Source organism: Sparus aurata, chromosome 12 (assembly GCF_900880675.1).
Source record: "Sparus aurata chromosome 12, fSpaAur1.1, whole genome shotgun sequence".
In the NCBI taxonomy this organism is placed as follows: Eukaryota; Metazoa; Chordata; class Actinopteri; order Spariformes; family Sparidae; genus Sparus; species Sparus aurata.
Window position 1 is genome coordinate 16,825,022 of NC_044198.1, and position 127,888 is coordinate 16,952,909.

A 127,888-nucleotide genomic window follows, 5' to 3' on the forward strand; every position below is an offset into this window, starting at 1 on the left:
ATGTCAAAGGGGCTGAGCCCTGTAGACTTACAGAATGAGCGGTTTGCTCATGATACTTGAGGTCAAACATTCCCCTCCGAGCAGTCGAGGCTGATGATTTCACAGAAACTGTGAAGGGAGCCACAGCTAACTCTTGGCTAGTGGGAATGTGAAGTATATTACAGACGGGACAAAATATGAATTCATATTGTTCGTGTGGCATTCAAACAACTCTTCATCAGAATCAGTTTGCATTTCTGTTTTCCTGCCACTGCCAGTAGCGCCTTTTTCCATCATTTTATTTCCATTTTGTCATTTTGTCAATATTGAAATGTGTGAGTTGTATTCCTGCAGCAAAAAAAGACTATGAAATGGTAGCTTAATAACGATTATGCTAAACATGACAGCTTGTTTGTTTTTCCATAACTTTGATGCATCTTTGCTACTCACACTATAATCTACAGAAAGAAAGATTTGGACTAATAATTAGCTTGATTTTTGCTTACAAACTGAAATTGAAGACCTTGAATAAGTTAATAGGCCATATACACAAAGCTGGGGTGGTAAGAGAAACTAGCCCTCTTAGCTTTTTTAGTCCAATAAATAAATAAACAACTCGGTTAAATGGGAAATACCAACAAAATAGCCAACACGAATCAACCTCAGTCTAAAAAGACAACCTGGCCCGAAAAGTTACTACTTACTGCTGTGGGAGTGTGCCACTAGCTCACTGATAGCTTTAGCAAATGTATCCACCTAGCAATCAAGAGTCCAGTCATTTCCAATGAGTGTATGGGCAGAGTGCGCCAGAAGGCAGGTACAAAGGTAGGCCCAAATTAAATGATTTGTTGTGCTTTTTACTGGCCTGCAACAGCCTGAGACCCTGGATCTTTTCTTATTTGCACTTGATTTATTGTCTAAAATAAATCAACCAACCCTTGCTTTAAATAAACAACGTGGACTCCACCTGGACCTGAATTTCCTTGACCCATTCATATGCTATAGTTGTCTCTGTGCTGGACATTCCCTGCTTCCTCAGTGCCAAAGCCAGCATGTCTTTCTGTGTTACCCCCCAACCATAAGTCGTTCCAGCCACACTGGGCTCCGCCTGGAACAAACACAGGCAAATTGACTTTATCCTCTTTTGTGAAGTTCAGAGGTCTGACAGACACACAGATGGGGAAGAATATCTCTGAGCATCTGTATGTCACGGAGTCATGAGGCATCTCATGGGGCATGTTTAGAGAGTACAGAGCGGGGTTGAGGGGCAGTGGGGTGGGGTGGGGGGGTTTGTGCTGTGAGGAACGGCGCAGACTGAAGGGGGGCAGGTCATTGTGCCTTCAGGCAGGTGGGGGTGGGCTCAGGAGTTAATTGGTAGTTTGGGGTTTGATGCTGAACGGTGATGACAAGTCTGTGTGGCCAGACCCAGTGAGCCCCGGCTGCATATTCACTGTGTCGCAGGGCATCGCGGCAACTGTCACAGCTCACCAAGCTGGAGAGATAGAAAACAGAGAGAGGGGCTCTGAGGGGAGGAGAGAGAAAGATATCAGTTTCTTTATTCTCAGCGTACTTTTTTCTGCTCAAAAGATCTACTTCAATCTCTCTTTACCAGTATTTCTTCTTACCGTGGTGTCCAACGCTGGCATTTGGTTAGTCATGACTTTGGACTGTTCACTTGCCTGGTGAGAAGGGAGAGCTGTGACTTGTTTCAAAGCCAGCTAGTAAGTGGGAGAGGGTTGGGGCCAGCGCGAGGCTCCACGGAAGCATGACGCTGGGGTGACTCAGCGAAGCCCTGGCCCTAATTGTGGCCCAGGGAAACTATTGTAGCCAGGGTGCAGGTCACCCCGGGCCCCAGGAAGGTTACACTGGCCCTCTTAAACCTGTTGTTGCCTGGCGCTCACATAAAAATTACACCTCGTAAATATGTACAGCTAGGGAGTGTGTGAGGCAGGACGGGGTCAGTTACTTTTCTGAACCCTGCCCTTTAAACTCGCAGTCACCTTGTCCCTGCTGCCGACTGCCTGTTAGCTTGTTCCCTCACAGCCCCCTTGGCGGAGATGGAGACAGGCAGCGGTGTGCTTAGTGGCTTGTCATTTTTCTAGTTTTGGCACCTCACGATGCTCTTTAGTTTAACAGCTCACGTCTTCAAAAGAAACATATCTGCCTCTTGTTCTCGCTTTGATGTGTGCGAAAATACCGTCGCATCCACCGTCCACCATCACAGCACCACGGCCCCGATACGGTTGCTTTTGTCTGCCTCTAATATCGGTGAATTTATTCCAGCGGCGATGTTATCCGAGCACAGAGACGCATTTAATCTTTGAGTTGCCGGCGATTATAAACTAATTCAATAATCACCTTGCGATTCAGTATCTCCAGAGGCAATAAATATATGTCCTCTAAAGGAAAACAACGGGACAGCATCAGTTGTTTCAGCAAATGCCCCAAAACAACATTTTTGTCCATTACAGAGACCAGACTAATCACGGCTCTTATCTTATCCAGTGGGAGCAAAGGAGGACGTCGGGGTGGAGATATTTTGTCACAGAAAACATCATTTTGTTTCCTGTTCCCTACCAAACAGTCGTGGTTGATCTCTTGTAACTCATGCAGTAATGTTTCATGATTTCCTGAAAGACGACTTCTTGAATGGGATTAAATCAATTGAATGATGAAATTGATATAAAACCACAAATTTCACAGGCAAAAAAAAATACACAGACCATTTTCCTTGCGAGTGGAACGCACCGATGTAAAATCAAACATGACAAATCACTACATCTTCCTCATATTTTCCTTTCCAGTGTATTAAAAGACTGCAGGGTTCATTATAGTTTCATTTGCACAGCACAGGGCACCTTCACATAAACATTTTCTGGTCTGGTCTGCGGAGTCAGGTCTAGCTAGGCGTCTTACCGTATTGTGCGGGGCGTACCACTGTATGCGTACATGTGTAGAACACGACTGTTCTAATAAGGCCTCTTTTGTCATTAAGGTGAGTAATGGGGATACAGGCAATAGAGAGCCCAGGGGAAGGCATCAAAACCTTTGTTAGTCTGACATTGTTTTAGAACGTATTTATTCAGCTTCAGCCTCATTACTCTCTCTCTCTCTCTCTCTCTCTCTCTCTCCCTCTCTCTCTCTCTCTCTCTCTCTCCTTTCTTTGCCAATTTTCTCCTTCTTTGGTTCCCAGGGACCTATGCGGGAACAATAGATGTACAATTAACGTGGGCCAGGCATGGGAGAGCGAGCGTTTGATGTTCCTGTTGAGTGGCCTCCTTGCTGAGGGTAGGAGAGCGATGTTTGGCGGTGCTCGGGCTTCACTGTGTGTTTTCCTATTAGCCTCTAGATTATTAAAATCCAGGCCATAAATAAGCTGATGGCAGCTGCAATATGCCAGAAATAATGTTTACAAAGCCAAGGCCCTCATTATCTCCCCAAGGCCCAAAGTAGGAAGACAAGGAGTGGGAGAGAAAACAGAGAAATGCTTTTGACCTCTTTTATGCTCACTTTACTTTTGCTCTTCTTCACTCTCATTTCCTCCGTGTGAAGAGCAAGACCGGGCCAGGTATAGCCATGCTAATGCCCACCTAATGGTAACACTGACAAAGGGAATTAACTCCAATAGTTCCAGTCCAGAGTGAAAAAAAAACATAAATTTAAAAGTAAGGGTTCTTTTATGTAATGATTGCTCACATTGTTCAGTGTCCAATGGCCTGGACGGATAAACCCTACCAAATTATTCAAATTCACGGTGAAAAATTGGTGTATCCCAGCATGCATTGGAACAGGGAAGTATAGTATACAGGTTGCAAGACTATCAAAGGGCCAACACATACATTGACATTCACCACACATGGCCACATATGGCCACTATCCTTAGGAATTACATAGATATTAGATAACTGGAGATTGCATGTTTTTACAGACCTGGAATTGCGATTTTGTACCTGTAACCAACTTATTAGTTATTTATTACCACAATCCTTCCCTAGCCTGAAAGATATATTATGTAAGAATTCAGCATTAAAATCCAGTCTAAAAATGACTAGACCTTAGATAAATATTTTGTTGAGTTCTCTCAAGGTAACTATGTGTTTCATTTGGGTGCTAAGACTAAGACTAAACTTACATGAATAAAACTTTACAACATTTTTCGTCATTTGCTGGTTTTATTGCGTTACTCCCACTTGTGTTTATTCGCGTCCAAAGACGGCACTCGCGTACAAAACACACGACAAAGGATGTCACCTCCGAGGATCGCTGCTGCAGTCAGGTCGATAAACAGGAGTGAAGATAAATCCACTTTTGAATCCCAGAAGTGACAAAGACATCTCTGAGCTCTCCCACTCATTGGTAAACGCCTCTGGATCAAAGCATAGGATGTTTGATCCAGATGTGATTTAGACTGGCAGATCTGGCTTTGCACTGGGCCAAAATTGTCCAATATTGATAAACATTGTCTAGAGTTTGGATTGAATGTAGAGACTCAGTTTTGTAACAGCTAAATGTCTTTGATAGGATGAAAATATGGGGAGAACATGCAACCACACAGCGCTGATCACTGAACCATCATGCCTTCATCTACATGCACTTACCCATCTATCCGTTTCCACCCCTGCATATTCTTTGTATAGTCACAGTTGGCTGGAACTAACTAGCATACGGCGAGGGGCAGAACCAGGCAATTACATTTTTATAAATCAAATCTGAAAAAGTCATGTTTGTAAAACAGTAGCTCTAGAAGAGTATAGAATTTAACTCACAAAAGAAGAACATTTCGCAGCAGATGTTTCAGAATTATCAAGAAATGACTAAAAAAAAGTGCATTTTAGCCTGTAGTACAAAACAACCTACCTGCCTGCCAGCTGTCCTCAATTTCCCCTCATTCCATCTTGGACTCAGATGTTTTGAGGTTCTCCAGAGAAATCATCACAAAAGAGCAAAACTGTTGAACAGAAAAACAGCCCTAAAGTAGGACTCCATCCACTGGATTGGTGCAGCCAAATAAAACCCACATACATGAGGAGTACTACCAATTCTTTTTTAAATGTGGTCACAAAGGGAAAGGATGTTCAATTTTAAGCATGTTTTGTGATTGCCCATTGACCATTCTGGGGAAAATATGGGGTAGCTATGAACTGGTTTAGGTTGGCTGCCCTGGCAACCCGAGGAGCGAGCAGGAGTATTTATTTGGCAATGGAGGCCAAGTTTAAGGCTCCTGTCATGAAAAGCACGGGCAAAAAACCAACACTGGTGTCAGATCTGCCCAATTATTGTCTAATCCACTGCTCTGTTTTACACACTGCTAAATAAACCCGGCTGAGGAAATACAAAGTCGTATGTAACATGTCTTTAAACCAGTTGAAATCTTGCAGCTCTTCCTTGATGGCGTGTTCCCCTGGCTCCAGCCACTGCAACAATGAGAAGACACAATTTGTGCTTGTGTGTACTGTGCGTAGTAATAAGCCCAAACACACATGCACACAAACTAGTAGCGCGCGCACACTCACACACTCATGTGTACTTTCACAGACACAAATCAAGAAACAAACATAATGCATACACTTTGGTCACAGTGGTGGCAGGTGCTCATTCTGAATTTCATCGTAATGTCAATGTCTTTGATCAGTGGGGCCGCTGATGGAGACCGCCGAAGGTCAGAGTGTGTTTTTCATAAGATATGGGGGGAGAAGTCAGACAGCGTTTCACATAAAAGCTTGCTTGCTGCTTTGTTGGGAAAGCAAATAGGACGGAGCGAATGTTGAAGTGTGAAGTAATGAGGAGGCTGTGGGATCTTCTCAGGCAAAACATAAGCAAATGAGAAACCGCACGGACACTCGCACACAATGTCACCTTCTCCATTAGGAGCACGGGCAGGAACCAAATGTGGGAGGATTGAATAGGAAAATGTAGGCGGTCCACAGAAGATGCAGTCTTATCTTTATCCGAGATGTGTTGAATCAGCTCTAATTTACTTTGCCAAATATGCTTTAGAGGAAACATAATTGTTGCTTTGTGTAAATTCTTATTTTTTTCTAATCAAGGATGTCAAATGAAGACACAGCAAGAAGGTCAGCGGGGCTGTGGTGTCCAAAGCAAAGAGTGAGGTTTGTATCACATGAATTGTAAAGATTGTAACCAACAGTTAGAGCAAAGGTTCAACATTTTGGGGGAACTACACTCCAAGTTAGATTTTAAGACTTTCAAAGCTACTTGTAAAATGTATGGCTACTGACTAGAGCTAGTTAGCTTAGCTCGACATAAGGCTCAGAATCAGCCAGCCCACCTCTGTAACTAAATCCATCTCATAGCACCTCTAAAATTCACTTATTAAAATGTATGGTTTGTTTAATCCATGTAAAAATTTGTATAATGTGTTTATTCTAACTAACTAACATAATTTACAAATTTCTACATGGGTACTTGAGAGGTTAGCTTTTTTTCCCGTTTTATCTTTGAAGTTAGCTTAGCGACTGGCGGCTAGCTGCGGGCTCTAGATTTAACATATAGATACAAAAGTGCTATCATCTAACTCTTAGCCAGAGAGTGAATGAGTGTATTTCAAGAAAAGGTTTAGTTTAATTGCTTCTTTAAAGGTTTGGGAAAGAAGGGGATTCGTATGGCGACTCTGACGGTCAAAACACAACAACGTGGTCATTTCAGAAAAAGCAAGAGCATTTCACAAAATAAAACAACTTTTTATGAAGCATAACAGCATTTAAGAAAACACAACAACATTTAAGACAACACAATAACAAAAGAAAACACAACAGTTCATAAACCACAACGGCATTCTTGATTATGTAAATGTTGTTGTGTTTGTGAAATGTTGTTGTGTTTTGGCCCACACAGACACCATAGATTTGGGATACATGTTGACAACATCCACACACCTGATCAGCGTGAACCTTTTTCTAATACTCAACCAATCTTTCACCAACATTGGCGAAATGCTATACAACAATAAATCATAAATCATGCTTTAGTTTATTGTAGGGGATACATACAATGCACTGACACTGACCATTTTGAACTGATCTTTGCAGAAATCTTTGCTGATACAAGTGGCAGCTTCGTCTTATAAAACAAGAAACACGTGAATGTGAATTATTTGTACACAAATGCAAGTTTTTCCAGCCAGAAATAAACTAAGCAATTCCGACCACTGATGACAAAGAGAAGACGGACTATGAAAGAAATTATTTTTAAAAACTCACCAAAGCCCACAAAAAGAGGAAGGAGGTGGAAAGAAAACTTTTTTTTTTTTTTTTTTTTTTTACTACTTCAGTGTTTTTCTTTTGTCTTCTTCTGCCGTGGTTTCGTGTCTTTCAGTGTGTCTAAGACTTTCCATTTGGCTGTCACTTTAGATCTGCTTCTTATTTTCTAAGAACTCATCTACTCCCTTTGGCAGCTAATGGAAGTGGTGTGGAGGGGTGGCACTAAAGATATATGCAGGGTGGCCATATGGTGTCAGCACGGAAGAATACCTTTTCTGTGATGGCTCTCGGTTTCACAGGTAATGGAGGGGTGAGTGGGATGAATAAAGATAAAAAAATTTTTTAAAAAGGATTTGTAAGTGGAAGGTCACTTCTGCCATTCCACTGTGGAGCAAAGTTACTGAAGACTTTGAATACACAAACAATGAGATTTGAGTGCCAGACGACAGCCGGCTACGGGAGGGTTTGACGCATTTATCGCCAGTGTTTTCTCAGCGAGGAAGCATTGGGAAACAAATAAACTCGATAAACATGTTTCTGATACGGAAGAGTGGTGAAATTTATCGGTGGCGCCTAAACAAATTGGCAAGATTGAAAAACTTCAATATACACTGCATAACGTATAATGAAACGGATACTACTCATGCAATTGCTGCCAGCTGCAGGGCTCCATTTGCAGCTAAGGGGTTGGGGTGTGGGTTGGGGTGTGGGGGGGGGGGGGGGGGGGGGGGGAGAGAGAGAGGATAAATCAGAAGTCAAATGCCAATACGCCATCGGCCAAATCTTTCAACCTGATGAAACACAAGAATAATCAGATTTGGAGACGCTTTTTGGGGAGTGGAAGTTCGAGGGGAGTGGGAGTGTTGGGTGATGATATGAGCAGAACGGACAGAACAAGGAGCGCTTTTTCCTTGACTGACTGACAGTCCCAAACAAGGCAGCTCTCTGGGGGGATCGGAGGGGGTGTAGGGGGGCACCGAGGAGGAGAAATGTTCTTTGTGGAGGACCGAGGATGCATTGGTTGATTTGTAGGTCAGATAAGGGGAGAGAGAAATGGAGAGGCTGACTGATGAATTAGTCCTGGCAATTTTTTGTTGTATCATGTTTTTGCGTGCTTCTGTGTTCGTTTGTTTTTTGCTCATGCCGAACATCTTTTATTTATTTGTGTGTGTGTGTGTGTGTGTGTGTGTGTGTGTGTGTGTGTGTGCCTGCAACCTCATAGGCCCTCACTGCAGTGGTTCTCTGTATGAGATGGTGACAAATGTGTATCTACTACATTACCTCTCGCAGGTATTTCGCCTCCTTGTTCATCGCAGTTATGTCAGAAAAAAAAACAACAACCTGAAAACAGGAGCGGCATATTTTCTCTGTCAAACCGAACATGAGACACCTCAGCTGCTGTGACATGTGCACACTCGGCGCCTCGCGCTCTTATCACACACTTGGCATTACTCGGTCAGCTGCACACGTTTTACAATGACATGCATTTATCTGTAAAGACTTAATGAAACGTGAGATTCCCCCCGAAAGGGCGGTGTATAATAGTTTGGGACGTGATTCATCCATCACAGGCGGAGCATGTTTGGACAGGAGGGTTTGTCACAGCGGTCATAATATCCTTTGAATTCAGTACAGTCAGAATTCTGTGACTGGATCAGAATAAACCAATAAAATCGTGCAAATTATCACGCGGGAGAAAATGTAAGCTCACACAGTACCCTTTAAGCTACATGCAGGATCATGTCCATCACATGTATGTTGTACTGCTGTATGTGTTCTCACCGGGTGCAAAGGTATCCATAGGATTGTTCTGTTGTACCGAACACATTAGTATCTGCCAAAATAAGATGGTTTCTGATCTTTGTCAGTTTTCAATAGCATACCAACTGACTGTTATCTACAGTGGAAATAAATAGAGCTCCCCAGAAAACACTCACATTATTAAAATACATTGACAGAATATCTCATTATTAGTTGTTGATTTTTTTTTTTTTTAATCAAGGATTTCTAAACTTATAAGCTGAATTAGGCGGACTCTGCAAACCCTTGGTTTCTGAGTGAATAGAACAGCTGCCATCTAGAAGTTTTTGATAAACTGCCAAAATAGTTTTTTTTTCCACTTTTCATTAAAATAATCATTTAACCTCACCTAATCTGGACAATTCTACTTTTTTCCACACTGTGAATTTTATATCTTGAGCTTAGTGTAAAAAAAAAAAAAAAAGTCAGGAAATCAATTATCTCCGAATTACTAAATAGAAAGTTGTTAAAAGCTAAAAAGGTTGAACTATTTTAAAATGATTATCTGATTCACTTGTTAATTCTGAAGTTAATCCGTTTCCTTGATTGTCTTAAGCAAAGCCTTTCCGTCAGGTTTGACAGTGTACTTGTGTTTTAAAGGCTATTTCTAACAAGTTTCACATGTGAACATTGAACGTCACATCATGTCTCCAAATAATCCTTCCCATATAAAAAGCACAGCAATAATCAGTCGCCTCTCCCTATATTTTTCTCCTATGTTTCCTTATTTATTCTGCTTGCTGAAGGTAAATGAAAGCTGCTGTACCTCGTGTTATCTTCTGATAGCTTTGTAAGGGCAGCACTCTTGTTATTCTGTGAATTTGTGATTTGGCCCTCTGTTATTTCCAGCGTGGCAAGGCCAGAAAAAAAAAAAAATGAAAAAACCTGTGATAATGCAAACACACTGTCCACACAGTGCCAGTGTCAATTCGAGGTGAGGCTTCCAGTCAGCTGTGTGTGTGTGTGTGAGACTGTTGTTGATCCATACTGTTGAGCTCTGTGACAGAGAGAGCAGCACCAACAGCAGGGAGAGAGAGAGGGGGAGAGACCGAGGTGGAGAGAGAGAGAGAGAGAAAGAGAGGGCGGGGGACAGCAGGCTACTGTAACGTGGAAAACACCGGTGTGTTTGCAATAAGGGAGCTCAATTTGCAGGGATGATTTTCTGTGATGTAGCTGAATATTCTCTGCAACGTGTAGCGTGACCGTGCGTGTGTGTGTGTGTGTGTGTGCGTGTGTGTGTGTGTGTGAGAGAGAGAGAGAGAGTACGCCAGCCATACAGTATATACAGTATCATGCAGCAGCAACGGCAGGTAGGCAGCACACACACACACACACACACACGCACGCACGCACGCACGCCAACAAGTGGAGCAGAGACCGCAGGCCTAAATCCGATAGAGTAAGATCATTTTCAACTAACTCTTCACTTCATAAAGTTTAACGCAGGGTGTTTCATTTGTTTGATTTTTTTAGGCTTTTAAAGAGTTAAAAGTGAAAAACTAAAAAAAAAAAACAACAACAACACACATTTAAGAGATTTTCTGCATGCATGCGTCTGCAAATAAGCCCCTTCTTTGCATCGTCATTCCCTAATAATTCAACTTTAAACGCATTCTTAATTGCACTAAATGTATCTGCTATATTTAGCTCGATGTTGGAAAAACACGTGTTGGGAAACAACAATGTTTTTTTGTTGATTTAAATTAATTTAAGCAGTAGGGGGTAAAAAAAAACATAACTTAATATAAAGAGTCTTTCCGACGCTTTTCTAATTATTTTATTTTGACAGGGCAGAAATGTTGCACTTCACAAAGAAAATAAGCATCCTTTCAAATTAAGATGAAGAACAGAAGACGATTTTTCTTAATTATGCACATATGTCGAAATTTATATTTTTGAAAACGAAACGGTTATTATTATTATCATTATTATTATTATTATTATTAATATTTACAGTATCCTCTCCAAATCTGGCTGAGGTGCCGTCCATCCTGCAGGTCCCTAGCGCCATACAGTGGCGGGAAGACACGTTCAATGCGGTTCCTCTCGGCTGAGTGATTTATTCTCCCCGTGTGTGTCACTTTGTGGCGTCCTTCTTTTGCCAGCCGAGGTTTTACTCTTCACATCCTCCACTTAAAGCCCACTGATCATTTTATGTAAAAAATTAATCCATCTAATTCTGTGTCAGACATACATACATCTTCCATTTCATTTATTTATTTTTTAAATTTCCTAACTGTTTGGACGATTGTAAAAAAAAATAATGCCTGCGAAAATGTGAGCTATTATCGGGCGATAAAGGAGAAATTTCTTGTCACAGTCAAAATAAACTTTTCTCTAAATCAACTTTGATGTCAACAATCAAAAGCGTTTGAGCTCAAAATCCGTTTTGAGAAAGGGAAAAGCTCTAATAGCCTAATTGGGTCTATCAAGTAAAATTGATACAATAACATCCTCTCGCTCGGTTCAAAGAATGCCAAAAAAAAAAAAAAAAAAAGGAAAACTGTGACACTTTTCTTTTCTCTAATGACCCCTGCAAATTCCCCTCCACCCGGACCGGCTGAGGGGAGGAAATATTACATAGGTCCATTTGAGGATTGTTTGAAACGGTGTGTGCAGGTCGCTCCTGAGGGGAGTTTGAAAACATGTCGGCCCTAATTAGCGCCTCAGACATCACGCGCGAGCCCAGGAGTCTGTCACTGTTCGAGAGTCTGACAACAGAAACACAAATATCAGATTTAACGCAAACAAAGCCGATGAGAGGGAATATCATCCGTTCACGATTTAAAGTTTTTTTTTCCCCCTCTTTTATGTCGCATTATATTTATTTCTGCATGTTTTGTTTGTTGAATAAATATCTGTTTTTTCTAGTGTATTAAAATGTCAAAATATCCCACCTGAAATTCTGCTGCTAAACATTATTTGAATTTAGTTTTGTTTTATCTCCTAAAAAACATGTTCGGCTATTTGACGCAGTGAACGTGAACGCAACACCGTCCCCCCAAAATTAAAGCATATATGTTGCGACAGAAGGGCAAAAATGACGATGAGTTAATCATCTGACAGAAAAGAGTCTTTGCTCTTTGTCTTTGCCTTGTTTGAAGGTATTTATCCATTCTTTCTTTCCTTTTCTTCTTTCTATTTTTCTTTCTTTCTTTCTTTCTTTGAAAAAAATAATCCAACTCTTTCTAAATATTCCTATTAATAAAAGTTATTTCTTTTTAAAGGGCAGGTCTGATGACACCAAACCTTTCTAACAGTTTTCTGATTAATATGGAGGTAGAGAAATAAAAAGTAAATCAATAAAATATTTGAAATGCTAAATAGTAATGAATAAGATAAACATTTTGTCTCTATTTTGCACCTCTCGCTCACCCTCGCGCAAACCAATATAAACAGACGAACAGGATTATGCGTCATGGCCATTTCAATCATATTACACCAGTGATGATACCAGTATCATTGCAATCATTTACCCCAGTTGCCTATTAATCACTTTCCATTAGTGTCTTTTACCGGCCTTTCAGAGGGGGGTTCCAGGATCCCAGTCCATGTCTGAGGATAAATGAGTCATCAAGCCAACCGCAGTTAAAAAAAAAAAAAAAAAAAATACAATAACTTACTGCCCTTTGTTCCCGTGTGTCACTCCATGTAGCCTTACTTTCTTATTTGGGTTTCACCACACAGACATCGATTAAAATGTGTTTTTTTTTTTTTCCACCATCGGGACGGGACGCGGGGACGGCGTCCCATGGGGGGATCCCAACGGTTGGTGTGGCCAGAGGGGAAGGAAAGGAGAGACTCATGTGCAACACTTTAAAAGAGGAGGGTTCTCCATCTTGCTTTGTCAGGGGGCCTGCTGACATGGGGAAACATCTGCTGCATAGAAATAGAGACTGATGACTCAAATTATGTGCCGTCAGAGGGTCTGCCAGTTTAGATGTGATGGCAGAGAATATGGACAGACGTTTTTTTTTTTTAAAAAAAAGGTATGAGCTCAGGAGCACACCAAACGTTACCTTCCCCTCGGTCGTACGTTCGGTGAAAATGTGGCACATCGGGGGAAGATAAGCGGCTATGTGTTCACCCCGACTTAATGTGTGCACCTACCTCACCTTGCGTGCTCGCGGGGTCGACCACAACAGAACACATATCAGCAGGGTTTGTTTGTTGTCTGTCTCTAATAATCAGCCTGTGTGCCATTTGATCTGGCAGCTGAGAAGTCTGTCTGTGTCTGCTGCATGTTCCTTGTTGTGTTGGTCCACTTGAGTGAAAATGGAATTTTTAGGGGCACATTTCACCTCCTGGTTTACTCTGCAACAGCAGCCCGCTGATGCTTTTATGATTAGGTCGACTAAATTAGAACCAGAGAGAGCGAAGCGGTAGAAAAAGACAGACAGAGAGGAAGAGGGAGCAGCCAAGCGATGATCACTCCTGCCTGCTACCTTTTTCTACTATTGATACACAGAGCCATTAAAGCCTTGTTTCAAAAAGATGAATGTTGTCATTGTTATTGTAATGAAAATCGCTGTGTACAGGGCTCATGGCACGAGCGAGCGCACTGTTCCTTGATAGCACGTCAGTTGTTGTGAGCATCAAGGCGGACAGGCACAACATCGGCTCTGAGAGCGTTTCATCAAATTTCTCCACCATAATAGTGTTGATTTACATGCAATTGTGACTCCTCCATGTGAGCAACAATAGAGAGCCGGGGAGCGGGTAAAGGGCGGACGTGCGCCTCATGTTCTCGGTTTCAGTCATGCCAGTAAGCTGATTTATCTTTGCGTAAGGGGCAAATCTTGAAAATATGCAAAGAGAGGAAGCTAATGGATCATTATTATGTGTTCCTCACTCTCTCACTCACTATCTTTTCTAATGACCGCAGGGGGCTTCGCCATTCCGGCTTTGATTTGGAGCCCATTCTCCAATGTGACTTGAGTGGACTAGCTGAGCTAAGACACAATTTTCAGGAGATTGCAGAGTAAGTGCCTCTGGCAAGACCTTTTTATTTATATGGCACTTGACTTTCTCTATCTCTCTCTCTCTTTCCTGTTTGGGAGACAGAGAGTAAGAGGGGAAGAGGAAAAAAAGAGAGATTTTCAAGCTGTTATTGATTTGTTTTTTTAAAGGATGAATATCTCTATGAGAAGCAGGCCAAAACAAATATTGATAGTAAAGCAGTTTGCAATCATTTCTTCACGAATCCTCAAAAAGGAGAACATTTAGATTCAATGTGGAGACTTCGGAATATGTTTCTTTACCCTAAATGCTCTTACAAAGACACAATGACCCACCGCTGTTTTTAATGACGCTCACTTGGTTGAAGTATGATTTTATCTATAACAGAAGGACAATGCTTACAGCACATGGAGATTTATATTTATTCCAGTTTTTCCAAGAAATCATTCATGCAAATGAAATGGAAAAAAAAAAAATTCAAGGGGAAAAACGTGTCTGGAGCAACCTTCTCTCTGAATCGCTCAGAAATATTTGAGGGGAACTTGTTTTCACTGTCACTTCACGAGGACACTGGCCTGCCTTAAATGGCACCGCTAATTTGTTTGTGTGTGTTTGTCCAAAATAGGCCGAGGACATTTCCAACAAACATTTCAGTTTTAATCACGCTGTGTTGTCTCCTTTCTAATTTCTTATAAATATTGCTCGCATAAACCCCTTCAGCTTTTTATTTGCCGGTTCACATGTGTCTGCGTGCTCTCTTGTTTATGTCAGTGTGCCTGTATGACAGAGTGCATTCAGAGCCTGTTCATCATTTCATTGTTCAAAAATATTTTAAAAAAATAAATTAAAAAAACGGGAAAGCTGTAAGACGACTGTTTTTATTGAAGGTAAGGTCATAGTGTAGCATATGTTTAAACTATTTTAAAATGCAAATGCTTATTCATCTGTTGACTAACAACTCTCCCTTGTGGGCAACGAGGACATTGCACATGTGAGGAGAGGGAGTGAAAAATCACCTTCACCTTTTGTCGCTGCTCAAAGAACATCAGGTTTCTTTTCTACAGAAGTTCCATTGCAGCTTTTTCTATTTTTTGTATGTCGCAGTTTTTCATATTTTTCTCTTTTTTTTTGCTGTGTCACAAAACTGCTGTCTCAATTTCCAATTACACCTACATCTTCCAAAGTGAGTCCTATAGTGCATTCGAAGTATCCTGTCACAAAGAAATATAAACTGGATCAAAACAGATCATTTTAATAGGTTGTTTAAAAATAAATAATAATTTTAAAAAAAAACATTCCTTATTTTGGAATTTATATTTAGGACAAAGTTGAAAACTAGTGTGAAGATCTGTGAAACATTCGCAGCAGTGCACTTTTGTATTTTCATCAAATGAAGATTAAATACAATAACAAGCTACGACTACATGATGACCATTAGGCTGTTGCTTAACCAAACACTGCAGTCTCCAGGCGACACACGCACGAGTGTGTAATTACCAGTGTGAGTGGCATTTTTCAATCAGCGTGAGCAACATTGAAATTCACTGGGATTCAGTCGCAGGTGTGCCGTTGTTGGGTGTTTCACAGCGTGCTCCAAACATATCCCAACCAATCACGCCCCGCAGCCCGGAGCCTCTTCTTAATAATAATCAGGTCAAATAATTAATGAAATAATGAAACAATGAGCCTCGAGAGGCTGTGTTTTACATCTCAGAGGCGTTGATAGGCCTCATCGTGATGCCAAGCGGGGGCTCAAGTGTTCGATGGCTTATTGGTTTTAAGAATCAGCCAAAAACACTCTTGTGCTTTAGTTTTGAAAATGATTTTATCCCCAAAACAAAAGAGCATTTTCATATCAATATACCATATTTCTTGAATAGTGCGCCTGTATGTAGTGATTCTGTTTGAGCATATCAATATGCATGTGTTATCAGTAACAGCAGTGCTTTGATAAGTCAGTGATGGTGTCTGATTAACATCTGTTACAAACTCATATGAAGTGTCGACACCGTTCAAACAGACTTGTTTGTGGAAAATACACGCCCACACGTGTTTGGTAATTGTTTACCATCCTATCAACTAAAAAACAGCCTACTGCTCGATCGGCTTCTATGTAATTATCAACATATGACAAAAACTTTTGCATCGTTTTCCCCGAAATAAGTGACGTTACAGTGCAGATCTGTGAGGTTTATGGAATATGTGACAGCATACTGTATGTAACCTTTAAAATGAATGGTTGCAATCTGCAATAAAAAGGAACGAAAAAGAAGCAACTGTATGCAGATAAGGAACCAGGAGGTGTTTGGACATTTGAAGTCAAAAATTGTTTTTTTATTTATACAAATCCATATTCGATTTTGTATGTATTGCACCTCTATTTAAGCCCTTCAGATGAAGATCTCTTTCACAAGAGAGACCTGGCCAATGTAGCAGCTTTACAAAATCAAATCTGTAAAAAACACATACACAACATATAAAACATGACATACAAAACTCAGAATAAAACAGAAGAGCAGCTATCCAAACACAGTGGCCTCAACCACATGCCTCCTTCACAACTTTCCTAATGACGCCCTTAAATAGATATTTCCACAATAAATGAATTTAGAAAAGGCACAAATTGGTGCATAAACATTTACCACAACGCAGTAAATTAATTGTTTGATGCTCAAAATGTCTGAATGTCTTGAAGGTAGACCTCCAGACCACCAGCTATATGTGTCCCCCCCAATGTTGAAATGAACGCACTTGAATTAGAGGAATTTGTAATTATCACAACATCTGTAAATTCTGACTATAAGCCTCCTCAGCAGACAGAAGTACAAAACAAATCATCTTCAATAAGCTGTGGAAAGTATAACTTCATTTCATGGGTCCTTCGTTATTGAGTGTTATATAATAATGTAAATATTTTCTTCTTTTTTTTTGTCGGTGTTGATTTTTATTACTCATAATAACTTCAAGCAATATATAATGTCTCAGTAGCAGCCGTTTTTATAACCAGGACTCACTTTAAGTCCCATTTGATCTTTCAACTTAACTAATTAAAGCTCTCATTGCAGCTGTAATTACTGGAGGTAGCAGATGAAAGGAAACATGCAGCAAAAGCAAATTAAACAAAGCTAATCAAATTAATTAAACATTCCGATTTGTCCCAGTGATACGTGACAGGAATAGCTTTGTACACTGAATCCGGCGCGGTGGATTCCCTAATGCATGTCTGTGTCACTGATGACAATTCCATGACTCCAGCTGATAAATAACAAAGCGCGCTGAGGAACGTCATTCACAAAATTAATGCGAAATTCCAGTCCTCGTCCTCGCTTTTTCTTCGAGGATCTATGAGGTCACCTCACGGACTGCTTGTGGCAAACAGTCATCAGGAGGATTAATCTCCTTCAAACTTTAATATCCGACATAAACGACAGATTGTTTTCCCTCTCGCGTTTTGATGTGCGCCAGAGAGGGGCACACGGGGGCCGCTTTGAAGTCCGTCGAGCTTTTATCTTCCTCTATTTATGTTGGTTAAAGTGTTAAGTGGACTTCTCGTTTGGCTTGAAGGATGTAATACCCTGCAATGAGAGATTTACAGGAAGGGGGAATTGCAAAAACTCTGTGTGCTCCTTTCGGGGGGCCCCTTCTAACAAAAACTATTTATGCAAATGCAGAGGTTGTGGATGGAAAGCACTTCCAGACAAAATCAGATGTTTTCAAACGGGGCTGCCGTGCTGAGTTGGCAGATGTTCTGTCGCTTCAGCAGGGACCCTTTAAACAAAAGCTGCTGATGGCTCTCTGCGCCAAGAGCTGCATTTCCTTGGAGCCATCTGGAAGATGGCAAAAGATTTGCTTGGCTGGAGCTGGCCAGGAGCGCTGGGACAGTGAGGGCACTAATTGAAACGAATGCTAATGGCCTAATAATAGCAACTCACCTCCTCTATTGACGTGAGGGAAAGAAATGTTGATGTTTGCACATTTCCTCTTATTATTGAAATGTAGACAGATATTGGCACTGTTCGACCACTTTCAAGATGAGGAGATTACTAAGTTTATGAAGGGCTAGATCATCTAATTATTGCATTACACACAGTCACTGGGAGATTTACTCAGAAAGAACCAATGTGTTGTGGTTTAAAAATGAGAACTCTGAAAGTAAAATAAAAAAGGTTCATATTTTGTAGATTCACACGTGTAAGTGGGGAAATGGTTTTGGAAAACTGAAATGAGATACAGACTGGGATGGAAGTGACTCATCATAAAATATGTTAATTGTAATTTTAATGTTGCCAGGTTGAGCAATCAAATGTGTGACTCACCTCTGAAGTCAGTTTCCTTATTGTTCTCAGTGTCAGACCTCACCTGAAAGTGTTTATCTGTGAATCTGCCCCAGTGACCCATTTGTCATGCCACACCAGGTGGCAAAACATTTTGTGAACAAGTTCTGAAAGATGTCGCGTCAAATTAAGGATATAAATGTGACAATTAGAACATTGTCATATATTTGGTCAAGATGTGTACTCACAGTAACCCCTAATGTTTCCTCCAATGTTGAAACCAAGAGAAATCCATAAATTTACTCAAAGCAATGGTGGTCGCCCAGCGCAAATAGTGCTTAGTCGGTGAAGGAGACGAAAGTTCATGTGAATTGAACTTAAAACTACCTTGTTTGTGAACATTTGTGCTTCAATCATGTAATCAGCAATGGTGGTTGTTGATGTTATATTCACAACCAGCGAACAGCTGCATGTGTTACTCCCGCCTAAACAGTCAGATTACTTGACTGTACATTAGGCATAAACTAGCAAGCAATGGCACACACTGAGTATGTAGATGATCTCTAAAGCCCCTTGTAGCACCTTATTGTGAAGTTAAGAGGGTCCTCTTCGCAGAAAGTTAAAAAGTAATCTCTGAGCTCTCCTCCCATCAGTAAATGGCCCTGGATTACCAATGAGACCCTGGGTGTTTATTCCTCTAGAATGTCTGGTTCACACCCGACTCACTCACTTCCACACTAGCCAGCTCTGAGCAGCTATGGCAGCTATGCCCACCACTCCAGCTGGCCCTCACCACACAACACTGTAAACATCTTTTGTTTTCTTTCAATAGAGAGACCCCTTGTGGTAGATACTGTGCGTTCTAAGCAGGAGCTGCTCAGTGCTCCAACCACCCAAACTCATGGCTCTCACATTGGCTGGTGATGACTGTGACCTGTACCACCCACAACTCTCACAGAACCCTGAACCCTTGCTGACCTGGCTGGCATATCAGGGGTCAGACAGACACAGGACCTACCACGTTGTCCACGCCCCCCTCATATGACCACTCGCTAGAGGCTGACATGACAGACAACAGACAGACAGCAATGTTTCCAAAGAGTGTGTGTGTGTGCTGCGTGTCTTCCTCTCTCTTTAAAGTTCAGAAAAATCAGCAGTGTTAGCACCATCTACAAAGCAGTGTGAAGCTACAGCCCCCAGCTGCCTCCACTTCAGAGGGAGAGGGCATGTCAAAACAGCACATGGCTCTGCCCTGCCACAGCCACGTCTGTGAGTGGAGCACTCTCTCAGGTCATCTAGAGTGACAGAATGACTGCGGCCCTGACCCTTCAAACACTTCTGCTCGGTTTAGGTGGCTTTCCGTGTCCCAGGAGATGGGATGGTCAATTCTGTGAGGATCTGCGTTCACAGTAATGTTCAAATTACACCAAACATGTATTTAACTGTGTTTTGGAACGTGACAACTGAAGTATACTGTAATGATCAGGCATTTTAGTGAAGTGTTCCTCTTGTCAAATAAGCTAGCAGTGTTTCCATGTAGTGTGACTGTTGTTATACATTAATGTTGTGTATTTTAGTGGATCTGTTACGTCTACTTCTATAGAAGATAATAAACTTATAAACTAAGAAAAATGTATTTATTCTTGTCAGATACTTTTGGATGGCGTCCGATCCGACCTACAATCCCAAGGCGTTAGTAATTGACGAGTTAGGAGTGAGACTAGAAAATTAAATTTTCTTACAAATAAGACTTTTAAAGGTGCAATATCTAAGATTTATACTTGAAAACATAAAAAAAAATCATTAAAATTACCAACAGTATTTGATGTTTTGATGCATTTGCACTGAAGTTAGCATGCTAACCAGTTATCTCTGGTTATAACTGGTCCAAAGCTCCTCAGCTTGCAGTGTAAACACCAGCACTTCCCTGATTCTTCGGACTCCCAGTCCAAAACCAGTGGTTGCATGGCAAACTGAGCTAAAAAGCTAAGTTTGCCATCACTTTAGTGATATACTTCCCCCCATTTGGATTGAGTAAAAAGCCGACAGTTGGCCAATTCTTACATGTTGTACCTTAAATGTATTGTCCTAGATGGGCAATTGTTCCTGCAGCCTTATTATAGAACACACATAGACTTAATCTCACAAACAAAGGTACATAAAACATGTAGTATTGAGTATTATATTATAGTATTATATCTACTATAGTGATATACTGTAACTTTATTACTCTAAATGAATACTGCTGGCATCATGTTTGAAATATAAATATAATAAAATGCAATATAAATACATTTCCATGTCAATATTCAGTTAAAGGAAGGCATTTTCAATAATAAGGCAGATTTTTAGTGTCAAGTGGACCTTTTCTCTCTCATAAGAGGGCTTTTATGAACAACCTTGCCGTCGTATGTGCTGCACTGTTGGCAGAAAAGCAACATAAGATGTCATTGACTTCTAATTGTGTTTCCGCTAATGCTATGTCAAGCCAGAGCCTGGCCTTCTTTGTCCAGTCTGTAGGCCATTTGGCTGCAGCAACGCACTTGGAAAGCAAGATAACAGGTGAATGGCCATGGTCTAATAGGCCATCTGTGGAAAACACATTGCAGTCAATTAAGAGTCCACTCCCTCCAGTTGTGACGGCCATTAGACAACCCCACCACGACAAGTGACTCTTCAGTGGCTTTTACTCTTCAGCTACTCGCTCCTTTTCATTCATCATGTCCTCGAGCTGCCCAGTCCCTCAAAGACTGACTTTGTGCCTAGTTTCGTTGTCCACTCAGCTTTTCTAGGTTTCTATTAAAATGCAGTTTTCCACTCAAGGATTTTATGTGACCCTGATGGTCAAAAAGAACCTCATTCACTACCTCCTTTTTCTCCCTTGTCCTCAAATATTCTCTCCCTACTACATCACACAAAAGCAGCAAAGCTCTTACCTCCCTTCAAGAGGACGGCTTTTAGAATCATTACATACACACAATGAGCTAACTTAAAAGTCCATAACATTTGTTTGACAAATGCATTTACTATTTTCTGTATCTAGTCCTTCACAGTGACATAAAAACACACACACACATACAAACCTACATGGCCAACAGTGGACTGTCGCTCTGCAGCAACCAAGTGTGGACTTCTGTTTCTAGGGACTTGCATATACTGCATCTTTCACGTATTGAGAGTTTATTTACTGCTATACACATACACACACACACACACACACGTTTGCACAGCTATCTTTCTTAGGATCTTATCCTCCAATTCATAACTTATCCCTGAACTTAACCAGGACCTCAGCAACCATGTTGTGCCTCATTACAACCGGTATTTGGTCCCTATGAAGACTATCTGTGCTGACATGATCATGGTTATGCCAGAAATTGTCCCCAATATGTAACAAAAACGTGTACACACACCCTACTGTGTTTGGTACTGCCCCTCATTTTGGACTAATATCATTATTATGTAACAGCTGAGAGAGAAAGCACACTAGAGTTTACAAAACATCAGACATACCCCTGTGACCTGCAGCATTCAGCAGCCTTCACTGTTGGTGTTTATAAGCACTTGACTGATGTGGCACTCCTTGTTTGGTGGATTAGTGCAATTTCCTTCCCAGTTCATGTTTTTGTGTCTGTATACAAAGGTAAGTGCAGGGGAAGCACTTGTCTAATGAGATAAAAGTGTATTTACTTTGTGCCTTTTCACCTCTCTAAGAGAATTTAATCAGCTCTTACTGTATGTTTGCATGAGTGAGAGGAAGAGAGGTTATAAAGCTAGACTGTCTTGTTGAACAGGAAGGACGACAGCTGGGTTATAGTCACTCGACAGTATCATTCATTATTTTCATTCACTTCAGTGAACTCATCAGTAAATATCGTTCCTCTTCAAAGGTCAGGATATCGTCTCATCTCCACATGCAGTCGTGTTCACAATGACAATAGTAATGCTTATTGTTAGATGTTATCTGTTTTTAATGCTGTAATGTGGAGGGCAGATGTTGGAAAACAATGATTCACACCTCTCGACAGCTCGCCGTCATAAAGTCCTCCTCCTTACACACCTTGTTATATGGTACTGTTCCAATTATGATGGCTCCTACTGCATGCTGCATTCACACCCTTTATTGTTTGAACTATCATACTCTGGCATTTACTGTTTCTATGAATGTATAAATATGTGAGTGTATATCCAATTAGTAAAAAATAAAAAATAGTGGCTCAAAACTAGTGTCTCAAAAAAAGATGACGCAATAGATATTTGACTGTCATCTGCATTCACATGCGTTTTAAACATTTAAACTGAAGCAGATTTTGGTCTGAACTCAATCCTTAGCATTACAACTTTTTTGCTCAATGTACTGTAGAATCGAAAGATGTATTTCGATTCTTTGCTTAAGTATAATTAGGAAAACCTGTAAAATTACCCAATACCTAACACAGGCGTTACAACTTTCAAGAACTTGATATATTTCTAAGTAGTTTAATCTTTAGAAATGTGTCATATTTTATTAGATAATAATTCGTTTATAATGACATTTTGACCTGAAATTTAACTAATAAAAAATGTATCAGAATATATGAGAAAATCATTTTACATTCCACTGATTCAGAGGGATAATGAAGCCTTTCTGTTGCATGAATATTAACACTCACTTAATTTGAGGTACAAAAGTTAGCCACCTCTGCCCCTGGCTGGGCTTTGTCACTATGGCAACCATCTGTTGGAAGACACCAAGACTCAGGTATATTTATTCTGAGGCTTATGTTACAGTGTTTGTTGATGGATACACTGCCAGGAGCATCCTCTAGGGCTGTATCATTTAGTCCTTAGCTAGCTAGCTACTGACTCAACATTAGAATAATTTAACAAATACATTGTCACAAAGTAAAACTTATATTCGTTCTATTGCACATTCCTGTTGCATCTTGTACCATGTTTTTTTTATATCTGTATAACACAAAGGAATCACCTAAATTGTGTTTTGAGTATTTTTATTGCTTAAATTACATTGAAATGACCTTTTACAATATTTAAACATTTTTTTTACTAGATGCAGTTTAGTATTTTGACAACATTCTATTTATATTCAGTTATACTTCTATTTAATTATGGTGACTATAAATGTATTTTATTAAAATTATTTTTATTTAAGGCTGAAGTTGAGACTAGATGTATTATTTATTATTTTGTCTTATATTTGTTTGTTGCAATTGTTTTTTGTATTTAACATATTCTATCATATAGTACTAACTTCATAATGTATTTACTTTGATTGTTATAAAAAGAAATCTATATAGATATACTATTTTCCAAGGCAAAGATTGTATTGATGCTTAATACTTGTTTGAGTGAACTTGAGTTTATGCATAGAATTACCCTAACAAGGCAAGATAACCAGCTGGTAGACTTGTGCATTCATCACTTCACATGATAACAACAACAACAACAAACAATAAATACTGAGCTACTAAATGTGGATCGAGAAACACAATTTTAGCAATTAGTTGTTGTTGTTTTTTTTTATATAATTCTTAGTGTGATTGGGTTAAAGAGAACACTGAACACAAGATCGTTTTCAAGAGTTTTAATAATTTACTAAAAAAGAGTGTAAAAGTAACAGATCCCTCCCACTAAAGTGGATCTGTTTGATATTCAAAGTGATGATAGATGTAACAAATCGTTGCAAACTTGCCCTTGTCTGTACATCTGTGTACACTTATCTTGGCAAATTAACCTCTTGGCTGTAATTAAATGAGTTTTGCACTGTATACTGTATATCAAAAAAGCTCACAGCAAAAAAATACTTTGATATGAATTACTTGAAAGTAAACCAACCAGCATGAAATGTACAGCTTTAAGAAATTCCCCAAAACACGGCTGAAAAGTGTATATACAAACATGCTAGGAATCTAACAAATAGCAGACTGAGTGAAGCTGAAGAGACAGGCCTTTCTGATGGTTTGCTTGACATCATTTAGGAGAGCCAATGAAATAAAGAATAATTCTTAAATATTTAATAACCTTGCAATGTTCAAATACCATCGTCTTCTATTGCCTATTTCAAGTTTTTTTGAGCAGAAGAGGAACACTTTATAAATATAGAGTATACTGTATCTCCTGCATCAATTAGTTTAATTTAAACTCATTAAATAAAAAGGTAAAATGTTCAGTATCTGTAGAAAATAAAAGACAAACAAAATCCATTTTCTTTGATAAATGTTCATACTGTGTCCACTTGTAAAGAGATGGCTGTGTCCATCACCCTTATCATTAAGTGCCTGCTTGGAAGAGGTAATATATATTTATGTATATACATATATATATCAAATTCTATGACATGATATAATTTGTATAAATATGGCATCTTAACAATTGCATTAAAATGACAATTTTTATATCAGATCCCAAGACGATTAACAGTCAATTGGGTAAAAAGGCCTTGTTTAAGTTTTTCATTTTCCTTTTTAAATATTAAAAATAAGTCTCAATTCTTTGCAAATGTATGTCTTACATCATAAACAACAATTCTGTCTTAACTGGTCAAATATTTTCCATTGTGTTCATATCTACAACACTTTGGAAGGTGAGGAAAAAGTGCCTTTATCAAATGCTCCCCCTTTCGAGTATGTGAGGATGTTCGCCCCTTTCAGAGTAAAGTTAAAAGTTTCATCAACCCGGCTGCAAGTCCCAAGAAGCTCAACAGTGCAGTTCTGTACAAAAATGTAAAAGCATCATCGATGTAACAAAGCCATGTGTTTGTGTTGTCATGCCATTTTGCTGGTTGTACAATATGGAGTTCTGAGGCCCTGCACAGAAGTCCCTTTTTCACAGGTGAAGATTCATACAGAGCTTCTCTGTAAATGTCATCCAAGGATGCTTCAAATGCCACTAGTCCAAGTGGGACACAATGCTATTTAAGTCAGGAGAAAGTGTGATATGTCAGTAAAATGGGCAGATCCATCTGTTTCCCCCTCAGACAGCACCACACTTGGCACAGAGCAAGTTCTTAAGGTACAAACTGTACTGGATTCGCAGGGTGTCACACTTAACAAGTGAAAATGTTCAGAGCGATTCACTCTTCTTAATCATTACATTCCAGGCATGGGAGAGTCTGACTTGCTGTGTCCTTTATTTGGCCATTAAATCCATGTCTATCAGATTCAACAGAGGAGCTCTGGTGCTCTCTGGTGCCCAGAAGGAGGAAGCGTAGGCACAGAGGAAATGAAGGTAACCATCAGTCCCTTTAGAGTTGTCCTTTTAGTCTCACACAGCTAAAGCATGTTCAGGATGGCATTGTACATTTGGATCAGTATGGCCAAGTGGACAGGCAGGCAGGACTGGCGGTCTTGGGTGGCAGGGGTGCACGTCAGCCAGGAGAGGGCGTTGTACTGCTCCAATACAAACCTGTATTTGAAGAATTTACAATTTTAGTCATAACAATTTGTTGAGAATTCTAACTTTTTTAAACAACAATAATTAAAGTATATCTTAAATGATTATCCAATTAATCCAGGTTTATTTCCTTCAAAATCAGTTCACTCTCAATATAATTATGGAATATTCGTTAATTATTGGAAAACAACTGATCACTATTTAGTAAAATGTAAATGTCTTCTGTTCTTAAAAAGATAGTTACTTTAACTGAAGACAATGACAAATGGATAAAAGCATTCAACATCTCTTATCAGTTATAATGCATATGCAAATAGTGGTTATTTGTTTATCAGTAGACTTCATTGCTTGGTACAAATAAACTGGTCTTCTGAAAACAGTGCAAACACAAGAAAAATAGTATTTGGTAACAATGAGATGATGAATTTACTTTAATGAAAATGTATCACTTACTTAAAAAGACTATATATTTTAAATACATCGATCTGTATCAGCTACTTGGTGACAGACTTTGAAGGCTTCAGCCTGCTTTTTACTCACCCTCCAGTATCTGCTTTCAGTAGCAGTTCTATAGAGCAGATGATAAAGAAATCCGAAGGGGGCAACATGTCTTTTGTATTTACCTGAGCACATCAGAGGTGGTCTTTGAGTCTAAGGGGTGAGGGGTCCTCTTAGTCTTGTCTGACACCAGCTCATCTGACTGGGCTATGGAGATATGGTGGTGGAGGGAGGCCTGGAGTTAAGACAGAAAAAGAGCGCAAGTCAAATGTTAAAGCATACTCATTAAAAATGTCTCAGCCCAAATCAGTTGATCAGTATCACTTTTCATCATTCTCAAATAAAATTAGCTTTTCTGGCATTCTGTTTGTCTCTCCCACCCACACACATACACACAAACACACAAATTGTTTTTTGTAATACCTTGAGGAACAGTGGACACTGGCTCTCAGCCTGCGGGCAGGAAGCCCAGAACCAGTGAGGAAGTCCATTTGCCTGTGCAGTGGAGACATAGTAGCCCAGAGCCAGCGGCTGCTGCTTCAGCTCCTCTGGTGGGCTGTCCCTGGACAGCAAGCGCTCTCCCTGGCTCTACAGACACAGGACAAGGCCAGCAATTAAATACAATGCTTTCCTCTGATTCCACTTATTCATCTGTCCAGATCTTACAATTCAGAACCTTTGCACTGGCATGTGTTGGTTGTCGCCCATTAAAAAGAGTATGTATACAATGAATGAATGAAAACAGTACTGTCAAAATGGTTCAAAAGCAAATACTTTATATACTATGTGCATGAACTACTGAAAGTATTCTCCTGCAAAAAAACATCTGTTTATGATTTGGTTTCCCATGTTCTTAGCTGTGTTTGCATCTAGAAATACTGTATGTCAAGTAGGTGATCCATCAAAAGGTACATAGTATACTGTAGTATAGCTAAGTATAGCTCCAGCAACCTCACTCGATGAGGACAAATATTGTTACAACCACCAATTTCTCTGTCTTTTAATGGGCTATTTTCTTCCACTGAGTACAACATTAGCATTTACATTTTCCCTCCAGGCAAACACAGTAAAAACATATACAGCCTATGGAGCTGATGTGGGTATGTACAACAGTTGCTTTAACCCCTAGCTGGCTGTGTTCAGCCACGCCTCGCCTTGGTTGTTCCCACACTTCACTGAATGTCAGCAGTGAATGACATTTCTGTGATATAGGTTGTCAACGCCTCTCTTCTCCTGTGCCTCCGAGACAAATTCCTATGCATCTACTATTCTTGGCATAAAATTCTGATTGTTGTTTGGTACTTTGAAGGGTTGAGCGTCGGCAAATAGTTCAGAAAAGGATCTTGCATGCCTCAGAGGACAAAATCATATCTGAACCTGAAGAGGTATGCACTTAAGTTCCAGCAAAACATGTCTGTAACGTCCACTGCAATAAAAAAAATACCTATTATAAAATAGTGCTTTTGTCTCATTGTTTTTCTTTACACTAATCTCTGACTCACCTTGGTGTGCTGGAAATGTGATCCCATTCCCATCCCGGACGGAGAGCCAGGCGAGGGCACAGGAGAGGTGTTAGGGGAAGGGTGGAGGTTCCCTGTGATCAGCATCATGTCATGGCCAATGTCGTTCTCCAGTTCATCAGGAAAGGGCAGATCGAACATGTCATCTGAAGGGAGAGACAGAGATGAGAACAATGTCATCACAGCCCCCCCAAACATTTAAACTTTGCTAATTAAGATTCCTACAAAAGCATCCACATCAAGCCATTTGTGACTGTGACATGAGGAGAGATGCTTTAGCACAAAGACGCCACCTGTTGGTACAAAATAATACATCCACACAAATTCTTAGTGCTGTCTGCGTCTCACCACATTAGTGAGTAATATTGTAACTATAGAACTACAGTTATGGTGCAGATCCTTACCATTATTGTCCTCAGTGGGGTAGGAGCTGGGTGCCAGCTGGGTGGTGGCAGAAGTTGGGAAGACTAGGATGTGTGTGCAGGAGGCATCCTGAGGCGTGTTCAGCTGGGAGGTCTGCAAGTTCAGAGCAGTGCTGCGGCCGAACACCGAGCCCATGGTCACTGCATCTGCAAAAAAAACGGGGAAGCACAGCAAATGCGAATTTGTATTTATATAAGTCTTGCAAAAATAAGCTGTTAAATAGAAAATTGTCCACATATTTGTTACACCATAACGTCACATTACTGTACTTTTGTTTTTAGCTGCTTGTTTTTTCTTATCAGCACAATTACGCAGCATGTTTTTTTCCCCTAATCTGTGTTTTCTTTTTAACATTTTGTCACTCTTTTGTCAAGGAGAAACTACTGAACAATGCAGCTCCAGTGTATTATAATATATGTTCTTACAGTGTTATCAGTAGTGTTGTGAATAGTACCTAAAAGTCATACTTAAGTATAAGTAAACACATGTTAAAATATTAATTTGGTAAAAGTGAAACTCACTGTTACAAATAGTGCCTGAGTACAAGTCATAAAGCATCTGATATTAAATAGACTTAAGTATATGACAATAAATGCACTCAAAGGTAAAGTCTGCACACAAAACGAATTGTGGGTTGACTTCAGCCTCGACGATTATCAGATTTGTTGGGTTTTTATCTGACTGCCGATAAAATACATTAATTTAAACATGTACTACTTTGAGTCTGATGCAAAATGCAAATCTGCAAGTAACTAGCAACTAAAGTAAACAAATAAATGTAGTGTAGTGAAAAGAAGCAGAAAATGGAAATACTCATGTCAAGTACACAAACCTTAAAATTGTATCATGTACAGCATGCGAGTACCTATAATTAGTTACCTTCCACCACTGATTATCACCATATCTATAAATTGTGTCAAAGCCACATACGAAGTACACGGCTACTAACCAGGCATGACCACCAAGGAGCCCTGAGGCTCCATGGCCACCAGGCAGGCGCTGAGGATAGAGGGGGAGTCAGCAGCTGAGATCCCACAGATGCGACAGGCCTCCTTCAGCTGGCGCCCTATTGAGTGGAGGGAATGTTCCCCGAGGAGTGAGCTCCAGTCTAGTCGAAAGAGAGAGAAAGATAAAAGCAGAGAGGGAGAGAAATGTGAAACATCTTCAAGTGAGTCGTTCTCCAATTCATTCACATATCTCAGTCCTTCAGGGACAATAAACAAGATCTATACAAATAAAATGAGGAATCTAAAATAAGGATAGAACATGAGTGATAGAAAATATCTGATCTCTGCCAAGGCTCTCAGAAAAAATGAAATGGTCAAAGAGCTTTTTCATGCTTCTTTCTGCTTCGTATTTTCTTTAAAATACAAATAGTGTCTGAGTAAATAAAGATACAAAAGAGCCCCAAGTCTCTAGCAACTTTATTTTTGAACTATGGAAATCACAACATCTTTGAAAGGTTAGACGTATAAGAAGTATAAGACAAGAAGAACGCATACTACAACGACAGATGTCTCCAGATGAACATTCACTAATCTGTATTTGTCAGTGTTTGCACCAGAGGAAACATAATGTTTTATCCACATTAGAGTGAAACAGACAAATTTATATCTTGTGACAAACAGGCACCGTTGATTTCCTCACTGAGTTTAATTTTTTCGAGATAAGTCAGGTTTCTTCTGAACTGTTGTCACTCACCTTTTAGCTCCCCATGCCCAAGTCTCCCCAGTCGACCAATCACAATCCTCCATGGCAGTGAGGTCATCTGAATGAGGCCAATACACCATTCCCATAGCTTCTGCAGTCCCATTTTCCTGGCTGAAACCTTGGGCCTCCGTGCTCTGAAGCGAAAAAGGAAATCGATGAAACACGTAGTGATCATCACCTCATGCAGCATGCATTTCTTCCAAGTGGAACGATTAGAAATACAAAAAAAGCAACGTTTTCCACACCTGCTGGGTACATCAATGTTGATGATGCAGGTCTCCAGGAGTTCCCCCTGCTGGTCGGTGCAGGACACCAGGATCCAGCGCTGGTCATGTGATAGACAGTATCCAACAAAGAGCACATTGTATTTGGGAGGGACCTCAGCCCATATCTCCCCTTGTTCTGGCTGCTTGGGACGGGTTGGACCGAGGATGAAGGGGGGACAGTACAGTTGCAGGGGGCTTGGATGCTGGATGAGGAAAGAAACGTGAATGAATACAGGCATGAGGGAGTATACATCAGTCAGTTCAGCCTTTGAACTTTCATGCTTACGTCTGGACTCTTCAATACAGAATTGACAGTGGACACTGGTCCAAAGCCTGTCAGGGACTTGATGTGCGTTTGCTGGGGCAGCAGACGTCTGCACTGGGAGTAACAGGAAAAGGCCAGGGAGCGCAGGTGTTGCAGGTACAGATGACTCTCTCCACTGGCTGGCTGGAGAAGTGACTGGCACGGCACCACCTGAGTGAGACAGAAAGAAATCATGATCACAAGAGGGAATTCTGTTTAATTCTGTCTGATGTACATATGAGTTATCTTCCTACCTGTAGCACCAGCGCAGGTCTCATCGTCTCAGGCAAAGTCTGCAGCATCTCTGTGTAGCAACGCAGAAGCCCTAGTAGCCAAATGCTACCTGCCTCCACCTCGTCAGTCTCGTCTTCCTCTCCCCCTTCATTTCTAACTCCACTTGAGCTCAGAAAAGCATCCACGATGTAAATAACAATAGCCGGTGGGTTGGCGTGGCTGTCCATTGAGTCCGCCACAGTGGGGATACCGATTCTGGACTGCTCAGACGAGCTGAAAGAGAGCAAGAGAGTTAAGAAGTTGTACTATAATTCTACTTATGTGTGGAGCAAAATTTGAGATGACCTCATAAATAATTTGGGTCTTACAGTTCAGAGTTTTCTGCTGGTGTGTTGGCTGATGGTGTGGCACCCGAGGGCCCTTTAGAATCGCTGGTTGCCCCTTGGGTTGTCTCGCCCGTCTGGTTTGAGGTTGCTCCACTCGGGGTGGGAGCATTGCCTGAACCGGCCGCCCCTGGAGCTGGTTCACCCTCAGGGCCCCAAGCTTGAGGCTGCCCAGAGGGGGCAGGTTGGGCTGAGGATGTGGGGTTTATGGGAGGCTGGACTTTGGGAGGCAACAGAAGACTGCTGTCCAGAGGCAGGGCTGACAGCTGGGGACCTGCAGTTTAAAAGAATTTACATAAAAAATTTGAGCTGCAATGAGTAGTTGATTAAGCATTTGGTGGATTGAACCAGCAATAGCAAACTTGTAATTAGGATGTAAATGTTAAATGCACAGTGTAATGGCTATAAAATAAGGACATTCTCAACCTTAGATTAATTTCCTATAAACTTTACTTTTTCTCTGCTATGTTATATGCCAACGAGAGAATGAAATGTAAGGGAAACAGTCCAGTTGTCTTTTTGACAGTGGCGCCAACAATAATCCCATTTGGAGGGGAGGGGAGAAGTTGTCTGTTTCCACTTTAACTGGCAACTTTTTTGATAATAAAATAACCGTTTCAGTCATGTTTCATGAAAAACTGTCAAACGTTTGCTGGTCCCAACTTCTTTAATTAAGGATTTGCTGCTTTCCTTTGTCATTTATAATAGTAAATGGGTTTTTGGAATGTTAACTGGACAAAATATGTAATTTACAGACGTCACTTTTAACGATCATAGAATGTTATAGAAGCAATAATCACACTGCAATAGAAGCACCTGGATCATATTTTAGTCATTAGATTCGATTCGATTGTTCAAATGCTCTTACCGACTTGCTGTTTGCAGGTATAAGCGTAAAGTTTAAGTTTGCTGAGGTTGTCGGTATGCTGCTGTCCAGCCCAGGGTCCAGTCAGCCACTGGTCAACATCCAGTTCCTCCAGCTTTTCCGGCTCCACGTCTTCCCCGACTCGCACGAGTCCATCCCTGGACACCTTCGCCAGCGGACGGTGCTTCCCAAGGCGGCACGTCTGGAAGCATAGTCAGGGTCACTGTTCACTCTTTCTTCAGAAACACCTACGTTGCTTATACCATGCTTTTGATAATAAGTTCAATCTCATACCTCGTAAACGGCGCTGAGCTCCTGAAAGAAGGCCCGGGCTGCAGCCAGCAGAGAGGGGCTATTAGGACACAGCACCAAGTACGCCACATCCCGCTGTCCACCATAAGGCTCAAGCAGCAACTTTTCCCAGAAAGGTAACGCCAACGGGGACAACGCCAAAAAGTCCCTCTCACGGTCATAGCCCAGCAACACTGTAGGGATGGGTAACGGCTCTGGTGACTCCTCCGAACCTTTGACAAAATGGAACAGAAACAGTTTTACGACTACAAGTTTCTCAGTGCATTCTACACTTTCACTTAAGCGATTAGTAGTGACTCACCGTAGGAGCCTCTTCCAGCCATCTTGTGGAACTGCTGCCAGGTGAGCGGACCCTGAACGTGCTGGATGTTCTCCCACGTCCGTCCTGTTCTCTTCTTCTGGATGGCATCCTGCAGGAAAGGCTGCAGAGACAGCAGCATGCGAACCATGTCCTGGGACGACAACATGCTCATGTCCACCACTGACACACACACACACACACACAAAAAACACACACACAAAAAGGATACATGAACAGTTGCACACATGTTAACGTGATTCTATACACGAAAGAAACGAATAAACACACATAAGAGAAATCAATGTATAGTTGAGATAATGCAAAATAATACAATTCTCAACAAAAATCTTTCTGAACTGTAAATTAGAGGATTTTTAAAAAAGATTTTACACCCTTGTTTTCCACTATTACTCAGAAAATGACAATACTTGTCAAATCATACTTCTTACCATTCGTGTGAGGCCAGGAGTGAAGAGCGGTACTTCTGACAACAGCTGGATCTACTTTCCCTCCTGTGGGGTTATCCACATACTGCAGCCCCTGCTCCAACGCATTATAACACTCCACACAGGCATCGCTCCCATCCGCCCACTGCTTTTCAGACATCCAGCTTTGGAGCAGTGCCCCCTTGCGGCCGTGACAGGAACAGCTGAGAGGGAGATGCAGTGACGCCAGGGAAGAAATGGGCTGTGAACACTGCTCCTGCAGGAGGATCATGGCCGCCGGAGAGGCAGGGGCTGCGTCCTGAGGTCGTTTGGCCCTGGGGTCCCCCATAGCTGGGTCCCGCCGGCAAAGAGCCAGCCTCCTCTCTGCTGCCCGGCCTACCTCAGACGTCCGACCGAAAATATCCAGCTCATCCTCCAAGAATAGGCCTGTGCCGTGGGCCAGCAGCCTGTTGACAATGGCGCTGAAGCCACACATACAGCGGTACTGATCTTCACAAGTGGAATCAGGGATATACACCCCGACATCAGCTCCTTTGACATTCATATTACAGGCACAGATACAGCAGCTGTCAAAGTTACGATCTTTGAAGACGTTGAGGACGGAGTCTGAGAGCAGGAGGACAGTGTACAGGCTGTGGGCCTCAGGCAGGGAGGGGCCCGGCCGAGCTAAGGGGTCTACAGAGCTTAGAGGCAGGCTGGTGGAGGGCGTGGAGACAGGCGAGCTGAACTCGGTACCATCCTGCTTCACCGAACCCTGCCCTGAGCCCGCAGCATTGATACCCCGTGGTGTTCGAGGGGTTCGTGGAGTGGGCACAGAGAAGCGGGGAGTGGCAGGAGAGGGGAGGATGCCAACAGTGGTGCTCACTGAGGCAGTGGTGGCGCTCATCTGGCCGTACTCCTGGTCCGTGAGTGCGTTGACACTGGGGACGTTTCTGGAAAACAAGAACGTACAGTCAAACACAGATAAATAGGATCGCTCTCACTGTTTGGGTTGAAGCTCTTAAAGGCCAGGCTGCTCCTCAAAACCAAAACAGAGCATAAACCTTTCAAAGCAGACATCACCATCTTTCCATACTGCATCATTTCTAACAAAGCTAAACCTCAAACATTCATCCACATACTCCAACTCAACATTTTCGAAGCTCAAATAAAAGCTTTAAAAGTAACAGCACGATAAAGTTTTATGGACGTCACTGAAACTCATCGTCGCTGCCTACTCACGTGTATCCGTCCCTGATGAAAGCGTTATTCTGGGCATGCATGACCACTGAGAAATGCTCCATTTTGGGCATGAGGGCCCAGGATGGACGATAGTAGCACTGCTCAGGAATCTTGAGTGGTGGCAGAGTCTGGCTGGGCAGGCAGGACAGCGGAGCAAACATGGAGGAGCCAATTTGTGGCTGGATAGAGAAGACATCATGGAAAATGATAAGTTTATCATTTAGTAGCACTGATACACATTTTATGGCTCTGGGTGGTGAAAGTGATTCGGGGCCAGTCTATTATGTGGTGATCATTTTCTCTGAAGTAAGTGATTGACAAGAATTAAGGTCCTTAAGTTGGCAGGTTATTCTACTCGAGCAAACCATGCACAATTTAACAAGGAATTTTGGGATAACCTCGACAGATGCACTTGCACCAGATTTTAAATATATATATATATATATATATATATATGTAACAGCCATAATATTAGGTGCACTTCAAAGTACCAGCTAACAGACTCCCGCTTCTAAAATTGTAAGCACTCTGTTGGGTTCATCATAAGGCTGACTACACTCTACGTTTTTACCTCTGCCAAGGAGGTCATGTTTTCACCCGTGTTTTTTTGTTGGTTGGTTTGTGAGCAGGACTTCACAAAAACTACTGAACAGATTTTACTGGAACTTAGATGGAGGATGGATCGTAAAATAGACCCGATTAGCTTTTGGTGCCGATCGGTATAAAGGGAAGGATCCAGGAATTTCAGATTGGGCGTTTTTCTACGTTTTTGTTGTTAATTTCTCAGGGAGTAATGCATAGTTCTTGATGAAATGTATGTTAGGTGGCTGGCAATTATGAGTGAGTGCAATTTGATGTGGATTATAACAAAAATCTGTATCTAGCGGATTTAAATATGTTTTATTTGATATTGGATTAGGCTTGATTGAGTTAAAAGGGACTGTTGGGCCTTGGTGGAGGTATGTGCTTCACTGAGTGCCATTGTAGTTCTTACTGTTAACAGATCAAACAAGACCAAAATCAACAATGCAACGCAAAAAATATGCTTGAATTTTTCCAAAATGCAAAATAAAATGCCTTGGGAAAGTCAGCCAGTTCGGGAATATATTTTAGTAAATATTTCTCAAAGGGCAGCAGGGCGGTATGTGTGGGATTGACACAAAATAAACAAGAGAGCCCATGTTCTTTGTAATGAATACTACACCCATCGCAACAATGTGGCTCACTGACGTATTTTTAGCAGTTTTTGGACAACAATGGAGGCCTATGGCACGAAGAAATAAGCAAATCAGGCCTTGGATACACAGCCCAAGTACTTGGCAGCAGTAAAAAGTCCTTGTGTTCTCTGCTCGAATTAAGTTCCAAAGAGACATTCAACACACATGATCACTAACAACATTTTTAGTTTCCATCTGTGGTGATGATGTGTCAACTCTAGACTCTCCACTTCCTATTGTCAGATCATCATAGGGGCTGCGACTAACAGTCACCTTCATTGTTGAAAATTTGGTCAATTATTTCCATATTTCTTTGTTATTATTTGTATTATTTCTTTATTGATTAGTTGATAGGTCCTTAAAATGACAGAAAATGCTGAAAAATTTCAATCAGTGTTTCCCAACTTGCTTTAGTCAGCAACCCACAGATATCCAGTCACTGGGGTGTGAAGAAACATGAAAATGTTCACGTTTTAGAATCTGAAATAAGAGAATTTGGAATTCAAACTGATTTATTGATTATCAGAATAGTTGGCGATTGAATACTCAGTGATTGATTAAGCTGATTGAAAAGCTCTTGGAATGTCGATGAAATCTCTCTGGAAAACCTCATCTGCATACTCATGTAAAAACCATATCAGCTACCACCGAATACATGTTGATTATACACCACTTCACACACAGTAAATAATAAGAGCCTGTAGTACAATGCAATGAAAAACAGTTCCATTTGCAGCTACCACTCAGTTGTCATTAATTTGTTTGGATCCAATCAACTCTGAAGCTAAATCGAACTTTGTAATCCTGTATGCGTGTTTAGTGTATTGAGCTGCACTAACTACACTTCGGTTTTTTTTGGCGGTGCTTGTTGCTCGTGTCAACTAGCAGATGTATCTAACGGTGGCCACTAAGCACATTCTACTTTAATTAGCACTTCCCAGCTCACAGAGCCTGCAGTCAGGACAGATGTCTGACTCAAAGCACAGAGATAGCTAATTATCAAGCTGCAGGTAAAGAGTGAAACAATTCCAACGTGATATGAGAATCGGACCAGCTGCTCAGGAGCCAGTCAACAAGTATTGACTTCCCCTTGATGAGAGTTTTAAAAGGGATTGACGTCATTTATTAAAGTAATTAACCAGTCCTGATTCCCGTATTTAAGTGTAATTTTCTCAAAGCACAGAGCTAAATCTGCTGCGACATGTGCTGCGGACCACCTCTGCTCACCTTGATATCCTCCTGCCGGGGACTGACCATGCCCTCCTCGATCTCCATCCTGTACTCAGTGTGGTGGGCGGAGGCTAACGGCGGCAGGTGGTCGACCGCTCCGCTGGGCGCGGGGGGCTCTTGGCTCGGAGTGTCGCGATACGTCATGATGGGGGAGAAGGCCGGGTGCTGCTCTAAAGAAGGCGGCGTGGGAAACATGCGCTGGAGGTCTGCTACTGCTGAAAGGAGACAGAGGTGGAGGGAAGAGATGGAGAGAGGGAAAAATGTAGTTCACACAGGTGTAAGGGGATGACGCAAATCGGTGCAACGACTTAAAAAATGATGCTACATAGAAAGATTAAAGAGCTAAATACTCACTTGATGGATAAGGTACTGCAACTCTCCCTTCTTTCCCCGGAGGGCGATCTTCTGTTGATACCGCAAGCTTGGTGGAGTGCTGGTTGGGGTAAACAGTCTACAAATTATTACACATAAGATTAGCAGATCAGTTTTGTTTATAACAAAAATGTCTAAAACATAAAGGACAATTAAAGTTACTAATACCTAAAATAGCAGTGTCTTAGTTTCCACTAAATCTTTAAAATTAAAAAATGTAAATTTTTTCTTCTGCTGATTACAGAAAACTCAGACAGTGCATCTTGCAAACACCGAGAAGGAGAATATAGTACGTGAACCGCGACGCCTCACCCCCAGCTCCTCCTCATCTTCATCGAATATGTTGTCCAGATCAGAGATGTTGACCACTAGATCTTTTTCTCGGGTCAGAGAAGGATTGGCTTTGGCAGCTCCGTCGTCCTGACCTGATTCATCTAAAACATCACACACAGACAACTTTAGAACCGCGGCTCCAAAATGACCCATGAATGCCTGCACCCAGTACACTGTAAGACGTGCGTTTGATGTCGGCGGCAGCGATGATGTCCCACCTGATTTCGGAGCCGAGTTAAAAATGGACATGGCATCCTTCCCATCAGGCAGTGCTCCATTGCTGGTGATTTCTTCTCCCTGCTGGATGAATTAGAAGGAAATGAGAATATTCTCAGTTTTAATTCCAGTCTGACATTGACTAGATAAAACATAATGAGCCCCCCATTGAAACAAAGATTAAATGAAAAGATTAAGATAAAGACATTTATTTCCCTTACCAGCAACAATCTTCAACAATTTGACAGTTTTACACTACAGCAGATGGCAACTTTGACCCCCAATATACTACAGGTCAAAGCAGCCACATCAACTGAGAGAGTGACAGTGAATTTCCTTAAAAACTCACTCCATTTTGTAAGATTGTTATTGAGTTTGAAGAAACTTTATAAACTTTGTGAAATGCTGACAAATTCAGAATTCTGCACATTCAGTAGTTTCTTTCTTTGGGTAAAAAAAAAAAAACGCTGTGTCCGTCTGCACCAGTGATGTTCGTGTTTTATTTGCATATACTGCGGTCACTTGTGATGGAAGTCGAGACTAATGCCAGATGACGAGCTGTCCCGTTGTTATTGGATCACCAAATACGCACGCGGATTTGGTGATCCTGTGAGCACAGCATGCCATGTTTTCACAATTTCACTGGATATGAGTGTTGTCGTGCTGTGTTTGTTGTCCTACCTTGACCTTCTTGGTGGGTTCTCGCCCTTGACCCTTTAACCTCTTGGAGCTGGAGAAAGTGTACTCGATGTCCCCCTCCTTAAAGTCGTAGGGATCGTCCCCGGGCTCCCGCAGTACCTCCACCCCTGGCTGCTGGAACAGGCCCAAGGTGTGGATGTGGTCCCTCACCCTCTCCTCAGAGATTTTAAATCTCTTGAGAGTCTGCGTGTAGAGTCTGGAGGGGGAAAAAGAGATGAAGGCAATGAAAAAAATAAAAGTGGTAGTAGTTTGCCGTTTCTGTCTTGCTAGCTTTCTTGTGTCCTCGTATCTAAACTCAAATCTCAAGCTAACACAGACGCTTTCAGCTCCAGTGCTACCCCAGTTTTTATTGTTGATTTTTCATATCTAGTATATTCTTTGCTACTCAAGATTCAAGATTCACTTTATTGTCCCACATTGTAGGATATTCGGACGGGCCTTCCACCTTGCAGCATCCATAAAAAAACATTTCGGATACTTTAAGTTGTACGTAAAAGACAGGGGAGGGCAGCTACAGTACAGGAGAACAAGACACATATCTAAGAACATAGTAGTAAAAACATACAGTAAAAGTGAAAGAGACCTCTTTAGTGGAGCTCCCTCAGCGGCTGTCTCTGTCTTCACTTCCTCTAATTTATCAGAGGGGAGTTCAGGGGGTCTGAAGTCAGTCTTATCAGTCCTGGGAGTCCTGAAGCCTCTCCACCAGCCAGCTCCATTCTCCCTCTTCCTCAGGAGAGCTGTATACACAGCCGTCTCACTGGCAATCATCCCCATCCCCGAAGCCCCATCTGGACAGACAGGCATGTCCACGGGGTGCGGGCTGAGTGTGGGCGGGAGCGGAGACATTGGCGAGTGGAGGAGGGACTCGGGGGCTTTCCTGCCGTTGGAAAGTGGTTTGGGATACTTGCAGCTTGGCAGAGCAGCCAGAGGCTCCAAGGGCGGCTCCAGCGCCACAAGACCCCCGAGCTGAGGCCCTCCCGGTGAGTCCTGTTCCAGAGGGGTCTCCTGTGTGACAGACAAGCGGTGGTGGAAGGGGATGGTGGCCGGCCTCTTGGACTGTTTGTCAGCCTTTTCTGTCTTGTCACTGGTCTTGTGTTTGGGCAGGGAGGGAGGGTATAATGACGGGCCAGAGGACTGAGTGGGGTTGGCACTGGCCTGAGGGTTGGCAGTGGACACGGCGGTCAGATTCAGCTTCTGCTGCTTCAACCTGCAATACAGTCAAGTATGTTTAGAAAGCAAACAACCCAAGAATACAGAGAGGTTCATTTAATGAACAATAATGAGAATCTTCCAATTCCCACTCTTCTTTTTTGATTCCCTTTCTTTTTGAGAATTTCTAAAACTCAGGTCCTGTTCTTTGTTCTCATCGCAAGTCAAGTCAACAAAGCCCTTTTATAAAGCTGTAATGTATTATTCATACGACGAAAACTCTCTGAACAAAGTCTCCACTGGAGTGTGAAAAAGGCTTTTTAAAGGCAGGCAATACAGGTGAAAATGGTAAATTATCAATATTATTTGAAATTATTATTTTAATTCATTTATTATTGTATATTTCTTTTGTTATTCTAAATTATTCTATTATCATTTAACTAATTAACCTTCCCCAGTTGATTACTGACATTAAGATTATTTGCATTAACTGTTTGTTGTACAGTTAATGCAAATTGTATGTTTACATGTGCAAATGATGCATATTGTAATGAAATATGCACTTCTTGGCATATATGTCCAGAACAGAAACCTGAACATTGGCTGAAGCAGATACAAAATCTTTAAACACAGATCTTCTTCTTCATTTCAAAAAATAATTTTTGCCACATGTTTATAAATACAATTTTATATAAAGCAGATCTATGGATGATATTTGAACAAACACCCTTGAAAAGACCTTGGGAATATACATAGCAAGAAAAAAAAATCATTATTGCTGATATTGAACAGCTTGCGTGCAGCCCGGTGGTACCTGGAGCAGCTGCAGGACACTCTCGCTCCCAGATCGTTGAAGTCCCATGTGGTTCCTCCATTTGGCACTTCCTTCTTGGGCGTCGCGTCACTCGGCTGATTTGATCTGCGGGGAGCAAACAGATCCATGAGGGCACGGGCTCAACTGCACCACTGCTCTTCAATACTAATCACGCCAGGTGACCTCAAAAGTGACGGTTCAGCTTACGCGTACTGAGGCTGGTTGAGATAGCACTCCCTCCAGGCCTGATGGACCACCTGACAGGTTAGCTTCTTCCCAGAATGCTTCGGGCTGATGCTGGTGACGCCCATGCTGCTGTCTAGCGTGGGAACGCTGGAGGTGGAGGTCACGAAGCCGCTGTCCGCTGAAAAGATGAGGAAATTATAATTAGAGATTATAGTTTAAATTAAATGTACACATTGGTTTCTTTGCCTGGCTGTTTACATCAGATGGAATGAGCGAGTATGTACAGTATGTATTTGTTACCTGAGCAGGGCTGCTGCGGCGACGTGGGCGGCGTGAGCGGCACGCTGCAGTGGTTCTGCTCCCTGCTGAGGCCCTGAGCAGCAGGAACAGGTGGAGGCTGCTCCACTGGTAGGTCCCCCTGGGCAATCAGCACCAAAGCAGCTGGGTAGGTCATCCTTACCCCACCTACGAAGAGAAAATAAAGGGCATTCATAAATGTTATGAAACAGCAGGAGGGACAGCTGCTTACTTTTAACTACACGGTTCATTGAAACGGTCAAAACAAGCACCATTTGGAGATTTCATGTGGCGGACATTTATGTCAACTGGCAACAACCACAGTAGGCGCTTATATGTAGTACGTGCAACTCTCCCTATCCATGTTAACAAGGGTTTTTTTTGCTCACAGCTCATACAAAACATATCTCCAATCCCTTTCCCGCTCGCTTTTTTCACTATCATTTCAGGCAGCAAAGACGAGACAGACAGTTTCTTTTCTAGATGTCGAAGCCACCGGTAACCGTGTGAGTTTTGATTATAATCAGGTCAAACCAACGCTGTGGGATCGGACTGATTAGACAAAGCTATTAGAATAACTCCCCGGGGTTATTTTCTTTTTTACCTCCACTTCCCTATCCTTTCTTTCTCTCTTTTTGCTGCTCTCTCTCCTCCCTTCCAGCCACTTCCCGTTTTCCAATGTGAGATGTGCTACGACGAGACAAAGTACCATTCAATAGCACTAGAAGCGCTGATGTGGCTGCGTACAGTGTGTTTCATCAGTTCTCACTTATCTAAAAGCTGTTTATTCACTTGCACATGTTTTTAGTAATGCCGCCCAGGACTGTAGGACGATCATTTCTCTTATCTATCCCTGTGTGAAACTGAGATCTCAAGAGGAATACTAAGCAACATCTCGGCAGCCTAATGCGTTTTAATTGCTGTTCTCACCCCGAAAAGACGCTAAAAGTCTTCATACTAGATAAGCTACATTTGTTTCCGTAAAGCTGTAAATACTGCCACTGGAGACGCAGTTCGCTTAAATCCAACAGACGTGCTGACTCTTTCCGTACCTACGATGACCTCCACCGCCACGTGACCGGCGCGATCATAGCCCTGGCTCGCCTCTTCTTTTTCCTTTTCTCCGCCTCCCTCTTTCTGCTGGAGTACCACGGGGTAGAAGTAGCTCCACTCCTCCATCAGCTTCCGTGCCGCCGGGTCGCTCATCTTGTAGGTCTGACCTGTCAGAGTGCCGCTCAGGCCGTACGGACTCAGGACCACTGCAGACGGACAGAAACACACATTTCAGTTTTGATCATGCAGCATACCTTTGGACAGCACATCTCAGTCACATGTGTATCTTTTTATTTGGGTGATTCACCAGAAGGTATAGCAGGGAAATGATAGATGCCTCCTGAAACTACTGACTGTAGCAACAAAGCAATCACTCGTAGGAGGTGACACAGCGACCTGCCCAAAGTGTATAATTGGCTTGAAATTGCCGAAAAGACCAATTTTTCTATTAAGAAAGAAAAACTACCTTTCCATTGCGAGGTGGAAAAAATGGATACATTATCTGTTGAAATGAAAAACATGGCTGGTGGCTTATCCCCCTTCAGCCTCGCTGCTTAAAATATCATTTACATCCTTCCTGCTGCAATCTCCGCTGATCGTGGAAAGGTTATGAAGAGCTGTATAAAGCCTCCCTGTCCACAGACTATTATATGAAATGTGTGCTGCCTGGAAGTCGTGGCTGTCACAGCGGCTGGCAATGATGTGGTGGTAGTGTGCTGCATTTTATTGTTTCTGTTTTTTTTTTCTTTCCGGGCCAAATGGATCCAATAAAATGGGAGTGTTGAAAAACACAGAGGAAAGCCACAAAGCTTGAGAGATATGACGCACTGATGCAGATCAAACTACCCAACAGTGTATCAAGTAGTTAAAATAAATATCTACCGCAGTAAGATACGACATACACATTGATGCGGTTGTGATAATAATCCAAAAACATCTTTTATAACAGTTAAACACAGACAGAGATCAATTTACTGCACAGTGAGTACTTTTACTTTTGACACTTTTAGCACATTTTTCTAATAATACTTTTAATCCAGGACTTTCACCCACTCATAAAGTATTATCTCTGTGTGGTATTGCTACTTTAAGCAATGCATCTGAGTACTTCCTCAGTACATGCTTCCTAAACATCGTTTTTGTTTCTTCTGCGTACATGGGCCACAAACAAACATCACTGGCTTTGTGGTCTTACCTTGCACTGGTGTGATGGAGGTCTGCGCGAGGCGGATGTGGTGTTCTGTGATGTGGTATGCAGGTTGGTGCTGGGCGATCTCCACGCTCGTGCACACGTTGCTCTCCCCGTGGAGGAAGAAGGAGAAGGAGCATGATAGGTGTTCACTGTGGGGGGGGGGGGGGGGGGACAGAGGACAGAAAGAAGCAGTGAGAAGCAGCACAGCACAGGAACATGCAGTTGGGCTTTAGTCTTTTGTGTTTCAGCTACAGGAACGGCTCTCCCTGTCCGATTTGATCACACGAACCTTCCACAAGTGTTAACGTAATTAAACTGAGATTAGAATGAAATAAAATCAGATTTAATAATGTTAAACCTGGGATCAAATAAAGCCATAAATCACAGCCGCTGAAAAAACAAATGTACAGCGTGAATGTGCCGCCTGTGACAGATGACGACAGCTTTCCTCCAAACTGCAATTTAGCGCTCGCGCTCAGAACGTGTCTGCGTGAAAGCCTCGCTCAGCCCTTCCTTCATTGATCATCTTCATCGCCTCCCACATCGGCTCCTTATTGCAGGTATAAATCCTCATTTGCTTATGACTGATTGTGGTGACTACATGTTTACATATGCAGCGCTCGCTTTATTACACAGCCCCGGCTGTAGTTCATCACACATTGCTCTTTTTTTAATCACAGAGGAGTAATTGTGGGGGCCTTATTGCGATCTATATACCAGTGGGCGGGCTGGACATCATTAACTACCGCGACGGCTTCACTGATGTATATTTTTAATCTATAAAGCTCCTTACTACCTTGGTTTGTATATTTCAGACTGACAATAAAGTCAGCAGGTACTGTAATCTCCTTGTGATTACCCTGCTGCCTATGCAATATCTCCTTTGCCCTGAGGGAGCCGGACCTCCATTTGAGCTGTAATGGATCATCAAATTCAATAAAATGGCCAGTTCCACAGTCACTCATGGGCAGAGCTAAACACAGTCTTGAGGGAGGCAAACGTGTCATGGCGTTGACCGTGACGGCCTCCAGATGGCGCCGAGCAACACCCAAAGAGAGAGGAGGCCAAATTCTCTGCTCCATTAAAAAAAAAAAAATAATGCACATTCTCTCAAAACAGGTGGTTTGGACACAGGTCCGCACAGCCACAGGAGGGAAGAGAAGAGCTAAAGCAGCGCGTTCACACGCATGCTTTTCAATGTCACTGCCCTCCAACCTCGTCCTCAGTGCATCATTACACCATATGAAGAGCTATATATAGCTGCACGGGGAAGCTCGGCGGAACAGCTGCAAGTCAAGAGGAGCAACGCAGCTAACTGCCACGCACATATGCACCAACTGTCATAATTTACATTCAGGATATTCAGTCAGTCTATTGACAAGCATAAAAGCTCAAATTACCCTCTATGCTAGCACTGAGTCAACCAAGTCGAGGGTAACTCCACCAATTTTACACATTAAATATGTTCACAGGAGTACTGCTGCATATGTGACAAAGTAGGATAAATCATTTTGTGGCTGCAGAGGAAGTCGAATGTAACCTGATGAATTGCCTCTAGTGACTGAAAAAGCTGATTCTGACCACCATGACCATGTTACATGTTTTAATCTACTTGCTTTTTAAGAGATCTTAATGTGGATAATTAAAATCTGCAGGTCTTAACGTTTTTATTTGAAAAAGGAGCTGCTCTTATTTGAAACAAGTTATTTCACTCAATTAAAAGTCATTTGAAAAGAATATATACCGATAATAGTCTCTATCATCGGCTGCTATTAAATACAACAGGCTTCCCAGCATGCATTGTCCAACAGTTAAACTGCCATCAAACTCTTCTTTGGAGGATGGCTAGCTTTATTTATAGTGTTGAATTAAACCATTAAATTGATGAGAATATACACAATTTATTTTAGTACAATGAACATTAAATGTAAGTAGAGTACTTTCTATTCAAAAAATAATTACCCTGCAATTACTACTGCACTCAACTTAAAGAATATGAGATCATTCAACTTAACAAATATATCTAGTGTTAGATAAATGTATTTTGTGCAACCGCCTTACATAAAAAAAAAGAATAAAAGGAAGTCAACAGAGCAAGTTGCCTAGTGGGTAATGTAGGCACAAGGTATGGCAGGAAAAAGAGCGCATGGTATAAAAAGGTGGCATCTCTGGTTCTGCTGTATCAATTCTGATCATTTTAAACATTTTAAACTGTCCAACAGTGTAACAGGAGTGCAATGCGAGGCCAGCGGACCGTTTTTCAAAACCCGGGGCCTACATTACTTAGAATGCGACTCAGCCACTGAGTGACATCACTGGAGGCAATTTTCTCAGATTACATCCAGCTTCCTCTGCAGCCATTAAAGGCTTTATACTGCTTTTTTTCACATATGCAGTAGAACTCTCCAAGACCTGTAAACACACTTTGATTTACGTTTAGTTACCCTTTAATTTACATTCATATATAGAGGTTTTAAGGCAAAGACAGACTGGCTAATTGTTTGACTGACTGATGAGCCCTGCACGGCTGTGAAGTGAAGCAGCCATCAGAGTTTATTTCCCTCTTGTGTTAATAATTCTGTTTATATCGTTATTGTATAGTTTTATGAGAAGTGTGTATACTGATCGGAGCTGATGTGTGTACAAAAAACATGGCTCCCTCCAGACCCCTCGTAAAAAAAACGGCTGCTCTGGCCGAACAAGAGAGAACGGCTGCTGGGAATCATCACTTGTTTTTTTCTTTTCTCGCATCATTGTCTCTCTTTTTCTATCCAACAGGATTAGTGTTTGGATACTTTTGAAATTCCAGGCAAAATTATTGTGTGCTTATAAAAAAAAAAAATTAAAAAATGGCTCACCTTTGTGCTCTCCAATTATTCCTGTATAATTATTATACTGTGATTACAAAGCAACCCCCCCCCCCCAAAAAAAAAAAACGCTACTGAACGATCTAAGCCATTTAATAATGTGTAGTGAGAGGGAAAATTCAGCTGGGTAAACAAGAATAAATGATAAACATACAAGCAATCAGTCTAACCAGTGAGTAATTTGCGACAATTATGACCTAAGAGCCATTATAACTGCAATAAAGTGCAATTAAATGTAAGCGAGGGAGAAGCAGAACTACAAAAAGAGCATCAAACTGTAGGCTGACGCAGCTGGGAGATTGATGCTCCCTGTCCTTTTACAAAGGGCATTTTTCTGCACAGTAAGCGGGTGCGAGTATGTGGACACACTGGGCTCATCGCATCCTTGGGGACAGCTGTGCAGTCGGCAAGTGCGTGCATGTGTGTGTGTGTGTGTGTGTGTGTGTGTGTGTGTGTGTGTGTGTGTGTGTGTGTATGTTTGAGAGAGAGAGTGAGAGCAGTGGACGGAGATGTGAGGCAGCTGTGTGTGCTTGGCTGTATGAGTACAGGTATTAATAAATGAAGAGGAGTGATGGCTGAGACTCGCCTCAGGGCTGACAGTACTGGAGAGAAAGAGAGAGAGAGAGAGAGAGAGCAAGAGAGAGAGAGAGAGAGAGAGAGAGGAGACTGAGGGAGTGGGGGTGAGGTGGTTGAGAGAAAGAAGAGTGAGAGGAGGAAGGACGGAAGGAGGAAGAGCAGGAGGAGAAGAAGATGGAGACAGAGTGAGCACTCAGAGGTGGAAAAATGAAGGAGACGCATGAGACGGAAAGGGAGGACGGGGGGATGGCGAGGAGATGAGGAGGACGTGGAAAGAAAGGATACAGTGTAAAATGAGGAGTGAGAGCAAGACGAGTGAGAGAGGAAGAGGAGGAGGTGAATAATTCAGTGCCACGCACTGCAATAGCTGCACACATATCGATGAGATCAGAGTTTTAATGGGTGGCTACTGAGCACAATTTTATGGTGAAATCAATCAGGGAGGGTAGAGCTGGAGAACACACAGAGACGTCACTGTACGTGTGTGTGTGTCTGTGTCTGTGTGTGTCCATTTAATTTGGCTCATACGTACAGTTTGTGCTGAAGCTTATACGACAGCACTAACAGCGCAAATTCACGCCAGCACATGTGTACAAGGTAGGCTGTAAGTGCATGTTAGAGTGCCACTGACTAGAAGAGATTCCTGTGACAACATGTGTCTTTTCACCCCATCGCGACGCCACCAGCCAGCCAGGCATCCAGGCAGCCAGCAGGGGAGCTGGTTAATGTCCGACATGCATCATGGACTTGACACACAAGCATCTGTGTGTGCGATCGCATGCACACAAAATAACAACGGTTATCTTGATTGTCGGCGCGCTCTCATGTCTAACCCAGTGGGGGGAAAAAATAAAACAAGATTAGATGAGAGGAGAAAGAAAAGCAAAACACAAAGCGTCTGTTTCCTCTGTTAGAAGCGTCAAAGTGATGATTGTGTTTTGATATCATTAGCTGCGATCATATACACCAAGCAGGCGTGATGACACTTTCTCAGATTCTCTCAAATCTGAGGGATTAATCTTGTTAATCTGTACCTTAAATTCTCTCTCTGCCACCACAGCGGCACTATCATGAGTTATCTCTGTCCTTCTGGCCACCTAACCCTTCCTACATGATCTCGACACATCCCTTGGAAACAGTGCACACTGCTCTGCAGCTCTGGTGCATGTGGACCGACGTCAAGGACGATGTTTACCCTCTTGTAAGCTCTTATGAGCAGCATGTACACACACGCGCTATAAGTCCTTCCACTGCACTGGCACAGAGAGTTTATGCCCCACAAACAAATCCAGCCAAACCACCAAACATGCATAATGCTCCCAGGCTTACGCAGGTGTGTGCATATGTTCCTGCATGCACACACAAGTATTAACACGGGCATAAGGGGGGGTGCAGTCGGCTTGATGTATTATTCAGTGGCCCCAAGTGGGAGGCTTTAGCCAGTGTTACTATCACAATGTTTGAGCTCAAACACTGTTCCAACTATTAACATGGCCTCGCGATGAAAAAGGTGTCGCGCCGGAGGACATCGGTCTTGGAAAATATATCAGGCTATTGCAACTGGAAGTTCTGAGAGTGACCGTGAACACACTCAGGAAGTAAATAGATAAATAAGCTCAATGTGAAGTGTCACATTTAATGCAAAGCTTGTCATTCATGTTGAGTCAATATCAAGAGACAGAATAATCAAGTTGAAATGCATCGCTTTTATGCACAACACGTCAATAATTAACACTTGAAACACACACTATGTTCATGTCAAAGTTCCCCATAACCTAAGATGAATTTGCTGAGTAAACACATTAGGTTTATATCTGCATTAATTTAATTTAACTCAATCAGAGTGAGTTATCTAAATAACTCACATTCACTCAACATGATCGAAGAACCTTGCTTTAAATGGGACACTTTGAACTGAACTCATTAAATGACAGATGAAAAAAAACACACATAATTGAAATACTTAAAGGTAATGTAAGGAGTTTTTAGCCAATAGCAGCCATATTAGAGCAATGTTTTTCTGATCAAGTCCCTTTTTTTGTGCATGTTGGTGAATACATGGTTGATGGAACGATGCGTTCACATGTTAAAGTAACGACAGGCCAAAAAAAACAGCAAAGTAGATTTCTAGCTAGCACAGATGGATGTTCTTTTATCCACAAAAGGACCACAAAATGTGTTTTTATTGCGAGTAACACTGAATGCGATCATGACTTTTCGAAAGAAAACTACAAGAGCACCTTTAAAGTCGGCTTCATAGGTATAATTATCGTTTCTAGTGTACTCTGTCAGCAGGGTATCCCCACATGAATGTTGCCAAGTGGAAACTAACTTCAGTAAGAAAATCAGTGCGAGCTTCCACAGGCTTTTAAGCTGTGGTCCTAATTAAAACGAGAGGAAAAGGATCTGTTCGGTAGGCTGTAGCTGTAATGTATCACCGTCCCTGCTATTGATCTGTGTGGGCTTGTTTTCGTCTTTCTCTCAGTGATTTTACCTGGTAATATTAGAAATCAAGGGGAATAGTGTATCTCGTTTTTTGTCTCTAGGGAGACACGCGAAGAACAACGTGTTTCAAAGGACTAAATGCAAAGTATTTCAGCAATACAAATAATCACCAAGGATGCTTATGGATGAAAGTGAGGCACTTATTATCTTGAAAGTGAAATAAAGGACTTTAATCAATCCGACAATAGTGGGAAAAAAAAACATGACAACACATGAGATGCTGTTTCATGCAGCACGTCATATTATGTCTCACATTGACAGAAACTGTGGATACAGTGGCATCAACACATCAATACATTTATCATTTCTTAGTGATGGTTATTCATCATCAATCAATTACCAATTTCTGGCATGCCTGAATCTTTTTCATATACGATGTCCAATTGAGCTTCATTCAAGTTTGCAGAAGTAGCTGGTTGCAGTGAATAGGAAGTCTTCTCCTTCTTCCAATAACAAGTATTTACTGTATTTACTAAAAAAGACAACCTTTTCTAAAACCTTGAGTTCTAAATGCCAAACTTTTAACTTTTATTCAAGCCCTGCTCAGTCCACCTTTTATTCAGCTAGTGACTCATTTGATGTTATCCATCCATCTGCCAGTCAGTCAATATTTTCCTTGCCAGTCACTTACTGGTTAAATAATCAGCTGGCCTCAAACTTAACCACAGCAAAACGTCAGCTATTAATGATTTATTTTACATATTTACATCATTAATCTTCTTCAACAGCAAAAAATTGACTATAATCAAATCCCTGATTTATTTTAAGGTTAAAGGTCTTTGTTATCATTTTTAATCTACCCAACTGTTAATGCATTAGCGTTTGAATAAAGATGAAGAACAAAGGCTACATGAAGTACCAGCATGTGACTTTCTGTCTCTCGCTAATTGCGACTGGGAGTTCAACTTTTTTTTTTCCTTTACGCCCCCAAAAGCAAATTTAACCCAACACACCAATGTGAGCCAAAATTAGGTCGGTTGGCAATTTTAATTATTTCATTCTGATTCTTATGATTAAACTTGCATGAAAGTAATATTTCTTTCATACTCGGGAGCACTTCCTTCCTCCCCTGCACATATCCATTTGTTACGTTATTGTAATAATGAAAACAAATACAAATTTACAAACTATCTTGGCATCAGTAGATGTAATCGCACAATGCAGTAAAATGTGTTTGTCGTATTTGTTGTTTTTGTTTTATTTCTGGAGATTCTGTGACCTTGTGATGTGGCCTACCACCAAATGTTTGTTGCCTAGGAGATGGCTAATATCTCAATGTCATTGGTCCCCGAGGAGAGGAGAGGAGAGGAGAGGTCAGGTGAGGATTACTGCCATTTTTAAAACAGCATCTTAAACAGACAGTGCAACTTGTTTGTGTTTCATGGGGAAGTACCAGAGGACAGCTCTGTTACACTGTAAAATAAGGACATTAGTTATGCATGAGTATATGGTCATTAATGCGAGTGAGAGCACCTAGATTAGCAAATATACTATGTGCTGCCATACTTGGCATGCACAGAATTGACTGATCTAATGAGGGAGACAGACTCTAATACATCCATTGAGCCGTCTATAGTGATGATTAATTTACGACCCCCCACCTTCCCAGATCCCCACCTCCCCACCACACCACCACACACACTGAGCCTCCTCCCTGCTCTTCCTCTTCCCTCACACACACTCACCCTCTCTCTCTCTCTCTCTCTCTCTCTCTCTCTCGCACGCTCCCCTCAGCGTCTGATGCAATCCGTTACCAACCGAGAGTGCTTTTTCCTCCCATTCAGACACAAAGAGAGCATGAGTGTTGTGCTGAGAGAGGAGTTGGGGGTGGGTAGAGGGGGGGGGAGTTGATGGTGGCAGAGGAGGGTGTCCTGGATGTGCCAATCCTCGCCGTGCCCCCGGGGACACATACGGGATAAACACCAGATAAGCCTGACAAAGGCGGCAACGCCAAGGCACAGGAGTTGGCACGGGTAAGGGGGCATGGCATTGATATTAGCTCCCAAGCGCCCCCTGTTGGGTATAAATGGCGCAGTGTGGGAGTGAAGAAGAGACAAAGGAGCCTGGTTACAGCTGAGGCAGGAGGTCAGTGTATGCCTAACTGAGCAATGTTCCCTCATGGCACGAAAACACTGACGGACAGGGATCTGCAGGGGTTCTTACAGCTCGCACTGTCAAGTGTGGGGCAACACTGCTATTCTGGGAACAAGAGAAAGTGTGCGTGTGTGTGTGTGTGTGGGCATTTAGGACAGTGTGTGTGCTTGGAGCAAGTAGTGGGGACATGTGGAAAGAGAGAGAAAACGTCACGGCTCATTAGCACCATGCAATACATGCAACAGCCGCATGAAATCCAGTGCAGACATCTATATGAGATTCCTATTTGTTTTGCGTCTACGTGTTTAAGAATGTCTCTTCCTCCTTCTCTCCGTCTCTCCTTCCAGGATGTTCAATAATTCACAGACAGTGTGAGTCGGGATTGGCTCAGCAGGGGGCGTACCAGCTGACAATGTATTCATACAGAGCTGTCAAAATGAAGAGGAATGTAGATCCTGTAAATCTCTGCACTCACTCAAAACACAGAGTGTCATTTCGGGGAAACTCAACATACATTTGTATACATACTGTACAGTACGTGCGCACACCCGAACACATCATCAGGACCCAGTGTGCCTTCACACCTTCCTGCCTCCCACACAATTGTTTTTAACTGATCTTCCTTTCTTTTTTTCTCCTTAAAGCAAAGTCTTAGCCCATTTTTAACTGTCAAACAGGAGAATGCGGCGAAGACACACAGAGAATCTGCAAAAAGATGTCACGACCTCAGAAAAAGTAAAAGATATCCATGGTAATTGTGTATAACTGGGTTCAGGGAGGATGTGGGCTAAAAAATGTGAGAAAATGAGTGAACACAGGGAGGATATAGTGCTCGCATGTTGACAAGACAATAAACACACCAGAAACACTAGACATTAAAACTTGCTAAATTGCATATTCCCAAGATTGTCATGTTGTCATGTCCTGTTTTCCTAGTTGGGCCGGGCAATATATCAATATTATATCACAAATTGTCATATGAGCCTATATATCATCTTAGATTTTGGATATGGATATATGGTGATAGTCATAAGTGTTGTCTTTTCCTGGTTGTAAAGGCTGCGTTATAGTAAAGTGATGTATTTTTTTTTGTTCTTAAGACTGTTCTACTTGTTCTAATACTTGTCTTTACCCACTTCATCATATATTCACATTACAGATGATTATTTATGATTAATCTCTTTGTGTCCAAATTTATCAAAATACCATCAGTCATCCCTGTAGCAAGATATGATATTTAATACTGTTGCCCAGTCCTAGCATTTATGGAGTGCTTTTGAGGATATTGTATAATATCAGGACATATACAGTGTATTGCGTAGCAAAAAACACAAGCATCCATTACTAATGTTAACAACTGCTGTGTCCAAGATGTTACAAAGCCACCCGCTATTGTTACATTCGCTCACACATGGCCAATTAAAAAAAGTGATTAATACATGTAAATTGCTACAAATTGTTATAAAGGAGCTCCTTTAAACTTGTGTTTAAACAACACAGACATTAGGAACAACCCTAGCTCACAGGACATGTGTACACCTCAGTTTAACTAAAATCATTTGCAAGCTGCTAAAGAAAACATGTGTTAAGCGTTGGGCCATCGGAACTGTGTGTAACTATTGGAGGGAAGGAACATCTGAAACCTAAACCAAAATCTCCCCAAAAGGGTTCATCTGGGTTGAGATCTGAAGGTGTTTCACATCCTTCCCCTTTCACATCAAACCATTCAGTGACCACCTTGTATGGAAGCATCTGAATTCATTATGTCGCTACACTCTTTTTTTTTTTTCCAGGTGTATTTACTTTAATCTATCATCCGTGGGCGGTGAACTTTACCTCGATGGGTGCTTCTAGGTACGCAAAGTTCCTCAAAACATCATATATGCAACACCGGCGACAAACACTCTTTAAATGTCACACTGCGCGCCTCACGGAAGGACTTCCACTTGCTTTTTGCTACAGCACGCTGCGCTTGTGTCAGCACATTTCCAGTGCAAAGAGTTTCCTGTGCGTCTGTTTAATTTGCACCAGCGTTTGAATGACAACGCAATTTACAGCTTTCCAGTTCAAGAACTACAAAGTAAATATGAATAGAGGGATGATTTTTCTGTGCTTGCCGCCTCAAAGCAAAGATTTCTTTAAAAAAAAAAAAACAGCCGTTTGACAGCTAAGTGGTTTCCGAGGAGCCGTTTACTCGGATACTTAGCATTTGAGCGCGGCTGTGTTTGAGATGTGAGGAATGTTGCATCGTCACCAGCAGGAGAGGCTGGAGTGGGCCGGCTGAGAGCTGCGAGAACGGAACTACAATGGCTGAAGCAACAAGTTGAGCTACTGTCATCACACCCACCCCTCTTTTTACTCTGTTTCAGTCTGTCTCCCACATTGCCTGCACACTCACACAGCGTGACACACACACACACACACACACACTCACAATACCAGCCTCCCCTTGCCCAGAGAGAGCTGCGAGAGCTCGACTCAGCTCGGCTCTCACCTCTCACCACCATTCACAGCCCCGGTTTTTTAATAGTCTCACACCACGAGCCAGCCGCTGGAACATCAAGAAGAGGGGGACTCGACAAATACTGAATCGCATAAAAGCCATTCACACTGGCCGGCTGTGTCACACTCGCAGGCACATGATCACACACGAGGACTACTGTGGTGTGTGTTCCTCACCGCCTAACATATGTGGAACCTGCTGAGAAAGCCCAGTGACAGCTCAGTGAGGCCTGAGTGTGTGTGTGTGTGTGTGTGTGTGATGAAAGTTCTGCTTACCTGTTGGCCAAAGACTTCTCTTCCAGTTCATGTGGCTTGAAGAACCACTTCCCGATCCTCACGAACCCTTTATCCATCAAACATCTGCAGCAGCGAGGGGAAGAAGGAGGAGATGGAGAAGGAAACGCCAACAGAGGAGAGACAGAAAGTCAGTCATCACACCTTTTTATCAACATCTTGACCTATTTGTTACCTCATGTTGTCTTTTTTGAGAGTCCTTTAACAAAAAATGAAATGTAGTCAAAAATAACCAATATCCACAAACCAAATCCTGTTAAAAGCATGAAATTCAACACACATCGGCACATCTGGGAAGCTTTTGAATCACGATAGCTGAGTGCAACGGTCACACGGCAAAAAAAAAATCTGTGAAAATTCAGCTGCACTTCAGGCTGTATTCTATTGCAAGGCATTCAGACACAATGTGATTCAAAGTGCATTACAAAGACAAATAAGTGCAATAAAAAATAAGACACTGAAAACATCAAGAAACTGTTCAAACTGCATTTAAGAGACAATACGAAGAGAAAGCAAAAAATAAATGCTAAAAGAAAAATGAAAATAGAAGTCTATGATATACATGAAATGGCGATTTTAGAGGCCATATCTTTTGCTGGTGTTGTGTAGGATTATATTACACAGCTGCCTAAAGGCCTAACTTATGAAATGTTTATGGGCAGGAACTGTTTTATGTGGGGTTTTTTTATAATATGCAGCATAAGTTGTAGAAGTTCAGTCACTAGCACTGCAAACATTTGACTTATTGCAGCTGCAGCAGGGGCCGTCCCTCCGCTCCTGCAGACATGTGGAGTTTATGACAGGTGCACAGGAAAAGGAAAGGTAATCTTCTCGCTAATCTGCTTTCCCCTAAGTGGTGTGCCCTCTGTTACACACAGCTCTCCAAAAACCTTTTTTCTTTGATGGCATCAAAATCTGATCACATCAAACAGTTCGGCCATCATTGCTCCCTATTTGGCTATCCCACCATCTGTGCGCACGTCTTCGCCTCGTTTTTCGGCCTCCTTTCACAGACAAAACTCGGTGCTCTGGCGACTTTGACTCGTCTCTGTGAGCAGGTGCCAGTGAATTCCCTGCTGGACCCTCTGACCCGGGTCGAGGAATTACGAAATTATTTTATGGCCCGCTCTCAACGCAGCCAGGCTGAGCCTTCCAAAGCTTTCAGCCTCCAGCTCTACCATCTTTGGTGCATTCTTATTATAATGTTTGGTTTATCTGACCGAGGCTGCTTATTGAACATAAGAGCGCTCGATTTCTTGGAAACGAGAACTTTTACAAAAACATCAACGGACAAATTGTATTTAATGTGGATAAGCCATATTGCGGCCGATACGCAAACTGCTTAAAAAGGTCAGTAATGGCCCCGGTACGAGTTCAGTGAATTAGATCAGTGCGTCCTGAAGCACGGTCACTACATGGGAGCCCCATCAAAGATCATATTGTGAGCGGGTCAACAGTGGAGCAACAACTGTGAGTGGAAGCTGAAAAAAACCTGCAGGTCCTTCAGCAGTTACCAAATTGTTGATTGACTGATACAACCAACTTTTCTATTGTTATAACGCAATATTCTTCTACCACATCTCTGGCTCTTAAAGGCCACTTCTACTAGACGAGTTATTGGACAATATGACAATGAGTGTACTCTCTATATAAAGTGATTTCCTTTTTCTTTTTTTAGCCACATAGGGTATCAACAAAAGCTGCAAACACAAACATTTACATATTACCAACTGTACAACGTTTGTTTTGGCACACATGTTAGCATGTTAGCCCGTTTGTTAGCCGAGTTTCCTCTCCTTTTAGATTTGTGCTGGTTTCTACTGACTAAGGCTTTGAGGATGCACAGTCTGGTCACCTCGAGACCCAACCACAGAACTCCTCGTCTCTGTGCTGTTATTCCAGTTTTATTCTGAAAATGTTTTTTTGTTAATAATTACCCATTTGACAGAGCTCTCCTAGCCTACAAGCCTTAACTGACTCTAGACCTTGGACTTGATAAACATCCTGTACTTCTTAACATTTGTCTTTTATACGTGTTTTGTTTTGTTTTTTTTTACTTCTGTGCTTGTTTTATGTAAATACTCGTAACTGCTTTATTTGTAACTGTTTGTTGGAGGCTTGATTAATTCAAATTTCAATCGTTTAAAAATGACAACAATAATAACAGTCTGCGACAGAGGTCAGTTTCATCTGTTCGATATGAAAGAGAGAGTGGAAGTGATCCCCCCATGTTGAAATAGTAAGCTATAAAAGGAGTTAGCTTCAAGGTAATAGGAAGGTTAATTCAGCCTGCCCCCTATGATGATCACTGATGCTTAACTTAATAGAGAGCAAATATGTGCTGCTTCATTTAACAGATGGCTCTGACTCAGAAAGGAGAGCTTTGGGTACTTGAGCAAGTGATTCAGCGCTCAGATTATAATTTCATTAAGGTGAAGCTGCTGCAAGAAATCCGAAGCCATCTATCGACTCGACGCGAAGTTTGTTGTTTGTTTAGGGAATTTGGGGATTTAAAAAAAAAAAAATCCATTCTTGGTCAATTAAGGGCCTGTGTATACATTCAGAGTGCATATTCCAAGTACTGATGGTACTGATAAAGCTTTAAAGCCTCTTGGAGAAAGTGCTAAACAAATGTAATCTGTTATTGTTATTATTGGTGCGTTCGGGAGAATTTATAGATCAACTCTAATCATTTATCACAGCTCACTCTCTACACACAATATTTAGGCTCTCTAAATCAAACATGCATCAAAAGTACACAATATATTTTCAGGTATTGTGATTTTATTAAATAAAAAAAATTTAAAAAGTGCACCGATACCAATATATCTGTGCTATATCTGCCAACAATGCATATCGGTCAGGCTCTGATAAAAATTTAATTTTAAATATTTACTTTATTTGAAAATGACTGAAGTAGCGCAAATCACGCAAAAGGCACAAAAGTTATTCATGTCACTAAATATGCGTAACAATAACTAAGAAAATCAAGTAACTATGTGTGTATGATTCTACTGGAGGAACAAACGAAGTAGTAGGTTGTGATGATAGTTTTACCTTTCCAGCAGGTTGTGTATGGCCTTGAACAGGAGGGTCCTGCACTCGTAGGACAGCCCGCACTCCCACAGCCCCTCCTCCGCCACTGAAAGAGAGGGAAAATAATCGTAAAATGATGCATCACAGCTTTTTATTACCTCTCAGCGATAAAAAAATAAAGAAAAAAGACATAGCGATGATATTTTCAGTGACAGCGAAACATCTGCACACACCAGCTTGGGGATAATAAACAACACATTTAACTACATGTGTTCATGGCTCGCTCTGTCAAAACATGCTGCATGTGCTGATGAGAAAACCTGTACATCATATCGGAAATTACGCAGGAGATCTGTTTACATGCGTGCGTGTGTGTGTGTGTGTGTGTGTGTGTGTGTGTGTGTGCAGAGGGTGCTTGGCTGTACAGCTGTCAGGTTGGCTGCGGCGACAGCCCAGTCAAACCCCATGCAGTTGTCAGCCTCAGTTAGGCGGAGAGTGAGAGTGAGAGTGAGAGTGCGGCTGTATCTGCGCAGGCGGACACACACATGCTTGCGTGCTCAGGTTCGTACATGCACACGGAGCACAAAAAAACTCAACCCGTTTTTTTTTTTTTTCTTCTTCTTCCTGTGAAATTCGAGCGGCCGAGGACAAACGTGGTCAAATCGGCTGCACTCCGCCTCTGACATGTCAGCGGCAGCTTCACATGTGTCAAATGTGATTTCTTTAACCCCCTGCGACCCTGCACCGGCAACAACCCCCACTACTGGTCCTCCCAAAATAAGAACACACACACACACACACACACACAGGGGCCAGTTAACAGTGTTTCTCTTTGTTCTTTGCCATATACCTGCAGGGCTCCTGGAAGAACTGGAGGCTTGTGGGTGGGTGTTGTGTTTGCTTATAGGGTGGTGGCAAACAAACCAAGCATCACAGAAATACACAAGAAAAAAGGAATGAGAGACAGAGGCAGATCGCCTGGGGGATGGGTGGCATAAACCCCAGTGGAGGTTTTCTCTTTCCTCCTCTCGCTCCTCGTCCTTTCTCCTCCCTGATTTCCTTCTTTTCTCTTTCTCTCTGTTGCTTTGTTGATATTTCCCTCCTCATTTTTTTCCCCTCCTCTTCTTCTTCTTCTTCTTCATACCACAGTGAATGAAATTTCCTTACTCGCCAGAATTACCCTGTAACCATGGAAACGCTGGCGGTGAGAACATGGCGCCCTGGCATTCAATTTCAACACAGGTCCCTCCCGCCCCTCACCCTCCTCCTTCTCCTCCTTCCTCTGTTCTATTGCTTCCAACACCCCTCCACCTCCACCACCACCACCATCACCTCCACCGCTGCCACCTCCTCCTCCTCCCCCTTCCCTCATTTACTCCTGCTTCAGGGCTCAGACAGGAAGCTCGCTCTAGCCAGCTCCTCTACAGAGGAGGGAGATAGAGCGAGCACCACGAGCAGAATGCCAAGTCTCCGGCAAATCCAGCTCATTAGCTCTCACTGTCTCTACATCTCCCCCTCTCTCGCTCTCTCCCGTGCTCTAACTTCTTACTGCGTTCCCCACCCAGTCCTCCACGACCCATCTTCATTTACTCCAGTCATGACCAGCTCCACCGAAGGCTCTTGACCCCCATTAGTCCAAAACTGTGAATCCCCCATCCTCCCGACATTCCCACCCAAAGAGTGGACAGCACACGCCCCAGAGACAGTGTGTTCGCCTAATTCATGCATCGGCTTTTGTAGCCACTAATAGAGCACATGTTCAGCGAACTCCAAACTGTGGTAGCAACTAGAGGCTGCTGCAGTTGAACAATTGAATGTCAAATTGATGACATTTTTATGCAAACAAATCTTTCTTTAAAAAAGCAATACACCTAGATTATTAGATTTGTGAACGAATAATTCAAAATACGCATGCAATATTTGTTAAATGTAAGAATAGCCAAGTGCTACAGTAGACAAAGCACCCTGCATGCTGTACTGCCCTAACATGACCAGTATCAACAATGTTGGCTAGCATAAGCAACCTTAACGTTCACTAGCTAGCATCAGCGACATAAGCTAGCTGGTATTATCAGTGTTAAGGCTAATGGCTATGCAGCAAGCATACTGTACTGCCCTTAATGTGGGCTAGCCAGCATTAGCAACGTTAGCTCGCACTGGCACCATTAGCTATTGCAGAAACTTGGACCATGTGAGGGGGCAGATGCTTCCAGCAACGGCAATGTTGTGATATGAATGTAAAGGATGGGGGAGATGGAAGGACGCGCTTGGTTGCTGAATAAAAAAATTGCAAAAACCTTTAATAAATAAGTTGTCAACTATAAGTCAATTGACAACTATTTGCGTAACTATTTATTTTTCAATTCAGAATTTCAGTATTTTTTTCAGTAATTCTTTAGGGGAAAAAAAGTAAAAAATCTCTGATTCCAGCATGTTTCTACACTAATGTCTGACAGCATATTGAATATCTTTTGTTTGTGGACAAAACAAGACATTTCAGGACGTCATCTCTGGCTTTGGGAAACAATGATCGACATTTTTCACCATTTTCAAAAATGTTTATGGACCAAACAATTAATGGATTAGTAGAGAAATAATTAAAAGATTAATAGACAAGAACAATAATCATTAGACGCCTGGGAAACATGCGACCCACATTAGACGCTCCTGTTTATATTGCAGCTGTCAACGAGCCAGCTCACTGCACCATATCAACACATGGTGTAACAAATCACTCGTACAAGCATGCAAGGTCAGGCATCCACACAAGCATGCACACACCACCCCACACAAGCATTATAAATATAGAAAATGGAGTGTGAAATAAACAATGATCTGATACATTAAAGCAGCGGTGTCCCGTAGGGGCATGTGTGACGTGCACACTCAGGGTAAATGACATGAAACTCTCATTTCCCCAACAGTCAGTCAGTGAGCAGCATGTTTCGAGTTTTTACTGCCTGTTAATCAGAGGAGGGACACAAATGGCCCAAGGGAGAAGTGCACTGTAGACACTAAATGCACAGCTAAGTGCAATAGGGCTTTAAAGCATCACGATCCGTCATCTATCACAGCCTGAGATACAGGGAAGTGCATCGTGCATGAAAGATCTTAAAGGAGCTGGATGTAATCAGCCTCGATTGGATTAAACTGAAAGCTCATCTTTTTTTCACTGATTCTTTTCTGATAATTGGCCAGATTTTTATTTTTTTTTTAAAGGCAGCAGATCCTTTAAAAAAATTATCCCCCACAGAGCAAAGATTCATGTTTGTTTCCAAGAATAGAAATGAAAGAAAAAAAGGGAGAAGGCACAATTGGGCTGAGTGACTATGCACCAGACTCGTGGTAGCAGTTAAGCTACGGCTGCAACTAGCGATTATTTTCACCGTTGATTAATCTGTCAACTGTTGTTTCATCTATAAAATGACAGAAAGAGGTGAAAAATCAGTGATCAGTGTTTCCTGAAGTCCCAGATGACATCCACGTGTGACTTATCTTGTTCACAACCCAAAGATATGTGAAAATATTCACATGTAAGAAGCTGGAATTCTGACTTTTTGTCTCTACAGATGCAATATGTAAGAATTAATAGGTAGCTCCTTATCGTTGCTAACTTAAGCTAGTTAGCTCTGTTAATCATTAATCTAGTGGTCTGGACTTGGAGCACCAGGGGAGTTTTAGAGTTTACACTGTTAGCACTGGAGCATTAGACCAAGATGAACTTGGGCTAGCTGTTAGCATGCTAACAACAGTATGTATCTCTGCACTTCAATACGTAGAAGTCTTTGAAATGATGTCAAAACTTTGATTTCTTCACTTGCTGTTGATAATTTTAGCTAATTTTGCAATGTTTTGAACTAAAATTCTCACACATTGCCCCTTTAAAAGATGACTCCACCCCACTATTCAATAACCAATAATAGCTGCCCATTAATGTTGACAACTAAACGATGAATTGTTTCAGCACCGAGCTAAGCAGCGGTTTTGCTTGTATTACTGTGTTTTGAAATCAAATTGTCACCAGAGCAAACACTGATGTATATACGGACTCTTTAGTGAGCTAATTAAGCAGTAAAATGTGCAATATTTTTGTGATTTGACATTTTTATTGTGAACACCAAATGGGGAACAATCCTGAAATAAAATGCCACGTAAAAAATGTCTGAGAACGATTTGGCAATAATAAGCATATTGTAGTTGTATTCCAAGCACTCAGTGTGTGTGTGTGTGTGTGTGTGTGTGTGTGTGTGTGTGTGTGTGTGTGTGTGTGTGTGTGTGCACATGCGAGCTCTGGGCCCGAATCTGCGTACAGTGAGGTAACGTCCTCACGAATGCATGTTTAAATCATCCGACCTTCCTCTTCCCCCCGCCCACGTGCCACGATGCTCTTAACTGCCGCGCCGCCCCAAACACAAACAAGCAGTGATGGAACTGGGTCGCCACTACCACTCTCTATATCTCCACCTCTCTTTCTCTCCATCTCCTCCTCTCTATCCGACCCCATCCTCTCTCCTTTTCCCCCCAGTGTGTTCAACCCTCTCTCATCTTTACATCTCCCCCTTCTCTTTTCCACCTGGCTGTGTTGGTGTCGCGCCACTAGAGGGAGTGGACCTCTCGCCACTACAACACTGCGCTAACACACCACAAAGATGGTATTGATCTGAGGGGGGGCGAGGGAGTCATGGTGGGGGTGTGACAACGCTCTGTCTCGCACACGATGACCCCTCTCCACACGCTTCCTTCCTCCCCTCTCTCTCTCTCTCATTCACTCATTTGTCTCGGATCAATAGCAGCAGCAGCGTTGGCGTCCAGTGGTGTCTCTGCAGCGTGCAGGCTATGTGCTCTCACGGGGCAATGTGTGTGTGTGTGTGTGTGTGTGTGTATTGGACATTGTGTGTAAACCCACTGCCACTTTACTAATTAGCTGCCCTGCTGCATGTCTGAGCAGAGGTTGGTCTCTGGTTTCTGTGTGTGTGCGTGCGTTTGTGTGCGTGTGTGTGGGTGTGTGTGTGTGTGTGTGTGTGTGTGGGTATGTGGTGCTTGTGGTGCTCGTGCATGGCAATATGCCGTTGTGCGTTTTAACTAATAAGAGAGAGAGAGAGAAAGATTATAAGGCTGCGCAGATGGACCGAAAGGGAAAAAGAGACACACAGGGAAAGAGGGATGATGATAATGATGATGATTTTAATACGCCCGTGCTAACCAATGAGTCAACTAAGTCTTAATAACAGATGACACGGGACTGGTGGAGCAAATGCATGTACTGAGGATAGAGCGACTGTCGCCGATATTCAGAGTTTTTCCGATCAACAGTATCAGTTTCAGATTTGCTGATAAAAATCAATCGGTTTGAAAATGTGCCACTTCGGCTCTGATTCAGCCTGCTCTCGCCCACAACACTATCTGTTTGGTTACATGTCACAACTGATAGCCTAGCAACACTGGTTAATCTGAATCTGCAGAGTAACAAGTAAAGTTATCAAATACATGTAGCAGAGAGGTATAAAGTGGCAGAAAATGGAAATTCTCAAGCATCTCAGAATTGTGCTTAAGTGGATACCTGAGTAAATTGTTTTCATTATTATTCAAAGTTTCGATACACAGATTTTCATCTTTGCTGCAAAGGCCTTGTTGGGAGCCATCTTAATGTCTCCCACTGTGCTGTCAAAAAACCCGGAACTCTATTTTCAGCATTTTACTCAATTTAAAAGCCCCTACAGGTAACACTTGAACGTGAACCCCCGACACACCACACACAACCAGGCTGATAATGTTACGTAAAGAGGCCGCGAGAGAAACTTGTTACACGTCTGCAAAATTGGGTTAGTGTCCTGTGGTGACACTTCCTTACAGGCAAACTGACACAAGTGTAAGTGGTTTCTCAACACACTGAGGGGCTGGGTGAAGTTTAAAGATGTCACCAGAGAAAATTTAAAAGGGCCATGAAAGCTGACAAAACGGAGAACAGGACCGGGCAGCGTAAAGTCATTGTCAAGACAGGATGGATTCATTCTGCTATCAAACTCTGCCGGACTTTGATTGGTACATGCAGACCGTCTTTTGTCCCGTTTTGCAAGCAGCAATTTACTCTTTCCACTGTTATTAATTAGCTATTCTGATTTTTCGGCTGCATCTCTTAAATCAGCTGAATACTCTGCATGTACAGTAATGGCAGGTATATGTGGGACATGAGCGAAACAGCCACTGTGAGACCACTGTGCAGGGACATGTAAGAAGCCCGGAGGGGATTACTTATAGCCTTTTTTCCCATACCGTAATAGCGGTTCACTGTCTTTGTGCTGGCTGTTAATATGGCAGTAACATGCTGTATTACCCGGGCACTGAGCCACAGTTAATGCAGCTCGGTCAGCTGCACTACACAGCCCTCAATATAACACAGAAAGTGGATATAACAAAAAAATATTATGTAGGTAAAGAACAGAAACAAAAACAAAGCCATGGGCCGTCAGAAAGATATCTTTCTAGTCCTGTCATTCTGTCTATTAGATCTAATATTTTGCAACCCACCACCTCAAATGTGCAATCATTTTTTCAATTTCTCACTCTCCCAGCATCAGCATCTACCGACCAGTCAGACTCCGAAATCCAGCAGTCTGCTTTTAATGAAAAGGCTTCATGTCGATGGAGTCTAATCATCAGTCTTTCTCTGACACTATCTTAGCTGACATTGTTCATATCTCTCCTTATCTGCTCCTAAAATCACATTAGATTACCATCAAGTATTAATGAGGCTTAAGACACATATTTCCATTGTGCTCCACTAAGCTGTGTTGCGAACAGATGATTTTTCAGGGACCGGGTACCAGGATCGTTACCAATACCAGTATCAGAAATGCCTCAGATACCACCCAAAAAAATGCTGGAATCGATCACAATATTGATCACATCATTTATTTATTAGAAACAGGACCCTGCTACTTCCCAGCAGTATTCTGTACACCTGTGTGCACCTCGACAGATTTTTTCACTGAACAGGTCGGCAAGCAGCTTGTGCAACTTCAAGCACATCTATAACAAAATATCCAGACAGGGTCAGTCTAAGACATGAGTTAGAAGGTCTAAGAAGTTCATCATTGAGTCCAAGTGGACTTTTTTTCCAAACATGAAAAATATCCTTATTCCTTAAATATCATTTTCACAATAACGGGATCGAAAGACATAACAAAAACATTAAAACACACAAATATATATAGAAAATCCTGGATCTGCTACTTTAAAAAAATGGGGTCTCTTGGCTGAGAACCGTCCTCCATCCAAGTTTCATGGAAATCTGTTCAGTAGTTTCTGTGTAATCCTGCTCACAAACCAACCGACCAAGCAACCAACACGTGGACACGGGTGAAAACATGCCGTCCTTGGCGGTCGCAATAACAATAATAATATGCATTTTTTACGCACTGGGATCAGATCAGTTCTCAAAGCTCAGTTATCAGAATTAGCATTGGTACAGAGATCATGGCGTAGTACATCTCTTCCTGTCATACAGCTGTCCCATTTGTTTAACTGACCATTTCTCTTTCGCATCAATTTGAAACAGAGTGACTGTCTTGTGTAACAGCAGTGAGTTCTCAGCTTGGTAACAGTAACTAGCTCTATTCTTGAGCCCACTCTTTCTGGGTGTAGCTCGAGAAAATCAGCCAAATCAGCTGCTGTAGAAATATTACATGTGAACCAGTTTGTTTCTATGCAAACGGTTGAGAGCCAAAGCTCTGCGGACCTCAGTGGTGGTTTTTTTTTACTCTTGTTTTTTTCTTTCTGTTTTCAGTCACATGAGCATCGAGCTGGCTGATGGGAAGGATCAGGCGAGGTCAATTAGGCATCAAGTGGCATCTGACACTGGTAGCACAAGGACACGGCATCTGACTGCGCCCTTTATCCAGTGGTATTTAAATAATGAGCATTTGTACACAGTGTTTAAATCATGCATACTGATGTGCATGCTTAAAATCCTCAGGTCAACCGTGTCCGCATTCAGTCTCCGCTGCCACACTGCTCGACACATGCAGATGTAAATAGGGTCTCTCTGCTATCAGCCTGGTGCCAGACTAAAATTATGCCAATTAATGATACCGCAAACCACTAATAAATTCACATCTACAAGTGTCATACGTACCATAGTGACAATTCTACATGTCACATCACATTCACATTACATGTTTATGACCTGACTTTAACATCAGGAGGTTGAGTTACAGATACACAAGGAGGAAGACAACCCAGTGATCGCAGTTGGAGTCCACTGGGGGCCGGGACAACGTCCAGTTGTGTTTATAACAGTAAACAGATATTTCTGATGGGACGGCGCGTTTGTGTCGACCAAACAGGTATTTTAATTGTAGCTTATATGACGAAGTTTCAGGAGCAGGACTACACCTCAACAGCGCCAACTTCCGATAATCCTATAAATAACCACCTGACCCTCTCCTCATCTTCGCTCTCGTATTCTGCTCCCCTCCCCCCCACCCAATTTCTCTCTCCCTGTTTCTTCTTTTCGTTCCTCTCCTTCGTAGGACCATGAGGGGGTCCGTCGCTGCCCGAGTGCGGCGGCGGATTCTCTACAGAGCTTCCCCAAAACGCACTTGAAGAGCTCGAAGAACCAAGATCTTCAACGTTTTGTTTCTCTTTCCTTCATAATAAATCGTTTAAACATATCTTGTTGAAGGTGTGGTCCTTGCTAGTGAAACCAGAATATGATGATTTCCAAACATAAAACTAACCAGACCATAAAAACAGCGTTGTTAAAACAAAAAAGCGATTGAATTAAACCTAAAGAAAGCTGAAGAAAAAGTTGCACCATAAAGAAAAAGAAAGAAATCTTTAAGACAACACACATTCAGCCACAGTCCATTCATCCCGCTGCTGTCTGGCAAAAGATACAGAAGTATCCTCCGTCGTACCACCAGACTACGGAGCAGATTCTTTCCTCAGGGTGTGAGACTCCTCAATTCATCCTCCAGAGTCCCTTGTAAAAAAACAGTTTGTTCTTTTTTATTTCTGTCATGTAGAAGCATTATGGGACTCAATTTCATTTCATAACCCTGGTGGTATAAAATGACAATAAATTAACATTTACCTTTACTTTCACCTAAACATATCTGTGGTTCTCAGAAAACGTACTTTGCCAACATTTATGCTGGCGATTGGTTCGCATTGTCCATGCACTGTGATTCTCTCTTAAAAGATTACGTTTAAAAACAGAAAAGTCTGAAATAGCCTGAAATCAAAACCCAGCGTTCAACATCGTGATCGCCTGTTACAACATCAGCCAGTCCTCATCAGTAGAAAACGACCATACAAGTCGTCTGTGCAAGCAGCTTAGCGCAACCCACGATTTATGTTTTTTGTTAGGTGGCAACCCAACACTGTTTCAAATGCAACTACTCCATGCTGGCAGTAGTAGGCAGTAAGGCAGCAAAGGAGGACGTAAGGTGAAGTAGTACAAAGAGCAACAATGTCCGCAGAGTATGGAGGTTGGGGTGGACAGGTGGGTTAAACAAGCACAGGAGTTTCTTGAGGTAGACCAATGTTTGACTCCTGTGTGAAACCAAAAGTCAACGCTAACCAAAGTGATATGTTTTTTTTAAAACCCAAGCCACAATATTTTTTTCTAAAGTAAGTCGTTTTGTTGCTTAAGCCAAGCTAATCTGTAACTGTACTTTGATACTATGACAAAGGTCTAGTACATCTGTCTCTTTCTATGTTGACCTATTCAGTCATTTATGTATAAAAGATGTTTTGGAAAAAAATTTGAGATCAGGCTGTACACACCTGATTTGATGGCTGAGCATGGGCATGCTTCAAAAGCAGATTTTATAAACCACACCGTAGCATGAGGAGCTCAGAGATTCCTGCCCCTACTCGTTTCTACCTGCTCGTCAGATCATTTAACAGCAAACACATGGCATCCTCCTCTCCTGCCCATGTAGCAGCCACCATCTCCAGTCTCACGCTCTATCGACAGCATTTCCTAAACTGAACATACAACCCCGCCATGCCTCCAAACACACCACCGCCACCGACAGGAAACTCTGTGGGATTTTGAATTGAACAGATTACAAGTTTTTTTGTTTTACGACCTTTAAACTACAAGCTCAATGACCCACATTTCAGCCCCGCTACATTTATAACTTCCGCTTAAAGTCTCGAATGTTGGCAGTCTGCTTATCAAATCCAGTTAGCTCGCCTTCAGGTGCAAAAAGGGCTGGCATCCAAATGTGAACTTTTTTCATTACACATTCGTGGATATGCATATGTGTTAACAAACAAGTTCAATGCTCACATGGCAGGCACTGAGACCCAGAAAGCCCAGAAAGATGGACGGAACGAGGGGCAGCGGTGACAGCGAGCATGAGGAGAAGGAGAAGGAGAAGGAGGAGGAGGAGGAGGAGGAGTAGGAGTAGGAGGAGGCTCGGAGAGAGTGAAGGGATGAGGGGAAAGTCTGGAATCAATTAGGTGACTGAGCTGCAGTTGCTTGCATAGTTGTGGGAGTGAGTCAGGCAGGGAGGCAAGAGAAGGGACCAGGGTGTGAGTGTTGTGCCACGGGTGTATGCTTTCGTATAAACACGAGAACACAAAAGCAACTCCGGTCGAAGCCTGTGCGTTGAGTATTTGGTAGCATATCTAATTGTCCGTGTGAGTATTCTCTAAATGTTTCTTGGTCGTCTCTTTCCCTCGTCTGATTGCGCCACTTGGAGCGGAGGAGTCAAGTTGCAGCCAGAAAAAAAAGCCCCACCTCTCCTGAGCCGGGGTCAAAGTGGAGGGTAAGAACGGGTGGCTGGCACCGACCCAGGCCGTGTCAACACAGCAGCTCTCAGTGCTCCCTCACACACACACACACACACATACACACACACACACGACTTCCTCTTGTTACTCCTCTGCACACCAAATTCACTTTGTTTTCTACCGCCGGCTCTGACGCTAGGGGGATCTGACGTGAGGAATCGAGCACAAACAGGAACTTTGTGAGCACATGTTGCAGCTTACAATCTCGCTGGGCGTGCAGCTGAGGTTTGCAGGGACCAAATCTCAATGTGCAGACGTAACAACATACGCAGAGTACATCATGAGCCGCACAGACTGCGGTTTGTTCACATGCTATTGTTGCTCCACAGCATGCCACGCTGCCGTCGACGATGACCTGGTGTGAATACTATAGGAGCCTGAAGCACCTCTGCTGCCGGCGTCATGCATAAGGCATACTGATGTGGAGAGGGGGAGAGGACGCAGAGGAGTAAATAAGAGGTGCGGGTGTTGTTATGTGTGTCTGCTGGTGTTACGTAGCGAGATTAACAGGATAAAGGAGCAGAGAGATGGAGGTCTTTGTCACAGACAAAGCTGCACGTTTTACACACTCACAAAGAGGGGGGGGTCTTCATGGGCATGCAGGAGATAAATAATTGAAAACAACAAAGAAGAATCACTAAACGGACAATGCCGCAGCACCATGTTAATGCCAGGAAACACCAGCTGCTTACAGCTCCCTTTTTTTTTTTTTTTTCTCACCACGGAGCCGACGAGACAGGCCGCACAGATCACTGCGTTCACATTCAATTTGTGGTGTTACATTTTTTAAAGACCGGAAAACTTTTTTCTTCTGTGTGTTTCCACACTCGTCAGCTTGATGGGAGTTTTCCCATTTATTTTTAATTTGCCGAGCAGAAATAACACATAAGCTCCTTTTCATTTATTTAGCATCTCACCAGTCAGCCCCGCTGCTGATTCGGAGTGATACTGCGTGTAATTCCAGGGCCCCGTCATTACTGTAACAGCATGTTGACAGAGCAATTTATAATTTACAGGATATTTACTGTATTAATATAGAGCCAACAGTGTAATTAGAGGGACTGGAGAGGATCTAGCTGGGGCTATTATGCCGACATTACCAACAGAATGAGATCAGTCTCTAATATTACCCGCTGTAAAACGGGCGCGTTTGTGTGTGTGTGAATGTGCGTACGGGTGTACAGTTGGGAAGTGTAAAGAGAGGGAAGGGGGGTGTGAAAGAGAGGTTAATAGAGGAGAGATACAGAGTCAGATTGCTGAAAAGCCCTGAGAGTCAAGGTATGGGGAAAAAAAAAAAGAAAAAAGAATGGAGCTCTGCGTGAGGCTGAAAGTGAAAAAGCAGTGTGTTTGTTGGTGGTGTGCGCGCCAACGCCCGACAATCAAAAAACGTGACAGGAGGAAGCCAACGGAATAATCCCACACCCTTACATAAGTTGACAGTCACTCATTCAACCCAGTGCACACACACACACACACACACACACACACAAAGCAATGCAACACACACACACAAAGCAACGCCACACACAACACTTTTGATGTTCTGGGCTGCTGTGGATGGATGGAGGGATGCTAAGTGCTGAGTGCCAAGTGTTTTCCCATAAGTCACTGGGAGATGAATAAATGAATGGGACGTGGCGTGTGAACTGTTTTGCACACATTGTCGCGAAAACACATCTCACGTCTCCGCGGCGTGCCCCTCTTAGCGCGGAAGTAACTGTCAAAATAAATTCTATAAAGGCAGAGGGAAACTCTAATTGCATTAATATTGATCGAGCTTATTTCCCCCCCCCCCCAAAAAAATGTCGGCGTGTTCCTTTATATTCTAAAATTGGCTTCGGCCCTGTGACCTCACATTTGAGCGGTTAACATTAAACTGGGTCTCTCTGTAATGTGTTTGTTTTTAGATGATCTCCTCTGCACAAACAGCAGGTTTTGCCAAGTGCCTGAACCTCTATTATTACAGGTCTATTTGCTGGAGATAATTATCAGTCAAGGGTTTTATTATAATACTGTGTGTCCACTGCACGTTTTGAGTGTTGTGTCTCAAGCTGTGGCACGAAACCATCACCTTCTCTGGTGTTTCCTCTCTGAATTGATCCAGCTCGTCTGAATTCACAGGAAGTAACAGCAACTGTTTGTTTTTCTGCTCGCGGAGCCCGAATGTGTCGAGGATGACTTGCATTAACGGTTTGTCTCTAATGTAAGCAGATGTTTTCCTGAGCAGCCGCGACGGTGGTCCGGTGTGACGGACGATGTTATCCAACGCCTTGGGTCCATCTACACCAGGATTTTAAATGGGGTTGAAAGAGAGGATCACTGGGATACTCGTCGACTCACCCTCCTCTTTACATTTGCAATAAGTGTGTTTCAATTATGAATCATTTCAATTTAAGCTCGGGCTGCACAACAGCTGAAAAAAATTAGATTGCTGTTGGCTGATTATTGTTGGTTTTCTGTTATGTATATTGCAAAACTAGGAAATTTTACCAGATGACTTGAATAGCTGTAGTCTGTAGTGGAGTCTAATTTATCAGACAACCAGAACAGGGCCTGCTTCGTTTGATAAAGTGATCAAGAGTGATCGTTATCTGAACTCCAGCGTGTCGGGAGCCCTTATTCGGACAAATTATGTGAGATCAGAATTCTCTTGACGATTAGTCATGAAAAATAGGAACTGTGCAAAAAAGTTGGAGAGTTAGTTTCCTACTTGACAGTGCATGTCAAAGGATCCACTGTACAGCCCTAATTTAGGCAATAAAAAGTGGGGAAAGGTCAAAACGCTACAAACACGGACAAAAAAAGATATCATCGCATATCTAATCACAGTCACTATAAATAATTTAAATTGCTGTATTTCTTCTCAGCAGAAGAAATACAGCTCACCCTGTAGACAATAGCAGACTTGAAATAGTCAGTGAGGTTCTACATTTGCGCCATAAATCACAATTTCGCATTACAGCAACATTAATTAGTCATTAGCATTTTGGGCCATTTGCCGCCACCCACCCAACACCACTGTCGTCAATACAAATCCAAGGTCTGTAACTGTTTGTCACACGTAATGTAGGCGCTAACTACCAAACAAAAATGTCCTGAAAGCTTGTAAACATATAGCTAATGCTGTGATCCTCCCCTCTCACTGAAGTTACACAATGCAGAAACAAGTGATGGGGGGGCAGAGTGGCTGAGACAGAGACACCGTTCTCCCTATGAAGCTGTTATTTTAAGGTAAGATGGTTACCCAAGATGGTTCTTGAGTAGCACATGCTCCTCCTCTGCAACGATGCTCGCTTTAAATCACACGATTTGCCTAAAAACTGGATTGTGGACGCCTCCAAGGTCCATCACAATCTAGAGTCAACAGCTTGCTGACATGGAAAAGTCTGCGTGTTGATAAAAACAAAACGCGCAATAACGTAACGGAAACGGCTGACATGATCAAACAACAATGATGTAAATGAAGCACGGTCACCGGGGAGAAGGAAAAACATCTGTGAGGACCACATCCTTCACAGAATGACCATATCTTCATCACATTTTCCACTGTTTGTTGTTCACTCTCCTGTCATTTAATTTTTTGCTCTGATTCAGGAAGTTCATTTTGAAAATTGTTCTAAGTTTGAATGGAAACTTGGCCTATGAGAGAATAAACGACCAGGCAACCTATTAACCAAAAGACAGATGAGTCATAAGGCAACTCTCAGGCAACAACATCCTTCTTCCTTTAGATGCTGGCTGAAGATAAGAGTCGAAGAAAAGAAAGCGCTCCAGCCCGTGACTCTAATTAAAACCTAAGAAAAATATTAAACACAATCAAGAGGAAACAGACCTGAAACCTCTCAAAAAAAAAAAATCCCACACCTCCTCCTCTTTTTCTGCCCACGTTCACCTCAAATGAAGTCCTCCTTCTCACCAACCATGACATCGACTAGACACTGAACTCTGCCGCGTTCAGTCCGTATCATTAAAGAGCGGTGGACTCACTTCGGGCTCACATTATGCTCACAATACTGCACTCAAGTCACAGCACAGCAGCGCATCGCGGGGGATGTTCACCGACTGACAAACGATCAAAATCAATCCGCCCCGTGGTTCCTGAGGTTTGTGAAGTGTGTGACTGGAGAGAGAGGTCGCGACTAAAGTTGCTCCGGTTTGTTGTCTGTAACGGCATCTGTAGTGCCTAAGAAGTCTGTCCAGGACCTTGGTGTTTTCGAGTGTTGTTCAGGCAGAGTGGAGTGATGCCTCCTTTGACGCCCATTCATTCAGCGTCTAACTGCTGCTGTCAAAATAATGTGTCAAGCGTCAGGCAGGTAGCAGCGCACGAGCCGAGTGTGCGAGGGGGGTGAAAAGAAAAGAGTCCACGCTGTTGATTTTAACCTGAGGATTTGAAATATGTAAATATTTTGAATGATGTAAAGTTAAAAAAATCACGTAGGAGAGACTACACGGAGAGAGAGGGCATCAAATATTAATGAGGATTCGAACCGACACACATTAAAGTGAAACAGATTCAAATATAAGCGCATGATATCATTAATCACTTTAGCGGTTGCCAGAGCGGTGGAGCTGGCGGTGTAAAAGGGCCCGTTTCTGTGGTGTTGACCCTCATGTTAAGCCGCAGACACTTGAGCACCTCATTAGAAGTGAATGGGCCTCGAGGTGGGAGGCCGGGCAGCTATTGAGAGTCTTAGCGGGACCCCACAGGGCTTCCTAACTGCCACTAGAGGGGAGAGGAGAAGAGACAGAGAGAGAGAGAGAGAGAGAGAGAGAGAGAGAGAGAGAAAGACTGGCAGCCAAGCTCTCTCTCTCTCTCTCTCTCTCTCTCTCTCTCTCTCTCTCTCTCTCTCACGCTCAAGGATGAGCGGGAGATGGAGAGCTCTCCTCTCTCCGAGGCAGGCCAAGCCGCGGTTCATTCATGACAGCGTCAGCGTCGGTCTCCGGTCTGGTCCTCAGAGCGCTTGCAGGATTGAACAGCGAGTAGTATCTCAAAAACATCCAACTACCTACCAGTGTATGTAAGGGCTGCACGACTGATCTAAATATGACTTCAGTCACAGTACGACCAAGCGCAGTCCCTTGGATATCACAGAAGATAAAAATTACACATCAGATAAGATGGAATTGATTGTTGATTCGGTTTCGTCCGTGTTTTCGCGCTCCCCTAACCGCACTCGGGTCTGTATATATCATTTTGTACAGATTAGGATTTCGGTTTGTTGCATTGCTGCTGAAAATGTCCTGAATGGAAAAAAACAAACAAACCCAAAAGTACAGTTTCCACTGTGTTGGCTGGGAATCTCAGAAAACGTTAATTTCTACTTTTGGCTTCAAAAGGGTCTCATTATGCGAGCTTTTGTGACAAAATTCTCAGGCCTGTTATTTGAGCGAGAAATGTGGTTAGAGAAGATTAAGGATGGACGGAGACTGGTGATGAAAGAACAGACCATCGTTTAAAAAAAGGATGCGGGAAAAATCATCTCAGCGCTCCGGGAGCAGTGATTTCAACTTCAACTGGCTACTGGAAAAGCAAACAAACACTAACTAAATCTTTTAAAAGTAAAGTCTTCTGTCCTGTGTTTACGCTGGTATATACTGCGTCCGCATGTGCAGACGCCCAGAATTAAAAATTACATTTTTATGATTGCTAATTGTTTAAACAAACAGCTGTCCCCACAGGAGAGTTGCTGTCCATTGTGCACACATTGATTGTGTGGCTACTGCAACACAAAAATCAGCATTTCTATGCTGGTGATAAAAAAAAAAAAAAACGCCAGGGGAAAAAATCAATTTGGCCGTTGTAGTCACATGATGCAGGCTGAGAGGCCTCACACAGGCTGCGGAAATCAAAGGCGGCTGGCTCGTCTTCAGAAAGGAGGACGGAGGGGAAACAACAACAGTATTCATTCCATTTAATCCTCTGTTTATTTATTCAGAAATATATGTGTGTATAGCTTCATTTTTGAGTCGCTTCTGCTGTTCAATAAATTTGGCTTTAGTCTGAAAACATCATAATACTGATGTCCTGAAGCAAAATAAAACCCAATCTTCAAGTCAGACTGGAATAAAATGTGGAGGAGTGCTATTCTTATTTATTTATGCAAACAAAAACATGTCTTTTTCTTTGTTCGCTGTGCTTTTTGCTCAGAGTAATCTTTTGTTTTCGATGCTTTTTTTTTTTTTTTTTGCAATCCACTCTAAATGCTGAGAGCTGTACTCAAAACCTGCTGCAGACATCACTAATGCTGCTTAGTATCGCACTGATATATTTACAGGTTTATTAATGTTGACCAGAATAAAAGAAATGCCTCACAAGGATTAAAAAATCTGCACAACATATATTATGACACCTTACACATACATGCAAGGTGGGCGGAGTAAAATATTGGCATTTTGTGTCTTGCTTGTGTCATGACAACATTTCTACAATGCATGTCATTATAAAACATAACATAAACGTTGACTTTACACGAGCTGATGTTTACCTCAGAAGGTGGCCGGTGCCGCGACAGCTAAGCGTGACGGCTGCCAAGCCAGAGGCCACTGTTTGAAACGGCGTTTGAGGATTTGTCAACATGAAACCACTGAATATACTCGACATAATTAAGATACATAAAAGAGAATGGTGCAACAAGTCGCTGAAGTAAACAGCAAGGAGAGAGACGCAGCGAGAAAGAGCAAAAGCAGGAGAAACGACTTGGAGGTACTTGCTAGCTGACGTTCGCAGCTGCTACAGGACGCCTCACTCATAGGCTATTGTGAAAGTACAGACGCAACGACAATCATAGTTGTCCAGATTACAACCTATCCAAGTTTTTTTTGTAAATAAACCTTGATGGTGCACATACTCAGAACTGGCCACATGTTGAATTCATTCTTCAAACAAACACGGAAAAATAGAAGACAACATATCACAAGAGTAACAGCTAACTGCTGCAAACTTTAGCTGCTGTTGGCTAGTTAGCTCGGTTAGCTGTGCAGTTAGCGTTCCCATTATGGATACTGTACATACTCTGCCTTGACTGGAAGCTTTGAGCACAGAAATGTAAGACATCTTTGACATGACGTCGAAAATGTTATTTCTACAAATTCTGTTGATCATTTTATTGAAATTCTGAGTACTTATTGTCGACATAAAACTGAACCCAAGGAAACAGAAAGTTGCGACACAAAGTAAGGTAAAGTTTTTTATATCAAGTTTCAACATATCCATGGTCTGCAGAGATGTATTCTGGCATTTTGGTTGTGGAAGCTGCAAGCTTTGTACAGACTACTCTCAGGTGCTTTGGTCTAAACCACTCTGAACTTACTATCAGCTTTTTTTATTGCACAGTGGATATCGTGGGCTTGAAACGTGAAACGAAAGTGTGTAACCTGAGGCGGCATTAATGTAGGCCCACGATCTTTGTGGTAACGCAAGACAGAAAGGAGCTGCAGAGGCAAACTACAGAAGAAAGAGGGTCTATTTGTTTCTAGGTTCCCCCATAAACCCGTATTCTTTATTAGCACTGGACTGTTGATCTTGAACATGAAATAGAAATGTCACACTCCCTCTCACTTCCCCTCCCTCCACCCTTCCAACTCACAGTTTGCCCCACCCATCAACTCCGTTTCACACCGAGTCCCTTTGCTCCCTAATTCCCTCGTCTTTTCTACTCCTTCTGCACTCCCCCCCTCGCTTTCTAACGCCATCCCTTTTTGAGTCTCTCTCTCTCTCTCTCTCTCTCTCTCTCTCTCTCTCTCTCTCTCTCTCTCTCTCTCTCTCTCTCTCTCTCTCTCTCTCTCTCTCTCTCTCTCTCTCTCTCTCTCTCTCTCTCTCACACAAACACACACAAAGCTCTCATTCTTTCAGTTTGTGGCTTTTCTTTCAAAACTGAAAGCTCACGAAAAGGGAAAAAACGTACACCCCCACCCCTTCCTTGTGCAGCTGGGAAACTTCACCCTACCATCTCATCTCTCTCTCTCTCTCTCTCTCTCTCTCTCTCTCTCTCTCTCTATCTCACACACACACACACACAAACACACACACACACACACACACACACACAAACACAAACCAGCGCAGGGTCAGGAGGTCACAGGCCACGCCCTGACAACCCAGGAGGGGTGGAGAGATGAAGAGGAGGCGGGAAGGAAATCAGAGATCCTCCATCCTTCCACACAAATTCACAGACAAGTAAACATGACTGAGGCAATTTTTTCCTCCTCCATTCCTCGTTTCCTCGCTCACTTCCCCTCCCCTCCCCTCCCCTCTCTCTCTCTCTCTCTCTCTCTCTCCCTCTCCCTCCACACATCTACCCCCGCCTGTCAAGGAAAAGTCGGAGGGAAAAAGTTTTTCCTTCTTTTTGCGGCATGAGTTCGCGAGCAAATGTGTGACAGCACCCTCGTGCATCTGTCCATCCTGTTGAGAGGCAGTCACGCCGAGGGAACAGACTGATCCTCTCTCGCAAGATTTTTATGAGATGAGAGAAAGATGTGAACAGGAGGTGTGAAGTGACCAATTTTTCCTACAAAATAAGTGTATGTTATTTCTCGCCGCCAGGATTGGCGAATAAGGAACGGAACGGTGGGGGGGGGGGGGAGCCGAAAAAGAGACATGTGCGGAACGACAAACCAACTGCTTATCTAAACTGCCCAAAGAGAAATCGCAGATGTTCTCGTCTCCCTCCAAACAAACCACCTCTTTTCTTCTTTTTGAAGCATGAATTCCCGTCACATACACACACACACACACACTCCCCTCCCTTTCTCCCTCTCTCACACTACATGTATCTCTCCCTTGTCCTACCCCTCCTTCTTCTCCTTCGTCTTCTTCCCACTCTTCCCGCCCCTCCTCCCCTCCTTCTTTCTTGTTCGTGTTTTCTTTTTTTTTCCTGCTATCATGGAATCGCCGCTTTCCACATGTGACTCACTTTTTCACCAGCCAAAGCCAGACAGGAAAAAAAAAAAAAGAAATAAAGAAAGAAAAGTCAAATGCTTGTGTCTTCTCTCTGCCTCTCTCTGGCTCTGTGTCCCTCTCGGTAGGTGAAGCAGCATTCCTTCAGGGGGCTCTCACAACCTCCGTAGGTCTCCCTCTTTCAATGAGTTTGTTCCCTGTTGAGACAGCCGGCGACCTAGTTCCCGATTCAAGGAAAAAAAATTGTGAGGCTAATTATTCATTCCCTCTGTTTGAGTTTTTTTGCTTCTGAGAGCTGTTCCGAAGACAAACCCCTGAAGGAATAAAGAGAAGGAGTAGGCCATGATTGGCAAGCGCACACCCCCACCTTTTATTTGCCAAGAAAACCGAGCGTGTTCGCAGACATGCGCCACCCTAACATCACAGGGAGCAACCCCAAAAACAAGGGAGGAGAGGAAAAATAAAGCACAACAAAGCCTGAAAAGAGGAGGAGTAGCAGGAGGAGGGGGGGGATGGAGAGAGGGCTGGAAGAGGCAAGCGTCAGAGGAAAGAATGATTGCCAAGAAAAACTTGTTGACACAGAAATGGGGTTTAGGAGTCATTTTGGATCAGGGCAGGACTTTTACAAACATTTAAAATAAATCAGGTTATTTAAACGCATCTCTATTCGAGTATTGTTAAGCCTCAGATGATTAAATAAAAATTAAAAAAATAAAAAACACGGGCTGCGTTTTAAGATTTTTTCTATCACATTTCAGTGCAACAGTCATATCGTTGCATCAAAGGGAAAGGCCGACGGTGATGAATATGCGCTCGCACTGGGTTGCTGTTTTTTCAAAAATTAATATTTCTCTTTGAAAAATACCTTTCCACGGAGGTGTTTCTCACTTTCACTGACTCTCTCTTTTATTCACTTCCTGCCTCTTTTATTTTAGCCGATTTGACCTGCGCGGCCCTCGTCTTGTTAATCTTGTTAATCTTTAACGCCTTTCATCCGATTGCTATTCACCGGATTTATGACTACGAGTCATAAAGAGGGCTTCCTAACCAAAACCTTTGTGAGAAAGTAAACTACCACTTTCACCCACATTATCAGGTCAGAAACACACTTTCCTGTCGGCCCGCTGGCACCTGTTCCAGGAGGATTGGCTGGCACGACACTTTCGCGGGGAGAGGAAACTCTGCAAAGCTCTTGATATATAGACAATCTCGCTTGATTCTCTTTCTTCGCCTGTTAATTTACCGTTGTGTGGTATCATTGTGATGATATCAGGAAGAATTAGGCTGGATAGGCAAGATGGGGACAGAAGAAGGGGAGGGAGGGAAAAAATAACAGAGAAGTAGAGGGAAGACACAAAAGGAAGGGATCATAAAACACATCGTAACACGAAACTACTTCCCAGATCTTAACATGTCCTCTATAATGATGGACCTGAGAATGTGTCAGCCCCAACATGACCTCAAAGGTTAGATCTCGCAGTATATTCAGCCGCTCGCTGTCATCATAAGCACAAGAGGAGTATATGAAGAGACGGCACTTTGGGATCACCGGATTGGATCCTGATAGCCACAATCGCTCGCTTAACAACCGCTGCCGCTGAGACGCACTCGAGAAGAAACACTTAATCGGTCACCGTTTCTAAGAGAGCCATAAGCAGCAGATTGTGAGGGTACTGCACATGAGGTGACAGCGCTGCAAGGTGGATGGGTGTGAATATCATATGTAGTGCGGGGAGGTCGCCATAAATTGCACACATGCTCCAAAAATCTGCTCTAGATGCACTTTTTTGATGACAGCTAGACGAGAAAATCATCACTCTCACACCGCATCTGGTTCATATTCTGGTTTATATTCTAATCCAAGGAGATGTTGGGTTGTTGCTTTTTATCGCGCTACAAACGAGTTATTTGCAGTGCATTACTTCTTTTTTTTTTGAGGAATGAGCTGTCGGCATATACAGCCATACCAGTATATATGTGCATTAAGCTTGTACCGGTGCTTCTCTAATTATATCTTGATCGTTTAATCAGCACCAAAATCTAAGTGAGAATAAAAACGTTTCATGGTGGGTTACGTGCCAGACAACTTCTTGGCAGGGGTGCAGCGACTTCCTGGAGTATTGTCATCACCGTGAGGTTGCCAGGAAACCGGCGGAGACATGAAATAGTTCATCATGTTACCCTCAGCTAAACCGCAGCTCGTCGTGTTTACACCTCACTAAGTGTATTTCTCGAAATGTCAAACTATTCCTTTAATGATACAGACTTTATAATGCTCTGAGTGAGGAGGATATATCTGTTTAAAATACCTCTCCCGAATAAAAATCATTTATCTCATCTGGCGTAGCTTTCGACTGTAGGTGAACTGGTTCACTGTCAGAGTAAAAAAGAAAATGTCTTTTGAAGCTCGTGTTTGCTGCATCTTTACTCCTTTGTAACGAGCGCTAACATTTCTTTTTTTTTTTTTTTTGCCTGATGCCTTCCGCTTTTAAACAGGTGAGCGGTGTCAGGAGCACATAATTAGAACAAATCAAGCACTTTCTCAACAAAATGCTCCCCGTGTCAGGAATTCTTTCTGCTCCATGAAACTTAAAGCTGCATTACGAGCTCCGAGTGTGAACGTGCAAACGAACAACAGCGTCGGGTTTTGATTCCCTAAAAATGAACGCGGAATTATGCGCTAACTGAGCATACTCCTCGCCAGTGGATCCATAACAGTAATAACCTCACTCTAACCTGTATTTCTGAAGCAGGTGGCAAGTGGTGAAGAGGGTTTGTCTCCACAGGCCAGATTATGAGTTCACAGCCAGACGTGGACAGATGGAGGCAGAGGTTAGCCCTCCCTCCTGCGCTCTGCTACACACACACACACATTTGGCAACCAGTTTTTCACAGGACAATTACCTTGCGACCTCTGCCAGCCCTCACAGACACACACACGCATGCTCTTGGCCAATTACGGACACACACAAGGAATGATAACCGTCACAGTCTAGCCACACACACACACACACACACACACACACGTAGAAATCTGTCACGGTGTGCGTATACACACACTTCACAACCCCTTCAGCGTCACAAAATATGGCAACCAGCTCTGTTTATGAAGGGCACGGCACCCAGCTGCAGCCGAAGACAGACAGACACACACTCTCCTACATATTTGGCAGGGATTTTTTTTTTTCCTTGTTGTTTGCCTGAAGTTACGTCCAATTCACAGCCTCCCTCTCGGCTCTGCTAATTCCATTATCTCTGATTATTTTCTCATAAGCATTGCAGCTCTAATCCACTTGTTGGTCACATATCTTTGTTGCACCAGCCCAACCATTAAGCTGATAATGGACGATGCACGACCCCGTTTTTTTTTTTGTTTTCTTTTACGCGGCACTATCTCGCTCGCTTTCATTTTGACAAGCTTTCATTTTGAACGACGCCGGAAGTCGTTTTTTAAGTAAGATAATGACCAATAAGGGGGGGGGGGGGGGGGGGGGGGGGGGGGGGGTCGGGTTCGCAGGTGAGTGATTTGTCAGTTCTGCTAATGTAAAATGATACATTCAAAGACACTGTGTTTAATTATCTCTCTTCTGGCTCGTATCCCCATGCTGTTTAGTTAGCCGTTCTTTCGAATTAAGTATGCACATAATTTCCCTGAGACAGTGTGGTTAAGACTCCCCTCTCTGGAACAACATTCACCCCCAGCTAGGATTGATTCCAGTCAGAATCTTTTTCTGCTGGATTTCCCCCCACTTTGTATTCCTCTCAGCTTTACTACAGTTTCAAGACAGAAAGGAGGAAAAACTCAGGGTGGTGGAGAGCCGATGCTCGGTGGAAAAAAAAAAGATATAGATATTTAATGTATGGATGCGACATACATGCGTGCGTTAAATCTACATGAATCTGATTAGGATGAGCTGATTCTGGTTATACAGCACGGATTAATATGCTAACACCTGCAACACAGCGTTCAGTGAATGGTCCCTCTCACTCTTCCTCCCGCTCCTGCGTTCACCTTGACCACATGCTGCTTTGGTGGCACACAGGAGCACCGCCTATGGTGTTATCAAAGTCATCAGCCCTCAGTTTTCCACCGTAGAAACTCCTAACTAGATAGCGCTACACCCACACACACACTCCTCAGCCGAGGCCACAATCAATCCTATTACACTCCTCTTGTCTCATCGTCGATCGAGCATTTTTGTGGGCCGACAAACCAAACTGACATTTCCATTTTTGTGATCCCGCTGATGCTTTTATCCACAGTAATTTGTGATGAGCGCAACAGGGGAATCATTTGAATTTCATAAGTCACCAGCCCACTGGAGGGAACTATAGGGTTCAGTGCCTGTAACACATATTAATGAGTCCTTATTTATGATAATGGGCATCCACATATTTAATGAAAGCTTTATTGTTGTTGTTTTTTTTAGTGCATTTTAACCAAAAACAATGAAAGAAAGGGGGGATATCAAAGTCAGACTAAAAATGCAGTTTTATCCGTTTTAGATCACATACACTGTCACCTTGTACATCAACACAAGAAAATCCCTGATAAATCAATTTGAAGTATTTTTATATCAAAATCCAGTCATTTCATGGTCTTTGTAACTGAATGTCAAAAGAGCTTACATAGGCAAAAAACAATTTCAACCATTAATATCATGCCATCTACCCTAAATTAATCGGTGAGCGAGTGGCACAGAGCTCAAATTTCATGTCAGAAAGACACCGATGGAGTGACTACAAAACATTATTCACACATTCAGCACTAACGCTATTGGCTGCAATAACAATTCCCTCCCTACCTGAATGTTTTCACAGGAAACACGACAAATTGCGGTGGTGAATAACACTGCCTTTCATTTCATGTGGACTTGATATATGCAATATGTGAAGATTGACAACCTGTCAAATTCATACTGCCAATAGGGGGCAGTATATCACCTGAGTGACTGCTAATGCTGCTCCTAGCTATTTAGCTGAGCTAGGTTTGCAGTTAGTGGTCCTATTAGCTTGTTCTGCCTGAAATTCTCATCAGGATCCAGGCATTATTTCCTGAGAAATTAACGGATTCTGGATCCTGGAAATTCCTGTTTTTCCCAAGTTAATGGACTTTATTCTGGGCTGAGACCCATCCTCTATCCAAATTTCATAGAAATCCATTGAGCAGTTTTTGTGTAACCCTGCATACAAACCAACAAACGGACATAGGTAGAAACATAACCACCTTGAGCATACTGCACATTTCACTACCTTGGTCCCAAAGTAAGCCTTCATTTTCAATACTATATGAATCCGCCAAGACAAAGCAAATACGATAACATGTTTTTTTACAACAAGACCAAGAGTCGGAGATGTGAATTTTTGAAGTAGTAATGACTCACGCTCATCTAACTCAGGTGGGAAAGTCATTTCACCACAGGGGAGAAAGGAGACAGGAAGGCCACTGCAGGGACAGGGATAAATAATCGCACAATTGTACCAGAACAGAGCATGGACAGAAGTCTAGGTCATGACCTGAAGTACGAGTTTTGTTTTCAGTATGTACAACCATGCGCACGATGTAGGAGCAATGCGACAGGGGAAATCAAGGGACACTGAGGACAGTTCTTGCTGCACCTTCACGGTTGAGATACAAGAACTGAAGAAAAGTTTCTGTAATGTGGTTTGTGGATTGGTATAGATCATGACTGTGATGTGGGGCTCACACAGCACTTTGTTTTTTATGTCGCTGCAGTGTTGTCAGTATTGATGGGGAGGTCTTGAGAAAAGGGAAAACAGTAGAACAGTGTTGAGAACAGGTGAACTATGCTCGGCTGAGATGAGACATTATCAGTCCCCACGTGTCATATTCCCAGATGTCAGAGGATTGAAAGTAAAGATTACAGTGTCGAAACAGAAAGTGCAATGTGCCCGGGTATGAACCCTGGGGAACTCCAGCGGTGGTGATGAGCACTGAATGCTTGAATGTTCAAAAAACACATTGTTTTTCTCACACTGCCCACTGCTGCAGCACGTCTATTCACCCTCTGTCTGAACACTCTTTCACAATATACAGCTTTCACAATATTATCGTGTAACACCGAGGCTAATGGAGTTGAAGCTAAACTCCATTCCTTTTCTCAAAATGATGCGCACTGTGCTTTAGGTGAATTGTGAGTAAGAATGTTACCACTATGTCATCATATTTCCATTTGGATCCAACAGATTAAATAAAAACTATGATCAAACCTAAATCTTGGCCATATGTGTGCACCCCCACTGTTTTGTTTCAAAAGCGATCGTTTACGTATGTACTCTGAAGGCTAAGTGGGCTGTCATTTGTGCTTATTGTCTTTGGTCTGTGTGATGTGGCTGCTGACTGTGTGTCTGTACGCAGCCAGCTGTGACTAAGGCTTGTTTATAGCGGACACGACTCAGACACATTTTTTAGTCATTCCTTTCTCAGATCTGAAACACCTTAATTTTGACTAACGCTGCTGTCTCCAGCAGCCGTTTACAGGTTCGTGCTCCTCCGCCCTCACACACACACCAAGGCGACCTAAAGCACCTTTTTTAATCTTCATATTTCATGTTCAAATGTGTCATTTAAAACCCACTGACTGGCCTCCAAGACTGTTTTAATTGGACTTTCGTTCGTGGCCGGTATTTTGACATGTCGTAGCTGGAAAAGTCCAGGTATAACTAATGTTTTAGCGCCTGATAATGTCAATGATTACATTAAAGGACAGTCCATAATTACAAAATGCTACTACTGCTAATTTTCTTAAATGGGCTATACTGTATGTAGTTTTAGAGAATAAATTAAAACCCAGACTTTTTATATTTACAATATTAATGAGGTAGTAATACAAACTCTGAAATATTTATTATAACTGAATAAACAAGCTGTACGGAAAATGAGGTCCCTTAAAAACACTGTTTGAAGCTAGAAAGGTGGCAGGGTCCGCCACATATAAACAAAGTAAAACAATATGAAATTGTGTTGTTCTTTAATGTCAGTTTGTTTATTCAGTTTATTCAATAATGAAAACAAAGAGTTTCATTTATTTAGTTCATTAAGGCACAAAAAAAATCTTCTTTCTGGTTAAAATGTCTGTGCCAAAACTACATAGTGCACCTTTACTTCACACCTTACTACTTTTAATGAGTCATTTGCACTCTAATTTTGGGTGTCACAATATGCGCAAAAAGCGATGTTATCTTACAATGTCTTCAAAAAAGTCAGATTTAAAGATGTGAAATCTTACTCGCCCTCATGGTGAATCATCTTATCAACGCCCAGTCCCAAAAACACGGAGAATGAGTTGCGAGTGTGTGTGTGTGTGTGTTAGTGTGTGTGTGTGTGTGTTAGTGTGTGTACAAGCTCTGATGACACTTGTACTTTCTCTTGCGTTTCCCGGCAAGTGTGTGCTTAAATCCTTTCGATGGTATATGACACGTATTTTGTATGAAATTGTGTCTGCACGATGACATTCTGTTTGTATGTGCGTAAGACTGTCCAAAATGTGTCATTTTCTCTCTGGCCTTCGCTGGCAACATCTTTGTTTCAACACATTCATCCTGTTTCCTCGCAAACTGTACTTAACCCACACACAAAAACAAAAACACACACAGGCCGGTGCCGTTTGATTTTAAGAAAGCCACTCACCCTGTGTTGAATGTGACGTTTAAAGACAAAATCAGAGAGAACGCAGGAGTACAGTGAGAGAGGAGAGCTGCTCATACTGCTGGCACTCTCTTAAAGCCATGATTTATTTAGACTCAACAACTTCATACAATATCAAGTCACTCAGCGCTCACTGTTGAGCAGCGCTACACTCCAGTCACGACAGTCACCATATTTTGGCTTTATCTACTTCCTCTACTTGCAGCTGCATGCGAGATCCTCACGAACAAACAAACAACAACCAATTAAGGGAACTAGCCAGATCTGCACTGTCAGCTTGGATCAGATGGACCACCCGATGCCCCTGAATGTGTGCAGTAAGCAGGACAGCCAGAGCGGGAGAGGTCTTTGGCCAGCAGCAGCAGAGCAATAGCGAGTCTGAATAGGTAAAACACTTATCTTCCTTCAGTGTCTGACTGTGTACACATATGACTCAGTTTGCATGATGTTAGTGGAGCATCTACCGAACGGTTCAGCCTTAATGTGTAAGCTATTTGCAGCTTATTCAAATAATATCTGACAATTTGAATGACACTTTTCCCTCACAGCGCTCTGATGGGGCAGATGTTAATGGTGGTTGCCCGGCTCTTTGTTTGACTGGCTCAATAAAAGCCCTATAACAGGGACGCAGGGAGGCTACCAAAGTTAGAGCTGACAAGGGGTCAGTCCATGCAATGACATCAGTGTAAATGATGTGCAACATTCATGTTTTTGGTGATTTGAGAGTGATTTGCACGACAGTAGACTGCAAACTGTAGCTATCAGGAGATGATATTCCTCAGACTCCCTTATAAAATCACTCAATTTTTTGACTTGTTGCGTTGGGAGAAACTTTCGAAACTTTTTGAAAGATTGTCGACGACAAAATCTTAATCATTTTGGCCTTCTTGTAAATTCGGCATATGTTAAACATTATATTCTTTCTATGTGTTAAAAACATTATTGCGTGCGATATAGAGGTTTATTTATATATACAAGACACCCAGTGAGAACTGCTGGCCTGGTTTTCTAGCTTCTGGATGTACTTTATGATTATGCGCAGTAGAGTTCCTCACTCTGTCTCAGCCCGAATTAAAGACTCATAATAGAAGGAGTCCTTTATACGGTTCTGGCGTCGTCTCCTTTATAATGGTGCTGTTTGCTGCAATACCATAAGTGGCCACCGGGCAAATTTGTATTAATTAATAGAGTCATGATGTGTTTGCAGGGAAATATGCCAGTGAACGTTATGATTGTCTTGGAAAAAATACTGCAATGACAACTAAAGATGCTTTTACTTGGAGAGAAGGAAATCTCCTGGCAACATTTTGTGTGACATCGTAAATTATTAAATTAACTTTTCAGATTTTTTTCTAAATAATGACCCGTTACATATATTCAGGCCCAGGCTGATTCTGTGTGTCCCTGTTACCTGCTGCACATCTCTGCAGCCTTCCTCAGCCAGCTGCACTGAACTCACCCCTTAATCCCACCTGTTGGAGCACAGAAGGGAGTCTTCTATGTTTTGAATATCGCTACACAGATAATAATGTTTATATCTGTCTAATAGCCGCCGGCGGGCATACTAAAAAGATTATGAATGTGGTGTAAATATAATGAGGTTGAATTTTTTTGCGCATTAATTCAGTCGAAATGCGTCAGCAACAGTTTAATGAGGTGACTTTTCCAAGCCGGTGTATTTGTTTACACACAAGAAATTGAAATCAAAGCGGATTTTTGTCAAACTGTGTCGTCTGCCTTTTCTTTTTGTGTTATGTTAGACAACGGCCCTTTTCTTAACCATAACATAGCAAACATACCTTCTGAACATTCACCCATTCACTGCTCTGCTGGCACACCAACACCCTGAGCCGTCTAGCCAGCTAATTTATAAACATGTCAGTCCACACTGCTTTAATACTTGATATAATACTGGAGACATAATTATCCTGATTATTCACACTCGGCGTGTCTGACAAGCCGGCAGCTTTAGCTGTTCAGTCGAACGTGTGGAAATCAGCATTTCTGAATGGATAAGTGTCTCCGGTGTCAGAATGAAAACACACATCTTCCTTGTATCGTTTCATGTATTATCGACGGCAGCGACTTGTTACAACTAGCTTCTCAGAGTGCCACACCTGATTTGATCAACAGACAACAATGAGAAACAACTGATGCAGATTATTAAAGTCTTTATGTTGAGAGTTTGTTGAAAATATGAGGGCAGAGCCGGACCCTGATTCACCAGTGAGTCTGAACACTGTAAAACCATCTGAGGCGAACAGTTTGTCCCGAAAGCAGAAAAAAATATTGCACAAATATTTTGTAATGTATAAACAAACGCCGCATTCAGACTGAAGGTTTTAGCTCCAATATCACATGTCTGTTCAATAAATCTAGATTAGACTAGATTTTTCTTCTTCTTTTTTTTTCATGTAAGGCCCGGGTCAGCCAGAGAACAGAGAGAAAGAAATCACACGAGGAACAGACTGACACCTCGGAGAGAGAAGAGAGGGAGAAGAAGTCGAGGCAACATGACAGAGAAAGAAATCTAACGCATGAAACATTCCCACAGTGAGCCGAAATTCAGGTGTGGAGCTCTCTTAAGACTTGGCAAAACAATGATATTCCCTTTGTTATGACCGCGTCTAGTTTGGAGAAGATCCAGCGTCACGTTAATTAACAATTATCAACTCCTCCTGACACCCCGTGTGCTATTTCCGAGGCTTAAAAAGAATTATACAGGGAGACCTGCACGATTTTACACGAGAGGTAAAGAAGCCTTATTAACATAATTGTATGCAGCGTGTGTGTCTGTGTGAGTGTGTGTGTGTGTGTGTGTGTGGGGGGGGCAAAGAGTGTGTGTGAGTGTTTGTATATCTGTTGTAGAGTGATCCTCAGGAGGCCCTCCACGCTAACACAGACTCTCCTTTACGGACCGATATGTTAACACAAGACAGATAACAAGAAACAGCCTTTAAATTCAAAGACTGGACGGTTCTTTGATCGCATTTTGAGAAGTTATCTATTGATCGAGTCATTTGTATCGCTTCTTATTACTAGAATTTGCTGCTTTTCGATGTCTTAACATTAAAGGAAATTTACTATTTTGGGTGCTGTACTGTTGATCTGACAAAAGGAGACGTTGAATGGCATCTCGGGGAGACTGTCCGAGGCCTTTTTTAAAGACTTTGGTAATGCTTTACATCTCAGTCCTTGTAAAATTCTTTATTCAATAGATATAAAATCCCTCATAGGATTAAAAAGGACCATTTAATTCTTAGTAACAGCTTAATAAACACATTTATGATACATTTAAAAAGTAATTTACAATAACAGTTGATAAACTGCTTAAGAATGTTAATAAAAGCCTGATTAGTTTGTTGTTACGAGTTTAAAATAGCATTACAAACACAGTTATTGGGTTTATCTAGGTTACCGTTTATGTCACCTTAATCTTTTCAGATTAAATCATACTTTAAAATTTATTTATTTGACATTAACTATGCTTTTTGGAAGGGTTTTAGCAACTTTCCAATCTAAAACAAGGACAATGCCTCAGTAAGGTTAATAAATGTTTTATTAGGAACATATTAACTTTTTTAGATTACGAGACATGGAGCAATTGTTCCAGGCTCTAATCAAACCCAGGCTGTGACAGTAATCCAGACTTCTATTATTATAAATCTAAGTTTTGGTGCCTGTGGAGAAATCGTGTCATTAACTGTGTAGCCTGTCAAAACTATCAAACTCAACGTGGCACTGAATAACACCGAAACAGCCATGTGCACTTAGAAGCTTGAATGAAACTACGGTATAAGTACAGTAAGATGGCGAGGTTGCATCACAATAAGTACGTTTACAGAAGGGATGTAATACCAAAGAACATCTCTCTTTGTGTTAGAGAGAGCACAATCCACTAGTTAATCAATTGGGGTGTCTCAGAAGGACAAAAGAATACAGAGGAAAGAATGCAAAAATGGTTAATCAAATATACTTGGCTGGCCGGCCCAAGTGTAGTCTATGTGTGGGAAACACTTTATTTCATCAATTAATCAACAAATCAAACAATAACAATATCACTGATTAGTTGCAGCCTTTAATGAGACAGATGAGAAATCCCAACAGCAGAAGTGACAAAGACAAAATGTCAAAATGTTCTTGTGCCTGAAGTCGGGGCAGTCACAATTCATTTCTTCCTTTTTGTGCTGACTTGACTCCAAATTAGCTGATTATTTTTCCGCGTAAATGTAATAAATCCAGACTTGGGAGACGAATATGTGATTAACATTCACTATCTGATCACATCTCTATAGTCGGCGCGGATATATTAATGGTTGGCGACAAAATCTTCAGACTGGTGACACAAATTCAATACAGATTAATCAATGGATGTAATCAAACAGGCCGAGATTATTAACTTTATTAGAGCTCGGTGTGCGAGTCATAATTGAGGGGTTCAGGCTTCCATCAAAGGGGCTCTGTGTAACAATTTGTGGCAATTTACATGTATTAAATCGCTTTTTTTTTTTTTTTTTTATTGGCCGGATTGTAACGTGAAATGAAAAATGAGACCTTCCCCGTCCCTCTCAGTCGCCTTTACAAGTCTGCCGAAGATCCGTTTAAGTTGTTCAATGCTGCTGTACTGTGGATTTCTTTGTGACGGACTCGGGTCGGACATTAAAAAGGATGTGACTTTATGAACGTTCTACAAACACAGAACGACAGTAGCTGACGTTGGTTAAGGAATCGAGTCCGCCATCGTGAACAAACGACCTGCTTCCTGCACCGCACGACAGAGCCACTTTAACAGCTCAAGAACCGGTGCGATAAAGCGAAAATGTCACACTGCCCCATACTTGTTATACAGCTTCAGGTGATGAATTTCTGCTCTGAATTCTTGCCACAACAAAATCCCCACAACAACCCCAGGACAAAAACCATCATCATACATACAATAGAGTGGAATTTAAGTATTTGGAAGCTAAAAAAAAAATGATGTTTTTAAAGCAGGGAAATAAGTTGCATTCGCCCTCAACTGAAATCTACAGCGCATCTTCCTCTATTACACATGCTTGTAGAGTCTGAGTGAAGGGCTCTCCCCAACGGCAGCGAGAACATCTGTCAAATATCTGCTGTAGTGCCTGAAAGGCCTTTTCACATCAAGTGAGCTTTAATAGGTAACAGAGGACTGAGATTCTCGCTATCGCTTCCACCTCTCCATCCAATATTCCTGCCTCCTTCCCTCCTGACTGTTGTTCAGCCTAACCAAAACCCAATATAATCCCTCTCCTGTTTCCTCCTCTTCCCGGGGCTTAGTCGATATGTTGGACTTCCACGCACGTGCGCGGTGAGATAATGAAAATGTTTCTATAAATAGGGACAATAGTGCTGACAGTAGCACTCTCTCAAGTGAGATATCTCAGTGTAATTTTCACGAGCGCTCACGGTCACACACACACATACACTGTAAACACTGGCGAGGAAAAAAGCCGCTCCGCCGCCCGTGTGCTTCATCATAGTGATAGTCCTGAAGCGGCGTGTAAACACTCGCGCCGCAAAGCAAACACATTTCAGATATGTGCTATATGAGGCTCAAATATAGGACGACTCCACACAAAGCAGATCAATGCCCCCGCCACATCTTAAACAAACAGCACGCAGCTTGCCTCTGCAGCAGACTAAACAGCTTGAATTTGCATAATACTGAAGCCCACTCTATGTTAAGACAATACAGCTCATGTGTAACATCCGAGCCTTATGTCACACCATGAAGCTCAGTCGCACATCTAGCTGTAAAACACAACGTATATTTCAATACTCATCAGTCACTCTGACATAAAAAATCTGCTAAAACCGCGACGATATTCCGTGTACTCATTCCTCAGGCTGTATAATCCAATGAAACATAATAAAGAGCAACCATAAAATGTTACAGTCTGTACAAGCCTCCAACCTAAACTTTCAGAGCACCAACGGAGGCTGAGGCGAAGCCCGACGGGATGGAAAAATAATTGAGATGGATCGAACAGAGCGGCCTCATCCTTCATCTCTCTCTCACCTATCAGCTCGTGATGGATGACGTCGGAGAGGTTGGGCTCCTCGCCCCACCAGAAGATCCACAGCTCCTTGGCATCGGGCTTGATCTTGCGTCGCCATACGCACAGCAGGTTGGCCTGCACGCAGCGCATGAAGCTGCGCAGGACCGGGTCGTCCTGGGCCGGGGCCGAGATCACCGGCCCGTACTCCCCGCTGCTGCGGAAGCCGTAGCAACGCCATTTAATGCCCGTCAACTCCGCCTGGGAGAGGAAGAGGGAGAAAGCTGATTATAGCAACAGTCCATTAAGCAGCCTTAAGATCGTTAATACAGCATTGTTATTATGTGCAACGACTAATAAATTAATTCAAGTTCAAACTGGATTACATGTGATTTAAATGCTGTAACAATTAGCTGATTCACTGATAAATCAATCCACAGAGAATGAATCCACAATCACATTTGATAATCATTAAGTGTTTTTGTCATTTTTATGCAAAAACAACAAATATTCATTTATTCAACCTTCCCCAATAAAACATTTGCTGCTTTTCTCTCAAATATTTTTGAGTTTTGTTCTATTGTTCTGGGCTGTAGACATTTAAAGCTACAACCTTTTTGTTGTGTCAGTATTTGACGACCTGGAGAAGAGACTAAACAGCCAACCATGTTTTTTTTAACAGAGAAAGCAATTAATTGATTAATTGGGAACATAATCTGCAAATATATCAATGATGATTCACCTTGACTCATTCACAGACACTGGGCATGTGTGCGCCATAAACAGGAAACAGATTGAATGCTCCTGTCGGTTGCTTAGCTACAGATAATACTGTGGACACTGTAGGAAAATGGTAACTGCTCTTATTAGAAACCTCCTGGATAATTTGTTAGCGAAACATTGTCAGTAGCCATTTTTGTCTCCCTTTTCCATCATTCTATCATCAATGTCCGTTTTTGACCTCTAAATATGAAGTCCAACAACATAACATCCATTCTGTTAATGTGCACGTTCCGATACTCCAATATCACGCTTCATACACTGATTGTCTGCATCATCGTTTGCGAAACTCTCAGTTTCTGCCCGTCAGGACGTAAGCACTGACAACAAGTCAGATTTCACGACCAAAAACCCTGTTTACATGTGTAAGAAAAATCAAAACACTTAGATAAAGTATATACGTATTAAGGAATACCCAAGCACGTGGATAGATAGATAGCAGCAGACAGCCTGACAGGATCCATTTCATCTCCTTCATTTTCCTGGGAGATTTTTGTGCCCAGCGACAGACAATATTGCCAATTCAGCGAGGTTAACATGGAATCAGTCTGAATGCAGATGGTAACATTTTTCTATTGCCTTTACATTTTGCAATCAACATTAAGTTTGTTATCATGAGTATCACCAGTATTAGGTTGTTTTTTTTTTTTATCTCACGGGCAGAAGATGAAATGAAACAACCATAATGCATAAATCAATAATGTGATCGCAGCCTGATCACTGATGCACTGTACTTCAGTCTATAGAGTTCTCTCACATGACAGAGAGCGTCTGACAATGCTGACTCAATCAGTAGCTGCACAGGCGCCATCCAATCATGTCATAGTTTTCACTCACTTCCTGTTTACACAGCTATGACTACTTAACGTCTGTCTGCCGGGTTGTTATAATCTTATCTAACCGATACTTTCAGTCGCTGCCGTCGACGCTGTGAAGACACAATAAAAGTGTTTGTAACTATCGCTTGGAGAGGAAGTGGAAGAGCGGCGGCGAGACATAAAGGACGGCCTTGAGTGAGATACAGGGAATGAAATACTGCAGGGGAGACGGCGCTGAAATATAGAGGCAGCCACAAAGAGCAGGAGACGGACATGAGAGGAGGAAATAGTGTTGGGGTCAATGGTTGGAGCCTGGCCCAGCATCTGACATCTTCTCCATTTAATCTAATGGGATGATAGGTGTTTATGTTGCCCTGTTGCAGACTTGGGAGGCTCTTGGCCGTGATGCATTTACTGATGAGCCAGGGAAAAAAAAAAAAAAGAGGCTTCTACTTCCAGCCGAGCCAGAGAGGCAGTAAACACGCGCGTTATTTTTTAATGTTTTAAACAAGCAAAAAGCATAAGTGACCCCACGACGCTCATGTGTGCTTTGGACACTTGTTTTATGTCTGTTTGTGTTCTCGTGTTTGTATTTGCGCATGAATGAGTCGAGTGCACAAGAGGCATTGTTGAACAGGGCAGAGATTTGGCAGGCGTGGGGGGGGGGGGGGGGGAGTGGAGGGGGTTGCCCTCCCCTTCTCTCTCCTGTGTTCACCCAGCTGTGAGGATCATGTTTGGCACACTGGCTCAGGAACCAAGACATCCAAGACCAGCTGAGGGAGGGTGAAAGAAAAAAAAGAATACTGACCCATTTTAACACAGGAGACAGGTGGAAAGGAGCAGCTCAAAGAAAATTAAAGCCTGCAGTGTCTTTGAGTGGATGAAGGAAAAAAGGCTCCGCGGCTTTGATGACTGTTGAGAGAGGGGCTGAGAGGAAGCGAGTGTGTGGCGGGGTAGCAGGGACGTGTCCAAATCAACACTAACTAACGTGATTTTGAGGAAGTCTGTCCGTCTTCTAAAAAAGCACGTGTTACGGCGTGCAGCAGTGTCGTAGAAAGTACCCAAAAGTCAAGCGTGTGTTAAAATAGGACTTTGGTAAAACTGAAAGTCACCTGTGCCAATGGTACTTGAGTAAAAGTCTCAAAGTATCTGATATGAAGTGTATTTTTCAAGGCAATAAATGTGCCTAAGCATCAAAAGATAAAGATAAAGATAAAGTAAATTAGACATATATTTACATGTACTGTGTGTACAAACTGTATGCCTGGCTTTGACTCGGCTTAGGAGTTATCTGCGGCGGCGTTATCGGCCTGGTCAGCTATCAGATCTGATATTCAGCATTTTTCTGATTATCAGAATCAATGTCTGTTTTGTCTGATTGCAGATAAACTAATTCATTTCAATGTGTTGCTTTAGCTCTGATCACACATGCAATCTAGAAATTACCTAAAGATATCAAATAAATGCACTGTTAAAAAGTACATCTGCCTCCAGAATGCAGCGGAGTGGACGTAATATAAAGTAGCAGCAAATGTAAATACTCAAGTAAAGTACCAGTACATCAACATCTTATACGTGAGTGCACACTGAGGTATGCTCATGACCCAGGAAACATCCTGACTGCAGAAACGCACCCATAATTACAAGCATGTCCCTCCTGTAATGACAGTGTGTGTAATGGGAGATATAAACATTGGCGCTGTGATAAGCCAAGCCCTAAAATTAGCCATGACAGGGTCAAGGATGCTGTTTCTCCCAAAGCAAAGAGGAAGACATCTGCTCACACTGCCTCGTCACTCCCAGTCAATGTCAAAAGTTTCTCCGCTGTCTGACACAGCTGTCTGCCGCTACTGACTCAGGAGCCGAGCGGAGGGGAAGTGAAATGTCAGAAAATGCGTTCACAATAGAGACGGACCGGTTGTTGTTTTTAAATAAGGCAACAGATGCTCTCTAGGAATTGGTTGTCAAAGATCCCCTCCAGACATGCTCCAGACATAAAAATACGCCGCTTGGAACGTTAAAGCTGCTGTGATATATTCTAATTAAAATAAGTGTCGTGCAGCTCTATATTCCAACAGTAATCACAGTGTTTGGTCAGACGTCTCTCATCCCCCTGGTTATGCACTACAAGGGAAAATGCAGTTTCTAGTATTGTGGCATCCCCGCCAACTGTATTCTTTGATCCTCCTGTTTGCTGCCACGTCTGGCGATCACTGCTCCATGTTCACGTGGTGACACAGACAGGAGGGAGGTGATTGCCAGCTGCAGAGCGGACGGAGAGTTAGCTTGAGTGGCGACAGCGATGACTCGGTCTAAAATGTTTTATCCACAAAAAAAAAGGGAACAATTCTGGAGCCACGCAAGCATCTTTGTGAGGCTGCACTGTCAGGCACATGGATGATTTCAACTAAATGCTAACATGGTCACAATGACAATGCAGGGATGGCCTTCACCATGCTACCACCCTGGTTTAACCTGTAAGCATTTGCTAATCAGCACTAAACACAAAGTAAACCTGAGGCTGACGGGAATGTCATCCACCTTAAATTATGGTTGAGCCGTTACTGGTGGTATCGAGTGTTATATAAGATTAGCCTTGATTTACTTAAAGGGGGCTGCTGCGCCTTGGCGGAGGCACGGGCTCTACTTAGAGCTGTTCTAGGTTTAGAGTTATTTCACCATCAGCCAAGGTTTTGAACACTAGGTGAAATGTTAAAGGTTCTGTGTGTAAGATTTAGTGGCATCTAGCTGGGTGTCTGCAGATTGCAACCAACTGAACAGCCCTTGTTTTACAGCCACTGTAGAAACACAGTGGTGCAACACGGTGGACAAGTGTAGAAGAGTACTTGATCCTTTTATAAATGAAGGGCGTTCAGTTGGTTGCAAATGCACTAAATCCTACACACTACGCCTTTAAAACTATTAAACTACTGGACTATAATATTGCCGATTGTCAGCTTCTAAACTAGGTGTGATGTCACAAAAGATCGTGCCCACGGGTACACACCGTTAACTGAGACTTGAGGTGAGCACAGAGAAACTTTCGGCCTTCAGCAGATGAATGTAAAAACAGCCTTGTAGTGTCAACACTGCACATACAGTACATCATTCTACTAAGTGAAGGTCAGGCATTCAATTGCAGTGACAATGACACATTTTTGTGCTTTATGGCGAAATCTATTTACTTTTTTAGTGCAGATTTATTGTTTAGGCTGTAATATTGACAGTGCCATGTTGTATTTTCAGTTGAAATGTCTCCACTTGGTCTTCGCCGAGCCCAAAACACAGGTGATGTGTATGCCTTGCCCACGTGTAAAGCACTACCCAAACACCCTGCTGAACTCCTGCAGAGGATTAGCTGTGGCACAGTTGCAGGAAGAGGAACAGGGCCACAGTCACATGTTTGCAGGCAGATCCAAACACATGCCTGCACACACACACACACACACACACCACACACACACGGCAGCTGTGATGATGTGCAGACCAGAAGCGCTCCAAAACACTGACATGCATCAGGAGGCGGACATATTTTCCGGCTGATGTCCAGTCATTTCTCGATGGTGACAGCTAAAGATCTGCGTGTGTTTGAGTGGGCGTTTCTGTCATGTATGTGCACATCCGTCCAAGTGCGCGCGCGCGCGCGTGTGTGTGTGTGTGTGTGTGTGTGTGTGTGTGTGTGTGTGTGTGTGTGCGTGAGGCTTCAGTTTCTACATCACCCTCGCTAAATCAGCCCAGTTATACCGACGCTAACAATAAGCAAGTTCTTATATTTGTATGAATGAATTATCACTTGTAACACATAAGAAAGAGGCAGAGAGAGCCTGCCAAGCTGGTAGAGCGATTCTCTCCGCAACTCTGGTTACAAACCAGTGTTGTAAGTAAAATCAACAGCCTTTTTGCCTTGGTTCTGTCACAAAAGAGCTGCGGGGGAAAGTTGCTAAAATGCAGGCTCGAAAACTTAGATGAAATAGATAAAAGAAGATAGAGTCAGGGAATAATGTATACCATGCATTTGTGTTTTGGGTGAGGTTAGGATTGTGCCCTCGTTCATCCTTTTGTGCTATCAGCGGTGGATCTATATGTGCGTTCGTCGAGACAGCAGACGAAGATCAGAGCGAATATGCATCAAAAGCAGCGGAATCCTCGCCATCCTTCAGAGCACCAAAGAGCAGATCAACGATTATTCTAGGCAGCCGACTCCGTCTCTTTTAAAAACCTACCAGCGGGGTAAAAAGGCAAAGGGGTCGAGTAAAAAAGTCAATGGATGGAGTTTCGCTGTCAATAGAGCCAACACTCCTCCAAGCCCCTTGTTCTGCAGGTTAGCCGGTTCAATTTCTGATTGAGCACGGGACCGAAAACAAGAGCTTTTTTCCTTCCATTGCTAAGACGGACCCAAAGCTTTGACCTTACTCTCACCTCTATTATCTTTCTTGTCTCTGCTCTCCCTCTCATCTCCCAGCGCTCTCTCAGTGTCAGGGATGCCTACTGAATAAACCCAGGAGGATCTCGCGCTCTCCCTCGCGTCTTTTTTGTTATTCCACTCTTTACGTCTTTTCGTCTGGTAAATAGAGAAAAGATAACAGCTAACAGTGTGTTTCCAGAATACGTTTTGTGTTCGCACACAGGAGGTGGAAGACTGCGCTCCATTTGTCTATTAAAGCCCCTCTTCTTGCATTGGGATGGGTTCCTTATTATTCGACATCTTTTTGTATTCGTTGAAAATTGAATTTAAATGGGAACCTTGGCGTAAAAACCAGAGAGTTCAGAATCATTTCCTGAAAATAAGGGGAATTCAGCCGAGTTATCCCGACCGGGGGGGTCAACCTCAGTGCACCAACCATGTGCTTGTAATCAAAAGATAATATGGAAGTCAGAACTTTAATCTTTGACATACATTGCTTAAACCGATAATGCTGAATATAAACTCTAAACCACTTGACTTTAACAGAAAAGAGGATCTCATTTCCAGAGATTCAATTTCCACGCCGCAGGTCTAACAGACTGACGCATAGAGTATATATAAATATATAAAACTGCACATTGTTTAAGCCCAGGAGCTTCACAATAAAGAGGAAACCCCAGTTACTTAGATAGCAGAGCTGAGAGGAAGACACACTTGACATGCACTTTGCAGGACTGCTCCTGCAGACTGAAACTATTTTGCTCCCCCTGTTCTTTCTCAAAAACTGGAGGGACCTTCTGAATGGACCTCTTGAACTTCCCAACACGCAGCCAAATGTATGTTTGTGTTACGACAACGCCCGTACACACTTTTACATACTTTTTCACACAGACGAGACTTTGCAGCTGCCCGGGGCAGAGAGAGGAATGCAGTGACAGCATATTTAAACACATTTCTGTACTCGTGAAGCACTTACTTTCACTTTCAGGACAAATGCCTTTGAAGGTTGTGCTCACTTTTAAGTTGAGGTATTTTGGGTGTGATCTGTCAGAATCTGCAATCTGTTGAATTCACACTCAGCATATCAAGCTAAACGCTAACTTCTGGGAACTGAAACTGCCGTTAGCTAGTTAGCTCAATGAGCTGTGCAGCCAGTAGTCACGACTGGGAGTTCAGAAGCTTGGGAGGAGTGTTGGTGTTTATATTACACTGCCTGCACAGAATATTTTACATCAGTGTCATGCATTTAAATGTCAAAACTTCTTTTGATAATTATAGCGAACTGGTGATTTATTTTTCAAATATTACACCTTTAATCTTCATAAAATACATTAATTTCCTCCTGTCTCTTTAAGGCCCCGCTCCTCAAAAGCCCAGTCTGCTCTGATTGGTCAGCTCTCGCAGGCCTGAGCAGATTCAACCAAGACTGTTTCCGCATCAGTTCTGCATACGTTTTTGCAATCACGGCCATTCTGAGGGCGCTGGCGGCAAGTGAGGCACAGTTTCTGAATACAGGATATTTTTCTCTGTGACTCTGAGCATCTTGATGTTGACAGTATTTACACAGCGCCAATACCTTCTTTTTATTCCAACAGACAGGAAATCTCAATTTCTATTATATGGGATCGTTAATAGTAATTCAAGCGATGCAAACTGAAAGATAAATCATTCAGAATGTGAAGATGCATAAGAAAAACACAATATTCGGTCTAGTTATACGCAGACTCTTGAGCTTTATTAAGCACCCTTCTTTGTCAGAATGGCAGCCGATGTGAACATTTGCATCGAGGTGTTGAAGCGCTCTATCAAAGCTGACAGAAAGCGCATGAGAACGTCGTCTAAGAGCGATGCCACTTCTTTATGAATCCCACAGCAGTGTAAGAGCCTCACAGTCTGATAGTCTGACAAAGGAGGCACTTTAGGCAATTGAGAGACGGCTTGTATCAGCAGTTTTACCTACTCTGGCACGAGTGAAACACTTATTCTGTCAGAGTGGCATAGCTTTCACATCAACGTCAAATCTGTTTAGACACTTGACAAGCTGCCAATATTTGGGGTGTGTTCAGATGCCTTGTGATGCCTGCGAGTCTTTAGATAAGACTTGATGGCTTATCAGACACAAGCAACACTATCTGTCTCTCTTTCATTCAATGTCAAAGACCAGGGGTTAATTTAATCTTTTACAGAGAATTGGCCCGATGTAACTTATTTGAAGTTTCAGCAGAAACAATGTTAATCCTTCAGATTTTAATCAACCCAAACTCTGTTTTGGTTTTATTTATGACAGGGGTTGTCAAACCTATTACTCAAAGGTACGGGTTTGATTTTTAGTTTAAGGGTCCGGAACGACTGACGGTAACAAAATAACATTTAATAACTTATCTCACGTTCATTTTAATAAAGCTGCAGTAAAAACAACTTGAAAATGATCAGAGATGGGCAACTTCTGGAGCTGCTGTGCGAAAATACGGTCCAGTTTGCTGAAAACAATTTGATCAAATGTTTTTAAACAGATTTTTGTCAAAATCTTAGCATCTAACTATTAAAAGAGTTGCAATGAAAGAACAAGAAAGTGATAACAGATGCAGCTGTGTACTTTAACAAAGGACAAAAAGAAAAAATTCTAAACTTTTCCATTTAAACAACCTTTGTGGCCATTCAAGTGTAGATTTCTGAGTTTTTAATGTGCACCTGAATGCACCATGACTGTCAAACTCTGCCAGACAGACAGACAGACAGCACAGGAGATAAGAATAGATACATATGTAGAGATAAATGATAACATGCGACAGAGACTTTCTGCATAGTTCGTTGTCACATGACAATTTGGATACAAATATTTACCCTTACGAGATTTACACACCAAACAGAAAATTTACTCACATTTGAAGGACTCAGGCATATTCTCACAACCACATTTATTTAGTTGTAGATACTTTTTCGTGGAGAAAACAAGTCACATTATGTACCTTGCGATTTAGGAGCTGATAGCAAATTCTCTGATGTACCGTTAATGCATGAACTCAATGCATCAGCAACACACACAACTCTTTCATTGTCTCCAGCCGTTAACTTCTGATGTCAACAACCGGCAAGTAACTCGCATCAAAACACATTTATCTGTGGAGAGGAATCTGTCAGGGATCTCCAGCTACACTTTGTACTCAACATCATAATTATCTAGTGCTCGATAGTAATTTTATTCCAAAAAAAGAAAACATAGCACATCATAGTAGTGTATAGTAGCTTTAAGAGCAAAAGGTGGGTACTGAGTCTGAGTTTTGAGAAGCTCTTATTGTTCACTGTCAACCATACAATGTATTTAAATTCTGTATTTACTTCTCCATGTTATAGTTCTCCCTTTTCCCACGCTCGCCTCAAATTGCCTACCTATGTACAGGTAAAATATATGCGTACAATTCATTCAATCCAGTCTTCATTGTTGATCATAAATAATAAATCAAATGTTATAGTTTATTTAAAAGTCGACACAATAATTATACAGTGATAATAAAATATTGCCCAGCTGTACATAATTTCTCGCAGTCATCAGTGCTGTAAGGTGAACACATACACTCTTCTGTTGCCCTGCTCAAAGACCACATCAACCACGACTGAAATCTTTCGGGATTAAATCTTTAATGACACGATTTCTGTCGAACGCATTAGAGCTGGCATACTGCAGCCGAACCTGAACAAGCGTGTGCAATTTTGGACAAAGACAATGAAGGTTGATTGGCTGTGTGCTAAGTCGGCGGTGAGAAGTCACCAGTTAGAAAAGCAAGTGGCAGAAATCGGAACAGGCAACGACTCCCCCTTCATCAATTAACCCACTGAAATCAAATTAACCCGCAAGGAGTCGCGCTCCCCTCTGGCATTTTGCACCACAAATGAAGAGCGATGCACATTACTGCACTTGTGAGCGAGCTGGAGCGACACAAAAGCACCAAACAGGTGTAGGGAGAAGGCCTTCTGGGGCCGCAGACACTAAACAGATGCTTTTCCTCTGCCTTCTGCCGCCACCTTTACAAGCCCCTACAAAACAAGGGACCGTCATTTGATCTGTGTTCTGCTGTAGCATCCAGCCCTGGGAGGTGAGCAAGCCAAGCGACCTAATTAGAGCAGCGAGAGTCCCCAGGGCTGAGTGACGGATAGACCTGCCAATCACGCGGCAGAGAGCCTCCATCAAGCCGTGACTTCTCACCTGACACAAAGAGAGATAGGAGGCGCCGGCGGTGGAAGACCAATAAGGACAGCGACACATTGTGTGCAGAGGCGCTGCCGCATCTAAAAGGGCTGACAAGATCCCCAGCCATTTGGCAAATAAAACAACACAAAGCTGCGGCGTCAGGCTGCTTTGAAAGCATTAAGGGACGGGCTAAAGCAGTGGCCCTGCTTAGACTGAATTATTAACGTGCAGATAAATAAACCAGTCTCTGCTTTACTAGTGTCTCTGGTGTAACTTAATTAAGCGTGACAAGCCACAGGGAGGGGAGAAACCAGCGAAAGACACAGACAAAGACAGCAAAACTGAGAATCACAAAGAAGAAAAAGAAACAGAGGACGGGGAGAGAAAAGTAAAAACAGTTGCTAGGCAACATACAACATATATAGGAATTCGGCAAAGGTGTCCAATTTTTGAGATTTCTGTCTCCTGGGTTACAGTGGAAATATAACATTTCTGTGGACTTGTTCTGCCCGTCAGAACTACACCTCCATCTGCTCCCTCGCAGCTGGAATCCATAAACTCAAATTTGGCCGCAGATGTTATCGAGCACGTCATACATGCGTCAGGAAAGTCCTGGGATTACCAGAAGCAAGACACTGACATCGCAGTCCAAGATTACTCATTGGGTTCCTTTAGCAAGAGAACGAGTAGAATGAGAGAATTCGGCGGCGGTAATTGTACAATTAGCGCTGCATGGAGGCTTGTGAAATGCCTACAAGTAGTTAATAGTGTGATTGTTCCTGGAAATTGGGCAAATGGAGCATAAGCGGTATGAAAAATATCTCATTTGGCTTGTAATTTCCTGCATTGATTCTTTCCGCGGGGATGCCATTTCAGATAAAATGACAGCACTGCATAAGTCAGCATGACTTTTCCCTGTTTCATTACACATCAGATAAACAAAAAATACAAGGGAGAAAAACTGGAGAGCGCAGTTTGTGTGCGTGTGTGTGTGTGCGCGTGTGTGCGTGTGTGTGTGTGTGTGTGCAGGTCGTAGGCAAGGCCGGGCCACTAACTCCACTGTAGGTCACAGCCGAACAGGTTTCAACCCGCAAACTCACCTGGCTGCTGGCTGTAATCTTTAGGTTGCTTACTAAGTGGGAGTGGCAGCCAATCAGAGCTTTAACACTAGAAATCCACCAACACGCTCAACACACACAAACACAAACACAAACACACACACACACAGTCTTATGTAATCCCAATTCAGTGCTCCTCTCCTGTCCATTCACTCTTTGAAGCAGACACAACGCCACCATGTTCATATCTTCCCTAACACCACAAACGCCCCGTGCTCCCTCGGTCACGCCTGGTAAACACTCCAACAAGCCTTTTGTGTCTTCTACTGGAATGTCCGTTTATTCCACGAGGCAAGCCAGGACTGAAATTGAGCTGTACAAATTTTCATTAGCATCTGAAAAATCATGGGTGTCTGCCTAATTCAAGATGAGAGGGAGCGCCGCTTGGCAGCGCAGGGAGAATCAATGCACCACAAATGGCTGTGAATCAACAGTCTGCACATAATGTGTTTGTTCTCATCAAGTACCCGTCTGATTGGTTGCAGATAATCTCTCAATGGAACATGAACACATGATAATTAGAATTTGCAACAGCACAGCAGACATTAATGTTTTCTCTCTCCCCTTGCTTTGTGCACCCTTTAACCTAAAGTGTGCTCTAACTGCAATTGAATCCCAGCCAACCATGATATTGGCAAAGCTGTCTGGCTTGCAGAAAATATTTGCCCAGTTACAAGCAGGGACCAGTGTCTGCCTATAAAAAAAAACTTCTCTTTGTCAAGGTGTCTGCAGTCAGGCAGAGAGAGCGCAAACAGATTCTCACGAGACAAAGACATGGAGTCCCGTGTGATGGCACACGGAGCGGCGGCATCATTACACACAAGTTGTGGACAGACATCAGACGTCGGGCGTCACAATTTGGGTTCAGACCAGAGGCAAGGCACATCTGAGATGTAATAAATTGGAGGAAAGCGGTGTAAATTCCATGAGGAAAAACAGAAGCGTGTGGAGGAAAAGTGTTATCAGCATGTATGAGACAGAACAAGTAAATTAAGCAGCTGAGTGCATTTACTCAGGTCCTGTTTTTAAGTACACTTCTGAGGCACTTGTACTTGAATGTTTCAGTGTTGTGGCGTTAAATGCTGTCTCATTACAGGAAAATCTGTAAATCAACAACTAGAGGTCATAATTACTCTTCAGTAACTTCTTTACTGCCTCTTTCTCACTTTGCCTCAGACAGCATTTCACTATTTAATAGTCACCACAACGCAGGTTGGTTCATGTATACTGCTCTCATTCTAATGTTAAGTTTTATTGCTATTTCATAGTTTCAATTCTTACTCTACACTTTTTACCTGTCACTCTTCGTACTTCTGCGGCTGCAATGCCTGAATTTCCCCTCTGGGAATCAATTGAAGCTTATCTTAGAGTCTCAGAGCAGGTTAAAATAAAAATCTCTTTTTTAGTGAGATCATTTCAACCTGTTTCTAAATTAAATCGTGTTGTTTCAAAAATGTTACTCTTTTTAGAGTCAAGTATAATTCTTCTTGATAACAGAGCAGTGATCAGTATGATAATCATCTAAAAGAATATCATGGCATCGCAGTATTACACAGTTATTATAATTATTATTATCAGTTAGAGCTACAGTGACCCTTAATGGGTAGAAAACAAGTTTTTATGGTTAAAAATATATCATATCAAAAAAACGATGTCCAGACAGATATGAAACTTGACATGAATTTAAAATCGTATTATATTTATTAACACTAATACAGCAGAATTTAGTACAGTAGATTAACAGATGTACTCGGTATGATAATGGTTAAGTTTCATACAAAAGTTTTCATATCTCTTCAACCCTACAGTGACTGTATAACTAGCTCCACCATGACCAGCTTCAACATTAAAATGCTGCTTCCAGGTAAACCCACAGATGTTGTCTATGTTGTTATTGTACTTGTGTACAAGGGCTTTTATTTATAATGGAGTATTTGCACAGCGAGCTACTGAATTCTTCTTCCGCCACAAACATTCGGACTTACAAAAACAGCAGCGGCCGCCAGCAGCGGTTAATGTTAATCTAGTGGTCCATCAGTGTGTGTGCCAGCTAACTGGCTAACTTTCCAGCTATCACAAGCAGCCGATGGCACCAGCTACTGCTCATTCCTACCAGTCCTCCTTTCCCACTCGGCCTTCTGTCGCCCGGCACACATGCGGGAACAACCAGTGGGCGCCGAGAATAGCACACAGCTGGCACTGCAGGGCTTACATATTTCACACTCAAGCCACCGTGCTCCAAAATACTCCTGCCCATCCCGTCCCACTTCCAGCTCCGGGACCAGCGGTGGTTTCTCTCTCCCTCCTCCCCTCCCTGTCTGTCTTTGAACCGTTCTTCACCTCTGTGGCAGCGCCCTGACAAGCCGACTGCTCAGATAAGATCCATGACTACACTCAGGAGAATTTAATAGAAAAGAGATGTGTAGTAAAAAAAAAAAAAACACGAGTGAGGAGAACCCTGTCTTCCTGTTCCCGGCCTGGACCCTGCCCTCTCTCCTTCTCCGTCAGTGGATAACAATGGCGGTTCACAAAACGTTTTGTTACGGCAGCGAACACTATGCGCGGAAAGCTGTATATGTCTGTGTCGATGCGCGTTCACACAGGTGGGCCGCAGCCGGGTTGAGTCCTATTGCGATGACAAGAGATTCCCACAGCAGTGACAGGGGCAGATTAGTGGGAGGCGCCACACACAGACTCAAGGTGAAGCCGTGTGCCTAGCTGTCAAAATTGCAAGCAAGCAGAGCCAAAAGCACAGGTTGGGCATGGGGGGTTGGACTGTTGAGCGAGAAGCAACCAGATGGAGCCGCCGCCGTAGGGCACGCAGCAGAAGACTGGGTGGTGGGGTGATGCCTTGGAAACCTGGACCGATCCCCCTGCTTGTGTAAGAGGACTCCGCTGCGGCTTCAATGTCATCCTTGGACGTCTCAATATAAACAACGCTTTAATAATGTCACTGTCAAGAATCAGCGGCTCACATCGAGCGCCTGCTCGGATTTAATTCAATTCAGTTTATTTATATAGCGCTAAATCATGACGGACGTTACATCAATGCACTTTTCATACAGAGCAGCTCTGGATATACGCTTAATTACATTATTCACAACTATTATTTAACCATAGTATGTCTACTTCATCCGGTTTATCAGATATTCCTGCTTTAAAGGACAAGTCTGGTGATAATCTATGTTCTTCTTATGGTCAACAAATACTAAGATAACAATACACTGATTCGGCTAACATCAATTATATTGTGTAACTTATTCCCCTGTGGCTCAGACCTCCACAGCTGTTCAAAAACACATCAGTGAGCCACACCATTGACTTGAGCCAATTTTCCATACAATGTATATACAGATATGAATCCGCAGCTGAAAAAAGCCCCCAAAATAATTCACCTTTTTTTTTATCAATATTCAAACTTTTATAAGACTCTTACATGCAGTAGCTGCAAAAGGCGTAGTTAATTATGAATGTCTGCATAATAAAGTATGTATTAATCTTAATAAAGAGCTTAGTGACGCTTTAGCAATGACATAAGAGGTATCAACTCATTAATAGTGTTTGTAATGCTGTTATGTTATAAACAATGCTAAGAAGCTCATAAGGCTTTGATTAACTGTCATTATTAACTTTTAAGTTTCTTGATCACACAATAATCTAACATACATGTGTTTAAAATGGTATTATTAACACTTCTCATTAATGTTAATAAGCATCTTATAAGGGCCTTATTACCTATTAAATAACTCCTATTAGAAGGACCTAAAGCGTTACATTTAGTTATTAAACTACTGTGCTCAAAACATTTAAGAGTTGGCAAATGTACCTCTCTGTTATCAATATTGGGTAAAAGAAATAAGTCCTTGCAGCACAACATCAACAAATGAGCAATAAATCAGACAGAATCAGCACTGATTCATTGTTCGGGATCTAGTTTAGACTATGTTTAAGATATGAGAACTGTAGCGTAGCTTTGGTTAAATAATCAAAGGTTTTAATAAGGAAAAGCTTTAGTAAGATGTGAAGATAATATTGTTGTGGCTCCTACACTGAGGTATCGTGACAGCGCTGGCGTCCAAACGACACCGGCCGTTGTAACAAACTCCAACTTGACCGATTCTTTGGCTGAGCGGATCGCGACACGCACTCCATCCCGCCCCGTGCTCGCTTCCTCATCCCCAAGCATCCTCGCCACGCACCGCCATTAATGACGAGGAAATGCAAACAGTCTATATTAAAAAGGTACCATACCCTGATTACCTGCTTCTTTTTACAAGGCACGGCCACTCACCTGCCATAAATCAAGACACCGCTGTTAATGGTATTCCCTCTGCCTCATCTCTTAGCGCTTTATTTCTATGCCAGACGGCGGCATCATTATTATTATACATGCAAGAGATCTCTATTGGAGTACAGTTTGGCTAATGAGCACCTCTTAGTTGATCACATTAGACCTGCACTCGAGGACACTTAATTACCAGTGTTGCATTCGCTGTCGGGGGGGACACAGGAAGTCCTTTAATTAAGGTCTCTGCATCCTACCTATGTTTGTACAAGCGTGCGTCCTTGGGATATGGGATGCATTCTCATATAAAGGCGATAAAACATGCAGGGTGTGTGTGTGTGTGTGTGTGTGTGTGTGTGTGTGTGTGTGTGTGTGTGTGTGCGTGCATGTGAGTGTGGGTGGAGGATTTAGTGTGTTGCATTTGCGATACATATGTTTGTGCGAGCAAGTGGGTGTTTATTTATTTTTTTTTTCTTCCTCTCTCCGTGTTGTTGGTGTTTGTGAATGTGTGTGTGTGTGTGTGTGTGTGTGTGTGTGTGTGTGTGTGTGTGTGTGTGTGTGTGTGTGTGTGTAGGTGTGTGTGTGTGTGTGTGTGTGTGTGTAATATGATGGGTGTTTGAAGTTTGTCTCCCGAGTCTGGGATGGTTTTCAGTGTTTACAATGCACACACACACACACACAGGCGCACACACAGCGAGGCTTCCTGTGTCGTGAGGCTCTTTACTGTCTCTCCCCTTGCATTTCATATTCAGGCTCAGGGACTCTGGCTCGAGTCAGTGTCAGAAGAAAAACCTGCCCAGTCCACAGAAAGATGACTGTTTTCTCTCCCCCTCTCTCTCTTCTCTCTCTCTACCTCTCATTACATTCCTCCCCTCCTTTAATTTTCTCCCTCGCTCTCTGTCTCACTCCTTCACTCTCAGCTTCTCTCTCTCTCTCTCAAATAGGCTGAGGCTAGCAGTCAGGAAATGCACATCAGTCATAATACTTTCCTAAAATGAAAACAGATTCCGCTGCAGACCTTCAGTCTCAGTCTCTCTCTCTCTCTCTCTCTCTCTCTCTCTCTGTCTAGCTGAAAACATTCCTCTGTTTTCTCCTCTCGTCCTCCACCCTTCCCTCCTCTTAGCTCACCAGCTCGGATCCTTCTCTCTCCACCGTGCGACGGGGGTCTCGTTTGCTCCCCGTCACAGGCGGATGATTGGCCCGGCAGACGAGACGGTTGTTTCGCGGGGTTGTGTGTGTGTGTGTTTGTGTGTGTGATCACGGCCGATCGCGAGTGTGTGACATTGATCCGCTTGCGCCCCCATAAAGTCCCACAGTGCGGGGCACTCACGCTTTTCTAAGGTAGTTTTTTATTGATGCCGGTTGCTATAACAGGCAGTAAATCAGTGTGAGGGACGAGGTTAGTGCATGTTGGAATGCTGTTTAACAGGCTGTCAGACCAGAGCGCTCACCGGTTCGCCACAAGACCTTTATGTGAGCTAATATGACCTGGAGGAAAAGGTTAAGAAATACCACACCTTGGATGTTACACGCGTGTATTTTTGGCATGGAACTAATAATATTATCGTTGTGTATGCTATGAATTGACTGATCCATTTTGTAGTCCATAAAATGGCAGAATATAGGGCAGGAGAATGTACTGATAATACATTGTTGTCATGATATGAGACTGTATAACTTTTCACAAGTGTGCCTGACTTTTTCATTCAGGTGCATCATTTGGGTGCATCTGATTTATACATTTCAGATTCATTTGTAAATGATTGTAGAGAGGAATAAAAGGTGCAAATGCATGCTTTTCCTCATTCAGATCAAAGAAGTTGAGATAACCTAACATGTTTAATTATGAACTTAATGAATATAACACATTTTCAGGCACAATGGTGCAAACAAAAAAAATATTAATATAAAAAAATACTTTTTTAGGGAGCATGCGCAACCAAAACAGTCGCACCCAGGAGCCCTGTTATCTTAGGTTTTGGACATTGTTATATTGTGATACAGCATAAGTGTGTCCTTTCCTGGTTTTAAACACGGTATTACAGTAAAATGATGTCATTTTCTGAAAACTGCTTTTACCCAACGAGTCATTATATCCACATTACAGATGATTATTTATCAAAAATCTAGTTATCCCTACAAAACTGGTGCGATATTGATAAGAGGTATTTGGTCAGAAATCGTGTGATACTTAATTTTGTTTCCCAGTCCTGGCGTTTACGAAGCATTTTTGAGGAGATTTAAGGAGCATCGAGATATATATTTATACATCAAGTATCACGATAAAGACGAAAAATACTGTAAGGTTTAGATTTTTCTTTTTTCTGCCTTTTCATGGCTTTAATTAGACGGACAGCTTAGAGGGATGACAGCGAATGGCCACAGGTCAGTTTCGAACCTGCTACAGTGAGGACTCCGCCTCTGTGCTGTACATGCGGGACACATGCTCTACCAATGGAGTTACTGTGGCATCCAAACAATGTGTTTTTATCGCAAAGCCCGCGCAGAAAATTGTGAAAAATACCCAATACAGTTTCCTGGAGACAAAGCTGACACCTTCAACTTGTTGGAACAACCAGCAAAACCTCCAAAAAGGTATTTCATTAAAACAACAACACAGACAAAAGCAGGAAATCCTCATATGTGATGAGCTGGAAACCTCCAATTATTTACACATTATCAGAATTGCTGTCTGGTAAATTCTCTGTGATTAACTAAACAATTCATCAGCAGATAGTTCCAGCGTGAACAACAAGAGGTCAAATGCGTAAGCGAGCAGGATTTCTCTGCGTCTTCTTTCGCCGGATCAATACTCACACCTGATGAGATTCACTCACTTTCACTTCTTCTCGATGCTTATCAAGCAGCCATGTCTCAGTTTCCAACAAGCGGGATACAATCCGCATGCCTCAACCAGGACACTCGGTGTGTCATTACTGTTTTGCTCTGCCTTTGGACTTCCCTGCAGGAGCCCTTGCCAGTGAGCGACCGCTGTGGCACCAGCCAGTCATAAATATTCTCAACAAGCCAGCTGATGGATGGTCTCTTTCCCCGCTTCAGTTTGAAAGGGATGTTCACACAGGGCCCGCACGATGGCCAACAACGCCACGGCAGAGTGAATAAAACCTTTTTTTCACGCAAGGGAATAACCTCGACCGAGAGAGCTGAGGGGGACGTAATCACTGTTTTCGACTGCTGTGTGTCAGACTGAGTGAATTTAAGACGTGTGATGCTGGAGCGCTGACGCATTTGTTTTAAGCGTCAGCGGATTCAAACAAGATGCTTTTGAACGGCTTAAGATATTATTTTGAATCCCTTTCTCCCTGCTCGCTCCCTTTGCAGTCACAGAACTACACGAGAAGGACGAGCCACCAGAGCTTTGTTTGAGGTTTCAGAGATTTATGCAACAACTACAAAGTTTGTTTCTCCTCCCTAGCTAACAATTGAAACTCAAAGCATGTGGCATGTGTGGTGTGACAGTGGTCGTCCAGCATGATCACCTCAAAAGCCCTCAGGACCCCTGTGCTGTTGTGGTTCTCAGCAGCCCTGTGCCCAAAGCTCAGGCTACTGCATGCCTTTCCACTTGGCTGCCTGTTGTAGTAGGACAGTTAACTCGCTGATTGCAGGATGAAAACTGTGAAAACACGCACGGCACTCACATCTCCTCCACCCTCGACAAAACCAGTGCAGAGATGACACCGCCTGTGGAGTCAAAAACCCCTTTTTTCTTTCACAAGAACTGAGTGTGAAAGTGTTGCTTCCGCTGCCTGTGCGCTTGATTCATGCTGTCTGTCAAAATCTTAACAACCTTCCCTAATCTGCAGATTTACAACCTTTGCGAGCTACTTTTGTGGATCAACAACAACACGTGAGGGGATTGTTCGCTGAAGAGATCTGGCTTTAGAAGTATTATGAGTGCGCTGTGTAGTTTTGGGGGGAACATTTTTTAACCAGGAGAGAAAAGATCGTCCTGCCTGAACAACATCAATACACAAACTCTCGCTGTTGTCATGACTGAATAAACAACGTAACCTTAAAGACAACACAGTTTCATACTGTTTCTACTTTGTTTATATGTGGCGGACCCTGCCACCTCTCTAGCTTCAAACACTGTTCTGGGGACCTTATATTGTAATTCTTTTTTTTCTTCTTTTTTCTGATTTCCTTTTTTAAAACTCCATAGTGCTTCTTCAAAGGACAACAAAGTTTCATACTGTTTCATTTTGTTTATATGTGGCGGACCCTGCCACCTTTCTAGCTTGAAACAGTGTCCTGGGGACCTTATTTTCCTCTGAGAACAGCTTGTTTATGTAGCTATGGTAAAGACTAATATTTCTGAGTTTGTATCATGACATCATTAATATTGTTAATATCAAAATACTGTTGAATTTCCTCTCCAAAACTACATGGTCTCCTTTTCTTCTCCTTTAAAAGGACAACACAGTTTCATACTGTTTCACTTTGTTTACATATGGCGGACCCTGCCACCGTCCTCGCTTCGAACATGATGTTTCTCTGACAACAGCTTGTTTATTTACTTATGGAACAAAAAAATAAAACATGTTCTGAGCTCGAATCACTACCTCATTAATATTGCAAGCATTATAATTCTGAGTTCCTAAAAGAAACGACAGAGGGGCCCTTTAACAGACGGGTGTACAGCAGTACGCCTTCCTTTCCAAGTTAGTTGCTTGGCAATGCAACAGGAGTTCCAGCTACATTTCCAGTGAAATGATTATTTAAAAAGGGGGAGGAGGAGGATCATGGGCCAGAAAGCAGACTGTGTTTATCTGTTGTCTATCTGCTGAACAACCGTGCAAAAACTGCAAAACAGGGCGCCAGAATAAGCGGTCAGATTGTTTTGGTAGCATTTCTGGAAAATTGCGTTTTAAGCTTTTTTTAAGTGCAGTTGTTCTTCCTGGGATCGTGTTGGTTATTTTTTTAAGCCTACTGGGGCTGAGATGTCTTATTATAACAGGCTTCTTTTTTTAACCCCTCGCTAATGATTACCTAATAACAACACCAGCAATTGGTTCACCTTTGCACGGCGGACACGCGTGCCTCCTACTTGCCTTATGACTTGTCGATCGCCGCTGGTTGGCTCGCATGCGTGTGTGTGTGCGTGTGTGTGTGTGTGTGTGTGAACAGATGCGTGATGTATTGATACTGTACCAGAGAGAAGATGTTGGAGTGGCAGTCCTCAAGGCTTGCCCCGTTAGCCACCCAATTCGCTGTTGTAGTCATACTCGTCCGCCGTTGGGGTCGTCAGCGCTGGGCATGTCGAAATCCTACATCGGCATCAAAACACCGAGCAGGGGGGGGGGGGCTGACAGAATCGAGCACGGCTCAGGGTCCAGATAATAGAGGAATGGGCGTATTCAGAACAAAAAAAAGAAGTGCAGAATGCATCCATATAAAAAAAAAGCTTGCCCCCCCACCCACCCCCAGCACCCCACCACCACCAACAACCGCCCCCCGGGCGCACAACGGGATATAGTGTTGTAATGTAAATCCGAGCGTGTGCGTGGATCAAAACATGGTTACAATCCAGGTCAGGCAGATTCCAAATGTGATCATTGTCAGAGGCGGAGGGCAGAGAAGCGTATCCATTTCAATCCACGGCGCGCGCACACACACGCGCGCGCAAACACACACACACACAGACGCACACACACAGACGCACACACACAGGAAGATCAGCCTGTTTCCATATCACAGTCTTTTTTCCGCTGATAGTTTCATCATTGAATGAGCATAATCCATCTGGAGAACCACCAGCACCTCCACCACCTCCACCCCTCCCTCCAAAAAAATTAATGAATAAATAAAGAAACAGAGGAGTCCAAACTTCCTTCCTCCAAATATATCACACGCTCTGCAAAAAAAAAAAAAAAAGAAAAAAAGAAAAAAAAAACAATTAGAGCCGAGGCATTTTTAACATGCAGGGGGATCTGATTCCGTCTGCTCCACAAGCTGATGCACCACTTGTGATAGTTTTCGAGAATTGCATGAGCTATTTATAGCCGCCTTTTCTTACCACAACCGTCCCTCTCTCACAATGTAACCCTGCCTGTCCGCCTCGCACTAAACAGGAATGTTTAATCCCTCTGTTGCTCTTGAATTAAAAAAATAAATAAAAATAGAAAAATCGCACCGCGGACGAGGCGAGACGGAGACGAGGGGTCGCTGAGAGGGGGAAAAAGAAACAAGAAATAAGCCTCCCCCCTCCCTCCTTCCTCGGCTGATCCTCCGTGGCAAGGGCTGGACGACAGCAACCAAAAAAGAAGGAGCGAAAGAAAGTGGAGCGGGTTTCCAGCAGAGAGAAGAGGAAAAAAAAGCCCCGAACCGTGAGTCAAAAGAGCGTTCAGACGAGAAGAACTATTCTCACTGACTCCGCCACCAGGAAAAAAAACGACAAGCAGAGGGCTTCTGTAGAGGAGGCTAGAAAAAATCCTTCCTTCCTTTCAGTTTGATATCATTACGAAACGTCCTCTCTCCGACCACAACAGCCTCTCTCTCTCTCACACACACACACACACAAATATATATCAGATTTCTTCAAACGCACAAAGTGACAGTCCTCGTCTGGTGGATGTTGCACGCTGCAGATTTTCTCTCTCTCTCTCTCTCTCTCTCTCTCTCTCTGTCTTTCTGCTCCTCCTTCTCCTTCTCCTGCTCCTTCTTCTCCTTCTTCTTCTTCTGCCTCGACAAAATGATGGTTCGATTATTGAATTAAATCCTCCGACATGTGCACCGCGGCTCCCTCGGCGGCGACCTCCTTCCTCATTGTGCGCGTCGTTATATTGGTAAATAAGTGTGCGCGCAGGCTGCCCGTGTCATTCTCACTCTCTGTGTCTGTTTGCTTTACGCGAAGCGCCGCTGAAGCATTTTCTCTCTCTCCCTCCCTCCCTCTCTCTCTCTCTCTCTCTCTCTGTCTCTCTCTCTCTCCCTTCGCGCACGATCGTCCTGCCCACCACGCATTGTAATGTAATGGCGGTCGGAAGCGTACTACCGAGACTCGCCTTCCCATTTGGCCAAGTTTGCGCTCACGTGATCAAAGTCTGGGATTACTGGACTGTTCGGTATCTTGCTGATATGAGGCTGGATGCGTCCGTGCGCCGCTGTCAGCCTTTCATAGTTGCCACTTAAAAAAAAAAAGAAGAAAAAAACGGTCTAGGGTCATCCGTCCGTCAACGTGCTCTCATATGATTTTACACCGTGTTCCTGTTTTTTTTTTTTTTTTCTCTCTCTTGTTCCATCGCTTTGTGGTGTCTCTCTGTGTTACATAATGTAACAGTGTTCTCACAACAGAGGATGTGACAGAATAGAGGTCAGAGTGACTTACTGAGCTCATGCTGCGTTTCATAAGAGCCATCTATGTAGGTTAGTCTTACACTCATCAAATGCATTGCATCATTCACAGCACTCGGAGCACTTTTGGTGGTCTTTATTATTATTTGGGAATCATTTCACAGATGAGGGAAATGTGTCAAATCGTGCTTTGTTTGCAGTCATCCTAATCTGGATGTATACACAGGGCCGTATCCAACATTTAGAGGTACTGAGGGCTTGATGATATGAATTCCCCCCTGGGATCCCAGAGATATATTTTTAATATTTTCTTCCTTTTCATATTTTATTTATTGAGCTACCTGTTCAGTTTTAGGGATCTATTTGCAATAATAGAAGATAATATTCATTATTTTATTTTCCCAAGTGTATGTACATGTCTTTTCTTACCTTAGAATGAACCCTAGAGGGCATCAAAAGGGCGTTACATTAAAATCTGGACACAACCTTGAAGGCGGAGCTAAACGCTGCTCAGTGGCACATGAAGCCAAAATGGATCGACATCCTGGCTATAAAATTACCCAGATCTTCCGTATTGTGCAGCGCATAGAGTGTGCATACATGTATCAAAACAGTTTAATCATATGCTCTTTTAGATTTTTCCAATTTTACTAGACTGAATGGCTCAATTTATGATGGTTAATGGAGTCATTTCACGAGGGTTGTGATGCTCAAAAAACAAAACAAAACAGACACTTCTTTCACAATGGAAAATAGTATTTTTGGACCCCATTGTTGTAATGGCACGGTTTGGCCACTACGAAAGTTGGCTTCAGAGCCTGGCGCTCTTCACAGGGCCTTGGTGCATCCTCTTCCACGTTGAGCCACCATGTTGCTACAGTAGCTCAGAACAGACAAACCAAACAGTGGCTCTACAAAGGGACTTTGACATGTTTTGCCACTCTTCACACTACCTGCCCAGTATCCGACAGAAGACACACAAGTTTGCAAATAGATGGTGAAAATAGTCGAGCATTTAGCGGCTAAAGAGGCAGATATTTTTTCTCAAGGGTGGTGGAGACCAAAAGCAGCGCAAAAAGGAGAGTGACTATTACAAATGTTGTTACAAATGTACAAAGGTTGCTAAATCCCCTGACAAAAAGGCTAGGCAGAAGGTGATTAAAACTGCCCAGAAGATCTACAGAGCATCAGTGATATTGGTGAAGTGAGGTGGCTGCAAAGATACTACAAGCCAGCAGCCACCCCAGCTACAGCCTGTTCACCCTGCTGCTATCTGCCAAAAGATACAGAAGTATCCGCTGCCGCACCACCAGAGTGCAGCTTCCGTCCTCAGACTGTGAACTCATCTTTATGACGGTTAATTCATTAGTGGGTTTTGTGTGCATAATTTAGGATACTGCAATCGGAGTTCTTGTGATGGACAATACAAACATATTGTATCACCCTTCCTACTCTCCACTCATGCGTGGTGTGTTGTTGTGTTTACGTAGACGTATTGTTGGAGGTTTTGTTTACTCTGTCCACAGAGAGCTTCAGTTGTTCTCTGGGTCTGCAGGTGGTGCCCTTTGAGGCTGAAGAACAAAAGATTATTAATAAAGCCACAGTTTCCTGAGGTGAACGGAAGAGGCCATCCAGGAGTCAGTGCATCAAATATTTGTGTCGCTATCAATAATGCATTGGATATTAGATGCTGTATGCACTATACGTTTGGATTTCTTTTACGTTTGTATTACAAAGGTCGCTGGATTCGATGGTTTCATCTTCAAACTTACACATTTTCTTACATTTGTTTGCTCAATCCTTTTTTATCAATGTTAATGCTCATCTTGTAAACCGAACTATGATACTTCAGTGCAGAGTTGTTTATCTCGTGTATAATTTTAGTCATGAATAAACAGGAGAATGAATAGTCAATAGCTACAGACCTTTGCACATGGATCCCCCTCGAGGTCTGTCAGTTTATTCAGTCAATAAGCTTTTTTATCCCTCAATCACATTATCCTTTGCTGACAAATAAAATCGTTTAACAACGAACTGAATGGCTTTTTTTCATTTTGTAGCTGTAAATGTGCAATGATTTTTCGAAATGCCCTCACTGTGTAAAAAATTACTTCACCCTTTATCCTATTATCAGGCTTTGCTTTCCAGGGATTTATTTTGCATGTCAGTGTGACTGCGTGACGATCCAGCTGAGAAGACTGAATTAGTTACACACAGTGACGAGAGGAGTTTCTCCTCCCTGACAGATTTTTACCATGGAATAGATAACAGCGCTTTCTTAAAGTGAGGTGTGGTGTGAAGGGCGGTGGAGGTAAGAAGTGTCATCAGAGAGTCAGAGGGCCTAGATCGTCTAAAGATCAGCATCAGCAATTACAATGATCTAATAGGATCTGAGTGAAAAACTACAATCCATCATAGTCAAGTAAAAACATATCACATTCATTTTAAAGGAGACATCTTCAGGTTCATAATATCATTTTTGGGTTACTACTTGTATAGGTTTACATGTTTTCATGCTCAAGAAAACACGTCGATTTTCTCATGCTGTCCAGTGCCGCAGTCTCTTCTGACTGGTCGGCTCACACACGCCTGAGCCACCATCGCTAACAACAACAGAGCAGCCGTGCTAAATCAATTGTCACGTGCCAAACTAGCCATGAATTACTCAAATGTATAACATGGTGATGTAGTGTGATATCACAAAGTCATGAGAATAAAGGCAGGTCTACTGACTGACTTTGTCTTATTTATTGTCATATATGCATATATGTGTGTATGTATAAGTGCACAATGAGAAATGTCTTGATAAAAAAACATAACCATCTTTATTCAATGCTCCTTTTCCATGTTTTACCATCAACCTCCCAAAATACATATTGTTGTGCAAGATTCAGGTGTTCTGGGTGACTCTTGTCTTTCAGTATAAACCATCATTAAGTACAAAGTGTGTCAAACATATTCGATGCAGTGATTTCCCTGATGTTGTCATATTGACTGAAATAAAATCCTGTGTCCGCTTTGTCTGAGACAAGACCAAGTAAAAATGTAGTAGATTCCAAGACGAGACAGAGACCATCAAAAAAGCCAGATTTCAATACTGCAACACTACTTGCATTATCATTCTCTTACATATGACGAGATGAGAATAATATTGTTTATCACAGCAATTTCTAGGACGATGAAAAACTAGTCGTGGTTACGGGCCTTTGTTGCAGCTCCCGGAGTTTTACATTTTCTCGAACATCAAACCCAGCATTACGTGAAGTGTACAAACGGATCCACCGTGGCAGTAGTTTGATTTCTGTTTCATTATTCATAGGAATTTCCAGGCTGAACGTCTACATGTAAGAGATGTAACCTCAAGTGTAAATCTAACAGAGCTATTTATAGACAACTGTATATCCCACTTGCTGCCATACATCTCTAGTAAAGATCATCATAACGTGACACATCCAATCCATTATGATATAAGTACACCTCTGACATTAATCACTGTGCACAGCTTTATGTATTTGAGAAAACAGCTTGCAGCTGGTACATACTGCCACAGAGAGGGAGCCTTTAGTCCAGTGATTCCTCTTCTATCTGAAAAGCAGTGAGGGAAAGATATGAATCAGATGGATGAGCGAGGGCTTAGCCTGGCAGTTATTGATCCCTTTGCTCCCGGACTGATCCAGGACTCATTTGGAGACTTTTTTCCCCCTCTTTTGTTCGATACATCCTTAAAGGCTTTCAAAAGACTCTCGCACACAGTTTGGCACACTTGGTGAGAAGCTGATGGGATGAGATGCTATCAGTTTGAATAAATCTATTTCAATATGCCACGTATTTCCCCTCATCAGGCCCCCGCTGACTTTATCTGTGTGTGAGGAGAAAAGAGGCATCACTGCTCTGATTAAAGATAATGTGTTTGTCTAGACGACATGTTTTCTGTTTTGGTAGTGTGTGCGTTTAATGTGTGGCTCTGTTAAAGTATACAGGGATATAAACTAACATGGTGCAGTAACCTACAAACGTATAGTCGCATGAATATATGCAGACATGCAGGGTGGCACAAGTCTTTCAGCGACACATCAAATATATTATTTAGACCTAGTCTTTTAATAGCTCAATGGTATATGTGTTCACTTTGTTCAAATTTGTGTTTGTCATTTTGTCACTTAAAACACATTTGTCAACTTTGCAGAGTTTCAGAATTGAAATTGAGAACTAGAACTACAGAAGTGCCAAAAAAAAGAAAAGAAAAAAAAAGAAAACTGTTCCTCTCTCAATTGTGCTGGTTTATTAAAGCCCCTTAAACTCGGCTAGAAATCTTGACATTTTTTTCTATATCATTTAACATGAACAACTAAAACAACAAAGGTATTATTTATCTAAGGTGCAGTTTGTAATTTGATAACTACAATCATAAACAGAAGGTGAACAACTGATAGTTTAAATGACATGTCAAAGACATTTATATACTGTGTTACAGAGATATCTTCTGCAGTTAGCATGCTAACCAGCTATCCCTGGCTAGCCCTGTCTGGGAATGCCACTTTAGCTGTAAATCACCTCTGTACTGTATTACCTGCTGTCAACTGGCCCTCGCCAGCATTCCCCGCTTTTAGCAGCAGTTACCGGTTACATGACAGTGAAGCAGACGTGTAACAAATCATGTGGCAGGTAAGCCATCTTAGACGTTGCTTAAGTTTTAATGCTGCATTTAGTACACCTGGCTAAAACTAGCTAGTACATGCAAAGAACTTACACACTAGCTTATACAATTAATTTAAAAATAGCATTAATAATAATGTTGCTGAATCCTGTTTGGGCATCATCATCTTTTTCTAACATAGAATACAAAACATATTTTTATGTCAAATAAACAAAAGTGTTCCAAATTTGAAGAAAATTGTGTGTTGTTGTTGGGTCCCATTGCCCATAGTGAAGCTGATTGATTACAAAAAAACATCATATATAGGTCATGATGATGAACAATGCTCGTGTACTTGTTCTTCTAAATGTTTTTGCATACAGCTAACTGTTGGAGGGCTCATTATTAATTTAGGACGAGCATATTGCGAGGGACTGCGCTCGCATGGACATCGGAGGCTGTTTATCATTCACACCCAGAGAGGAATGTGTGTTCCTTTGAAGAACAAGCAGTAGCCTCGCAGTATCTTCATTAGTGATTGATGGATCACCGTGCGCTAAGTTAACACACACCTAGCAGCAAATTCTCTCCATAAAATCAGATGCGAGTTTCTCCTCTCTTCGCGGGCTCCAATACCTCTCTGGCATTTCCTGGAGCGCGGAGAGTCTGGCTGAGAAGAATAGATGGTGTGCATTATAATGAACATGGGCTGACACCACCTCATCCATCATTCCACCCAGGAAAATTATAGCAGTGCCAGAGAGAGAGAGAGGAGGGGAAGAGAGAGAGAGAGACTTTAAATCACAGAACGTCTACAGGTCTAACTCTTCGAAGACTGTCATCAGCTCATTGCTGTTGTTTTTTAACTGCCCAGTCCACTTTTGATTTTGCTCTCAGAAGAAAGCTGTTTGTCTCCCTGTCAGTTCGCTGGACACCGACTGTAACTCCCCTAATGCATTTTACCTTGAATATACTTTTGAGACTTCCACTCGCATGCTTTGTTGTGTCTGCCTGTGAGACAGCACTCTGAATTCTGACTGCCATTTCTGCTACTGATTATTATCTAGTCTGCTGATTATTTTTTTATGATTGATGTTATTTCTATAAAATGACCTTCACAAGTGCTCAGACCCCTCAAGGTGATGTCTTCTACTGCCAAGTCCAAAACACAAAGGTATTTGGTTTACTACAAAATAAAACAGAGCAAAACAGCTAATCCTGACATTTAAGAAGCTGGAAACATGTATATGTGTGTGTTGCATTACTAGCCATGCAAGTGGCATGGTAATGTAAATGACAATGCCAGTCCACCATGTTGGTTCAGACTGAGAGGTATAGACAACTATCCAATGGATTTTCCGGAGATTCTGTGCCTGGCATTCATTTTCCCCTGAAGATGAATCTTGAATGACTTAGGTATCTGCAGAAATTTTCTCTCTTCTTCCAATCAATCATTTTGTTTTTATTGAAATGCCTCAACATTCACTTGACAGGTTGGTTTTCTACGCAAATTCATTGTCCCCAGAGGATGAATCCTACAAAGTTTAATCATCCCCTCACTCTTGCACCAGAAAAGGTGGTTGATATGTTTTGGTTTTCATTTAAATATCTGACAATTTGTGGGATGGATTGAGGATGAGTTATAAAAACTTTGGTCCTCATCAGGTCAACTCTCCTTCCGTCCTATACTTATGTTTAAAAACTAATGATATTGCCATCAGTCTTAGATATAAGGAAATGTTAGCATGCTAACTTCCATCCATTATCGGCAACTTGCTGCCTAACAGCTAAAAAAGTATTATACTGCCTTAGCAGGTTCACATTATCTTGTATCATATTACTGTGAGCATGTTAGCATTTAGCTCAAGGTGATGCCATGCATGCTGCGTCACAGAGAAGCTAGCATGACTTTAATAAAAAATGTCTTCACGGGCTGTTGTGTAGGATTTAGTGGCATCAAGTGGTGCGTTTACAAATTGCAACCAACTGAACACCCCTCATCTCACCCTGCCCTACAAGAAATAATGCTGTAAAAACATGGCGGTGTGACATGAAAAACACAACAATTCTCAGTTTCAGGTGTTGATGCTGTATTTCATCTCTGCCATTACTATATTCATCTCCTGGCCCTTTAAATCCTACACACTGGACCTTTAAACATGAAGTTGCTGCGGAATAGGCAAAATTTCTGATTTACAAATCAAATTGTTGCAATGCTAAACTCAGGCCTGCTCATCTACTCTACAATCTAATATCACATATCTTAATATTTTACTGTTCTCTTTTTCCTGTCCTGTGATGCTTGTAGCCTCCTTTTGTACTCTGATACTAATGACTGTAGTGTCTGTCTGCTGGCGAAGGATGCACTCCACTGACCATGATCCTCTCTCCCCTGTGAGCCCGCTAAGCCCAGTATAATTCATTCTGATACTGTTTCTGCTCTTTTGTCATTATATGCACATTTCTCAACTTACCAAAGATTTGTTTCTGGGCACTGACACACAATTCAATTACGCCAAGCACTCATGAGCTTTTCAGGCTTTTTAATTAATTAGTCTTTTTTATATCAAAGGACACAGTGGAGGTGACAGTGTGTTTGTTTACCTGCTCCTGTGTATGTGTGTGTGTGTGTGCGTGCGCGTGTGTGTGTGTGTGTGTGTGTGTGTGTGTGTGTGTGTGTGTGTGTGTATGTGCACGCTCATCTGTGATCTCAAGTGATTCACCCGAGCGCGGTGAAGACCGCTGTCTGACTGACTGTTTCCGCAGCATATTGATTTCACGATGAGCAGACGATGTCTTTGTGAGATTACCAGGGAGATGGGGGAAATTAGACTTTATCTCATAACAACACAAGATGAGGAATCATATGGTATGTTATCTGATTTTTTAGATCACTGCAAGTCGTCAATCCCGCTAAAACACAGATGACATGTGTGCTGTAGGCCCGCTCTTCAGGGTGATTCCCACACATACATTGTAAGAAACTGGCAAATCAAGTGCAAGATGGTAAAACAAAATAAAGATTTTAATCTAAATTGCAAATAGTAGCTTAAAGTTATGCAGAGATAGCCTGAAGGTTAGAGCCAGGCCTTTAATCCCATGTTGCCCTAGTAAACCTCCTCCGTGGCCACTATAGAAAAACCTGGTGATATTGCATATTTCAACCTGCAAGTAGAAGAATATAGCCCAAGCCGTGTGCTGCGCTTTCATGTAGAAATATTACCACAGATAGTGCTTTAAGTGACCAGCCAGCATTTCCACTTGGCTGCACCCTCTGATGCCACCTGAACAGAATTCAGTAGGAGCCTTCAAGCTCCTCATACATAATGTATTGCTGAAGGTCTGCTCAGTTTTCATGTTCTCCTAATTCATTTCACAAAGAGAGGGAGAGCTCTGCCAGCATACAGAGCACACAGGCTCCATCACGCCGTAACACTGTCAAATTAGGACTCACCACTTCACCACAGACGAGCAGTCGTGTTGCTTTTCGTTCGACGTCAATCTTTATCAAGCCGATACATATTGATCCGTAGGAGTCAGACTAATTCCTGGTATCACTCTGCCGATGTAAAGGTCATGATTTCCTGATGTATACTGTATTTTGCGGTTGTTTCCCTGCTGTCCTTCAGTGTGTTACAGATACTTGGGCATGTAAAAGGTCTTGAAAGTTAAAGGTGCAGTATGGAACTATTGACTGCCAGTTAAATTCCCAATACTCAGAATAACATATCACTAGAGTAACCACTAACTGCTGCTGTTAGCTGGTTAGCACAATGGCTGAGCTGCTAGCTGGGAGTTCGGAGTATTTACACTGCTAGCACAGGAGCTTTGGTCAGGATGGGCTGGGTCTAGCTGGATAGCATGCTAACTTCTTGAGCACAATACACAGATTTCATAACGTCAAAATTCTTACACACTTTGTTTTTTAGAACAGCCAGTGTCCGCACCAACGAGAGCTCGTCTCTCTCACAGACAACACTGCTCCTGAAACACCTCGTCAGTAGTCCCGCCTTTATGCCGTGACTTGTTGACATCACACCAGTGACACACATTTGCATAATTTAAATACCTATATATGCACAATGGATGTGAAGCTAACAGCAAGCTGAAAATACATCCGCGCCGCCAGGAAACAAGGTAAGTGGTGCTGGCTCAGGCGTGTGCAAGCTGACCAATCAGAGCAGATTGGGTATACAGGAGGGAGGGCCTTAAAGAGACAGGAGCTAGAACAGAGCGTTTCAGAAAGAGAGGGGATACAGTGCTGCTGTTTGAGAAAACTGATGTGTTTTCATAGCATTAAAGCATGTAAAACTATTTAAGCAGTAACCTGAAGCAAAATTAACAACGTGAAAATGAGCTTAATGTCTCTTTTACTTTCTTTTGTGGTGATCGTTACATTATTTTTAGTTTTAGTTTTCTATTTATCGTCTTTTGACATGTTTCAATCGATCGACTACGATGTTTGCCTTTATTTTCTAAAAGATTCTATTTAAAAAATAAATCACTAACCACAATACCAATAATATGCTAATTCTACCCCTTTGAGAGTAAACAACTTGATAAAATCAGCATAGCAGCAGAATTCTCCATGCTCTTTGTCTCCATGTTTCAGAGGCAGAAACTGATATTTATTAGCTTAACGCTCAGTGACAAGGCACACTGGCCTTGCCCTTCATTTTTCATGTTGCTTTCTCTTATTTCTTTTGTTGGGGTGATTTGATGTGCCATGATTGTCTTTTGTTTCTCTTCTGCTCACAGCATAAAATCATTCATGAAAATCAATCCAAACCTAACCCGCTCCTCTGCTTCTCAAAACGTAGCCTTCCGCTGACCTCAATAAATCGACCAGTGAGCGTCAAACATTTCAGTTAGTGCCCTTAAAGTGGCCTTTTCCGCAAACATAGTACTCCACTAAAGGGGGGCACTGTGTGTTTGTGCGCGCGTGTGTGTGTGTGTATGTGTGAGAGAGAGAGAGAGACAGAGAGAAAGAGAGAGGGGAGCAAGATTGTTGTAGTAACTACCATTGTAGCATAATACAATTATGGCCCATTGCCCATTATCATTTTAGTTTATGTTGTTTAAATGGGGAGATATCCTGTTCGGTCTGCCCTCTATCTGGGTGTCAAGTTAAAGAACAAAATCAGGAAGTCAAATGATATCTAGTTACTGATGCCTCTACTTTTGTGAGTAGTTTTTTCTAGCTGTGCAAGCAGCAGGGCTCTAGGGATGTCAATGTCTGATGGTTCAAACTGCAATATCTAAAATAAATATTGCCCTGAAATTTCACACAGCTGTCCAAGGGGCCCAGAAGATAACTTTAGTGACCCTCAGACTATTCCTGTGGTTCCACGAGAAGGGCACAGATGTCACTGATCCTGCAGGATGGACTGACACCACCTTTTGACATTTGTTGTTTCCAGAGTATGAATACTACTGACTTTGGTGAGCCCTTCCTTTTTTTTCCTCTAGCGCCACCGTGTGAGTCGCAAATATTGGATAGGTTGCTATGATATTTGGTACACACACTCATGTTAATTATAATACATTTGGTGTTGTTCCCACACTTAGTTTAATGACCAAATACCTTTAAAACCTAATGACATTCAAATTAGCTTCAGCTGCTGTTGCTTTGTTCATTACTAATTAGCGAATGCTAGCGTGCTAACACACTAAGCTGAGGTGGTGAACATCAGACGGCTGCAGGAATGAGTTGAGGTGAGTTAGCATTATAGCACTGTTGTCTTGTGATTCATGATACACAGATTTTAATGTTTATTTCTGCAACATAAAATATGTCAATACACTACTTGTGAATTTTGAAGCTTTTACGTACCGATACAAGGTGGCTGAACAGGACTACAGAGGTTCTCGGGGACATTGAACGTCACCGGAAACTCTCTAACTCACTAGTTTGTCTTGACAGTCGGACTTTACTTGAAAACCATTCTAACTCAATGTTTTCATCTCATCAACTGATAATTTTAAAGTTAAGTGTGGATTATATAGTGCTGTGGGAAGTTAAGTGGTGGTGATGATGTTTGTTCAACCTAACTTTAGCCTTTTACTTCCGGTGATAGAATGGGAGAAAGCACATGAATGCAGCATCATTACAGACATTAGCATTTAAATTAAAGCGTCCCATTACCCAAGTACAACCCCGTAGAGCAGCTAGCATGCCGATAAACACTTGAGAGGGGTCATTTTTGGTTTCAACACTTGGTTATCCTGTCCGCTTCAGGGTTAGTTCATTTCAGCCCCCTGCGCCCATGATGGGACAGTCCTGAAGGCTGGAACCTGTCCCAGTAATGCACTGGGCAACAGGCCTCTCCATTCCCCAGGATCTCATTGTAACATCTGCTGCTGCCAGTTATTCCCTTGTCCAAGGACCTCTGTACCCAGTGCAGAAGCTGGCATGTTAATTCACACCAGCTTCTACTTTACCTCCTATTCACCTGCTGCAGTTTGTTTGCATAGTCCTCTCCATTACCCTCTGCTCACAGTCCGCAGATATTATCTGATCTCGATTTGTAATCCACACATGGCACAAAAGCGGCGAAGAAATCAGAGCTCTGCATCTCTATTGAATCACCTTTTAGCACCTGTTCCTGCGGAAGGTCAGGTGCCTCTGAAGGGCCAGCTGCCGGAGAGAAACAATGGAGATGAAAAAGACTGCGAGCTAAGAAGGCCCCTCCGCCCCCCTACATTGTTATAGAGAGCAGCGGCCTTCACCGCCGACACTGGATGACATTTTGTTTGTCATACCATAAAAGGCTTCACATATTAATCTATCACATAAGTCACAGGGCTAAGCGAGATCAAAACATTCATCTTTTTGAAAAAAGTCTGGAAACCCAAACAAGGCAGCTCGAGGGAGAGTTCCAGCTAAACACCAAACTGTGTACTTATATGGACTGTACAGTTAAAGCAAGAACAGAGGATTACAGTAAATATAATGGAAAAGAAATTATGGCAGGACGTGACTTTCTCTGTGCTCAAGACTCGTTTTAATGGAACATAATGATGTATGTACGCCCAGACAGCAGATCCCAAGGACAGTCGTTTCAGTATTACATTCAAGCAAAACAGGAAAAGGGAAGAAAACTAAAAATGTAAGAATAAAAGAAAAAATAGTGTAGTATGTAGACTAATTTCTTTTTATAATAAATAGACATAATACAGATTTGTGTTGGCCTGAAATAGAATAAAACATTAAATTGTATTACGCTGTGCCATGTAATGACACACCATTTGCAAATTGTGTGTGTGCACAGTAGTTTAGCAAATTCTGCATCTGAACACTCACTACAATATGACCCCACAAACTGTATGTGAAATAGGACAAGAGCGACAGATATTCACTGAAGGCTTGTTTTTCTTGCATCTGGCTGTATGGACATCAGTGTGTGTGGTGGGGGGTGGAGGCAGCTGAAAGCCTGGGAATGCCTACAAAAAAAAAAGAGGCAGCGAGACGAGTGAGAAGGAGAGAGGGAGGTCTTTTGGCCACTTGTGGCCTTCACAACCCAGGCACAAATCATAGAGGGACATGGCAATCTGAGTGACAGATGAACAATGCTCCCATTTTGCAGCCCCCTGTGAACAGGCCCATCTATCACAGGAGGGGAGATTAATTCAATTCATCAGCTTTTTGTCTCCTTGGGCCCCCTAATGCCACCTGATATTGCTCAAAGGGGGCTTATAAATGTTTGTGGACTTGAACTGAGCCTGCTTGCTTGACACTGAATTAAAACATTACTCTTTACTCTTTGCGGTACACTAGTTTTTTGCCAACAGCCTGCCTGCCAATTCTGCCATAATTCTGATCAAGATGAATTCTTATGAAGGGGAAAATGCTTGCCAAAGGGGGCGATTACATAAAGTGGAGTTTACAAAGTGAGAAGAGCTTTGGTGATAAGAGGGGGCTGCTGGGTACAGAGGAAAATACTGTCAAAGTTTCAGAGAAAAAATCTCAATCGTCAACTTTTATCCAGATCTTCTGAAGGCGCAGAAGAAACAGACACCATGAGGCCTATTAGCTTTATAGTGTCAAGGACTATTCACACAATGAGCAATCTAGATAACTTCATTCAACAAGTCTGGCCTGTTAAATCTTTGCTGGCTAACTCAACAATACTCTTATTTAAAAAAATATATATATTACACAAACATGTTAGAAATATTAATGATGCAAGAGGCCAAAAACTACTGATTATCCATGATCAGGGCAGCCAAAAATAGGGCCCACATGCCAAAGTTGGCCCACTGTAAGGTTCAATTTGGATGTTTCTAGTGAAAGAAAAATATTTATTTATTTGCAAAAAATGCAATAATGTGTGCCGTTTTATTTTTGTGAGAAAAAAATGCTCTTTACATATGTAGAGATCCCTAATTATTTATTTTATTGTCTCATCTGAGCATGGTGGGCAGAGTGACACTGCACCGGGATACTAGTACAATTCTACATCTCAATAATACATTACAACACATTAGGTGCTTGAATTTGGCCAATTGCGCACTATTATGTTTCAGTTTTGGCCCTCGAAGGGAAAAACGTTTGGGGACCTCAGTTTAGATAATTGATCCAAAATAACATTTCAGCATCTTTATCATTTTTCAAAGTTGCGTTCTCAAAAACATAAAATGCATAAAGGACCAAATAAATCTTATTTGAGGATGGACTCAAGAAATCTATGATGATAATCCCAGATTAGTGAGGGGACACAAGGCCCAATCCGCTCGTGTCACATTAAATCATTACAAAGTGTGAGTTTGATGTATAGGGAGATACAGGGCTTACATATGTACATTCTATTCAAGTGGATCTGTGGAGCACGAGACACAACACAATGATGGCGGTGACCTCTAGTGGCCATCACTTTAACTGAAAAGGATTTATAAGAAATAAAAGAAGCTGTTTCTAGAAAATGAAACCAAAGCAAAGTCCCATCTGTTCACTTATTTAAAACAAGTTTGGTTTTGAAAGGCTTTTAAAGAGACTTCATATGTGATTAGGAACTCCTGCCATTTTCAAGATGAGAAACACTTAAACATGGAGAGTACCTACCTTGTGTGATGTTTAAACACATGTAAACATGCTTTTCTGGACATTCATAGCACAAGTATACTTACAGAATGCATAAAAAGACTTTTGTTGCTTTACCTTTTTTGTGTATCACGTATATATAAAAACACAAGTCACACAGTGTACATGTCGATTTTTCTAACTTCTCTCCCTCATTCACCCATCATGCTCTTACCCTGGAATACAGAACAAATAACACTGCCTACAGTGTAAAAATGGCACTTTACAGTCAGCCATCAGTGACTGAAGGTGTAGAGGCCAAAATAGATTGAGGGTATTGAAAAAGGAGCCCAACATAAGAGTTGAATCTATAGAGTCCTGAATGCATTTACTGGTCCTAGTATTGCATGATTGAACCCTGACGTTTTAATTATTCAGGTGGTCCACACAGTGAAACGTCATTTCTTCCAACCCATTAGGATTCTTCTGAAAATACCTCTTAGACAAATATGTCTTTGGGCAATTAAGCAGCTTCTGATCTTAAATTGTCTCAGGGGTTTCTCCCCTTTAGTGCCGTAAGGCTGGCACGTCCACCAATATCCAGACAACAAATAAGATAAAGTCTCTTTTACATTCACTTCTCATTCCTTGGGTCGTGTCCCCCTAATTTCTGATGTACTTTCAGTCCATTTGTATGAAAGACAAGCTGTCCAACACCTACAGTCCCATTTCCTTTTGACTCAGTCAGAAAAACATGAGACTTCTTGAGAACAGTTTCAGCACAATGCTCAGTTTATTTTTTACTGATAAACCTCCCTCTGAGGCTTATAATGAATCCTGCCGCCCCTCCAGACACACATGTAATAGGTCACGCTCAGAGATCCCACTATAGACACCAGCAGGATGACTGCGACCAGGACGATTTTCCACACCGCTGATTCTTCCACATCATCCGAATCTAAAAACAGGGAATAAAACACTCAGTGAATGAACGGGAGGCCATTGACAATCACATCATAATGCTCTGGATCATTAATCCACGACTGCGTCCAGCTCACCTTGTTCTTTCATAACATACGGCTCTGCAGTGGTCAGTAGGATGTGGCCCTCCGTCACCACTTCAACAACTTCCGGCGGGCTCACGGGCCACATGCTGTCCTCAAATGACAGTCCATCATCGTCTTCATACTGTGGGCTCTC

General features: G+C 42.3%; 1 protein-coding gene across 6 annotated transcripts; it reads right to left on the bottom strand.

Annotated features, from left to right (window-relative positions):
- Window positions 1–23,801: 23,801 nt before the first annotated feature.
- Window positions 23,802–111,146, bottom strand: LOC115592655 (mediator of RNA polymerase II transcription subunit 13-like). Of its 6 annotated transcripts, none has more exons than XM_030435683.1 (31): window positions 110,895–111,146; window positions 90,151–90,388; window positions 56,761–56,845; window positions 53,686–53,769; window positions 42,869–43,014; window positions 41,673–41,879; window positions 40,624–40,788; window positions 40,351–40,501; window positions 40,138–40,242; window positions 38,758–39,381; window positions 38,157–38,370; window positions 37,478–37,559; window positions 37,239–37,360; window positions 36,909–37,005; window positions 36,552–36,769; window positions 34,108–34,286; window positions 32,890–33,818; window positions 32,441–32,620; window positions 32,122–32,351; window positions 31,831–32,029; window positions 30,948–31,236; window positions 30,600–30,852; window positions 30,328–30,516; window positions 30,021–30,244; window positions 29,767–29,909; window positions 29,015–29,173; window positions 28,047–28,211; window positions 27,625–27,788; window positions 26,546–26,710; window positions 26,248–26,357; window positions 23,802–25,636 (listed from the first exon to the last, which is right to left on the bottom strand). In XM_030435683.1, exons 1-31 carry the CDS (start codon window positions 110,964–110,966, stop codon window positions 25,504–25,506), a joined length of 6,321 nt encoding a protein of 2,106 aa, XP_030291543.1. In that variant the 5' UTR covers window positions 110,967–111,146; the 3' UTR covers window positions 23,802–25,503. The 6 variants fall into 6 exon arrangements, with proteins under 6 accessions (XP_030291543.1, XP_030291545.1, XP_030291544.1 ...); XM_030435685.1 differs by having other exon boundaries at window positions 36,552–36,766; window positions 36,909–36,987; window positions 40,345–40,501; XM_030435684.1 differs by having other exon boundaries at window positions 36,909–36,987; window positions 40,345–40,501.
- Between the last annotated feature and the right edge of the window lie 16,742 nt (window positions 111,147–127,888).

What these genes read in the sequence shown, in the direction of transcription:
- LOC115592655 (XM_030435679.1), bottom strand. Translation starts at nt 110,966, where the DNA reads ATGACTACAACAGCGAATTGGGTGGCTAACGGGGCAAGCCTTGAGGAC. An exon ending in GAGAAGTCTTTGGCCAACAG is followed by an intron (nt 43,015 to 53,685) that starts GTAAGCAGAACT and finishes CCCCCCCCACAG; the next exon opens with TGAACACCTATCATGCTCCT. An exon ending in CTCCTGGCCTCACACGAATG is followed by an intron (nt 32,621 to 32,889) that starts GTAAGAAGTATG and finishes TGTGTGTGTCAG; the next exon opens with TGGTGGACATGAGCATGTTG.